Source organism: Chelonia mydas, chromosome 20 (assembly GCF_015237465.2).
Source record: "Chelonia mydas isolate rCheMyd1 chromosome 20, rCheMyd1.pri.v2, whole genome shotgun sequence".
Classification (NCBI taxonomy): domain Eukaryota; kingdom Metazoa; phylum Chordata; order Testudines; family Cheloniidae; genus Chelonia; species Chelonia mydas.
In genome coordinates this window covers 3597145-3728838 of record NC_051260.2, presented here as the reverse complement: position 1 = coordinate 3728838, position 131694 = coordinate 3597145, and the positions used below count along the sequence as shown (strand labels likewise).

At 64.8% G+C, this 131694-nt stretch overlaps 8 protein-coding genes and 1 long non-coding RNA gene across 42 annotated transcripts in view; 4 read left to right on the top strand and 5 right to left on the bottom strand.

Moving 5' to 3' along the window:
* Positions 1-3777, bottom strand: part of PIP4K2C (phosphatidylinositol-5-phosphate 4-kinase type 2 gamma) — a 15451-nt gene extending 11674 nt beyond the window's left edge. The window contains exons 1-2 of one of the 2 annotated variants that reach the window (XM_037883910.2): positions 3550-3777; positions 229-326 (exon numbers count right to left, since the gene is read on the bottom strand). In XM_037883910.2, coding sequence (XP_037739838.1) covers positions 229-326; positions 3550-3687 — 236 coding nt within the window. In that variant the 5' untranslated portion in view covers positions 3688-3777. Of the gene's footprint in view, positions 1-228; positions 327-1917; positions 2018-3549 lie in introns of those variants that run through there. The other variant, XM_037883911.2, reaches the window with a different exon arrangement.
* Positions 3776-4948, top strand: LOC122463388. The gene is made up of 2 exons (XR_006286710.1): positions 3776-3889; positions 4440-4948. It is a non-coding gene; the product is annotated as an uncharacterized LOC122463388 (long non-coding RNA).
* Positions 4949-6275: 1327 nt separating this feature from the next.
* KIF5A (kinesin family member 5A) lies at positions 6276-30029 on the bottom strand. Of its 2 annotated transcripts, XM_037884164.2 has the most exons (30): positions 29586-29762; positions 24686-24773; positions 24193-24266; positions 23890-23994; positions 23520-23568; positions 23218-23273; positions 22724-22811; positions 22326-22450; positions 21950-22054; positions 20904-21052; positions 20215-20363; positions 19647-19822; positions 19210-19278; positions 18884-19090; positions 18642-18788; positions 17644-17832; positions 16167-16284; positions 16011-16078; positions 15400-15509; positions 15155-15256; positions 14845-14905; positions 14675-14746; positions 14202-14306; positions 12829-12849; positions 10109-10325; positions 9629-9770; positions 9413-9495; positions 8994-9021; positions 8637-8726; positions 6276-7959 (listed from the first exon to the last, which is right to left on the bottom strand). In XM_037884164.2, the coding sequence occupies exons 1-29, from the start codon at positions 29712-29714 to the stop codon at positions 8648-8650; spliced, it is 3111 nt and encodes a 1036-aa protein (XP_037740092.1). In that variant the 5' UTR covers positions 29715-29762; the 3' UTR covers positions 6276-7959; positions 8637-8647. The 2 variants fall into 2 exon arrangements, with proteins under 2 accessions (XP_037740092.1, XP_037740093.1); XM_037884165.2 differs by lacking the exon at positions 12829-12849 and having other exon boundaries at positions 29586-30029.
* Positions 30030-35008: 4979 nt separating this feature from the next.
* DCTN2 (dynactin subunit 2) lies at positions 35009-63500 on the top strand. Of its 3 annotated transcripts, XM_037884242.2 has the most exons (16): positions 35009-35147; positions 37470-37538; positions 43487-43495; positions 53183-53188; positions 56530-56626; positions 56965-57026; positions 58335-58433; positions 58830-58990; positions 59834-59987; positions 60899-60964; positions 61095-61133; positions 61633-61710; positions 62160-62231; positions 62663-62765; positions 62877-62968; positions 63142-63500. In XM_037884242.2, the coding sequence occupies exons 1-16, from the start codon at positions 35112-35114 to the stop codon at positions 63226-63228; spliced, it is 1230 nt and encodes a 409-aa protein (XP_037740170.1). In that variant the 5' UTR covers positions 35009-35111; the 3' UTR covers positions 63229-63500. The 3 variants fall into 3 exon arrangements, with proteins under 3 accessions (XP_037740170.1, XP_037740171.1, XP_037740172.1); XM_037884243.2 differs by lacking the exon at positions 43487-43495; XM_037884244.2 differs by lacking the exons at positions 43487-43495; positions 53183-53188.
* A 60-nt stretch (positions 63501-63560) lies between these two features.
* Positions 63561-78640, bottom strand: MBD6 (methyl-CpG binding domain protein 6). 4 transcript variants are annotated; one of them, XM_037884238.2, is made up of 13 exons: positions 75158-75311; positions 72661-72802; positions 71927-72057; positions 71732-71834; positions 71056-71227; positions 69219-70592; positions 68438-69009; positions 67984-68167; positions 66393-66565; positions 65561-66133; positions 65199-65251; positions 65018-65093; positions 64509-64727 (listed from the first exon to the last, which is right to left on the bottom strand). In XM_037884238.2, the coding sequence occupies exons 3-13, from the start codon at positions 72031-72033 to the stop codon at positions 64653-64655; spliced, it is 3462 nt and encodes a 1153-aa protein (XP_037740166.1). In that variant the 5' UTR covers positions 72034-72057; positions 72661-72802; positions 75158-75311; the 3' UTR covers positions 64509-64652. The 4 variants fall into 4 exon arrangements, with proteins under 4 accessions (XP_043388731.1, XP_043388730.1, XP_037740166.1 ...); XM_043532796.1 differs by lacking the exons at positions 65199-65251; positions 75158-75311 and adding an exon at positions 78545-78640 and having other exon boundaries at positions 63561-64727; XM_043532795.1 differs by lacking the exon at positions 65199-65251 and having other exon boundaries at positions 63561-64727.
* A 51-nt stretch (positions 78641-78691) lies between these two features.
* DDIT3 (DNA damage inducible transcript 3) lies at positions 78692-82159 on the top strand. Of its 3 annotated transcripts, none has more exons than XM_037884247.2 (4): positions 78692-78848; positions 80485-80532; positions 80980-81138; positions 81225-82159. In XM_037884247.2, the coding sequence occupies exons 3-4, from the start codon at positions 81010-81012 to the stop codon at positions 81663-81665; spliced, it is 570 nt and encodes a 189-aa protein (XP_037740175.1). In that variant the 5' UTR covers positions 78692-78848; positions 80485-80532; positions 80980-81009; the 3' UTR covers positions 81666-82159. The 3 variants fall into 3 exon arrangements, with proteins under 3 accessions (XP_037740175.1, XP_037740173.1, XP_007053258.2); XM_037884245.2 differs by having other exon boundaries at positions 78693-78848; positions 81222-82159; XM_007053196.4 differs by lacking the exon at positions 78692-78848 and having other exon boundaries at positions 78904-80532; positions 81222-82159.
* On the bottom strand, positions 82093-96922 carry MARS1 (methionyl-tRNA synthetase 1). Of its 2 annotated transcripts, XM_037884240.2 has the most exons (22): positions 96707-96922; positions 95275-95365; positions 93832-93910; positions 93579-93710; positions 93056-93131; positions 92755-92927; positions 92092-92204; positions 91690-91806; positions 90997-91200; positions 90401-90602; positions 90061-90135; positions 89754-89924; positions 86455-86550; positions 85930-86047; positions 85480-85693; positions 85187-85318; positions 84504-84608; positions 83770-83953; positions 83576-83647; positions 83137-83163; positions 82719-82835; positions 82093-82531 (listed from the first exon to the last, which is right to left on the bottom strand). In XM_037884240.2, the coding sequence occupies exons 1-22, from the start codon at positions 96807-96809 to the stop codon at positions 82379-82381; spliced, it is 2754 nt and encodes a 917-aa protein (XP_037740168.1). In that variant the 5' UTR covers positions 96810-96922; the 3' UTR covers positions 82093-82378. The 2 variants fall into 2 exon arrangements, with proteins under 2 accessions (XP_037740168.1, XP_037740169.1); XM_037884241.2 differs by lacking the exon at positions 83137-83163 and having other exon boundaries at positions 96707-96921.
* A 1656-nt stretch (positions 96923-98578) lies between these two features.
* ARHGAP9 (Rho GTPase activating protein 9) lies at positions 98579-117415 on the top strand. 20 transcript variants are annotated; one of them, XM_037884098.2, is made up of 20 exons: positions 98674-98812; positions 99649-99724; positions 101396-101433; positions 102332-102746; positions 104913-105160; positions 106803-107021; positions 107387-107533; positions 108178-108288; positions 108660-108721; positions 109546-109633; positions 109877-109972; positions 110749-110847; positions 111467-111593; positions 111700-111813; positions 113477-113575; positions 114195-114272; positions 114473-114541; positions 114868-115002; positions 115489-115594; positions 116410-117414. In XM_037884098.2, the coding sequence occupies exons 4-20, from the start codon at positions 102332-102334 to the stop codon at positions 116594-116596; spliced, it is 2400 nt and encodes a 799-aa protein (XP_037740026.1). In that variant the 5' UTR covers positions 98674-98812; positions 99649-99724; positions 101396-101433; the 3' UTR covers positions 116597-117414. The 20 variants fall into 20 exon arrangements, with proteins under 20 accessions (XP_043388738.1, XP_037740026.1, XP_037740028.1 ...); XM_037884100.2 differs by having other exon boundaries at positions 114473-114526; positions 116410-117412; XM_037884092.2 differs by having other exon boundaries at positions 114192-114272; positions 116410-117057.
* A 468-nt stretch (positions 117416-117883) lies between these two features.
* LOC119564330 (zinc finger E-box-binding homeobox 1) lies at positions 117884-130339 on the bottom strand. Of its 5 annotated transcripts, none has more exons than XM_043533037.1 (7): positions 122123-122435; positions 121827-121976; positions 121269-121441; positions 120968-121055; positions 119880-120493; positions 119393-119555; positions 117884-119095 (listed from the first exon to the last, which is right to left on the bottom strand). In XM_043533037.1, the coding sequence occupies exons 1-7, from the start codon at positions 122268-122270 to the stop codon at positions 118644-118646; spliced, it is 1788 nt and encodes a 595-aa protein (XP_043388972.1). In that variant the 5' UTR covers positions 122271-122435; the 3' UTR covers positions 117884-118643. The 5 variants fall into 5 exon arrangements, with proteins under 5 accessions (XP_043388972.1, XP_043388975.1, XP_043388974.1 ...); XM_043533040.1 differs by lacking the exon at positions 122123-122435 and adding an exon at positions 130244-130339 and having other exon boundaries at positions 117885-119095; XM_043533039.1 differs by lacking the exon at positions 122123-122435 and adding an exon at positions 129067-129370 and having other exon boundaries at positions 117885-119095.
* Positions 130340-131694: the final 1355 nt, after the last annotated feature.

Here is a 131694-nt window from a genome sequence, read left to right as displayed (position 1 = left end):
CGAGCCCAATCCCCCACACAGAGGCAGGACTCAATCATCCAGGAAGACGCCAACCCTGCTTTCTCCTGAGCTCGTCAGTCTGATCCCTGGTGCATTGGGGGCGTAATGTACTAGATCCAACCGCAGCTATTTCGATACCAGCCAGCGAGCTGTGCACACGCACATGCCCCCCCCCACCCCCCAAGCACGCAGACTCCGTGGGGGCAGCAGCCTCCTGCAGCGACTCACCTGTTGAAGAGATGATTGTTCACTTTGATTTTAGAGTTGGCTTTAAAGTCATCGGGTAGCAGCATCACCGGCAGGGGAACCTGGCTGAGCTCATTGATCTGGCAACGCAACACAGAACAAGCGGGTTACTCCCCACCCCGTGTGCAGGTTTTGAGCTTCAGAAGGCGGCGTGCAAACCCCAGGGGCGCTCAGACCTGCTGCTGGGTACCCTGCCAACCTCATCCAGGCGCACAGAAGCGGGCAGAGCCAACGCCCCACGGGACAGCTTCTATTCCTGCTAACGGCGCAGCATGGGGGCTAGGACAGTGTTCCCAGCAAGTCCCTGCAGAGTTGAGACAACCCAGCCACCCAGAACCAGCTGGGATGGCCAAAAAAACCCGGCTCAGGGCCTGGTCAGAAGGCTGCTTGGCAGTGTCCAGAGCACGTCAGTAGAGAGATGCCAGGGAAGAATTTGAGCTCCCCTCCCGGAGCTATTCCAAATGAACTGGACAGCAAGTGCCAGGCAACCTGTGACCGCCCCCTACTGGACGGGGTAATATACAGCCAGGCCATTGGAACGGGGTGACAGGAGCCCAGGGGAACAACGAAAGCGGCTATAAATAGCTAATTCAGGCAGCAAGCACCCCGTCAGTTGGCGTTCCAGGGAGCTCTGGGAACGGCCCGTGGATTAACATGGAGGGGTTCCCCCATTGCTCAGGCATAGTGGTGTCAAGCACGGCAGAGGAAAGCAGCAGCTGGGACAAGCCAGGCTCTGGCCTGTAGCTGCTCAGACTCCACCCCGAACCCCAGGTGCAGGGGCAGAGACCACTCAAACCTGTGGGAGGCGCGAGCTGGCTGGGAGGGCGTGCGTGTGGTGGGAGCTCCCGTTTTAGCTGGCTGCAGCGAGCCCAACACAAGGGGAGGCTGCAGCAGGAGACGCCATGGCCACTGAGTTCTGGGGCGGGGCTGTCGGCGCCCCACCCAGATTTGCCCTACAGACTCCATGCAGACAGTCCCCAAAGCCGCACAGAGAGGTTTTGGGGCTCTGCCATCAGCAGCTAGAAGGCAACCAAGCTCCAGCAGAGTCACTGGGAGGCCACGTGGGTAGCACACCAGACCTCAGAGACCCCCGGTTCGTATCCCAGCTCTACCATCTTGGTCAAGGTCCCATTCCTCCCCTGTGCCTCAGTTCCCCCTAAATGGTACTTCTCTCTCTGAGAGGTGCTTGCAAGCCAGGGATGAAGGACACTATAAGAGTTATTAACGGCCAGCTGAGCCCCATTAAGAGCTCACGGACCCACTCCTAAGAGGGGAACCGTCCGTCGCAAGGGGCCAAGCCGCAGTCATCAAAATAAACTGCCCTCAACACAAAGAGCCCCAGCGTTAAGAGACACAAAGCGATGGCACGTGGCGGGATCTCGGCAGTTTAACAGAACACTGCAAGTCCATGCGCGTGGGAGCCCACACCGAGAGAACGCTTAAACTCCACGAGCAATCAGACGCTCGAGAGATCTTAGCTCCACCAGTTCGAAAACTTGCTCCGTTTCTTACCCAGCCACGTGATCTTTTTAAGCCATGGCACAAATGAAACACACCAAACAGGGAGCCAACGAAGCAAAGGCACCACCTGGGACTACCAGCCAGGAAGGCAGCAGCTGGCCAGGCTAGGGTTAAGGGACCACCACACTCCATGCTACAAGGCCCACGTACCATCAGCCTGCTACACTGTGAAGTCCAGGTTGTTCTGGGGCTGGTTAAGTAGGACACAGAGCTCTGGCATTCTAGGGGGCTGGACTGGAGTGTCACCTACAGCCCCTGAAATCAGAAGGCAGGTCCCTTGGCTTCTGGTCTCAGCCGGCGGCTAGGGGATGGCCCTGGTACGGCGCACCCGAGAGGAGTATGGGTTGAGACACTGATCCCACAGTGCAGATGCCTGCTCCAGGTCCCACTTGGCACCATGGGGCTGGGACGTTCTCCCCTTTTCAGCTTGCCACCATGTGAGGATGCTGCGCCCCAGACGCGGGTCACAAAGTGCTTTTTGTATTCAGGATCTCACTAGCTCTTGCCTGCCAGGATCAGGCATGTGGACCAGTCGCCATCAGGCAGGGGGGCTTAGGCGCTCATACGCCAGAGCGCAGTACACATGCCTCAAAAGGCGCAGGCCACCCCTTCTAAGCCCCACAGGGCTCCCTCGGAGGGGGTCTGAGCAGAGGACTGTGATGCCAGCAGCGCCTGGGAGCCTCATTTTCCCTGACTACAGACTGGAATAATTCTGCCCTCATTCCCAGGGAGTTGTCCTGATTTGCGCTGTGACCTGGTTACCAAGCTCCACGGCTGTAGCCCTCAAGATCAAGACTATTTAAGGACCACAGTCGCGAGGAGCTGTGGGGGCACAAACGGACGTTCAGCAGTAAACCCCACAAAATTCACACCCACATCCAAGGGGTCAGAACTACCCCAACTCCTGCAGAACTGGAACTCTACCCCCGCCAGACCCATTGCCTCAGCTGAAGACTAGAGAAAGGGGCAGCTTCAGCCGAATTCACATTGTGACTGACGCTGGGGTGGGGGGAAGCAGAGGGAGAGGAGATGCCCAGCCACCAATGGGAATAGTGTGGGGTGTCTCACCTGGTGGGGGATACCCCAGCTCAGAGGGGCACTGAGGTTCTAGGCTGGAGGGAGGCAGTGGGCCCTGGGCTGGGGACAGTGCGGGGGGTGTCCTGGTCTCACCTGGTGCTGAAGGCCACAACTCACTCCCAGGAGGCAGTGAGGTCAGGGGTGGGGGAGAATCACAGGCTCTCGGACTGGGGGGGAGGCACGGGGGGGTGTCCCCGGGGCACAGCGGGAGGGAGGTGTCCTGGGGGCCCTGCCCTCATCCAGGGCTGGACACCCCAGCCCAGTGGTGGCAGTGACATCTAAGGGACTCAGGGTCAGAGGGTCCCAGGCCAAGATCGGGGGGCCCCAGAAGATAATGGGGGGCCAGGATCAGGGAGCCCTGGGGGACACCGGGCGCTGGACACCCCAGCCCAGGGGAGCAGTGAAGTCGCAGGGGAGGCTGCGGGGTCCCAGGCCAGGATCGGGGCACCCCAGGGGGCTGTGGGGGGGGGGGCAGGCGCCTACGCTCACCTGACACTGGACGCCCCAAACCAGCAGAGCAGGGGGGGTCTCAAGGGGCCCCAGGCCAGGATCAGGGGTCCCAGGATCGGGGAGGGGGCTAGTCATGCTGGAGGGCAGTGAGGGGCCGGGATCGGGGGAGGCCCCGGGGGGGGGGCAGTGAGGGGAGGCCCCCGGGGGGGGGGCAGGGGGGGTCCCGGGGGCCCCGGGGCCGGGCCCCGCCCTCACCTGGTGCTGGACGCCCCAGCCCAGCACGCCCAGCAGCGGGTCCGCCGCCCGCGGCACCTTGAGGCGCTGGGGCACGAAGCGCTTCCGCTTGGTCTTGGTGCGCGGCGCGGCGGGCCCGGCGGCGGCGGCGGCGGCCATGTCCCTGCTCGGCCCGCGCGGCCGCGCTTCCGCCTTCTGCCCCCGGCGCCGGAAGCCGGGCCCAGCTGACTCCCCCGTCACGTGACGGGGGCGGGCGCCGGACCGCGGTGCGCGGGCGGGGAGTTTGAAGGGGCAAAGGTCACGAGCCTGCGCAGTCCGGCTTCTCGGGGGTCGTGACCCCATCTGGGGGCAGAGGTCAAGGGTCAGCCTGGAACACGTGCGCAGCGTGGGTCAGGCCCTGGCCTGTCCGTGGGGGGGAGGCCAGGCTGGGCAGGGCTGGGGCACAGGGGGCCAGGGCAGGCCGGGGGGCCGGGCAGGGGAACGGGGGCCAGGGCAGGGCTGGGGCTGGGCAGGGGAACAGGGGGCCAGGGCAGGGCAGTGGGCTGGGGCTGGGCCGGGCCGGGGCACAGGGGGCCAGGGCAGGCCGGGGGGCAGGGTAGTGGGCCAGGCCGGGCCAGGGGTGCACAGAATGAATCATAGAATCATAGAATATCAGGGCTGGAAGGGACCTCAGGAGGGACCTCAGGAGGTCATCTAGTCCAACCCCTGCTCAAAGCAGGACCAATCCCCAGTTTTTGCCCCAGATCCCTAAATGGCCCCCTCAAGGATTGAACTCACAATCCTGGGTTTAGCAGGCCAATGCTCAAACCACTGAGCTATCCCTCCCCCCCCCCCAGATATGAGCCGGGCTGGGGGGGCGTCACTGTAGAGCAGGATCTGGGCCCATTCAAACAACCCGTGTTTTCATCCAGCCACATGCAGGGTGTTCGCTGGGGGCGAGGCCCGCCGGCCAGACCTACAGAAGGGGGGGCCAGGGGGATTGGGGAAAGCAGCATCTCCGCAAAGGATCACAGGGTCACACTGGACACACGACTCCCCCGGCTCCCGGGGCGATGTGGCGGCAGAAAGAGCCAGTCGGCAGCTTTATCTCTGTTTGCGGCTTTGGGGAGAGCAATCGCTGCTGGAGACTGTGGCCAGATCTGGGGTCCCCGTTTTAAAAAGGCTGTTGGATAGTTGTCGAGGATGCAGAAAAGAGCCACAAAACTGATTTGCAGGCTGGAGAAAATGCAGAGACTCTGAGAGCTCAGTCCGTTTCACTTATCAGAAAGGAGATTGAGAGGGGACCAGATTAGAGCATCTAAGTATCTTCACAGGGAGAAAACCCTGGGTCCTGCAGGGCTCTTTGCCCTAGCAGAGAAAGGCAGGACAAGAACCGATGGTTGGAAACTGAAGCCAGAGAAAATCACATTAAAAATGACACACATTTAACTGGATGGGTGTTTAACCATTGGAACTACCTCCCGAGTGATGGATTCTCCGTCTCTTGGTGTCCCCAGATCCAGGCTGGAGGCTTGTCCGGAAGATGTTTTAGTCAAACACAAGTTCTTGGGCTCAGTGCATGTGTAACGGGATGAAGTTAAATGGCTTGTGTTACACAAGAGGGTCAAATGGTCCCTAAGCTCTTTGATCTGTGACCCTACTCAGGTGGAGTAGTGGGCCACGATCTTAGGGGTCACCTGCTGCAAAGCAACGGGTAAAGTTCACAACCTCATTCCCCTCTTGTGCCCCAAGAGGGGGAGAGGGTTCAGCCTCCAGGGCTAGCAGCTCTTGGGCCCATGAGCCACCTGTACGTGTGTGTCACAAGGGCGCAACCCCTCCTGAGACCTCCCACGTATCAGATGGGAGCTGAGGCAGGTCACGTACCCCCAGCTGGGCCGGATCAGAGCCAAGAGGTTCCTGATCTAATTCCCGCTCCCGGCCATCCCCTTGATGCCCGGCACAGCATCACGCCCCAAGGGGCAGCCCCCCAGCCACCACACGGTCACTTCATCCCTGCCCTCAGCTTCCCCTTCATCCCTCCTCTGCTGCAAACCAGGCTTGGGGGTTCTCTTGGGCACATCCACCCCTGTGCGCAGCCACAGCCTTGCATGGGGATCAGAAACCAGAGCTCAGGGATGATTCCGTGGGCTGGTCATGGGCAGGCAGATGTGGGCTGTGGGTTGGCATCACTCCCAGGGCACAAAACTGGCAGGAGGGGTTGTGCTCAGGGCCAGGCTAACATCCCTTCTACAGCACGTGAGGGTTGCTCCTGCCCTGGGAGGCTGCGGCTGGCTCTGAGGTTCTTTTACGTACAAAGTGAAATAGCTGTAAATGGTGGGCTGGGAGGAGTCAGGCTCAGGGCCAGTCGAGGAGCAGGAGGTCAGTTCTGTCCTAGCTTTCGCCTGCCGAGGGTTGGCTTTTCTGGGCAGCAGGTTTCTTCCCTGCCCACCATACCACCTTCAGGAGAAAGCTTCCATGCCCAACACTAGGATGGAGGGAGAGATGTTATATTTCCCTACTCTTCAATTCTCAAAAGTCCCATGTCCAGCTTGTTCTCACCTCCCAGGCCAAGGCAGGATAACAGGCCCATGGGCTAGCGAAGGTTATTCCCTTCCCTGCCTGATATAGGAGCCCCCGTTGTGGACCATGCCACCGTGTACAGTGCTGCACAAACAAGACCAAAGGACATTGCCTGCCCACAAGTTTCTTGCTCCTGTCCCATGCCCACTGCTCCACACACACACACACACAGACACCAGGGCGCTCGCTCATTCTCATCTCTTTATTGATCGATTTTTTTTAAACAAACACTTTTTACTCCAACATGCAACATTTTGGTGTGAGGTGAGCAGACGGGGGGTGCGGGTGGGCGGGGCCTGCGTGTTCCTGCCTCTCAGGAGCGGGGCAGAGTGACCCCGACGTAGGGCTGAGGGTGCGCCCGGCCCGCTCTGCTCTGGGCATATCAGCTGTGGCGATGGGAGAAGAGGGGAGCAGGGGAGGTGGTCTGCGTGCTTCCCTTTGGGACACACATACGCAAGCTAGAGGCGGCTGCCCTCCAGCCCAGCTACTCCGTGACACAGAAAAAAGACACCAACGTGGGTTTAGCAGCTTTGGTTTGTCCAGAACAGCACCGTGCAGGATGCCCGGGCCCCATAGGCTAAGCTGTACAATGGGCATCGTGGGGAGGGGCAAAGCCGCACACGTAGTTTTCACATTGGCAGTATCCCCCCATTTTATAGCACAGCATCTCTGCCCCCAAAGCTCCCCACCTGCTAGCTCTGACGGGAGCCCCCCTCTCTCTGGAAGGCACCCAGAGGAGACGAGCAGTGTGCACCCCCACCCCCTCCTGGCTCAGTAGCCTGGTGAGCGAGGCTGAGGGGCATACAGGCTCCCAGAGCAGGAAGGAGCCCAGCTCAGACAGTGCCGGGGGGTGGGACCCCTCCTTGGGGGCAGGATGCAGACTGCAGCCCAGATACAGAGCCCTGAGCCCTGCCCAGGAGGGACCCCCCGCAGCACGAGAGCTGGGGCTCCCCGGCATCTCTGTTGAGCCTGCCCGGGGGACAAGGGCTCTCCGGGGGTTCGTCTGACGCTGGGCGAGGCCGGGGAGCAGCTGTCTCCCCAGCATGGCTGCGGTGGAAGGGACAGACGGCCCCTCGGCAGCCGCTGCAGCGCCAAGTCCAGATGCCAGGCTGGGCTGGGGCAGTGCTGGCAGCTTGGGGTGCAGCGAGGCGGGTGGGGGCACTGTCATTGGGGGGACAGAGGGACGAGCCTGAGGCACTGACCTGGCCACGCTGCGGGGCCTCTTCCACCCCAGCGGCATGGCAGGCTGGGGCGGGGGCTCACCCCTTGAGATGAGAAAACAGGCTCCCCGGGCCTGGCAATGCGCCCCTGCTGCTGGCTATGCATAGGGCGCCCCCTGCTGGGGACACCTCTGCCTCAGCAGGTCCCAGTACAGCAGGGGAAGGGCAGCGCCTGGGGGTGCCATGGGCTCTGGGACCCCAGGGCTGGGAGGGGGATGAAGGGGTGTGGGGTGAAATGGCTAATACCCCCCTCTCCATGGGGTGCAGAGGAGTTGGTGCGGGGGGGGGGGGCACTCGTCCTGGGGCCTGGGTTCGATGCCAGACATTCCTCGTGGCGTCTGCTTAAGGCATTTTAAAATCAAGGTGGGTCGGGGCTGGGCCGGAGGGGCCACCGCACCAGCTCCTAGGCCGAGCCCGGGCAGAGCGCCAGGCCCAGGCAAGCCGGGCCCAGACCCGACGGGCGAGCTACGACATCAACGAGCTTGCAAGGACAGAGAGAGCGCGAGAGAGCGAGCGCAGCAGCTGGGAAACGACACAGGAGACGAGAGAGCAGGACAGTCAGACGCGCGGACGGACAGACGGGGGTTAGTAGAGAGGCCCCGGGAAGCCAGAGAGCAGCATGCTGAGCAGAGGCCTCCAGCTCAGTTAGAAACTACAAGAGAAGAGGGGATGGGGTGAGATCTCAAGCCGCCCCGGACAGCAGGGACCTGCCCCGGGGCAAGTTTTGCTCACCCACCAGCGCTGTGCCGGGCAGGGGTCCCGGGGAAGGCCGGCTTGACCTGGGGGCAGGAGGAGGAGGGGCCACCCCCCCCCCCAGCAGTTTTCACAGTAGAACCCCCAGGGCGACACACAATGGAGGAGGGTTAATGCGGGAGGCAGGAGGGGAAGGCACCCAAGGGTGCAGGCGCGATACTGGGGAGCTGGCGGGGCAGTGCCAGCGTGACACTGGGGGGCTCTAGGAAGGTGGTGCACATGATACTGAAAGGCATTGGGGGGGCAGCAACAGTGCGACTGCAGGGGGGTTGGGGGCAGGTGCAATGGGGGGTGTTCTCCGGGAGGGTGCAGATAGCAAGGAGTCCCTAACAGGGGGAGAGAAGTGCAGGGGCAGAGGCCCGCAGGGCAGGGCAGGGCAGGGGCTGCAGGGGCAGGGTAGCCCTCAGCAGGGCGGTCCCTGGCAGGGCGGAGGGTGCAGGGGCAGAGGCCCGTGGCCAGGGTGGTACCCGGCAGAGCAGGGCAGGGGCAGAGGCTCATGGGGCAGTACCCGGCAGGGCGGTTGCAGGGGCAGAGGCCCGCAGGGCAGGGCGGTACCTGGCAGAGCAGGGCACTCACCGGCTGCGTTATTAGCTGGCTGCTGTCTCCTGGTGGAGTGGGAACAGCTTAGCTTGTTCGTCAGCCTGGCAGCTGCAGGGCAGCTCACTTCTGCGGGCAGAGAGAGGGCTCAGCTTTGCCCGCCCCCCAGCTGTGCCCCGGGAGGCCCCTCCCCCTAGTGCCAACCCCCTCCCCAGGCCAGGGCCTGGCTGCTCCAACCCGGGGCACACGGCCTGAACCCAGGGCATGGACGACGCCCTCCCTGTGATACCCCTTGGCTGGGGGATGCCCGGTTCCAACCCCACCCTGTGGGTTGCTGGCCTCCCCCGGAGCCATGCCCCAGCACCCCCCTCCCCCTGCGGGAGCCCCCGGCCTCACCTGTTATCGTTGATGTCTGTGGCATTCCCTGCAGCCCGGCAGACATGGAAAGGAAAGTGCAGTGTCAGGGGGAGGCCCAGCTCCCCCAACATCCTGGCAGCCAGCCCCTGCATCCCTTGCCCTGCCAGTCCTTGAGGGTAGGGGCCCTGGGGTGCTCTCCCAGGACGGGCCCTGGCTATCAGCAGATCTCTGATGGGCTGCAAGTTCTGGTCCCCAGCAGGGCCCTGGCCACCCCAGCAGATGGCCACCTCCAGCCCTCCCCAGCCTCAGCTGCCCGCTCCCCGGCAGCAGCCTCCACCCGGCCGTTCAGCCCAGCTGAAGCCGGCACATCCGAAGGCTCCGTGCTCCCGGCTCCCCCGTCAGGATTTGCCCTTCTCCCCCCGGCGCCCCCCACCCCACGCAGGCTGGGCCCCTCTCACCGTTATCCACGCTCAGCTTCTGGTAGGGGGCCAGGGGGCCGCTGGAGGAGCCCGTGCCGCTGCTGGACGAGGTGTTGGCAAAACTGAGCAAGGGGAGACCCAGACAGACAGAGCCGTCAGAACCGCAGCATGGACAGCCGCTCGCGGGGGGCCACGGCCCAGGGACCGGCAGCCCCTCTGCCGGGGGTTCCCCACCCCCCCATCCCTGGCACTCACTAGGCGTCTGGGGCGGAGCCCTGCCCGTAGGCTGCCTGGTAGTTCTGGAAGAGGCTGTTGGTGTAGCTGACGCTGTCGGAGTTGCGGGCGCCGTAGGGGTTGGTGGGCGAGACCGGGTAGTGCCCCGGCCGCACCGGCTTGGCTGAAAGGGAGAAACCGCCACTGAATCACGGCCCTTGGGAACCCCCCAGCTGTGCAGGCAGCGGGGCAGGCTGGGGGGAGGGCATAGCCCCCAGAGAACAGGGGAGGTGACACCCTCGGCTCACACCATGCTGGCTTGAGGGTCCGGTGGTGCCCACCCCTCATGCCCTCCCCTGCCCACAGGACCACTCCCCGTGGAGAAGGCCAATGCCCCAGGAGTCGCCAAGCCCCCCCCCCCCCCGTGTGCGTGGGGGGTCGGCGGCCCTGAGGCTGGCAGCGCCCGCTCCTGTAGGACATGGGGTGGGGACCCCACTGCCCGGCCCCCGGACGGGCGCTCACCGATCTGCGCCGAGTGGGTGCGCTTGGCGGAGTTCTTGTAGCGCACGGCCTCCTTGATGCGGTCCACCTCCTGCTGGTAACGCCGCTTGTCCTTCATGGCCCCCTCCTTGGCCTCCCTCAGTGCACCCTCCAGGGCCTTAACTCGCTCAGCCGTAGCCCGAAGCCGCTTCTCCAGCTTAGGAAGCTCACAACGCAGATCTGCATTGTCACGAACCAGCTGGGGGCGCCGGAGAGACAAGGGGGTGTCCGCGGAGGCAAGACAAGACCCCCTGAGCCCTCCCCCCCCCGGCCCTACGTAGGGAGCCGCAGGACATCTCGCCCCATCTCCTGCACCCGTCCTGCCCCAGGGCCAGTTGCCTGCTTCAGGGAAAGGAGCCAGCACCCCCGCGCCCCAGCAGCGGGCTAAGGGGTCACCCGCCCTGGGGCAAGACCCCCACCCCATCAGTTTGGGGCTGGGGGGGGGTTGCAGCCCCTCTCACTCCGTCTCTGGGATATGCTCATACACCCCCTGCTCCCAGGTCTGAAGCCCTCTAAGCTCTCAGCCTCAGCGCCCGCCTGCGGCAGGCAGTTCCATAGATCAATTAATCCCGTGCTACATCACTTGCACCAGGGAGTGATGGGGAACAGGGATTCCCACACAGAGGGCTGTGGTGGGACCGGTGGCCCTAGGGCGGGGGCCTTGTAGAGGGCTGATGGCTCCAGCAACCTGCCATCCTTCTTTCAGCCCTACTAGCATATTGAGTTCGGGACCCCTGGGGCGAGGGGGGCCAGTATGGGACAGGGCAAAGGGGTCATGCCCCCTATCTAGGGGCCTGGGGTGCCTCCCCATTGGCGCTCTCTCTCCAGTGCCCATGGAGACTTGGTCAAATTCGTGCCCCTTTCCTTGCCCCCCTCTCCTGCCTCCTTATGTGGAGCCAGGCTTGAGGCTGCATGGCGCAGGGCACACGTTGGCTGAAAGGCTGGAGAGCTGCGGGGCAGCTGGGGGGGCCCACAGGAAGGTGGGGGGCAGGTACCTACCATCTCCAGGCTGACCCCACACCCCCCAGCTCTGCCAGGCACAAGCCCCCAGCCCCAGGCAGGCCGTGCCGCCAGGCGTGTGGCATGCAGGCGGCAGCGGTGGGGCAGAGCAGAAGCCGAGCGCGTGGCAGAGGGGAGCGTGGAAGCGGGAGGCAAGCTGCGCGGGATGGAGAGGGACGGTCGCCGTCTGGCACAGCCGCCGTGGGCGAGGGGCGGGCAAGAAAATGTTTGAGATCACACAGCAGAGAACGTAAGACCATAAGAATGGGCATACGGGGTCAGACCATCTAGCCCAGTATCCTGTCTCCCAACAGTGGCCAGTGCCAGGTGCCCCAAAGGGAATGAACAGAACAGGGAATCATCAAGTGATCCATCCTCTGCTGCCCATTCCCAGCTTCTGGCAAACAGAGGCAAGTGGCACTATCCCTGCCCATCCTGGCTAATAGCCATTAATGGACCTATCCTCCAGGAACTTCTCTAGTTCTTTTTTGAACCATGTTATAGACTTGGCCTTCACAACATCCTCTAGCAAGGAGTTCCACAGGTTGACTGTGCACTGTGTGAAGAAATACTTCCTTGTGTTTGTTTTAAACCCACTGCCTATAAATTTCATTTGGTGACCCGCTAGTTCTTGTGTTTATTAGAAGGAGTAAATAACACTTCCTGATTTACTTTCTCCACACCAGTCATGATTTTATAGACCTCTATCACATCCCCCCTTAGTCATCTCTTTTCCAAGCTGAAAAGTCCCAATCTTATTAATCTCTCCTCATACGGAAGCCGTTCCATACCCCTAATCATTTCCTTTGCCCTTTTCTGAACCTTTTCCAATTTCAGTACATCTGTTTTGAGATGGGGCGACCACATCTGCACGCAGTATTCAAGGTGTGGGCGTCCCATGGATTTATAACGAGGCAACATGATATTTTCTGTTTTATTATCTATCCCTTTCTTAATGATGCCCGACATCCTGTTTGCTTTTTTGACTGCACGTTGTGTGGCTGTTTTCAGAGAACTATCCACAGTGACTCCAAGATCTCTTTCTTAACAGCTAATTTAGACCCCATCATTTTATAGGTATAGTTGGGATTACATTTTCCAATGTGCGTTACTTTGCATTTATCAACAGTGAATTTCGTCTGCCATTTTGTTGCCCAGTCACCCAGGTCTGAGAGATCCCTTTGTACCTCTTCGCCGTCTGCCTGGGACTTAACTGTCTTGAGCAGTTTTGTATCATCTGCAAATTTTGCCACCTCGCTGTTTACCCCTTTTCCCAGATCATTTATGAATACGTTGAATAGGACTGGTCCCAATACAGACCCCTGAGGGACACCACTATTCACCTCTCTCCATTCTGAGGGCCCAGCTTGGCCTGCCTGAGGGGTGCCCATGGGAAGGGGGGCACAGACCCTCCCTATCCTGCATGGCCCATCCCGGGTGCTGCCCAAGCCCCCTGCCTCCCAGGGAACAGGGAGAAAGGGGCACTCAGGGATGCTGCCAGGGGAGGGAAAGTGCCCAGGCTCCTGGCGGGCACTGTCCCTGGCACAAGAAACTGTCCCGACTGCAGCTGGAGGAGGGGAGGTTTTTGGGAGGGAGGGGGGAGGGGCTGCATCTGAACCCTTGAGTGAGCTCTGCAAACATTTCCTGCCCGCCCCGGCCCTGCCTGCCCGGCGAGGGAGCAGGCTTGGGGGGGGGTACGGTACCTTGGAGACCCAGAGATCCAGCTAGGGAAAGGCAGCGAAAGGGGACACAGAGCAGTGACTCAACACCGCGCGGCACCTGGGGGCAGCCCCCCGACCCCATCTGCCTCCCACGGGCCCCAGGGCATCAGGCAGGAGATGGGGAAGGGCTCCGTGGGCAGGGCCACAGCTCGGGGCAGGGGAAGCAGCCAGGTTATGCCCAGCCTGGGCAAGTGGCTGCATCCCCTCTCCCCCATGGCACTATGCTTCAGCCCCTCGGGGGGCACAGGAAGGCCAGCCTGACACCCCCACTCCCAGCGCAGGGATGTGGGGGGAACGGGACGCCAAGGCGCAAGGGGAGGGGGAGCTGGAGAGACACAGAATGGATGGAGACGGGCACAAGTCAGGGATGGGGGACAAAGGAGGGGGGTTAGGCAGGGCCAGATGGGGTGTGGGGGAAGGAGGGGGCTTGACGGGGAGGGAGAGGCCTAGGCAGGGGCTGACAGGGGTGGGGGTCAAGGCAGAGCTGGGAGGGGGTGCGGGGGAAAGCACGGCCAAAGCCCACATTCACGCTCCCCGCTCTGGGAGCTGGGCATGCACTCCCCAGGCTCCGCCCCCCTGCACCCCAGTGCCAGCCGGCCCAGGCTCTGCCCCACAACGCAGCATGTGCCAGACAGCCCCCCTGCCCCCCACCACCGGGGAGGGGACACTCATAGGGGAACAAGGTGGGGAGTGTTGCCTGATCTCCCCTGTGGCGCACCTCCTCCGCCCCAGAGCAGGGGAGACGGGAAGAGCAGACTCAGCCCCCCGGTGCCAAATGCATGACAGGTGTGATGAGTCTGGCGTTCTCAGCCCAGGTGCCATGGTGACAGTCACTCTAAGGCCCCAGGGTGGGGGGTGCCCCAGAGGAGACCGCTGCAGATGGCACTAGATGGGGTCAGACCCAGCCAGGGGCTGGTGGGGTCAGGGCACTGGCAGCACTGTTGGGGGGTGGTGGCATGGATTTGGGGGGTCAGCCCAAGCTGGGCAGCAGAGGAGGGGGGCTCCGGGCTCAGGACAGGCATGGAGGTTCGTGAGCAGTGCACAACACACATGGATCAGAAAATAAAAACAGACAATGCCAATGGGGGGGGTGGGGTCCTGTGACCTCCCTCCAGCCCCCCAACGGGCCCGCCCAGTGCCAGGCAGTGGCACAGAGGGTACCCCCAGGGCAGAGGGCACATCCCCTGCCGGTCTGCACAACCCACTCGGTGCCCCCGGGCACCCCGCTCACAGCGAGTGCCCCCCACCCCAGCCAGTTCCAGATGAGCCCTCCCCACCTCTCCATGCTGGCTTTGTTCCAGCCCCCCCACTCCTGCTCCGGCTGCCCCCCGCAGGCGCTCGGCCCCTCCCCCTACCTGTTTGTGAACCTTTGTAAGCTGCTCCAGGTTGTTCTCAAGAAAGGAAATCTTCTGCTTCTGAGAATGGGCCCCCCCACTGTCCTCGGGTTCCATCTCTGCGCTCTGGGGGGCACAGGGAAGGGGGCACCGGGGTGAAGCATGGCCACAGCCACCCAGCTGGCAGGGAGGTGCTCTACGGGGGAGGGAGGGGCTGGTACTGGCTCAGCGGGGCACAGGGCTGGGGAAGCCAGGATTGGCACCGGCCCAGGAAGGTTGGGGCAGGGCAGGACTGGGGCCAGGGGGCCTGGCACCGGCTTCGGGGGTTGGGGCAGGACTGGCACTGGCTTGGGGGACAGAGACAGGGCAGGACTGGGGCCGGGGGGGCCTCCCACCAGCTCGGGGGGTTAAGGCAGGACTGGGGCCGGGGGGTCTGGCACCGGCTGGGGGCGCAGGGCCAGGATCATGGCTCAGCCAGGCTGGACTCCACTCACTTTCTTGACTCGAGTCGTGACGTCTTGAACGAAAAGCTTGCGCAGGTTGTGAAGGGTCTGGAGCTCCCGGGCCTGGGGCAGAGACGGACAAACAGAGCTGAGGTCAGGACAGGTTCCCCCCACACCGGCCCTCCCCACCCCCCAGCTCCGGGGAGCTCCCCAATACTTACGACAGTCTCCTCCAGCCCCTTGAGATCCTGCTTCGACTGCTCGTGGCGCTCGTACAGAAATCTGGGGGGGAGGCAGAGGAGACGGGGGTCAGGCCCCACATTCCACCCTGGGGCTGGGGGGAGGGGGCGACCCTAGAGGGTGGAGCTGGTCCTGGGACTGGGGGGCCGCATTGGCCCCACGTGGGGTGGAATCTCAGCCCTGGTCCTGGGGAGAGCGGGACCCAGCCCCAGCCCCGGCCCGGGGGGAGGGGGGGTCTCAGCTCCAGGAGTGGGGGGTGGGGGTCATGGGGGGGGGGCAGGCGGGGCTCACGTCAGCTCCTGCAGTTTGGTGGTTTTCTCCTGCTCCTCGCTCTTGAGTTTCTCGTAGTCGGCCCGGAGCTGCTCCAGCTCCAGCTGCAGCTTCTGGTTCAGGCTGCGGCGGGACAGAGACAGACGCGGTCAGTGCCGGGGGCCCCGGGGCCCCGTCCGGCCCCCCTCGATCCTGAGCCCCTCCCCGTCCGGGACACCCCCCACCCCACCCCCGCGGGGTGTCTGGAGGCCGGAGGGGTCACTCACTCCTTCAGCTCGTCGATGACCTTCTGCTTCTCGTTGATCTCGTCCCGCAGCCGGGCCAGCTGCTTGTGGTGGGCCTCGCGGTGCCCCTCCAGCTGCAGCTCCAGGGCCCGCTGCACCACAAGGGCCAGGGTTAGCACCGGACCCTGCCGGGGGCCCCGCAGCCCCCCAACCCACCCCAGGGGCCCCGGACTCCCCCACTGGGCTCCCCGCCCTGCTCCGAGGGCCGCCCCATCCTGTCCTGGGGGCCCATATCCCCCGCACCGGGCCCCCCATCCTGCCCTTGGGGCCCCCCATCCCGCCCACTGGGCCCCCCATCCCCCCGACTGGGTGTCCTAGACTGCCTAACCAGGCTCGCTGCCCCCACCCCGCCGAGCGGGCCCTAGATTTCCCCCCCACAGGGCTCCCCATTCCCCCCCATCCAGGGGCCCCAGATTCCTCACCGCCCCGCCCCCCCACCCCGATATTCTGCTCCTCTGGGGAAGGATGAGGGGCGAAGGCAGGCGGGAGGAAGGGAGCCCCTTCCCCGGCACAGAGCCCCCTGCCATCCCCCCAGCAGAGGGCACAGAGCCACCCCTCCCCCCAAGAGCGCCGGCTCTGCCCGCCCCACACACCTTGACCTCGTCGGCGTCCTGGATCAGGTCCTGCTCCTGGTCCTTCCGGCCCGCCTCGTGCACGGTCTCTACAGGCCCAGGAGCAGAGGGTTAGGGGGACCCCGGCACCCCGCCCCACAGCCCCCTGCCCAGGCGGGGCGGGACCCCCACACGCACCTTGGGCCTGCAGCTTGGCCAGCTCCTCGCTCAGCGCGTCGTACGACTCCTCCAGGTGCCGCTTCTTCAGCTCCACGCTGTGCATGTACTCGCTCAGCGACCGGATCTTGGCCTCGTGCTGCGGGGGAGCCGGGGGGCCCTGAGCTCGCAGGGGGCCCCACGGCCCCATCGCACCCGCCCTCAGCCGCACGGCCCCGGCCCCATCGCACCCGCCACAACCCCATCACACCCACCCTGGTCCCATCACATCCAGCCCCACGGCCCCATCACACCCACCACGACCCCATCACACCCAGCCCCACGGCCCCATCACACCCGCCCTGGTCCCATCACACCCGCCCTCAGCCCCACAGCCCCGGCCCCATCACACCCGCCCTCAGCCCCACGACCCTGGTCCCATCACACCCAGCCCTGGTCCCATCACATCCAGCCCCACGGCCCCATCACACCCACCACGACCCCATCACACCCAGCCCCACGGCCCCATCACACCCACCCTGGTCCCATCACACCCGCCCTCAGCCCCACGGCCCTGGCCCCATCGCACCCACCACAACCCCATCATACCCACCCTGGTCCCATCACACCCGCCCTCAGCCCCACGGCCCCAGCCCCATCACACCCGCCCTCAGCCCCACGACCCTGGTCCCATCACACCCAGCCCTGGTCCCATCACATCCAGCCCCACGGCCCCATCACACCCGCCCTCAGCCGCACGGCTCCGGCCCCATCACACCCGCCACGACCCCATCACACCCAGCCCCACAGCCCCATCACACCCGCCCTGGTCCCATCACATCCAGCCCCACGGCCCCATCACACCCGCCCTGGTCCCATCACACCCGCCCTAAGCCCCACAGCCCCGGCCCCATCACACCCGCCCTCAGCCCCACGACCCTGGTCCCATCACACCCAGCCCGGTCCCATCACATCCAGCCCCACGGCCCCATCACACCCGCCCTCAGCCCCACGGCTCCGTCCCCATCACACCCAGCCCCACGGCCCCATCACACCCCCCCCCAGCCGCACGGCCCCGGCCCCATCACACCCAGCCCCACGGCCCCATCACACCCAGCCCCACGGCCCGGGTCCCACCACACCCAGCCCCACAACCCCATCACACCCACCCCAGTCCCATCACATCCAGCACCATAACCCCACGGCCCCACCACACCCACCCTCAGCTCCACGGCCCCATCACCCCCAGCCCCATGGTCCCATGGCCCCGGCCCCATCCCACCCACCTACAACCACAGCCCCATCACACTTGGCCCCAGCCCCAGGGCCTCATCACACCCGCCCCCGACCACATCACACCCAGCCCCACGGCCCTGGCCCCATCACACCCGCCCTCAGCCCCACGGCCACGGCCCCATCACACCCAGACCCTGCCCAGGAGCCAGCCCACGGCCCCTACCCCCGCCCCCCAGCAAGGCACCACCCCCATTTCTGCCGTCCCACGGCTCCCGCCCCTCACCTGGGAGATGAGCAGCTGGCAGGCGGCCAGCTCCCGGCCCGTCACGGCCATCTTCCGCTGGCACTCGACCTGCAGCGCCTCCAGCTGGCGGCATCGCTTCACCACCCCCTTCACCTCCGCCTTTATCTTGCTGATGTAGAGCCGGGCGACCGTGAACTCCTCCTCGATGGCCCCGCTGATCTCCACCGGCTGGGGGGGCAGGGAGCTGAGAGCCGGCCCCGGCCCCCTCCCTCCACGCCGTTCCCCTCCCCTCCCCCGTGCCCCGACCCCCACCCCGCTGAGAGCCAGCCCTGCCCCCCTCCCCCTCCCCACACCTCGTCCCCCTCCCCGCACCCCGCTGAGAGCTGCCCCCTCCCCCCACCCCGTCCCCCTACCCCCCGTGCCCCTCCCTGCACCCCGCTGAGAGCCGCCCCCTCCCGCACCCACCCATGTCCCTCCTGTCCCCCCACCCCATCCCCCCACCCCACTGAGAGCCGCCCTCTGCCCCCTCCATCCCATCCCCCTTCCCCACTGATCTCCACCGGCTGGGGGGGCAGGGAGCTGAGAGCCGGCCCCGGCCCCCTCCCTCCACGCCGTTCCCCTCCCCTCCCCCGTGCCCCGACCCCCACCCCGCTGAGAGCCAGCCCTGCCCCCATCCCCCTCCCCACACCTCGTCCCCCTCCCCGCACCCCGCTGAGGGCTGCCCCGTCCCCCCACCCCGTCCCCCTACCCCCCGTGCCCCTCCCTGCACCCCGCTGAGAGCCGCCCCCTCCCGCACCCACCCATGTCCCTCCTGTCCCCCCACCCCATCCCCCCACCCCCTCCCCCTTCCCCCACCCCACTGAGAGCCGCCCTCTGCCCCCTCCATCCCATCCCATCCCCCTTCCCCACTGACCTCCACCGGCTGGGGGGGGGGGAGCTGGGTGCCGCCCTTTGCCTGTCCCACCCCACCAGTCCAGCCCTCCTTCACCCTCCCTCCCCGCTCAATCCTGCCCCTCCCCACCCCCGTCCCCTCTCACCAGCTTGATCTCCCCGTTGCCCACGATGACGCTGAACTCGCTCAGGTCCTTCATGAGCCCGTTGAGCACCTCGGCCACGCGCTTGCGCTGACGGGTGCCGAACTCCTGGAGGCGCTGCAGCTCCGTCTCCAGGGCCAGCAGGGTGCTCTGCCGGGGCGGGGAAGCGCGGGTTAGCCCCGGAGCAGGCCCCGGATCAGGGCCCCCCCCCCCGCTCAATGCCCTTAGCGCCCCCCCCCGCTCACCACTTTCTGGGACAGCTCGTCCACCAGCAGCTGGTTCTGCTGCCCCTTCTCCTCGGCCTCCTGGGCCTTCTGGTCGTAGTTGAGGGCCAGCTCCTCCAGAGCCTGCAGCACCTCGCGCACCTCCTCCTTGGCCGAGTCGTTCTCCACCTGCAGCCGGCCCAGCTCCCGCTGCACCTTCTCGTTGTCCCCCCGCGTCGACACCAGCAGCTGCGGGCGGGGGGGGGGGGGGCACAGCCGGTCAGGCAGGGAGCCCCCGCCAGGAGAAGAGGGGGCTCCCCTGGGGTCCAGCCCCCTCCCGCCCTCCGCCCCCCCGCCCAGGCTCTCACCTCCTCCTGCTCCAGCATCTGCTGCGAGAGCTTCTCCATCAGCTGGCTCTGCTGGTTGATCTCGTCGTCCTGGGAGGGGGGGGAAGGAGACGGGAGGAGGGTCAGAGCCACCCGCCCCACGGGCACCCCCCGATCTGCTGCGCGGCACCCCTGGGCTCAGAGGACAGAGAAGGGGCTGGAACCATGAGGTGTCGGGCGGGCTCTCTGGCCTGTACTGGCTGGCAGGTTCGGGGGGCGGGGTGCTGCGCCCAGAGAGGTCTGGGTCTTGGAAAGCCTGCAGTGGGAGGCCGGGGGGCACAGTGCACCCAGGGGTCTGTGTGTGCCCTGGCATCTCCCTGCATGGGCGGGGGCTGCAGGAAGGGAGGGGGCACAGGAGGGGCAGTGGGCACAGGGGGGGGGGGCAGCAGGCACGGGGGGGGGGCAGCGTCCCGGCTGACCTTGTCGTCGAGCTGCTTGTACAGTTTGCGGATCTCCTCCTCGTACTTGCGCCGCTCCTCCTCGGAGATGCGGATGACGATGGACGAGGCGTTGTCGTTGACGGGGGTCTCGTCACAGGTGTCGGGCGCCGGCTTCTCCTCCTCGCTCAGCTGCTCCGTCTCTGGCACATTCTCCCCTGGGGGCGTGGGGGGGGGCAGGGTAACCCCCTGGAGCCGAAACAGGGGACCCCCCACCCACCCACCCACCAGCTCCCAGGGACAGCCAGAAACTCAGCCCTGGAGAACGAAGCTCCCTCCCCACAGAACAGGGTGAGCTCCCCTTCCCACCCGGATGCCTGGGTCCCTTGGGCCGACCTCACTGTTCCTCCAGCAGCTGGGTGAACTCCACCCTCCCACCTGGATGCCTGGGTCCCCCAACTAGGCCTCACCGTTCCTCCAGCAGCAGGGTCAGCTCCCCCTCCCCACCCGGACGCCTGGGTTCCCTGGCCCAGCCTCACCGTTCCTCCAGCGGCTGAGTGAGCTCTCCCCATCCCCACCCGGACGCCTGGGTTCCCCGGCCCGGCCTCACCATTCCTCCAGCGGCTCAGCTCAGCCTCCAGCTTCCCGATCGTCTCCTTCATCGTCTTATTCTTCTCCTTCTCCTTCTCATACTTCTTCTTCCACTGCTCAGCCGTCAGCTCCAGGTTCACCGATGCGGTGTTCTTGATGGTCTTGGCCCTGGAGGGGAGGCAGGGGTGGCCCTTTCATATGGGGCCCACAAAACAGCCCTGGCCCCAACTCTCCATTCTCCAGCGCTGCCTCCCGGGGCCAGAGCCCCCCGGGGAGTCGATCCCCCGGCCGCAACGATCCCTCCAGCTGGGGTTTCCCCTGAACTCCCCCTAGCGCCCTGCTCTGGTTCTCCGCCCCCCACCCCCGTCTCTGCCCGCTCCCTGGATCCGGAACACCCCGACGTGGGGAACCAAGCAACCCCAGTCCGGCCCTCAGCCTCTCCCGGCACCTGCCCCGGCAGCTCCTGAGCGGATTTTGGGCCACTCCAGACTCCCTTCCGGGTGGGGGGCCACGGTGACCGGCTGCGGGGCAGATCCAGGGGGATTCACAGTGCCAGAGCCCAGCACACCACAGGCGGGTGGGGGAGTCGCACCAGGGGCAGCAGGCGGGCAGCGAGCAGGGAGACCCCCGGGGGCAGCGGGAGACAGCACAGGGAGGGGCCGCCCCCGGGGTAGCAGGCGGCCAGCGCCGCGGGCATGGTTCCGGTACCGTTGGCCGAACATGAGGGTGGACTTGGTCTCGGCGTCGTTGTAGCTGGAGGGTGAGCAGCAGATGAACATGGTCGTGCGGCAGTTCCCGCCCAGCGAGTCCTGCAGGATCCGCGTCATCTTGCTGTCCCGATAGGGCACATAGCTCTTCTGCAAGGGGCACAGGAGGGGAGTTATGGGGGGGGGGGGCGCTGGGACGAAGCGGGAAGGGTCGGTAACAGTTTTTTTGACCCCGATGTGCTCCTGTTTCCCCTCCAAGGCATGGCTGCCCAGGTTGGGGGGCGGGGGAGGGAAACTGAGGCACGCCCAGGATTCATACAAAATAGTGACCGAAAATTCCCACTTTGGTTTTACCAGAGACCCGGCACTGGGCTTGGCCTCCGGGGCGGGGGGCAGGGGCTGAACGGCAGGGAAGGCGGAAAGCTGGGGGGGCGTTGCTGCAGAGATCGGGAGACCCATCTCCCGGTGGCCGTGGGACTCGCCAGCCTGCAGAGGGCAAGGGGGGCTCGTGGAGCCCCCAGCCGGGCGTGTGGGCCACCAGTGGCCGGCAGGCCTGGGTGGGTCTCCCCCAGTGGGCACAGCCAGGGCACTGTCAGGCTGTGAGCAGTGGGAGTGATTCGCCCCGGACACCTTGGGTCACCCTGGAAGCATCATGGGGGCACCTCAGGGCAGCAGGGGTGCAGAGGGGGGTTATGGGAGGGTGCCCTGGGATGGGAGGGGCACCCTGGGGTACAGAGGGGCTGGGGGGGAGGGACGGGTGCCCTAGCGGGGAGGGATGCCCAGGGCAGAGGAGGGCTATGGGAGTGGCGCCCTGGGGTGGGAGTGGCGCCCTGGGGCACAGAGGGGCTGGTGGGGAGGGATGGGTGCCCTGGGCACAGGAGGTAGCCAGGCTCAGGTCCCCCAGAGGAGGTGTGGAGAAAGGGGGGGAGCCTGTTGGGGTTGGACCGAGAGGGAGACCCTGAACTCCAGCTCTGGGGTGGGGGGCAGGAGGATCCCCACCCCGAGGAGCCCTGGGGGGGGGGCCCAGGGGGAGGGGGCATCTCTCACCGTCCCCTCCGCCAGGGCCGAGATGACGTTGCCCAGGGCCGACAGCGACTTGTTGATGTTCTTGGCCTCGTCCAGCACGGCCCCTTCAGCCCCCGTCTTGCTGACCTGCCGGCAGAGCGGGTGTCGGTTACGGGGAGCCGGGGGGGGGGCTCCCGTCCCGCCACAGGGTGTCGCCCTCCCAGAGGCGGGGAGCCATGGCGCACGTGGGGTCTCGGCTGCAGGGATGAGCCAAGACCCGTGGGGGCAGGGCCTTCTCACCCGGGACCCAGGTGTCCGGGCAGAGATCCCGAAGCAGGGTGGGGGATGTCCGAGCCCCGCCCGCCCCCGGACACTCTGCCCCTCCCCGCCCCCGCCGCCCGCCCCCCAGCCTTGGCACCTTCTCGCTGCCAGCCAGGTCCACCAGGTAGAGCTTCCCGCTGAGCTTCTGCTCCGTCTCCATGTTCTCCTGCTTGATGTTGATGAGGAAGATGCTGTGGCTGCGGGAACTGTGCTCGTTCATGTCTGGGGGGAGACGCAGGGGTGGGAGGCCCGCCGGCACTGGCCCCCTGTGGGCACAGAGCCCCCCCGTCTCCCCTGGGCACAGAGCCCCCCCCCCGGGCACAGTGTCCAGCCATTGTCCAGCCTCGAGTCAGCAGGGCCCCAGCCCCCATCTGCTCGCCCAGCCCCCCCACTCCTCAGCCCTGGGGGCCGGGGCTGATGAGGACACCGGGACTGGACACCTCCCAGGCCAGGGCCCGGCCCCGGGGCCCCCCCGCCGGTGCCCCAGCTGCTCACTGGTGACGGCCACGTGCCGGTTGGATTTGCCCTCGTCGATCACGTCCAGGATCTCCTCCGGGCTGGAGACAAAGCGCTCAGTGCAGCCCTGCCGGGGGAGCGGGGAGGGTCAGTCTCAGGTGGGGGGGCCCTCTCCCCCCACAGCTTCCCTCAGGGCAGCCCTCCTCCCAAGCCTCACACGGGGGGCCCTCACCCCCCCAGTCCCCCCCCCAGCTTCGCACGGGGGGCTCCTCACCCCCCCACCCCCTCAGGGTGGCCCTCCCTCACAGCCCCTCCTCACCCCCATCAGGCCCCAACCTCCCCACCTCACACTGGGGGCTCCTCACCCTACCCCACAGGGGTCCCCTGCTCTGCTCCCCCACCCCCCGGCTCCCTCCATGCAGCAGGGGATTCTCTTCCAACCCTCTGGCTGCTCCCTCAGTCCCCTTCCCCGCCCCTCCACAGCCCCCCACCTGCTTCCCCCCCCACACGAGGGGACCCCCTCCCCCCCTCACCTTGACATAGGGCACCCGGTTCTTGTCCTCATGCACTGAGAGGTTGGTCTTGGTCACTGGGGAAAGAAAGGGCCAAGCTGGAATGGGGGGAGGGCTCGGGGCTGGGGGGACCGGAGAGGGGCCCCCAGGGCAGAGGGGGTTGGGGATCACACGGGGCCCCCGGCAGCACCCCCTGACCAGCTCCCCCAGCTCAGCCATTCAGGAAGCAGCAGTAGCAGCCCCCTCTGCACCCCACCTCTTGAGCCCCCCAGGGGGCAGCCCCGTCTGTGCCCGCCCCGGCTCTCCTGGGGGGCGTCACTCACCATCCAGCAGGTCCCGAATTTTGTCCAGGTAAATTTCAAAGTAGGAAACCTGGGAAAGACCAAGATGGAGCCATGTGAGCACAGACCAGGGCGTGGGGGGGAGGGCGGGAATGAGCCTATAGGAACCCCCCCCCACGGGCCTCCCAGATCACCCCCTGCAGGTCCCCATAAACCTCCCCATCCTCTTCCACCCCAGAGATCCCCAGTGCTGCCCCCCACCCTGATCTGAGGCCCTCTTCAAATTCCCCCAGAGCCCCCCACCCACTCTCCCCCCATGGCTCTGATCCCCCCATGACTCCCACCCCAGAGCCCCCCCTGGACCCCCTCCCCCACAGCTCTGACCCCAGAGCCCGCCCCCGGCCCCGCTCACCTTGATGTGGAACTCCAGGTTCTCGTCCATGGCGTAGATGTGGTTGAAGATGTCACGGGCGATGCGCGGGATGATGCCCATCAGCTGGGGGTCGTGCAGCTTCCCCTGGGGGCAAGAGGGGGGGGGTCAGCCGTGGGGCCCAGTCTCCCTGGGGAGGGGGCCCAGCTCCAGCCCCCTCCCTGCCTCCCAGCAGATTTTAGGAGAGGCCAAGAGGCCAACTGAGCCCCCCCCCCAACCCGCAGCACCAGCCCCTCGCCCCGGAGGGGGGGCATCACCCTGCCCTCCCAGCCCCGCCTGTCTCACCTCCATGGTGTGGGTCTTCCCCGACGATGTCTGCCCGTAGGCGAAGATGGTGCCATTGTACCCGGCCAGCACATCTGCAAGAGACAGGGGTAAATGAGAGCCCCCTCCCCGTGCCCCTCCCCCTTGCCCCCCTCCTTCCCCCTGCCCCTCCTCCCCTGTCCCCACCCCCATCCCCCTCCCCCTTGCCCCCCTCCTTCCCCCTGCCCCCCCTCCCCTGTCCCCACCCCCATCCCCCTCCCCCTTGCCCCCCTCCTTCCCCCTGCCCCTCCTCCCCTGTCCCCACCCCCATCCCCCTCCCCCTTGCCCCCCTCCTTCCCCCTGCCCCTCCTCCCCTGTCCCCTCCCCCATCCCCCTCCCCCACCCCCTCCTCACTCCCACTGCCCCCAGCCCCTCCTCACCCGCCACTGCCCCCTGCAGCCTGGATCTGCCCCCCCCGTCCTCCCCCCACTGCTAAACTCCGCGCTGGGCTGCCCCCAGTCCCTCCCCTGCTCACCCTTGACGATCTGCATGGCGCAGGCATGGTACACCTGCTCCTGGGTGGTGTTGGGGGGGAAGACGCGGTCGAAGACGTAGGGCTTGCCCTGGGGGGAAGCAAATGGGGTGGGTCAGTCCCCAGGTAGAGACCCCACCCCCTGCCAGGCTGGCGCCACCCCATCCCCGCAATACAGAGGGTTCACCCCGTGGGCCCCCAGGCCGAGCCCGCCCCCTCCCCCCCCACGCAGCCCGGCCTCCTGTGCTCAGGAAAGCAAGGAAATAATACCACAGTGCCAGCTTGCCCCCCAGCTCTGCCGGTGCCCCTCACTCCCGACCCGCAGCCCCCTGCTAGCCCAGCCCTGGGCCCCCCCAGCTCTGCCGGTGCCCCTCACTCCCGACCCGCAGCCCCCTGCTAGCCCAGCCCTGGGCCCCCCCAGCTCTGCCGGTGCCCCTCACTCCCGACCCGCAGCCCCCTGCTAGCCCAGCCCTGGGCTCTCCCATAGAGAAGCCATCACAGAGGGTCCCCCTTGGGCCCCAGTGGGTGGGCACGGGAGACGTGTCTCCAATCCTCACCCCCCCCAGTTCGCTCTGTGCCCCCTCGCTCCTTGGCATGGAGGGGGTGAGGCTGAGTTGACTGGTGCTTCTCCCACTGTCAGGCCCAGCCGGGAGGCTTGTTTCCTGGCTCGCTGCCCCCAGCCTGTGCCCACCCTTGGGGGCTGGGGGCTCTCCCAGGGCTGGGGGCACCAGAGTCAGGGTGTCCTGCCGGAGCAGAACATGGGGGGAGGGGGTCACAACCAGGAGCTCAGGGATGCCTCCCCTCCCCCCCGCCTGGTAGAGCAGGGCAACCCCCCATCCCCCCCAGCCTCCTGGGTGCTGGTGGCGGGGGGGGGGGGGATAAAGAAGCTCCAGACCCAGCAGTAGGAATGGGGCATGGTACAGTGGCTGGACACCACCCTGAGGGAAGAGCATCTGCCCCCCACCCAACCCCCGCAGCACCGGCCTGTTACCCGGGGCCAAGACGGCCCCTCCCTGCAGCAGTGTTAACCCTGGGGGGGGCGGGGCGCCAGCTGGGAGAGGGCTGGGGGTGGGTTGACAACATTTAATAGGAATTAGCCCCCCTTGAGGCAGGAGGGACGCCCCTCCTGTGGGGAGGGGGGACGAGGCAGCGTGTGGGGGGGTCTTGGTCTCCTGAGCAGGCCTGTTTCCCCCTCTCCCGAATCGGACACACAGGCCTCAGAAGGGCCGTACTCCATCTTTTCCCCCCCTCCCCCCACCAAAGAGGCCAGGCCCGCGCCGGGAGCTGTCCAGGTGCTGGAGACGCCCCGGGCCAGGCCCAGCTCTGCCAAGACAGGACAGCAGCTTCCCAGATGGCATGGGGGGCAGGGCTGGGACCCCTGGGAGGGGGTTTGGGGACTGAAGAGCCAGGGGACTGACCGACTTCTTGGAGGGGCCAGACCCCGCCCCCAGTTCAAGAGAGACATGGGACATTATTGATACAGGAGCTAGGCCCTTCACTCCCAACCCGCAGGGGGACTGTTCTTAATGTTTTCTCTGAATACTGTGTGTGTGCCTCAGTTTCCCCTAGGCATTTCTTCAGTATCTAGGTGGGGTGATAAGGGGGTGTGATTGTTTCAGAGCCCTAGAGGGCAAGGGTGTGCAGGGGTCTGCACAAAGAATGGCCAATACCCTGTCTCCTGGGGACTGATGGCCTGGGCCCCTCCCCTGCAATGTGCCAATTGAAGGGGTTGGAGAACAAAGAGATCAGGTGGCCTCCTGGCCCAGGAAAGGGACAAAAGCCAGAGGAGGGCTGGAGGGAGTTTCAGTTTGGAGCTGGCTAGGGAAACGGAGGGAGGCCCAGAACCGGGGTCTGGGCTCCCCACCCCCCAAGAAGGACCTGACTGAGGGGTCCTGTTTTCTGCACCTACAAGCTCTGTTTTGGACCACGTTCCTGTCGTCTAATAAACCTTCTGTTTTACTGGCTGGCTGAGAGTCACGGTGAATGGCAGGAAGTGGGGGGTGCAGGGCCCAGACTCCCCCACACTCCGTGACACCCTGTTAGCCCAGCCCTGGGCTCCCCCCAGCTCTACCAGTGCCCCTCACTCTCAACCCGCAGCCCCATTAGCCCAGCCCTGGACTCTCCTGCCAATGCCCCTTTCTCCCGCAGCCTGGCTCACTCCGGGGCAGAGATGCCAACAAAGCCAAGCCCAGAGGGGAAGCGGCGACGCGCCCGAATGGGGAACTTGGCCAAGGCCCAGCAAACTCATCCCACTTGTGCCCTTGGAATGCAGCACAGACAGAGCAGCGCCGTACCCGCCCCCACGGAGGAGCCCTCTCCAAATGCCCAGCCTAGCCCATGGCCCCCACTCCCCAGGCATTCATTCCTCCTGGAGCCCGGCCCCCCCAGACCCATGCAGGCCCTTCCTTATCCCCCCCACATGGCTAAGAAACCCCTTACGCCCGCGGTGCCACAGGGGGGCGGGGGGAGCAGAGTATTTGTGCCACTCACTGGTCCGCCTGCAGCCCCGATACCCCGGAGCTAGGGTCCACAGGGAGACACAGCCAATGCCCAGCTCGCCAGCTCCTGTCGCCTCTGGCTGGGGCTCCGGGTCCCCAGGGCTCTCCAAAGCCAGCGGCTCCGGACCCGCAACAAGCAAGGGAAAGGTTCAACCCCGGCCGGTGCTGGCAGCTGCCAGCGCGCCCCGTCCCTGCCAGGGCTCTGCAAACTGCCCAACACCTGGGCTGCAAGCCACAGACCCCTCCTCGCCCCCAGCCCACCTGGGGAACTGGGCCTAGAACCTGCGACCTTCAGCACCCACCCGCCCCGCCGAGCTCCAGAGCACTGGAACAGCTAGTCCCTTATGCATCCTTTAGGGGGCACCCACACCGGCCAGGACGTTGGGGGGGCTGCCAGCCTGGCACTGACTCCCATCATGCACCTGGCCAGGGCTCAATAAATAATAATGAATCCACTCAGCCCCCTGCGCCAGGTAGCCGCACTGGCTTGTTATTGTAGGGCCACCCGCAGGGGCTGGCTTTCTGTTGTGAGGGCTGGATTGTTCTGGTCACACAGGCTGGGTTGTTATCGCAGGGGCTCCCAGAAGGGCTGGGTTTGTTATTGTAGGGTCTCCTGCGAGGGCTGCTTTGCCAGCGTGTGAGCTGCTGAGGATAAAGCCACCACAGACGGCCAGGCTCAGACGCTCCGGTGACAGGGGCTGTGTCACGGCTACGCAGCAGGGTGCCCAACCCCCTCGGCTCTCGGCTCCCCTGGCCCACAATCTTCTCCCTGCAGGCGCAAGAGCCTCCTGCCCCACAGCTCCCGCCCCGGGGGCGACCTCCCTGAACCCCCCGCCCCCTCCTCAGGCCCCATGCAAACCCCCGGGGGCCCTAAGTGCGGCCCGGCAGTGAGCGGCGGGAGGGGGGATCCTGCTTGCTCCCCCCACGGGATTCAGGACCAGCTGCTGCAGGGCAGTCACCAGACAAGCTCATTAATCCGGGAGCCGCGGCCTAATCCCTGCCCAGAGAGAGATTCCCCTCCCCGGCTGCCAGCGCGGCCCCCGCCGAGCGCACTCCCTGGGCTCCGGCGGGCTCTCCATGCCCCCACCCCCCCGGCCGTTCCCCAGCCTCAGACGGGAAGGAGAACAGGAGATGGGGGGAGGGGAATGACCGTCCTGTTGTCGTCTGGAGCCGGGCACAATGGGGGGGGGGGGCCTGCAGGGCTGACAGAGCCATGCGTCCGGCGGGTGGCATCGCTGCTGGGTGCGTGGACGGGCAGGAAAGGGCCTTTAGGCCGGGAGGAGAAAAGTGCAGGCATCTTGGCACAGATGCCCCCCAGCTCCGGTCAGACGGCAAAGGGGGGGCCGGGGTGTGAGAGAGCCAGACTGGGGGACGCAGCGTGGTCTAGTGGCTACAGCACTTAACTGGGACACAGGACAGCTGGGCTCTGGCCCTGGGTTCCCCTCCCCTGCTGGGTGACTCGGTTTCCCTTTCAACCTCTTGTCTACTTAGCCTGGGAGCTCTGGGAGGAGGGGACGGTCTCTCTGTCTCTGGAGCGCCTGGTGCGACGGGGGCCCCTGATCTCGGTCCCCGGCGCGAAGGGCCCCCCCCATCTCAGCTGGAGCGTCAGCCCAGGTTACACGCACGACCCTCGTTCTTGGCTAAAGCAAGGGGCTGATTTTGACAACCCCACCCGGGGGCCCCGCGCCCCGCCCTGCCCTCGCCCGCTCTCTCTCCGAGGCCGGGACCCCAGGCTCCTCGACCCCCCAGCCAGGCGGGCAGCTGCGGAGAGAGCGCGTCGGGGGCGCGGACGCCTTGAAGTAAACAACCTGCAGCCCACGGCGCGACCTGCACCATCTGCTCCTCCCCCCCCAAGCCGCACAGGGGCACGGGGGCAAGCTGGCATCGCCAGGCCCCGAGCCTGTCCGAGCAGGGCGGGGCGTTCACCTTTCACCCTCGCAAGGTCGGGGGGGGGGGGGGGGGGATGAGGTGGCCACTTTGCAGGCTAGGGACAGACAGACAGACAGACGGACAGATGGCGGGGGAGGGGAAATGAGCCAGCTGGAGGGCCTGCATGCAAAGGGGGGGGGGGGGGGTCCCCATCCCGGGGGGGAGGGAAGCCAGGGATTTTCTATGGGTCACACACCAGTAGCCAAATCCCCAGCCCTGCTGGCCACACCCAGTTGCCTCGGCTGGGATGGAGGATCCGCAATACAGCCTCCCCCCCCTCCCGCCCCCGCTCTTGGGAGCCCATCTCCCGGCAGCCGCAGAGTTCGGGGGGGCTGGGGAGACCCCCCCAACTCTTTATGCGCTGGGCACGGGGGGGGCCCCCTTCCCCCCGGCCGGGCAGCCCGGGGCCGATGCCGCAGCGGGGAGGAGGGGAGTTGGGGGCGGGGGGCCGCACCGGCGGGGGGGGGGGCACTTACCCCGAGGATGACGCTGTCGTCCCCTTGGAAGAGGGGGATGAATTTGTCCCCCCGCAGGATCTCCGCCTGGTTGAGGGGCCGGAATCGGCAGAGCACCTTGATGCTGCATTCAGTGCTGGGCTCGGCCATGCTGGGCGCTGGGCCGGGGGGGCTGGGCTGGCACTGGGGGGGCGCTGGGCCGGGGGGTGCAGCGCTGGCAAGGGGGGGCGCTGGGTCGTGGGGCGCAGGGCCGGGGATTCTGGGCTGGCGCTGGGATGGGGGGCGCTGGGCGGGCACGGGGGGGCCGCTGGGATGGGGGGGCGCTGGGGTCCCTGCTCGGTCTCTGCCTGCAGCCCGGGCTGCGCGGGGCGGGTGCTGGGGGCGCAGCTGCTGGAGACGCTCCCGCTGGTCCGGCCTCGCCTCGCCCGTGTGAGCCGCGCCGGGTCCCGCTCCTGCGCCAGCCCCCGGCCCCGGCGCCCGCCGCAAGCACCGGGCTGGGCTTAGCCACGGCGCCAGCCCTTAAGGTGGAGCGGCCCGGATCGCTTAAGGTGGCAGGGCCCGGCTGGGAGCCAGCAGGCCGGGGGAGGGGTCCCTGGAGCCAGGCCCGCGCCCCCTGCCCTGGCCCCGGCCCCAGGCTCCTGCCCGCCTCCGTGCCTTTGTCCCCAAACCGCTGGGTCCTGAGGGCCAGGCTGAGGAAATGCCGCAGGGCCCCCAGCCCGGTGCCTGCGTTGGGGGGGGTCTTGGGCGCAGGGCATCATCTGCTGAGACTGGCAACCTGCTGGGGGAACCAGCACCAGACCCATGGTGGGGATGGAGAAAACAGAGAGAGGGCGAGTGACTCACCCACTAGCACCCAGTGAACCCAGGAGTCCTGGCTCCCAGCCCCCTACTCTGACCACTGGACTGCACTCCCCTTCCAGAGCTGGGGAGAGAACCCAGGAGTCCTGGCTCCCAGCCCCCTGCTCTAACCACTGGACCCCACTCCCCTTCCCAGAACTGGGGAGAGAACCCAGGAGTCCTGGCTCCCAGCCCCCTGCTCTAACCACTGGACCCCACTCCCCTCCCAGAGCTGGGGAGAGAACCCAGGAGTCCTGGCTCCCAGCCCCCTGCTCTAACCACTGGACCCAACTCCCCTTCCCAGAACTGGGGAGAGAACCCAGGAGTCCTGACTCTACCCGGACTGTAACCAGCAGACCCACCTTCCCTTCATCCCATGGTGTCCCAGTGCTGTGGGGGGCTGAGCTCAGAAGGGGGGGCCTGGGAACGAGATGCCCGTGTCAGATGGGGCCAGGGCACAAGGGAGCCACACGGCCCTGGTGGGGTTCCTGGGCACCCACAGGCCACAGCCAGCCCTTCTTCTCTGCTCCTGGCCTCAGGCGCCAGGGCAACCCGGAGAGTGCCAAAGGAGGCCATCAGTGCCCAGCGGGTCCCGCCATCTGGAGGTGCTTGAGCCAGCTGGACGTTCCTCAGCTCAGGGCAGGGGTCACCTGGAGACCTTCTCCAGACTGTGCTGTCCAGGTGCTCAGATGATCGAATGGTCCCTTGCGGCCTTAAACGCTCCATGAGCCCCGAGAATCCCCCTCTGGGCCAGCCAATGCTGCTGGCCGGGCAGGGGTTGACTTTGCTGGAGTTGTGCCGAGGACCTGGCCCCTTTGCATTTGGACGCCCCCCTCCCTTGTTTAGCTGCTGTTTTAAGGGAGACAAAGGGCGGGGGAAGCCAAATTCCAGGTCTGAAGCCTGAGGCCGATCTCAGAACCGCAGCTGGGCCCGGACACAGCCACGAGAGCAGCCTCCAGGGCCTCGCTTGAGCCACTCTAGCCAGACAGGTCTGGTCCTTCTCAGTGGTTGCTTCCTTGTTAGCACCTGGCCGAAAAGGGGCTGAGGGCCTTGGAAAAACGTGGGGCCTCATGTACGCGTGTGTGTGGGCATGCGTGTGGGCATGCGTGTGTCTGCACATTTGTGCACGCACATGTGTACTTGTGTGTGCATGCAGTGTGTGCACCCGTGTGTCTCTGTGTGCATGTGTGTGTCCATGTGTCCGTGTCTGCATGTGTCTCTGTGTGCGTCTGTGTGTGCATTCATGTGTCCGTGTGTGCATGTTTCTGTGTACACGTGTCTGTGTACACGTGTGTCTCTGTATACGTGTGTGTCCATGTGTCCATGCATGTCCATGTATGCATTCATGAGTCTCTGTTGGCATGTGTGTCTCTGTTGTATGTGTGTCTGTGTGTGCATTCATGTGTCTGTGTCGGCATGTGTGTCTCATGTGTAGGCTCAGATGAGGTACAGTTCTTCGGGGGAGTTCAAAGATGAGCAATAAGGATGACCGGGGGCCAGAGTGATTCCTTTATGGGCAGGGGTCAGAGGAGAGGAATGCGTGTAACTTGGCCACGTGACAGCTAAAGGGGCACATTAGGGAGGAGGGATGGTCCAGTGGGTCAGGAGACCTGGATTCAGTTCCCTACTTCATCACAGACTCCCTGAACAAGTCGCGTAGCCGTTCCATGCCTCAGTTTCCCCATCTGTACAATGGGGATAAGAGTCCTGCCCTGCCTCTCAGGGGCATGTGGATTAAGCTTCAGATACCGTGGGAAGAGGGTCAGTGTACCTTCCCTATACAAGGCACAGGACAATCCGCCAAGGGGGGCCAAGAGATTATCGTTAAGAATAAAGGGGCGGAATTAAGACAGGGAAACTTTGCCCCCTGGCAGACATATTAGGCTGCAGAACAGTCCCACAAGAGTGGGGGGCAGGTGGAAGCCCCATCGTTAGCTTAGACCATTTATTTATTTATAATTGCAATAAGACTTAAAGGGCCCCAACTAGAACACAGGTCCTGGACAGACACGGTCCCTGCCTTGCCAAGTGTATAATCTACCCAGGCCAAGGGGGGGGAGGGGAAACTGAGGCACAGAGCGGGGAAGTGACTTGCACAGGCTGTCTGTGATGAAGCAGGGAATTGAATCCAGGTGTCCTGAGCCCCAGTCCAGTGCTCTATCCACTAGAACATGCTGCCTCCCTTTTAGCATTCTCCTTGGGGGAGTGCTAATGCCTTCCATTAGCTCATAGGTCTTTTACTCTGAAATGAAACCCCTCTGAGCCCGTCAGTAAAGGGTGTCGCCGGCCTGTGAGATATGGGGACCCAGCGAGCTACACTGCACCCTGGCATCACTGCTGTATCCTCTTACTGGAAGCCGGGTGGGGAAGCTGCAGGAATCCGAGTCACGCTGAAACCTGAGGAAGCAGCAGCTAGATTACGGGGCAGGCCCTGAGTCAGAGCTGCAAAACCTGCAAGGAAGTGGCGCTCCCAGGGAAGCTGAGCTGGATGCTGTGTGTGGGTAGAGGCTTGGCTTGGGGGTCACCCGGTGGATCTGCCACTTACAGACCCCCCAGGGGGTCTGGGTTTGAGTCTCAAGGGCTGTGACATGCGGGAGGCATGAAGATGCTGAGTCACTTTCATGGCTCTCTTTGTCAGTTTCATGCTGGGGCAACATGGGGGCCGGGATGAAGTCAGGGGTGCGGATGGGAATCAGTCTGCAAAAAGGCAGGAAAGCGGGGCTCTGCATTGCAACCTCTACGCAGCTGTGGGAGGAATGTGTAGGGAGCTGGTGGTCTGAACTCCCAATTCTAGCAGCTTCTGCACTTCACCTCACTGCTTTGTCTTGGTACAGTCCAGCTCCCTCTGCCCCCATCCCAGGCCCCGCTGCCTGGTGGAGAGAGAGGGGACCAGATTGTTCTTTGTTTGCTTTCTAATATTGCAAGGCACTCCGGCACCACTGCTGCGGGGGGGCCCAGGGGGTACAGTGCAAAAAAACCTGGAGTGAAAGAGGTCAGGGAGATTAGATTTGGGATCAGAAGGAACCAGCTGGAAAAGCCTTTCCTTCGGCTACAAAAGCAACCAATGAAGTAACCCCCACCTGCCTTGTGGCAGAGGGAAGGGTACCGGGCAAATGGGAGCGCAGATACCACAATGATTGATAGGTCCCGGGATAGATAGATGAGATGGGGGAGGTATGGGATAGACAGATTTGGGGTGGAGAGATGAGATAGATTTTGCCCCGGGACTGGCAGCAAGAGCTTGATGTCCAAAGAAGCAGAGCCCTGAGAACGAACCCCAGTTGCAATCCGTGGGAGCCGCAGATGCAGAGTACAGCTGAGAATGGGGTGCTGAGACCCACGGCGGGTACAATACCCAGCCCAGGCAGGCCTCTCCGAAGGGCCCAGTTCGAAGGCAGGCTCAGCCCCCTCTCCTCCACCCAGGCCCAGCACGGCAGCAGCTGGCAGCCTGGCACAATGACCGTCTCTGTAGGGGCCAGGCCGGGAGATGGGCCACTGGCTCCAGGGTCAGTTTGGTGTAACAGGGTTTGGGGTGTTTTTCCGGGGGGAGGAAGGAGAGAACGGGGCCTTTGTGGGCGCCCCGGTGTCATAGCTGCCATTGCACGGGGGGCATCCCAATAAAGCTTCAATGTGGGTGGTGCTGAGCCCCACTTACACGGTGGTTCTCAGGGTGTGAACGCAGCCGCATTTCCCCCAGGTCCTGACAGCCTCCCCCGTCCCAATCTCCACCCCCTCACTGCCGCCCCCTCCTCAGATCCACCTCATGGCCCTTCTCCAGCCAGCTCAGCCCAACCCCGGCCCATGCCAATCGCAGACCCCCCATACATCCCAGCCCACAATCCTTTCCCAACCCCCCATTCTACACTCCCCAGCCCCACACCAACTTCCTTTCCTCTGCGCCTCATGGCCACCCTCCCCACACAGTCAAACTTTCTTTCCTAGCCCCACCTAATGCCCCTAAACCTTCTCCCCACCCCAACACCCCGCTTCCAAATACTGCACCTGTTACAGACCCCCTCCCCAAATCCTCCCTACACTATATACCCCCACCCCTCCCCACCCAAACATACCTGCATCCCCAACCCACATGGCCCACACCCCCCTCTCCAGCCCTACACCAGCCCCACGGACCCCCCTCCAGCCCCACATACCCCCTTCAGCCCCACATCTCCCCCTCCCCACCCTACACCCCAGCCCCACATCTCCCCATCTCCAGAATCACACCGCAGCCCCACATACCCCCCTACATACCCACACCCCAGCCCCACATCTCCCCCTCCCCACCCTACACCCTAGCCCCACATCTCCCCATCTCCAGCCTCACAGCCCCAGCATCTCCCCCTCCAGCACCACACCCCAGCCCCACATATCCCCCTACAGCCCCACACCCCAGCCCCACATCTCCCCCTCTCCAGCCTCACACCCCAGCCCCACATACCCCCCTACAGCCCCACACCCCAGCCCCACATCTCCCCCTCCCCACCCTACACCCTAGCCCCACATCTCCCCCTCTCCAGCCTCACAGCCCCAGCCCCATATCTCCCCCCTCCAGCCCCACATCCGCCCCCAGACTACAACTCCCAGGCTGCCCCGCGCGGCCGGGATCTCGTCGGCCCCCGCCCTCCCTTGACGCTCTCGCGAGATTGGCGGCTCCTCCCTGAGTCCCGGCCCCGGCGACTCCCGTTCAGGCCCCGACCCGGCCCCGCCGCCATGGCCGAGCCCAAGTACGCGGAGCTGCCCGGCATCGTGAGTGCGGGGGGGTCACTCAGGGGGGCTGCGGGGGGTAACTGGGGGGCTGGGGAGGTTAGGGTGGGGGTGATTTGGGGGGCTGGGGAGGTTAGGGTGGGGTAACGGGGGGTGGGGTGGTTGGGGAAGTGAGGGTGGGGTAACTGGGGGGGTAGGTTGGGGGTGAGGGGGGCTGGGGAAGTGAGGGTGGGGTAACTGGGGGGTGGGTGAGGGGGGTAACTGGGGGTGGGGGGTAACTGGGGGGGTAGGTGGGGGTGAGGGGGGCTGGGGAAGTGAGGGTGGGGTAACTGGGGGGGTGGGGAGGTTAGGGTGGGGTAACTGGGGGTGGGGGTAACGGGGTGAGGGGGGCTGGGGGGTGGTTGGGGAAGTGAGGGTGGGGTAACTGGGGGGGTGGGTGAGGGGGGTAACTGGGGGTGGGGGGTAACTGGGGGGGTAGGTGGGGGTGAGGGGGCTGGGGAAGTGAGAGTGGGGTAACTGGGGGTGGGTGGGGGGAAGGGGGTAACTGGGGGTGGGGGGTAACTGGGGGGGTGGGTGAGGGGTGGGGGGGTAACTGGGGGTGGGGGTAACGGGGTGAGGGGGGCTGGGGGGTGGTTGGGGAAGTGAGGGTGGGGTAACCGTGGGGAAGGGATGGTTGGGGGGCTATGAGGGGAGGGGTCACTTCTGTCCCTGGAGCCCCCTGTGTTGTTGGGTTCTCCCCGCAGCCACACCCGGGCTGGGGGGGGATTCCCGAATGGGGCGTTGCGGTTTGATGCGAGTGAGGGGGTGAAGTCCCAGCCCAGCTCCCCCCAGGGCGGTGCTGGCCCGGGCGCTGCTCTGTCTCGTTCTCACGGGGCCCAGCACTTCCTCGGCACCTGATTTCCCAGCCCCCCCCCCGCGCCAGGCTCTGGGGCTTCCCACCTTTCTCCTGGGAGCTGGTTTCCTGGGTTTCCCTTCCCACCCCCCGAAATGCCAGCGCTGGTGGTTCCTGCTCTGGCGTTTCGGCGAGTCCTTTGTACGAGGTAAATGGACCCTGAGCAGCTGCAGCGGCTTCCACCTCTCGTCAGGGAGGCGGGGTGGACACACGGCTAGAGCACTGGACTGGGACCCAGGAGACTTGGGCTCTGTTCCTGGCTCTGCCCCTGGCCTACTGAGCGTCCCTTGGACAAATCGCTTTCCCCTCTGTGCCTCAGTTTCCCCATCTGTACAATGGGGATAGCGACCCGGCCCTCCTTTGCAAAGTGCTTTGAGGTTTCTGGATGACCGCTAGGGACTGCTGTCTGCAGAGACACATACGGAACTGCTGGCGTTGTTTAGTCTAGCTCTGGGGTGATGTTGTCGTGGGGTGTGGAAAATAGGAATCTGTTTCTAAGATGTTTGTCATGCAGATCTGCATGTCCTTGTTATAGGGTTACATGCCCTCTAACTAAGGCCTGATGGGGATGTGTCTGTCATTTGGGTTAGCCCAAACGTCAGAACGTGCACAGATTAATGATTGGCCGTGCCAGGCACCAGCTGGCACAGTTGAGGTCTTTCCCCAAAATGTTAGGAACTGTTTCCCTTTGTGAAGGAAGCAACGTACTTCCTGGATGTTCAGTACCCCCACAACCCACCTTTTAAGATCCATGGGTCCTACACGTGCCCATCACAACGTGTGCTGTTCCTCGCCCAGTGCACCAAATGCCCCTCTGTGAGTGAAACGACACAATCACTATGCTCTTGAATGAACTCTCCCAGAAAAATGATGAAAGACTCGCCCGTGGGTGAACACTTTTCCCCAAAGCGATCACTCCATATCTGACCTCTCAGGCCTCGTCCTTGAAGGAAACTTGCACAGCATCTGCAAATGAAGATCCTGGAGCTCAAATTCATAACTTTGCTAGACACTAAAAATCATGAACTTAATAGAGACACTGGATCTATGGCTTATTACAACAGTCTATAACCTACTAGCCTCCCCACTTCCCCCCCCCGGATTTTTCTATTTCTATGGGGTCTTAACTGGCCACTTCACCTTGAATGGTCCCTTGAAATATGTGTTAACAGCTTGTGCTAAACAAGCTGTTCCACCTTGTATTTAGCTGTGACTCTCTGACTACATTTCCCAGACCTGAAGAGCTCTGTGTAAGCTCAAAAGCTTTTCTCTCTCACCAACAGATGTTGGTCGAATACAAGAGATTACCTCACCCGCCTTGTCTCTCTAATATACTTCCTGGAAGCAGACGTGTTCTCTGTGCACCTGGCGGTGTGAGGCGGGCACTCACTTTGGATGCTATTCTTCGCAATAAGAGATGCGTCTGCCCAGAACTGCCAGCTGTCCTCACTGTAACGCATTTGTGCTTCTAGGCCAGGAACGAGCCAGATGTTTACGAGACTAGCGATCTCCCAGAAGACGACCAGGCGGAGTTTGATGCGGTAAGGTTATGTGGAATGCAACAGCTTTCTGACTAGCGTTGTGGTTAGAGGACAGTGATAAGTGGGTGTGCCAATCCCAAATCATTTCCAAAGCAGCTTTTGCCCAAATGACTTGCATAACTGTACCGTACTGGGCGTAACCTCCAGCAGATCTGGGTAGCAGAAAGCTTCATAAAATGGTACTGTTTTCAGAATAGTTCCTAGCAAGGAAGGTGCAACAGCCCTCTTCTAGAAATGCTGCCCCCATAAACATCTGTTAAATTCTATTCCTGGCCTTTTCATCATCCCAAAGGAGAACTTGTGTAAGGCTTTGGGGAAGGAAATCTCTGAAGAGGCCCTTTGCTTTTTTTCATCACTTTCTTCTGAACTGAAATTGGGTCTAGTGGCAACTGGAGAGATTATCTGCTTTAAATACAGTTGAGCTTGGTAGTCAGAAAGGGACTGTTCTCCCTTTGATGTGAGGTGCTCACTACGTTTGTTTGCTTAAATGCAAGATAGTGGGGTAGGAGTGGGTTAAAATCAGATGACCTCTTGGCGTTTTATTTTCAAACTACAAATATATATTTGGGGCATCCTGGAACTCTGTTCTATTAAATATGCCATTGGGCATTCCTTGCCAGGCCTACCACCAAAGAGATATGGCTTTTCTTGTAGCTAGTGAAGCAAATTTGGTTCCTGTACATTCAGCAGTCTGGCTCTGGCTGTATGCCCTAGGGGTTTGGGCAAAAAATCAAACCAAAACCCCACTGTTGCTAACACTGGGGAAGTCTCAGTGTAGGCCAGGCTTCTGTGACTGCTGACACTTTAAACACCTTCTTGTCTAACTGCCCAGAGCCAGGGCTAAGCAACACGGTATTAAATAGGGAGGCAGGCTCTGTCAGTGCTCCTGGCGTTGCTTCCTCGAATGGAAAATGTTTCCCAAAAACCCTGGTGTAGATGAGGCTTTGAGGATGAGAAATGACAACTGGCCAAACCCTGTCCCGATTAGAATGAGTTCTCTTTCTGATAGGAGAGCAACTCTGACGCTGCCAACCCGTTTTTCAGTGATACCTCATGCAGCTGTGGCCCCCTCTCCTGGGCCCAAGGAAATCCACACCTTGGATTTGTAGCCTGCATGAGGCTGCCCAGGGGAAAACGCTGACGCCGACTGAAAGTGTCCATTAAACTCTGTGTTTGTGTCTTGCACCTAGTTTGGCCAGAGCAAATTGTAAAAGCAAACTGTCTAACATCTGATTGCTGTGGGGAGTGCAGGGTCTGTTTATCCTTCTGCGGGAGCCGTGCTCAGCAGGGGAATTGCAGGAGGTACATGAGCCTCATGGTGCGTTTTCGGGGGTGGGGATTTGTGGAATAAAACACTCAGGAAATGCAGGCTGCAGGCACCGAGGGAACCTCAGGGTTTTGTCCTGCAGGATGTAAAGCATCTCAAAATAGCAGCAGGAATGGGAGTGCCCTGGAGACAGTCTCATTAACTGGGCATGGTCGGTGCTGGGGTTGCAGGCTGAGCTTCTGTGCACCACTTTGAAATTCTACTCCCATCATGCTGGCTGCTTGCCAGGAACAGCTTCCCTTGCCCCAGCTGTGTGCTGAAGGTGAGGAAAGGAGCAGTGAAAGCCAGGGCTGAGTGGTGGCTTTGCCTTTGTCATCCCTGCTGCGGTGACAAGTGCTCAGATCAACGCTCAGGTACCATGGGGTGGGGCAGATCCACCCTGTTGGAAATGAGAGGCTGGGGGCAGGCTGGGATGTGGCGGCAGGTCACTGGGCCTCAGTTTACCCAGCTGTAAAATGGAAATGATCCTTTCCCACCGCCCAGGGTAATGTTTACAAAATGCTTTGCAATCCTCTGGAGATAGGCGCCTTCCAAAGCACCCTTGCTAGCTGGAGAGAGAATGGGTGAATTTCCCTGGCTGAGCAAGGACTAATATCATGCGGGTGACTTATCGTGACATATCGCCAGCTGGGAGTTCAATGTTCTTTTTAGTGCTCTGCCCTGCTTTCAAAGTCCTTTTCCTCCCAAGTCTCAGGCCTCTGGGTCGGAAGCCTTTAGCAGGGCATGGTTTAGTCAAGGAGTAGCCGCCATGGCATGGCCTAAGGGTTGTGGCATCTTGTTGCGGCCCGGAGCTGTCACATGTCGGCTCTGGCGCATGGACAAGCGTGAGAAGGATTACGGTCTCCAGCATTTGGAATCTTGCTGGCGTTTCTGATGCAAATGACTAGACCAGGAACTGGGAGAACATCGCCTGCCTTTGATTGAAAACGAGTTGAAAAGCAGCAACCCAAGTTGGAGTCACTTCTGCAACAAATCTGGAAAGTAGGTCAGGACTTGGGGGAGACGTGGGTCTTTCCGCTTGAATCAGCGTCAAGGGTTTGGCTGATTCACAGGAGCAGGCAGAAGGGGCGTTAAAAGAATGTTCTCCAAAGTGGGGGTGGGAACGCGAACACCCTGAGCGGCCGCGTTCTGTAGCACCCATAAGGAAGTTAGCGGGTTCCCTTCTCTGAGCTCTTGTGGCCTACCTGACGGTCTAACGTAAGCAGGAAAGTGGAGCCGCGAGGACAAGGCTGGCTTTCAGATACGTGGTACCGGTGGGAAACGAAAGAGTGTGCGCATCTTAGCACGTGTGTGCACGCGCACCCTCCATCAGCCTCCTGCGTAACGAACCGCTTCCGTCATCCAGTCAGAGCTGTAGCTTTTGCAGTTCATCGTGTTCCCCGCGGTGCCCTTCCCACTTCCTCCAGCTCGTTCTTGGATCTCTGCAATGAAGGGATCCCGCTTAGGAGTCTGGTCGATTGCCTCTTTGCTCTGACATAGCACAAAGGCTTCCCCCTTCCTTCGGTTCAGGGCTGTCCTACCATCTTCTCGGGCTGCGACTCATTCCCCTTCGATCACGTACACTGAACGCAGGTGCTGTTGGACCCCACAGCAAAGCCTTTAGACTCTCAGTCAGATGCCCCTCTTGCTTAGCCCGACTCTTTGCTACTCTGTTGTGCTGGGATTTCCTTGAGCCCTGGGGTCCGTGTGGCGTACGGGGGCAGCACTGAAGAAGCCCTGTCTGTGTGTGTGCCAGGTTACATCGCAGTCAGGTGAATGGGAGCTGTGGGTGCCCAGAAAGGTGTCCCCTCGTTGATTTTGTTGCTCGCCTTTGGTGAGAGGGTTTGAGTCACTTGGGCTTTCTCTGGTCAGCGTGTTCTGCAGTGAGGCTCCAGATGGCAGTGCCATTGCAGGGTGGCTGGGAGCTGGCTTGGCTTGGCACACTCAGTTATCATTAGCCTACCTGCGTGGTGCGGTGTTCAGCAGTGTGGTACCAGTGTCTGTGTTTGTGTGTGGAGCTCTGGATTGCTGCTAGCATGTTAGCTGTTTGAGTTGGCGCATTCAGGAGACCAGGGTCAATGATGGTGTAAACTCACCACGCTTCTGGAGGCTGGTCAGAAACCAGGCGAGTGAAATACCGAGCAGGCCCCGACACTGCTCTGTACCCGATGTGCAGGGCAGGCAATTCCTCGGCAATCCATGGCTGTCCAGCTGCCCCGGACCTGTCACATGATCCTACTAGAGAGCAGGATTTCACCAAAAGAAACGGCCCGCTTCTCCCAGGTTCCCTCTGCCGTGCTGTGTGCGAAGCTGGCGCAGAAGGGCACGGTTCAGATGCTGGCCCATGTGTGATGGCTGTTTTCCCAGGCCTGCTGCTTCGCACCCGGGCACATCCCCGTTGTAAAGCACTCACAGAGCTCTGCTGTTTTCTCTGAATTGGAAACTTCCCACATAAAAGCACAGCAGTTTTGTGCCTTCTCTCGCCCCGCCTGGGTCACTGCCTTGCTGTCGAGGCCTTCAGAAGCTGGGACTGAGACCACGCCCCATTGGGTGTCCCCACCTCTCTCCAATGGCCTCCTGCCTGTAGCCAATTTGCCTCCATACTAACGAGGTCTCCCGTAGCCTGCCTTATGGGAGCTAAAGCTGAGCCTGTGCCCAGCCCCACGTCCCGTTCCATGTAAGCCGTGGGAGATGCTAGTCTGCCCTGAGAGCTGAGTCATTGTCACGCTGAGCCTCACTGGCCTAGAGGGAGCTACACACAGGGACTGGTTGTGCTAATAACATAGGAATAATCTGACTATGGACCCAACCCTTGCACTGTAGAATAGAGACCTGACTTGTAACTTACACACTGTTATTAAAACAACACAAGCTCAGATGTTTCTGCCCAGACCCAGGGCTAGTGGCTTGTTTTTACCCTGAAGAGGACCGTTTTTATATTAGTTTCTATGTAGCTTTTAATTGGCTTATGAAATTCATTTTCCTGGCAGCATAATCTGATCCAGCCTCCATGTGTTACTCCTGCTGCAGCGGGGATAATTCGGTTTTTAATTGCTAAGTCTAATGTACTTTTCTCCAAGATGATCCTTCCCAGAACAAGCTACGGGCCTTTTGCTGGCCTCGCCGCTGGCAAGGTTTGGTGGTTTGCCGTGGGAATGGAACAATCTTGTGAAGCTTGGCCATGGTGCTGGCTCGTCATTTTACATCTCTCTAGTGCAGATTGTGAAGTGCTACCGCTCACAGATCTCTCCAGTTATACAGCGGGCAGTAAGGATCCCCACGAACAACTCATTCATCCTGAACAAACCTAAACACAGAACCTAAAACAAAACTAGCTCCACTGACCAGAGGAGCAAATTCTGCCCTGGGTTAAAGACCCGTGTTCAGTCTCATTGACGCCAGTGGGGTTGCACGGATGTAACTGGGGGCAGAATTGGAACCAAATGCTGCCCTTGCCCCTGTGCTGGGAGACTGCCTGAAGCGTGGGGCTTCCTTGCACTGGTGCTCTGTGCTCCAGGCTCTTCCTGGCTGCAGGAGTTAAGTCCCCAGCCCTCACAGGCAAGACATGCTTGACTCTGAAGCGTTGGGGCTGCTTTTATCCTTAGGAGCAGGTGCATGTTCTTCTGAGCTCCAGACTTGCGGTTACAGCCCAGAGGTTTTAGAGCACTGATGCCTTGTTCACGTTCTTCTGTCTCCCCTTACCCATTTTGAGCCCCGCATGCATGTTACCCAGAGTGCTGCAGAGCTGGTCTCTTGGTAAATAGATCTTCCCAGGATGGTTCTAGCTACCTCTGGACCTGAAAGCTGCAACGATATTGCTGAGAAGAGAAAGATCTAGATCTTGGTTCGGTGGAATTGTGTTTCTGCCAGCCCTTGAAACCGATTTCAGCCCCACGTTCTAAATGATATTCCCAACCCGGGAGCCTGAGCAGCATGTGCGGACATGAGACACCTCTTTCTCCGTACGAATCCAGGGCCATCGACAGGATTAACTTGGCAGTATCTAATGCAGCAACACATGCTGGCACGCTCTACGGTGTTTTTATTATTATTCTCTGCTCGAAGGGCTTAAAAGAGAGACTAGATTTAAAAAAACCAATCCGTGTTTAACTCAATTTAAAATGAATTGCCCCAGGTTGAATTGCCACAGACAGTGTCTGAATTGGGGACTTTCGGCTAGCTTAGGTTTTTTTCCTCCCTTGCCAGCAACAAATTAATGCAAACAACAGCCTCTGCCCAAGCTAATTGGTAGCAGCTGCTGTGAGCTCTGCGTGCCCGGAATGGCACCCTGGCCTGCCTGCTTCAGAGAAACCAGCAGCAGCCTTGCTTCTCTGGGCGTGTGCGGGGCTTCTGCGACTGGCGTCTTCTAATGGCAACATGAATTAATTATGCTGAAGAATTTCCAGTTGCCTCCCTAGCTAGTGCACTTCGGGTATTGCAGTGAGTGCTCTTCGAGCGCAGACCGTAGGGCGGGGCTGCCACGCCTGCGCTCTCCCTGCAGCTCCTCAGACAACCCCTCCCGTTTTGGGGTACCAGCTAATACTGCTTTATTGTGTTGATTTACTGTTGCGCAGTTGAACTTACCTGAGTTTTCCTAATGCTCTTCCCCCCCTGCCTTTTCACTACCTTGCCTGGATTCTAGTTTGCACAAGTAAGACCATTACAACGCTTCTCTTTTGCATGCTTTGGAATTTGATTTTGCATGCCGATAAATCTGCACCGTGCTTTGTTGTGAATGTAGCTAAGAGTTTTAAATCCCAGTAATTAGCCTCCCCCCTCCCCGCAACTTGTTGAACTCATGGGGGGCCTGATTTCAAGATGATTGTTGGCTGAATCAAGGTATGGGTTTGAAATTGGTGTGTGGCCCAGGGCAGTGTTCTCTCTCCCCGCACTAAGGCATGTAGCCAGAGCAGAGGAAAACAAGGGATTGGACGTTGGTTTTAGTAGGAGGAAGGTTTGGTTAGCAGGGATTCGTTGCTGGGAGTGGGAAGAACAAAAGAGGTGCCTAAATCCAGGCTAATGTGCCCAAACGGTGCCCTGCTGAGGGCTCTGCTGTCTGCTTGGCAGGTGCCCCAGGGTAACTGGCATGAAATGGAGCAGACTCACTGTCCTGCTCTAATTAATACAAAGGGGTGTGCAGGTCCCAGAATGCAATGCAGCCTTTCAAAGATGGCACCCAGCCAAAACTCTAGCCCAGGTCCCCCTCCATCTCCTGTCATGGATACTGCAGCCTCCTCTTCTCGGACACCTGCACCCTCCCAGAACGCTTCTCCTCCTGACTGTCACAGAGTCCCCGGGGGATGCTCTGGAACTGCTCCCCATGAAGCCAGTCAGGACTCTGGGGAAGTCTCCCTTCTGTGAGCAGCCTGTCTTCAGGACACACAGCTCACACAGCTTCCACCTTCCTGGGTCTGATCTCGGAGCATTCAGCATCCTCTGCCCCTCCGTGCGCTTCCCACAGCGAGTCCGCCCAGGTGGGGCTCCTGGGGAAGCCAGAGGGTCCTGCCCCCCAACTTCGCAGTCAGACATGACTCTCAGCCAGCCAGTAAAACAGAAGTTTATTAAACAACAGTAATATGGTCTAAAACAGAGCTTGTAGGTGCAGAGAACGGGACCCCTCAGCTGGGTCCATTTTGGGGGGTAGTGAGCCAGACAACCCCATCTGCCCTTCACTCCATGTCCCAGCCAGCCCCAAACTCAAACTCCCTCCAGCCCCTCCTCCTCTGGGCTTTGTCCCTTTCCCAGGCCAGGAGGGCACCTGATTCCTTTGTTCTCCAACACTTTAGCTCTCACCTTGCAGGGGGGAAGGGCCCAGGCCATCAGTTGCCAGGAAACAGGGTGTCGGCCATTCTCTGTGTCCAGACCCCTGCACACACCTGCCCTCTAGGGCGCTGCAATGATCATACACCCTTACCCCACCACCTAGATACTTAAGAACTGCTTAGGGGAAACTGAGGCACCCCCACACTATTCAGAGGAACCATTTAGAACAGTCCCACTTCGTCACATCTCTCCCCCCTTCGAGATCGAACTGAGCGGGGTCACTTTAGCCAGTGACCTGGGGAAGTTCAAAGCCACCAACGTTCCCATGGATGCCCCAGCATCTCTCCCATTCCTTGGTAGGAGTTACACCAGGCCCTTCCAGTTTCACGCCCTCCCTTAGGTCGGGGGTGGTCGATAGCACTCGCAGGCCGCATGTGGGAAGGTTTATGCGGCCCGTGCCCTTTGGCCACCCCCAAAACCCCAGGGGGTCAAACTGGGATCGGGTATTCTCCCCAACAAGCTGGCAAACACAGCCACTTGGTTATAGGACTGTTTAACTTTCTTAACAGCTTTCACTTCATCTGAGACCTTCTCAAAGCTATCCACACTGGATCTTTCAACAGGAAAGTCAGTGGATCCATTCAGAACAGAAAATTTCTGGCTGTTAGGAACTGAAACTTTCTTGATTAAATCACTTTCACACCCTTCAGTGGCAGTAAACTGCTTGCAAAGACTCCATGAGGATTCCTTTCCCTAGGGCTTTTCTATGCAACAATTCACCCCTCACAGAAATTCTGCTCTTACCCTCTTTACCTAGGGCTTGCTCTAGAGGAACACTTTCCTGAGCAACAACAGACTCTTTCTGGGTCGCCCTTACATCCAGAATTACCTCTGGCCCATCTGGCGGATTCCTACACAATCCCCTTTCAGGCAAACTGACAGACTTCCTAGATAAAAGGTCAGAAGCATTCTCCTTCCCTTTGCCACACACAAGTTCAGGAATCTTTTCCTTCTTGCTACAGGTTTCCACACCCTCAGTAGGTAACACAATCACATCACCTTCATGCTCTCCTTGTGCCCTGGCTAGGATCTCACCCTGATTGGACAGAGTTGCGACACCCTTTCCCAACCACACACTAGCAACAGGCAAAATACAAGCACCAGAATTGTCTGGTCTCTGGGATTTTACATAGACACTAACTGGATGCGACCTAATTACAGGGCCATTCTCCCGAGCAGACCCAAACTTAGGACCCTTCCCTTCCTGGGCTTTAGCTGAATCCAGAACAAACTCTGAGACAACTGCACGACCCTCAACCATCAGAGGCTGAAAGGCCCCTTCTGTCTGCTCCACAGACAAAGAAGAGCCGGACACACTTTCTCCTTTACACACAGCTTGGGACACACAGCTTGGGATCTCATTCCCCTTGTCTCAGCACACAAGGCTGGTCACAGACAACTGCTTGGAGATCAGGGTAGCTCCCTCCATAGGCAAGTCAATACCCTTGACAGACACAGGCACGTTTCCTTCCCTGTCACACTTCTCCACCCAGCTAACAGGTAAGGTCCAGGGACACTCATCTTCCGCTCTCCTCGCCCTCCCACCCTGCTGACTAGACACAGCCATCAGCTCACAAGGCTGCCTAGGCTCATCCAAACTTTCCTTACCAAGCACCTTGCCACTCCCAACAGATCCCCTGCCCTGCCTGTGTCTCCCCCCACTCAGCTGGGGTCTCAGCTCCCACTGTGCTCAGCGCTGCCCTTGCTGTCCCAGAGTGGGTAGGCAGCGAGCTCGCTGCTTTCCTCACTGCATCAGAGCCAGCCTGAGCCCCCTCTCTGGTGTGCAAGGGGGCGGGGAGCATCTCTCTGACCCACCCAGCCCCAGGGGTCTGCTTACAGGCAGGCAGGTATCCTGAGCCTAGCAGCTCCTCCCCGCTGCCAGCCAGGTCATCTGCATTTTCACTGACCATTTCCCGCTCCGCCGATTGGTTCCCTGGATTCAAATTCAAACCCTTGGCAGTTACCGGAGCAAGGCCTGGATCCTGTCCCAAAGAGACACAGTCACCCCCCAACAGGGTCTTGCAGCTGGTATCCTGGAGAACCCCAATGACCAGCCAGCCTCATCCCTCCTGGGTCTGCACAGGGATCTGGGCCATAGGCAGGGTGAGGGGCATCGTCCCTGGGACCCTCACCCATCTCACACAGCCCCTCAGCATCTGAGACTGCACCACCCGGGGCCTGACAACAGTTCTCTCTGTCCCAGGATCTCGCCACCCCAGGAATGTCTCCCCATTGACCATCACCTTCTGCTCCCACTGGGGGTCTGAGGGGCCCGACCCCAGGGGAACTCCACACAGACATATAGGTTGGGACCAGGAGTGGGAGCCTGTCCACCTCCCCACCCATCTGGCTGACGGAGTCTATGGCCTTGGGACCCAGCAAGGGAGCTAGACACCGGGGCTTTTCCGCAGGGTCCCCCTGGTTCAAATCGCCAGCCTGCTCAAAGGCACTGAGGTGGCATCCATATCCCCCCCTCCTTAACCAGGGGCAACAATATACTCTCGAGGTTCCCTGCGGAACTGGCCCCCTGGGGTCTATCCCCACTCACCCCTGGGAGGTCCCCTAGGCCTCTCCGCTCCACCACCGCCAGTTCACGCTGCTGCTACTTCTGCAGCTCTTTCTCGGGCTCTCGCTGTCTCTCACAGTCCTCTTGCTCTCTCGGACTCAGCTCCAATCCCATCCATCTTCGATCCCCCGATGGGGAACCCGATCGTGAAGACCCTCGTCTGGTCGGGGACAGGAGTCTTGGGGATGCCTGGCTACCACTCCAGCTGCTCCCAGATCCTGCTGTAGCCCCAGCTGGGGTCAGGAATCTGCGGTCATCCTCCTCCAGCTGCACGATTAACTGTGCTTTGGTGAACTTTCCAATGCTCAACCCTCTCTTTCTGCACAGGGTTACAATGTCCTTCTTCAGGAGACGGTGACAGGCCATCACTCCGCTCTTCCCAAGTTGTGGACTCACAGGCCTGTGTGCTCTCAGCTCCCCACGGTCTCCAGGGAGAACCCCTAGTGTGCCAGCCCTTCTCAAGGTCACCACCTCTTTGCCAGGGTCGAGCTGCAGACTCCTCCGCCCCCGGGACCGCTCGCTGCGATCCCCCGGGGGACCCTGTTACTGCAAAAGTCCTTCTCTCTGGTCACACACTCCCAGGGGTTAACCGCCCCCTGAAACCGACTCTCTCTCTGAATCTTCAGCACGCCTGGTCCCCGTCAATCCCCCTTCGTTTTACTGCTCCCTGGTCACTTACTGCAGGAAGCGCCGTCCACGGGGTGCAGTAGATCCCACCTCTGCCACCAGTTGTCACAGAGTCCCTGGGCGATGCTCAGGAACTGCTCCCCATGAAGCCATCAGGACTCTGGGGAAGTCTCCTTTCTGTGAGCAGCCCTGTCTTCAGGACACACAGCTCACACAACTTCCACCTTCCTGGGTCTGACCTCGGAGCATTCAGCATCCTCTGCCCCTCCGTGCGCTTCCCACAGCGAGTCTGCTCAGGTGGGGCTCCTGAGGGTCCTGCCCCCCAACTCCGCAGTCAGACGGGACTCTCAGCCAGCCAGTAAAACAGAGGTTTATTAAACAACAGGAACATGGTCTAAAACAGAGTTTGTAGGCGCAGAGAACGGGACCCCTCAGCTGGGTCCATTTTGGGGGGCAGTGAGCCAGACAACCCCATCTGCCCTTCACTCCATGTCCCAGCCAGCCACAAATTGAAACTCCCTCCAGCCCCTCCTCCTCTGGGCTTTGTCCCTTTCCCAGGCCAGGAGGGCACCTGATTCCTTTGTTCTCTAACCCTTTAGCTCTCACCTTGCAGGGGGGAAGGGCCCAGGCCATCAGTGGCCAGGAAACAGGGTGTCGGCCATTCTCTGTGTCCAGACCCCTGCACACACCTGCCCTCTAGAGCGCTGCAGTGATCATACACCCTTATCCCACCCCCTAGAGACTTAAGAACTGCCTAGGGGAAACTGAGGCACCCCCACACTATTCAGAGGAACCATTAAGAACAGTCCCACTTAATCACACCGACCATGCAAACTAACCATCTTCCCTGCCTGGGGATCGGGCCATGTGCCGCCCCCCCCCCCCGGAGATTTCCCACTGGCCCACCCCTCCATTCAGTGAGTTCAAGCTTCTCAGCACTAAACGCCCTGGATTGTCTCCCCGCCCTCACTTGTCTGGTCTGGTCTCCTCCTGCTTCCCTCCTGGCTACCCGGCCAAAGTGCCCTCTCCTCGTTTAAACCCCTCTGCTGCCATACTACGTCCCTGAACGCACGCTGGCCGGGCGCTAGCCCTCACCCCGTAGCCCCGACGGCTGTGTGCTAGCCCTCTCCACATCATCCCAACAGCCGACGGCTGCTGTCCCCGGCCAGCTGCTAGCCTGCGCCGGGTCAGCCTACGGCTGCTGTTCATGGCTTTCCTCATCCTACATCCTCGGTTGGTAAGATGCTTGGGGCTTGGCTCACAGCTGTCTGTGTCGGGAGGCAGCTGGGCAATGTTATGACGACACAACCAGGCTGCTTGGGTCAAGCTGTAACGTGGCGTGCTGGGACCTGGAGCCTGCTTCACTGTTCAAGGCGAAGGCTGTTGTCTGGCAACACGGTGATAGAGAACAAAAAACCGCCTAGAAATCCCGTCTTCTGGTGAAACAAATCAGACTGAGGCCTACTTAACAATTCTTCTGCTCTCCGGTCACTGCTGTGGGGAGCCCAGGGTGACAGCTGGGGCAGGACACAGGGTCTGTCCTCAATTTGTAATCCTTGAAAGTGGCCCGCTGGGGTCTGTGACAGCCCCATGTTGGGGGTGGTTCCTGCTGAGCGAAAAGGACCACCCTGTGTTTCTTTCTGAGGGGCCTGCGTTACGATCAGAACGAACCATCAATCCGGCGGTTTAATGACATCCAGCGAAGGGATTAGTGTAACTTCTAGCCTGTGAAATGAGCAGCGCTGGACCCTGTGTATCCCGACACGCCCTGTCTGGATGCCCCAATCTATGGGGGAATCATCTGAATGATTGAGGTGCCGTATGGGGCCTGCTTTCACGGGCAGTGCTTTCCAATCCGTTGATTGCTCTGTTTTAATGGCGATTGTCTTTCCCGGTAAGTTCCAGCCCAGCTGCAGGCTGGGTGGTCAGTGCTGGAGGGACGCTCTGGAGGTAAAAAGCAAATGCATCCTTTTGGACTAGCTTTTGCTTTCATTTTCACCCAGGAGCAATCTCGCCCCGAGGAGGAGAAATGGAGCTCTTAATCCCTTCCTCCCCCGAGAAATGGCTCGCGGTCCTTTGCTTTGTTCCACACTGGTTGAGTGTAAACGCTGCTCTCCCTGCTGCTCTCCCTGCGGCCTTTCCCGCACCGCCACTAGGGTGGCTCCCAGCCTTTGTCTAGAAGTGGCTGGTGTTTCTCCATGTCATCTCCATGATCCCGTGAGCTTGTGTTGCTCTGGCCTCAGGAAGAAGGTGCTGACGCGTTAGGCAGACGACAGGCACAAAGCGCCCCAGCGTTTGGCTGTAGGTGCCACAGAGCTGGGCGGTCTCTGGAATTGACAGGCTACGCTTACTTCCCAAGTATCCGTGTGCACAGCCCCGCACACGCACCGGCAGGGCGTCTCCTCTCCTGAGGAGTCTGCATGGATTTTGTTGTTCCAGTGGATCTTTACAACTAAAACCCCTCGCCCCCACCCCCAAACCCCCTCCAGACGGTAGCCACTGATTCTGGGAGACAGTCTGGTCTGCTGGTTAGAACAGCTGGGCCCGGGTGCTGGGTTCTGTTCACAGCTCTCAGACTGTGTGACTGTAGGCAACTCGGCGCTCCTCTTCACACCTCCCTCCATTATCCCCACGGGACAGTCCTCTGCCATAACACGGCCCGAGAGCCTCCGCTGGCAAGGGCTCGGGGGGGTCGGGTCTTGTGTCCATCACACCTGAGCTCGGCAGTTGCTGGCGTGTTACCTCTGGGGAGGGCTTGGGGGCGACGGCCTGAGGGGAAGATGCGCAAATCGGGGGTGGGCCAAAACACCCTGCAAAAGGTGCCTCGGAGGCACCTCTGATTAGCTTGCTGGAAGCTGGAGCCTTTGTTCCCAGTTCCTCAGTGGACGGGGTCTCAGCATGGTCCCCACCCTGCAAAGGGCCCCAGATGCCAGGTGGAACGACCCTATTTTAAGCCATGGCTGAGTGCTGATGATCTCTGCGGGCATCAGATGGGCCCTCTGACTTCCCCCTCGCTTTGGTTTGGCCGAGCAGCCGCTGCCCTCCTGGGCGCTCAGGGCTCGGATCCAGGGAGGCCTCGGGCTCCTTGCTCGACTCCCTTGTCTGTGTGAAGAAGCAACCCCAGCTGTGAGTGCAGCTAAGCGAACCAAAGCTCCCGTCGCATGGCTGCCTGCAGTGTGTGGACCAGCAATGTCGCTTTGTCCTTCCAGGTGGCCAAGTCAGGCAGGTGTCAGTTCAGATGTTTCCCTCTCTGCCCCACACCCCAGTGTTTCAGGATGGGGCCCCAGCTTCCGCTCCCCAATCCGATTGCAGGTGGGGTGCTTTCCTGTTCCCCTGAGGAGGCCTTGGGATACTGGCTAGTCTGAGCCCTTTCCCCTCCTCCCTTGTGGCTGCAGTCGTCCACCTGTACGTGGGGAGACCTCTGAGCACGCAGCATCACTGTGCACCCAGCAGTGACCGGCTGGGCCGGGGCTCCGACAATCCAGCTCCCCTGGCCCCTGGGCCTGGGGCCTGAAGCAGCTCCTGAGGCTGGCACATCTGCTGTGGGCCGTGGGGACGTTTCTTTAGCATCTGGCTCGAAGTCCAAAGGAGGAGCCTTTAAGCCCGAACCGTTGGAGGCTCTTAGCCAAGTGCTAGGGGACATCTGGCCCCACACCGCGGGGCTTTCATTTTCCGCAGACGGCCGCTGGCTCCACTCCAGGCTTTGGCTCTCTCCCGTTCTCTGATGTCGTGTTTCCAGGATGTTCTCACGAGCTGGGGACTCTTCTCGGGGGTTGGAAGCCTCTGCAGGTCCAAACCCCCCGGGTGTCCTCTTCGTCTTTTCCGTAGACCTGCTCTTACCTAGGCAGTGGGCACTGGATACGTGTGAAGGGTGCCGGGCTGGGGGATAACAGAGTTGCCCACCCCCTGCAGAAGGCGGGTGGTGAGGGTGCTGGAAAGAGAACCCTGGCGTGAAACCCCTCCCCAGGGTGAAGCAGTGCCTCTTGGCAGTCCAGGGGCTAGGCGATTCTGGGTCCTGTCTCGTGTTATGCTCCAATTCCAGTGGCTTGTAGGACAGGTAATGCCTAGCCCCTTTGCCCATCCGCAGGCGAGCCGGCTGGCGGAACTAGCAGCCAGAAGAAGCCACCTCTTTAGGGGCCAGGCGAATGCACCCCCCTTTTGCTCTCCCCCCAGGCGGGCTTGATTCAGGTGCAACGCTTGGCGTTCACCGAGGCCCCATCTTGGTTTTCACCCAGCGGCCCGGTTGGTTGGCTGAGGTGGAAGGAGGCCAGCGGTTTGGCTTACGGTCACTCGGTGGAGGGTTAGGCAGGGCTCGAACCCGGGTCTGTTGTGACTTTCAGACCACGCCCAGCCTCCTGCTGCCCTGGGTGAACAGCCACCTGGAGAGCAGCAGAAACGGCTGAAAGCAGAGGCTGAACCTGGCCGCCGGGTGTGGTGTGAGGGTGCAGAGATGCTGGGCCCTGGGCACCAACACCCAGCAGCTCCCTGCCTGGCTTTCCTGGGGCTGGCGGGAGAGTGTTCTCCAGGCCGCAGCTTCAGAAACGGCCTCCTAGAGATGATGGGGGTGGCGAGGCGGAGAATTTCCTTGTTGCCCAATTCCCTTTGCTATTAATGGCTTTGAAAATTTCAGCCTAGCTGCCCACCTAGGCGGAGGGGCTGCTGCGGAAAGCACCTCTCTGCCGTGTTCTTGCACCCGGGCGTCTGCCTTCGATGGTGTCCCCTCCACCGCGATCCATTCAGCTAAAGTGGGTATTTGTCTGTTATTCCCTGAGCTGGGAGGGGAGAGAGCTGCTTCTGTGCGACCTTTCCACAGCTCCCCCCTTAAAACGCTCCTTCCCCTCCCACTGCTGCCATTGCAGCTCAGTGATCTAAGCCCCGGGGCCGTGCACACGCCAGCCCGGGAACGGCCAGCAGTTCAGAAGCCTAAAGAGCAGCTAAGTTTGCGGTGGGGCCCACAGCGGGAGACGATGGAGCCCCTGGGCGCGCTCGGGTTAGCTCTGCCCAGCGGGTCTAGCTGGAGTGACTAACACACGGGTGCCGCTGGCTGAATCCTGCTGCTCCATGTTCGTCCTCTCCGAAGCTCCGCATAACCCTGTATCTCCTAGGAAAGGGCAAGTGGTGGTAGTGAACTCCCCTGCCCTAGGACGGCTGCTAGCTTGGCGAGATGGGGGGGTTCTGTGTGTGGTGACTGTGTAAACTGTTGTGTAGTGCATGTGACAACCTTCTAATACGATTTTTGTCTTTTTCTCTCCTCCTCCCCACCCCCCCATTCCCTGCCCTCCTAACTTTTCTTTGACTTTCTCACCTCTGGGAAAACGCAAGGAGCTGGTAAGGAGCTTGCCCTCTCGTCTGCTTGAATGTTCTGCTGAGCTAGCAGCTGCTGTAACCTTTTGTCTTTACCGGCCCTCGAAAGAGGCTTCCCTCGGGCACCAGAGCAAAACTAGATTCTGGCCCCCCCACCCACCCACCCCCCGTTTGCTGAAAGGGTGTCCCGTAGCCAGTCTGTTCTGATCACGATTATTCCCCAGCCCTAGACCAGCAGCTCCCAGACGCTCACAGTTCATGCTGTACCTTCAGAAATCACTCTGGAGTAAATCGATGGCCCGTCAAGCTCCCGTGCGGCCTGCCGTTTGGGAGCCCCTGTCCTGGGTGGCACCAAAGCTCCGAGTCGCTGTTAATAATATCAAAGGGCTGAATCCTGGGGCTGTTGCACCGGCAGGAGCAAAATGACCCCGGCCACCTCCTGCGTTAGGCCTCGGGTCAGTAAAGTCGTTACTGGCACCTGCCCGAGGAGTAAGCGCAAGGCCTCCTTTCCCCGAAATTCCAGACGCGCCCCAGATGTTCGTCGCGGCCTGGCGTGCTGGGGGCAGAGCTAATCCGGTGGCTGCATTTTGTAACGGCCTTTAAAATAGAGCAAACCCGGATTCTACATCCCGCGTTCCAGGACAGGGGCTGGTGGAGCTGTGAGGAGCGTCCCTTTCATTTTAATGGCTGCAAGTCGGGTCCAGTGGGTGAATCCATCTTGAGGGACTGAACATTAGAGCAGCCCCTTGACTCCCCAGCATGGCCTGGGCCCCCTTTGGGCTAGGACAGAGGGGTGGCCCCTGCCCTAGAGAGCCTCAGGATGCTCAGTAGCAGACTTTTCCAATATTAGTAACTTGGCTGGTTAAAAAGGTGTCAGTTTTAAAGCCTTCAGCCCACAGGACGTAAGCGAACGCGCGCGAGCGTCTCAAACTGGAAAGCTCCCGCCTCACGTGAAAACCACCCGGTGTTTCCCTTGAATGGCGAGATTTAGCCTGGCGAGATTCAGCCCAGCGAGATTTGCCATGGCTGAGCTAGAAATGCCCTAAAACCAGTCGGCGCCCTGGCAGATTCTGACGGTCAACGGGCAAGCATGGAGGGACAGTTCCCCGGCGGGGCCAGGTTGGGTTTTTAACCTACTTCGGTGGCCCCGGCTGCCTCGTTAGACCCTTTGTTTAAATGTCAGGGGTTTTTTTAAAAGCTGGTTCGTTACTGTGGAGTGCAGAGCAGGGCAGGATGGGCAGCCACCGCAGCAGGGTCCCAGGACGCAGGCCCCTGACCAGGCAGCCCCGGGCCAGAGATAAAGACAAAAGGTTTCTCTTTAACTGTGATTAACCTGCCTTTGGTGTTCTCCAAGCACTAACCCCTAGCACGGGCGGGTTTCCGCCTGGCACTAACACTCTCTGCGCGGGAGAGGCTCCGCTCTGGGCCCGATCCTCTGAAGCAGCCTGCTGACTAACTTGCCCTCTGAGCGCTGAGCAAATCCAGTTCAGCAGCCCCCAGCCTCCGCCCAATCCCTCCACCAACACGCAGGAGGCCTGCGTCAGAGCCCAGGCCAGCGCCGGAGGGGTAGGTTCCTGTGCCTGCATCTGGGGCCTGCCCCTCTGGGTTGAAGCTGAGCTGCTCTGTCTCCTAACCCCTGGAGAGCTCCATGCTCCGGGGCTGCCCCTTTCCACTAGCCAGGTGAGGCAGGCCGATTGCCAGAGAGGGGCTCGTTCCCAGTGCGGAAGTCAGACTCTCATCATCCCAGGTCCCCCCGCGGGCCATTAGGTGCGAGCCAAGGGCTGGGCTCCGTGCGCCGAGATCGAGTCCTGCGCTGGGAGGCAGGAGGAGCAGCCAGAGGGGCGTTGCCAGCCTGAGAGTTTGCTGGGGATTCCCTCCCGATGGGCCGTGGGGGCAGCCCTCTCTGTGCAGCTCGGCGTGCCCCAGGCTGTTTCCTTCGCCCTGCCCAGCTCAGCTTGGCCTGGGAGTCTCCAGACTGGGGCTGCTCGGGGTCGAGCCCTCTGGGGACGGAGCCCCGGCTCTTCTCCCTTCTTTTCATGGCTTCAGGGCAATCTAGCCACCTGTTCAAACTGAGCCGACCTCCTGTGGCCTGTACAGGCCCAGGGTCGGCAGCTGGGCATGGAGAGGAGGATCCCACCCGAAAATTCCTTGCAACTGGGTCCGCTCCCCCTGCAGCCACAGGTCTCCACGCAGGGCCTGGTATCGGTGGCTGGGTGCCGCAGCCCCCCAGCACTGGGGGCAGCGATGTGAAGCGGCTCCGATTGCTCTCTCCAGTGAGCTCTGAGAAGTACTGGCCTGGGAGGAGAATTGTGCAATGACCCCTAGCGAGAGAGGGGGCAAGATGGGCTGGGGTGAGTGACCCCTGCGGGCAGAGGTGCTGCCAGGTCGCACAGGGGCTGCAGCCCAAGAGGCTCCTCTAGCCCTCGGGGGGGGGGGCCACGTCTCGTAAGGAACAGCTCTGCAGGTCTTTGATACTGAGAGCCAGTCACGCCACCCCAGGGTGGCCTGTTAATCCATGGCCACGTCCCGCTGCTCGGAAATCCAGCGGGGCGTCTGCTGCTGCCTTGACCGTCTGCATCTCCTCTTCATTGCACCACGGTTTGCTGGTGGGAGGGGGCGTGGGGGTGGGTGGGTGGGGTTGAGTGAGCGTTCGCGGCCTGGCCGCTCTGCTCCCTCTCTGCCGGGAGAAGATGCGGTTTGTTGGGAGCCCCTGGGTCCCAGCACAGCGTCTTTGCAGATAAAACCCGCCCTGAGTCTGGCCGTTTGAGCGACAGGAATCTGCAGAAACCGATATTGATTTCCACGTCAGCATTTACAAAAGAACTGGCCCTGCAAGCCCACGCCCCGTGGGGCCGCCCCCTGCGGTCCTCTCGCGGCCCAGGGCTCCTGGCGAGGCTCCACAGGACTGGCTGGTGCTAACGAGACCCAAGGCGTGTGTTAATATTATACTGTAGCTATCCCCCCCCCAGCAGGGATATCAGAGCACCCCTTTATCTGCAGGGACGTCGGGACAGCCCCCGGAAGCTTTAGCCAGAGGCAGGGCCTGAGCTAAAGGCTTTGAAGCTGTGGGCATTGAGCAGGCCTGGCTGGCTTGCATTCCTGTCACCAGGGGCTATTTAAAGGGAGCCCAGCAGGGCATCTGGCTCCGGCGACCCGGCCAAGTTATTAACATCTGGTGGACTCTGCTACTCGGCAACTTCCCCCGTGGCGAGGTCAGGGCAACCGTGCGCCTCCTGCAGCACTAAGGGACCGTTGGAGGATGGGGGGGGGGGGTCCTTAGGGAAGTGCTCTCAGCTGTTTGAGGGGGGGTGTTGGGGCGGGGCTGGGTGGCCCCTGGGGTTTCTAACGCTGGCCTGTCTGTGCAGGAGGAGCTGACGAGCACCAGTGTGGAGCACATCATCGTCAATCCCAATGCGGCCTACGACAAGTTTAAGGACAAGCGAGTGGGCACCAAAGGGCTCGGTAAGGCTGGCATGTGGGGGAAACGCAAACCGGGGCTTGGCCCGTATCCTACATCGCTTGGGAATGGGGAGGGGGGCGGGGGGGAGGCACCAGCCAGAGTGACTGTCCGGCAGCAGAAATGATCCAGGGACGTCCCTGATGAGTCCTTTGATTGGTTTATTGGGGGGGCACCTGCCTCCTGGTCCTTGCGGAGAGCCGGGAAGCACTGAGCGTGCACAACGGGGGAGCCTCGCAGTGGGGCGCATGCCGCAGTGGGGCGCATGCCACCGTGGGGCGCGTGCCACCGTGGGTCGGTTTAAAGCCCCCAGAGCAAACTCCTCTCTCCTGTTGCTGTGCAGACTTCTCTGACCGGATCAGCAAAGCCAAGCGGACTGGCTACGAGTCGGGGGAGTTTGAGATTGTAAGTAACCGGTCTGGTTCTGTCGCCGTACAGCCTTGAGGGGAGGAGGGCACTGGGCACGCTCAGTAGAGATAAGAGCTGAAATCGGCACGTTCCTCCTCCCGTGCCTCCCTCGAAGGGCAGTTAAACCGTCCCTCGAGCCCAAGGGTCCTGGAGGCCAAGCTGGGCTCCATCACCCCCCAAGAGAGGGGTCTCGCCACTCCCTCCCCTTCCTGGCGGCCTGGGCAGGGACCAGAATCCAGGACCTTTGGGCCCAAAGCAGGTGTGACGGGCTAATGAACCTGCCCGCATGTAGCTGGTTTCTCAAAGGCTTTGCCGGTGTTTGTCGTTGGCCTAGGGTGGAAGGAAATGCCCCTCCCTTGGAATAAAACCCAGTTGTAGCGAACCCTCTGGCTCCCCTCCCTCTGCCTGAGCGAGTGTCGCCCGCTGGGGAGCACGCTCGGAGAGGGGCTGCTAGTCACAGTCCCTCCCGGGAGCCCAAGGAGGCGGTGGCATGGCCACCCTGGGGCGAAGACTCTCCGGTGCTGGGCAGCGTGTCAGGGCCCCTCGCGGCATTAGAGGAGCTGCTGGTGGATAGCGTGTCGCCCCCAGGAGGAGCCTTCGTGTGAATTTGGCGTTTCTGCAAGAGATGGTGCCCGCTAGGGCAGGCCAGGGCCGGGCAGGCCTTGTGCTCTGCCAGGGCATCGCAGGCCTGGGGACTGCCGCATCCCCTGGCGCGAGAAGCAGACCCGACAGGAAGGGCAGACTGCGGTGCTTTGATCTGGACAGCCGGCCCGTGAGGACTAGGCTGCGGTGGGTTCCCCTTCACCTCCCTGTGTCGAACGCTACCCGTCCCGGCACTGGGTAGGGAGAGGCAAGGTGGAAAGGTCCCTGCTAACAGAGTAAAACCAAAGCACTGGCCGGAGATCGGCTGGCCTCCCCCGAGGGCAAGAAGGGGAAGGGACAAAGCCCCAGTGATGCCAGCTGGATTCCAGACTAGAAACAATGCAATTTCCACAGAGCCGGCAGCCCCGCCAGCCACATGCTGACGGGCAGCAGCCCCCCCGAGGAATGCCGAGCGCGCCAGCCTCATGGCTTTGCCTGGCTCACTCAGCTTCGGCTGGGCCATTTCAGGTCCTCCTCGGCTCTGAGGCTGGGTTTCCCGTCAGCCTCCGGGAGAGAGGCACCCAAAACCCAGCCCGCTATGCCCGGGCCCCCAGAGAGATACAGAGGGAGCCCAGTGCAGAAGCTGAGTTGCAGGGTTAGAGTTCGTTGAAGCAGAGCTCCGAGCGGAGGGGCCGTGCAACCTAAACCTCTCTGTGTCATTAGCTAGGGGACGGCACTGGTGTGAAAGAGACGCCCCGGCAGAAGTACCAGCGGCTGCTCCATGAGGTTCACGAGCTGAGCACAGAGGTGGAGAAGATACAGGTAGGAGCCACCTTGGGTGGCGTGCATCGCCCTGTCGGGTGAGACGTCCGGGCTGTCGGCTTTCCCTCTCCTGCGCCGTCGTCATCCGGTCTGGTGGGAGGCAGTGGGGTCTAGTGGGCAGAGCACTGGACTGGGACTCAGAAAACCTGGGTTCGGTGCCCAGCTCTGCCCCTGACCTTGGCCTAGTCACCCCACCCCCATGCCTCAGTTTCCCCATGTCAAACAGGGAGCCCTTTGAGATCTACAGCTAGATACGATTGCTCCCCACCCATGCCGCTGGCTGGGAGCAGACTCGTCGGGGGCTGGATTGTCGGAAGCTTTAGCTGGGAGGCGGCGGGTCCCGTGACCGCAGAGCCCCGCGCCCCGGCTGTAACATGGCAGCGTCTGCCTCTGCAGAGCACCGCGAAGGAGTCAGCGGCAGAGGAGAAGCTGAGCCCCGTGGTGCTCGCCAAGCAGGTCGTGGCCCTGAAGCAGCAGCTGGTCTCCACGCACCTGGAGAAGCTCTTGGGGCCGGACGCAGCTATCAACCTGACTGACCCCGACGGAGCCCTCGCCAAGTGAGCTGGGGGAGCAGCTGCAGCTCTGGGGTCTGCTGCTTCCCCGTCCCAAGTGTCCCTCAGCGCCCCAGCGAGGGAGTGATTGGAGCTTGGACGTCCCCACCCCGGGGCTCAACCCCCCCCTTGTAGCGGCTTCTCACCACAAACCGGGCCCAAATCCCTGGTCTGCCCCGCTCTGGCGAGTGCCCAAGGCCGTATTGTGCCTGCAACGTGGGGGTGGCGGGTGGGAGACTTCAGCCCCAGCACCTCCTGCTGGAAAGGGCCCAGCGAGACCTGCTGACCCCTGGGCAGGCGTGCGGGGCTGGGGCTGAGAGGGAGCGTCCTCTCCTGACCTCGGTGACGCCGATCGGAATTGCCCCTGGCCCCGCGGTGCTGCAGTCAGCCGCCCCTCGGCTCACGGGGCTGGGGTGCGTTTATTCCTGGGCAGGCGCTGCCCACGTCCTGACGCTGGCAGATCCCGGGGCGGACGTGGCAGCTCTGGCTCAGCTGCAGGCCCACCATTGCCCTCTCTCTCACCCGGTGGAGATTCTGGTGTCTTGGCTGTTCACCGTGGTGGGGACGGGGAAGGAATAAAGCCGAGGCCGATGGATGAGGTATTGAAGCCACTGGGCTGTCCCGCCTGTAGCTGCCTCGGAGAGCCCCGGGGTGGTTGCGGCGAGGGGTGTTAGCGGCCATCACTGCAGCCTGGCCCGTTCGTCGCTGTGGCCACGAGGCTGGCATCTCCCGGTTTCCAGAGCCGCATTCCCCATTAAGCCCTCCAGGGACCAGCAGGGCCGTTACCTCCCAGCTGGCGACCGCCACTCGCACGCCCTGGAAACCAGCCGGGTCTCTTCTCTTTACCAGGCGCCTGCTCGTTCAGCTGGAAGCGGCGAAGAGTGCCAGGGGCACCCCCGGGGCAGGGAGGAGCCCGTCGAAGGCCCCTGCGCCCGCGGGGAATATGGTGACCTACGAGCTGCACTCGAGACCAGAACAAGACAAATTCTCTCAGGCTGCAAAGGTGAGTCTGGGGCGGGTCAGGGTTTGGAGCTGTCTGCCAGGCAGCAGTGACCATGTGACGGCAGAACTGCGGGCAGGGCTGGGCACCAGGAACTCCTGGGATCTACCCTTGGCTCCGGCCTGGATGCTTTAGCTCTTGCATCACTTAGCTGGTGTGCCTCAGTTTCCCCATCTAATGCTTCTTTACCTGCCCCCTGGGGGAGGGGGATGTTAATATTTGAAAATACTAGCCAAGTTTTCAATTGAAAATCTGTTCCTGGGCCCATAGTAACATCACCTGGAAGCTCTGTGGGGCAGGGCCCCTCAGTTCTGTGTCAGGGCAGAGCGGGGGCCATGCGCAGATGGTGCGTTATTTCTTGCCTGGTCTTTGGGGCTGGAAACCAGCTGGCTCCCTTGCCCGGCTTCCCGTGGGGGCCTGCTGGGTCACTCTGCCGTCCCCCTGCACTGGGGGGGCTTCGGCGGGCCAGGAGATTCGGAGTCTGTGACTAAGGGTCTGGGGGCAGCTCAGAGGTGATGGCTGGGGAGACAGCAACGGGCTCCCAACCGAGGGACGGCTTCTTGCTCTGGAGCGCCGCAGCCTAGCCCAGGAGCGAGCAGCACCCAGCGACTCTGCTGAACTATCCTGGCGGCTGGATCGCACCCCCCGACGGAGCCTGGGGCCCTCATGTAAACCCAGGCAGGTGCTGGGCACGGGCAGCTGGCGTCTCTCGCTGCTCGGCCGGCTGGCGTGGAGCTCTGAGTGGCTGCCTGCCCGGGCTTTCTGGGCAGCGACGGAGCCCTGCAGTGAGGCGCTGTTCCAGCACCACGTGCCCTGGCTAGGAGCTGGGCACCCGCAGAGCCCATGGTGCCAGCCTTGCGGGTTGGAGAAGCAGGGCCTGCTGGGGGAATGGCTGACCTCTCCCGTTGATCTAGATAGCGGAGCTGGAGAAGCGGCTGAGCGAGCTGGAAGCCACGGTGTGTTGCGAGCAGGACAGCCAGGTGAGCGCCCCTGCAGGGGGATCAGGCTGGGGCGGAGGGCCCTAGCTGGCTGTCCCGCTGCCCCACGTGCCCAGGCCGGGCTGCTCTGAAATCCTGGATCCACACGCTTGCGTTCTTTCTTTCTCCCTAGAATCCCCTGGCGGTTGGGCTGCAGGGAGCCAGCCTCATGGTAAGCCTGAGTGCTGGGGCGCGCCGTGGGGAAGGGGATTTGTAACGGCCTAGCTGGGGGCCTGTGGGGGCCGAGGTCCCTTCCTGGGCTGGAGGCAGCGTTTCCAGGATTGGTCTGGGGCGTGCGATGATGCAGCCTGCCAGGGTGACATCTGGCTTTCCCTGTTCTCAAGTGGGGCTCAGCTGTGCTGGGACAGCTGGGCCCGAGCCCAGCCCCATGAGGACACTGGTGTCCAGCCGCGCGGCCCCAGCTGGCTGACGCTGGCTGTTCTCGGGCTGGATCCCTGGGACTGCTCAGCGCAGCCCTGGCCGAGGCTGGGTGGGGTTCTGCTGGGCACGGCGGCGTCCCCTGCTGTTGACGCCAGGGTCTGCCACAGGAAGGCTCTGCCGGCCGGAGCCCTCACAGGGCCCAGGCGCACGGTGAAGCTCTGGAGAGATCTCGGCTGGCCGCTGCCGGGGGTCGGCATTCACTTCTTTCACCCTATTCCTCCCTCCCGCAGGACACTGTGGAGATCCTGCAGGCCAAAGTCAGCACCTTGGACGTTGCTGTTCTGGACCAGGTGGAGGCGAGGCTGCAGGTGAGCAGCTGAGGTGGGAGGACAAGCTCTGGCTCCCATGGGCGCCCTGCGTGCTGAGCCCCCCCTCCCAGCTGGGGTGCACTGAAACCGGAACGAGCCCGGCGGGATCTGCCCTGCTGGTAGAATCCAGCACTCTGGGGCTGGGAAGGACCCAGCTGTCTCCTGGGGCCAGATGCGCTGGGTGTCCGCACAGGGTGCACCTGGCAGATGTTCCCCCACCCCGGTTCCGGGGGTCCAGGACAGCCCCAGGGTTGTCTGAGCCTGGCCCCAGCAGGAGGCGGCGCATGGCGTGGAAATGGCACAGAGGGGCCGAGGGACCCACCTGGCCCCTGGTGAATTGGTACCATCCTGGCTTCTGGCTCAGACATGGGCAGGGCTGCGTTGCCAGCTAGTGGGCGGGCGGGGGACACCCGCGGCCCTAGGATCTCACGTCTCCTTTCCGCCCCCAGAGCGTCCTGGGGAAGGTGAATGAAATTGCCAAGCACAAGGTGGCCGTGGAGGATGCAGACACCCAGAGCAAGGTCAGGTCCCAGCTGCCCCACGCTGCTGCAGTCATGCTGCACCCACACCCCTCCTAGGGCCCCCCGGCCCGAGCCCCTGAACCCATCTACGGCAAAGAGTGCCCCCTGGCATCTCGAGCCGCCCCTGAACCCATCTACGGCAGAGTGCGGGCTGACATGGCTGGCATCTCGAGCTGCCCCTGAACCCATCTACGGCAGAGTGCCGGCTGGCATCTCGAGCCGCCCTGCTTTCCAGCAGACCGGCCCCTCGATTGGATACGCCTTGAGCAGCAGCACCAGCGGAGTGGGACAAGGGTGCCCCAGGCTCTGGTGATGCCTGGTACGTTGGGCTGCCCATGAGTTTGGGGGGGGTGGGGCGTGTCAGGGCGGGCCTTGGAGCCGCCCCCTCCTCTGCCTGGCACTAACCCCTGTCTCCCCTCGGGTGCCACCAGGTGCATCAGCTCTATGAGGTCGTGCAGCGCTGGAGCCCCATGGCCACCACCCTCCCTGCGCTGGTGCAGAGACTGGCCACTGTCAAGCAGCTGCACGAGCAAGGTGAGGGGCAGGGGCGGGTACAGGCTCTGGGCCCAGCTCAATGGGTGCCTAGGGGCTTGTCTGCCCCAGGTGGGCTCTGAGCTGCTGGGTATTCGCTCTTGTCCCTTCCAGCCATGCAGTTTGGGCAGCTCCTGACGCACCTGGACACCACCCAGCAGATGATCGTCCATTCCCTGAAGGACAACGCCACGCTGCTGACACAGGTGGGCCCGGGCAGGGGGCTCTGTGGGGTGGGGATCCTGGCAACTTCCCCTTCCCCCTGTCCCAGGAGCGAGTGAACCCCAGCGGCTCCCACCCACAGACCAGGTCCTGGGAGTCCCAACGCCCCCCGCCCCAGCTATCCTGGTGCCAGCGCTACCCGCTCTCTGTCCCGCAGGTCCAGCAGACCATGAAGGAGAACCTGGTGGCCGTGGAGGAGAACTTCGCCAGCATGGATGCACGGGTGAAGCAGCTCTCCCAGTGAGCCCTGCAGCCCCCTCCCTGCGGTGCCACCCGCCCAGCTGCTGGGGGGGAGGGGGAAGAGCTCACCAGACCCTCTGCATTACTTGTAGTGTGTCCCCCATCCCCTGCCCTAATGACCCAGGGTGAGGGACAGAGCCCAGGGCCTGTTTGCTGGCTAGGGGAGGAAGGAACACCCCCCTCCACCCCCCGGCTCTCTAGGCGACTCCCCAGGGGGTGGGGCTCGCGCTCATCAACCTGTAAAATTATTTACTATTAAACACTGTCTGCTCGCAAGCCTGGCACTGTGCCCTGCTGCTTCTTGGGGGGCGCTCACGGCACTCGCCACACACAGCAGTCTTTTAAATACACATTTTAATAATTGATACAAAACACCCCAAAATCCCCACGGAAGAGCCAGCGGCGCTTGGCCCCCAGCTGTTAAATTAAGTGGCTCTCATAGAAAAGCTACAAATCCCCAGGGGAAGGCTCCAGATTTTTTACACGACCCCTGAAGGGAGCGTCTACAAAAGCAAGGCCCCTGTCGGTGAGGGGGGGCAGGGCCTGGCCCCCACCCCGCCGGGCACTGCCCCCGCTTTGCATAATTCCCACCAGCAGCCTGGGAGCGCGAGCGCGTAGTGTGGGTGGGTGGGGCTGGCGGCGCGGCTGGGCCCCGCCAGCCGCCGGACCTGAGTGTTCTCGGAGGAGTTAAAAACAAGAAAAGAAAACAAGGCCGGGGCCAGGGCCTGGCCCCCCAGTGCCCCATGGCTGAGCCGGCTTCACTGGGCGGGGCCAGGTGCCCCCGCAGGCTCTGCCCAGGCCCGGGGGCTCACTGCAGCCAACTGGCTGCGCTTATTGCTTTGTACCATTGCCCTGGGGGGCTGCCCCCTGGCGAGGGGCACAGGGAGGTTTTTGGTGAGCGGGTGCGTTAAGCTAACCCCTGAGGCGTTCCTTGCCCTGCTGAGACACCCACAGGGCTGAGGTAGGGGAGGAGCCCTCCCCCCCAGCCTAGATACTGAGGGGGGGGGCAGAACGGCAGCGGCTGGGGGCAGCACAGGCTAGTGCCCCCCCTTAACACCCTAGAGTCAGCACAGCCCCAGCCCGCAGGGGGCGCTGCCACGTCTCCCTGGGATTTCACTGCATTGCAGAATGGCTTCAGAAGTGCTTTGGCAGGCCGCGGCTGGGCAGCACGCAGGAGACACGGCTTGTGCTTGGAGTGGGCCCCTGGCGCTGCCACGGGGCCGCAGTCCCAGCTGGGAGGAGCCCGTGCTAGGAAACATGCTGCAAGTGCCCATTGCCAGCAACGGCACCTCCAGCCGGGCCCCCCACAGGGTGCCCCCGGCGGGGGCTCGTTCCTGGCTGTGGCTGGCTGGGCCTCAGCTGCGCCCCCCTGCTCAGTTCGCTGGGGCGTGCTCAACTTCGCCTCCCCTGGGTACCTCTGGGCCAACGCTACGTCACCAGCTTCCGGCGGCGGTTCTTGGCGGGGCGGCCAGGCCGGGGGCGCCGCCCGGGGGCGCCGTCCTCCTGCAGGGGTGAGAAGGGAGGGTGCTGCTGGGCAAGGAGTGGTGCCAGGCTGCTGGATCGATGTCCCAAGCCAGGGCACTGGGGAGAGGAGTCAGGACCCCGGGGCCTGCTCTGGGCTCGACCCCTCGCCAGCGGCTGTGGAATGAGACTGATGGAGGGGCCCAGACACCCCTGTGGGGAACAGGAGAGAGATGGGGAGGCTCAATCCCTGCCAGCTGGGGGGCACTAGGAACTGGGCTGAAAACCAATTGCTGCCAACAACCCACCCTCACCCAGCGGGTGGCACTTACGGTGGGGACGGAGCCTGGCTCGGTGGTAGGGCCCCTTGCTCGTGGCGTCTCCAGGCGGGTGGTAGGCCGGGGGGCGCTGCAAAGACAGAGCACGTCATGGGGGAGGGAATGGGGCAGATGGTATCTGCCGGGGGGGTGGGTGGGGTGGCAGCACAGGATCCCTGGTCACACCCCCACTCACCTGACCTTCCTCCTCCGGCCCCGGCGGGATGGGCGCAGTCTCCCAGGGTTCCCCTGCAAAGACAAAGGACATGGCTGGGCCAGGCACCGCGCTGGCTCCCCGACCTGCCCCCCAGTGAGTCTGGCTGGCACCTCCCACCTCCCTGGAGCCTGTGCCCAGGGCTTGGGTCTCCCACAGGGCGACTGCCCCGGCCCCTGCAGGCATGAGGAGGGGCGAGATCTGGCTCCAGACCCTGCCTGAGCGTCAAGGCCTCTAGGCCCTCACCCTGACCCTGGTGACTCGCTTTGCAGCACCCCCTTCAGGGGCCCCTGGGCCAGGGCTCGGGCCCCTGCCCTGCCCAGAGGGGCCCCCCTGTTCCGTACCTTTATCTCCTCTGCTTTGTTGAGGGCCAGTGGGCTGGCCGTGCCCGGCACCGGGATCTCACCATTGCACCTCCAGGCCGGGTGGGGTGGGTGCCCCGAGGGTGCTGCCTTCTCGCCCAGCTCACCCGCCTGCCCATTGAAGTGCCGCCCGCGGCCCCAGGCCCCGCGGCCCCGCCCGGCCCCACGGCGGGCGCTCTTGGTTCTGCGGGGGGCCGCACGGGGGGGGATGTTGCCGTTCAGCTCCTCTGCGCTGCGCCGGGCCCGTTTCAGGGGGGTCCTGGAGCAGGGGGGTCCTGCAGCGCCTGTGTCCAGCTGACCCATAGGGGTGGCAAAGCCCAGTGCTCCCTGCTGGCCTGGCCCGGCCGGCTCCAGGGTACTTGTGGCCGGGTAGTCTGTGGCCCTGGGCACTGACGGGGAGTCTAAGGCACTTGGCAGGGCAGCAGGGGCAGCGTCCGTGCAGAAGGGGGCAAAGGGGGCCGGCGGCTCGGGCTCTGGGACGCTCGGCGGGTTCGGAGAGGGGCCTTCACTCAGTGCCGTCACTGGCTTCTCGGGGGCGCCAAACCCGGGGCTGAGCTGCCAGGGGAGGAGAGGGAAGAGCCGTGAGGGGGGCAGGGAAGGGGCAGCTGGCGGGCGTGACGGGGACCCTGCCCCTCTGCTTCCCCCTGAACCCCCCACTGCTGTGCAGGGCTTCAGCTACCGATCTGGCTAGCTGCATATGCAAATTAGATATTAAATTATTTGAATCACATGTCCCACATGGAGCTGTCTAACCCCCCCGCACAGCCCCTCCCACCTTCCCCAAGCCGCAGCCCCACGCAGCCCCAACACTCACCTGCAGGAGGCAGGCCAGGGGACTAGAGCTGCCCAGCTGGCCGACGACGGGGGGCTGGCCCTGGAAGAGCTGGAAGCCCAGGGGTGCTGGCAGGGAAGGAGAGAGCAGCTGCGGCTGGCTCTGGAGCAGGGGGCTCCCGGCGGCCCCCAGGGGGCTCAGCACTGACAGGTCACCTGGGGGGGGCGGGGGAGAGAGAGTGTCAGTGGGGGGCCGAGTCATAGATACCAAGGTCAGAAGGGACCATTACGATCATCTAGTCTGACCTCCTGCACAATGCAGGCCACGGAATCTCACCCACCCACTCCTGCGATAAACCTCTCACCTCTGTCTGAGCTACTGCAGTCCTCAAATCGTGGTTTAAAGGCTTCAGGGTGCAGAGAATCCTCCAGCAAGTGACCCGTGCCCCATGCTGCAGAGGAAGGCGAAAACCCCCCAGGGCCTCTTCCAATCTGCCCTGGAGGAAAATTCCTTCCCGACCCCAAATATGGCGATCAGCTGAACCCTGAGCATAGGGGCAAGATTCACCAGCCGGATACCCAGGAAAGAATTCTCTGTAGTAACTCAGATCCCACCCATCTAACGTCCCATCACGGCCATTGGGCCTATTTACCATGAATAGTTAAAGATCAATTAATTGCCAAAATCACATCCCGTCATACCATCACCTCCATAAACTTCCCGAGTTTAATCTTAAAGCCAGATAGGTCTTTTGCCTCCCCTTGGAACGCTGTTCCAGAACTTCACTCCTCTGATGGTTAGAAACCTTTGTCTAATTTCAAGTCTAAACTTCCCAATGGCCAGTTTATATCCATTTGTTCTTGTGTCCACATTGGTACTGAGCTTAAATAATTCCTCTCCCTCCCTGGTATTTAGCCCTCTGCTAGATTTATAGAGAGCAATCGTATCTCCCCTCAACCTTCTTTTGGTTAGGCTGAACAAGCCAAGCTCTTTGAGTCTCCTTTCATAAGGCAGGTTTTCCATTCCTCGGATCATCCTAGGAGCCCTTCTCTGGACCTGTTCCAGTTTGAATTCATCCTTCTTAAACATGGGAGACCAGAACTGCTCACAATATTCCAGGTGAGGTCTCACCAGTGCCTTGTATAACGGTGCTAAAACCTCCTGATCTCGACTGGAAATTCCTCGCCTGATGCATCCCAAGGCCGCATTCGCATCTTTCACGGCCATGTCACATTGGCGGCTCGTAGTCATCCTGTGATCAACCAATACTCTGAGGTCCTTCTCCTTCTCCGTTACTTCTAATTGATGCCTCCCCAGCTTACAACTAAAATTCTTGTTATTAATCCCTAAATGCATGACCTTGCACGTCTCACTATTAAATTTCATCCTATTACTATTACTATTACTCCAGTTTACAAGGTCATCCCGATCCTCCTGTAGGATCTCCCGGTCCTGCTCTGAATTGGCAATGCCTCCCAGCTTCGTGTCATCCGCACACTTGACTAGCACAGGTCGGGCCCTGCTCCCATGGGTCGGCCTGCTGCACCTCGGGGACCGTCCAGTTACCCGCGGGCCCGCCCCAGCGGGCCCGGCGCCTGCACCCCCGCCCCCCAGCAAACGGGGCGCCACTCACCCAGCAGCGGGCAGACCAGTGGGGGCAGCAGCGGGTGGAGCCTCCCGGAGGAGCTGGGGGGCACCGGGGCGCTGCCGAAGGCGCCAGGGGGCTCAGGGGCCCTGCCCTCGGCGCCGGGAGCCTCAGTAGTCGTGGGCGTCGTGCCGGTCGAGGTAGGTGCCATGGGCGAGCCGGCGACACCAGGCTGGGGGCGCAGAACGTAGCATCAGGTCGGAGAGAGCAGGGCTGGGGAGACGCCCGCCCTCCCCGCCCCAGCCCCAAAGACAGAGCAGGACTGAGGTGATGCCCTAATGCCCCCCCCCAAGAAGTGCCCCCTGCTGGACGGCCACGGAGGGGCTGAGTGCTTTGCTTGGGGCATGCCCAGAGAGCCCCCCCGGCACTGTGACATGCCACCCGCCCAGCTGTGAGGAGAGCCGGGTGCCCCAAGACACCCACCCCTGGGGCCCGGCCTTACCTGGGCGTCGGGGGCTGCCAGGCCGGCTGCCAGCAGAGCCGAGTTTAAAGCGAGGACGGCGGGCGAGGTGGGCAGCGCCGGGAAGAGCAGGGGCTGCAGGGGCCCGTCCGGGAGATCCCCCTGGCAGGGCGGGTCGGGCAGGGGCAGCAGGGCCGGGAGGAGGCCGCCAGGCTGCTGGAGCAGGTCCAGGCCGGGCAGGCCGAGGCCCAGCAGGGGTGACTGAGGCTGGCTCTGCAGCAGCGAGGCCATGAGCAGGGTCTGCAGCCCCTGCCCCTCCGGCTCGCCCGGCAGGCCCAGGGCGGGCAGCGGCACCTCCCCCTGCCCCAGGCAGCCCAGCAGCTGCGGCTGGCTCAGGGCCAGGGAGAAGGGCAAGGAGCCGAGGAAGCCGCCCTGGAGGAGGCCAGGGGGCAGGGAGCCTCCGAAGGGCAGCACCTGCTCCTGGCCCAGGAAGGGGAAGGGCTCGGGGCCTGGGGGCAGCGGGACCCGCGGGACTCCCAGGCTGCCCTCCCCGGCGCCGCTGCTGGGGCCGCAGCCCGAGGCTGCTTTGGTGGCGGCTGGCGAGACGGTGGCACCTGCAAGGGAGAAGGGCTGGATCAGAGGGGTGCAGCTCTCCCGCCCCCCCGCGAGGCTCTGGCATCTTCAGCCAAAGCCCTGCCTGGGTCCCCACGAGCCAGCCCCACCCCTTGCCCGGCTCTCACCACCCCCCACAGCCTGGCTAGCAGCCAGGGCCCCCCAGCCCTGGCTGCAGCCAGCTGGCGCCGTCCCCCCCGTGGGTCCTTACCTGCGGCGGTGCTGGGGGCGGGCGCTTTCGGCTGGGGGGCGCTCCCTGAGGCCAGGTCGGAGGAGGTGGAGGCCAGCTGGCTGAGGAGGCTGAGGAGTTGACTGTTGAAGTCCTGGAAGGAGGGCAGGAGGCCGGGGGGGCTGTCGCCCAGGGGCAGCGGGGGCAGGCCAGGGGGCTGGGTGCCCAGCAGGCTCAGCAGGGATGACAGCGGCTGGCTGGGGGCGAGGGGGGCCAGGGGGCTGCCCTTGGCCTCCCCGGGCAGTGGGGCAGCCCCCGGGGGCGGCCGGGGGGGCTGCTCTCTGGGCCGGGCCCGGGGGGCAGGGGCCTCCTCCGGCCCAGCTGGGCCCTGCTGGGAGTCCTTCAGCAGCCGCAGCACGGTGGGCGCACGGCGCTGGCGCCGGGGCTTGGGCAGCGCCCGCCCGCCCACCACGGAGAGCAGCACGTTGGAGCCCAGCAAGTGCCCGGGTAAAGTGCTAGAGGGGGGCTCGTCGGCGTGCCGCTGGCTGGCCAGCTGGGCCTTGGCGGCCGCGCTCAGCAGGCTGCTGGCGGGGAAGGAGGGGGCACCCGGCTGCTGAAGCAGCTGGCTCAGGGGCAGGCCCAGGAAGCCGGGCGGCCCCTTGCCCTCGGGCACGGTGCCTAAGGGCACTGGCAGGTTATTGCTGCTTTGGTTGGCTAAGGCATTGCTGGGGGGCGCCTCATCCTTGCAGGGCTGGGGGGCCCCTACAGGGGGCCTGGGGCCCAGCGGGGGCCCCCCGGGCTCCGAGGAGGCGGAGGAGGGGCGGGAGCACTGCGGGGACAGCTCGGCGCTGCCCCCTGGCGACGAGACGGAGGAGAGCGCAGTGGAGGCAACCAGCCTGCCGAGGGAGGCACCTGCGGGCACGGGGCAAGCGCGGCTGCTCCAAGTGGGGGCCCCCTCGGGGGGCGGCGTGGCGGGGAGCGGAGGCTTCCCCAGGGGGCTGGGGGCAGCAGGTGGCACCATCTCGTCTGGTGGGGGGAAGGGGAGGCCGGCGGGGGAACCCAGGGGGAAGGGCCGGGGGACCGCGTCCAGGGGCTCCAGGCCAAAGCTCTGCAGGGGGAAGGCCGGGCGCGCCGGGTAAGCGCCGTTGGTGGAGCTGACGCAGGGCGTCCTGCCCGGGAAGACGTCTCCGAAGAGGGCGCTGTGGTGACGTGGGAAGGACGAGGCCTGGCTGGGCCGGGTGCTGGTGGGCCGGTCTCCGGGGCAGGCCAGGCAGGGCTCCGTTCGCGCCTCTGGGGCCTTCTCCATGGGCTGGGGCTTGCCGGGACCCTTGCCCTCCGGGCCGGGCACTCTGCCAAAGGGCGCTGGCGGATGGCAGCTGGCGATGCCTGAGTGGTACGTCTGGCTCAGCCCGACCCCTGCAACAAACCGCAGGGGGGGCTCAGCGCCCGGGCAGGCCACGCTGGGCCCACCCACCCCTCACCCCACAGTTGCCCGGGGTGCTCGCGGGACGGGACTGAGGCTGGGGCCGCCCCAGGTCCTCCCTCCCCTCAGCCAGGATGACGAGAGCCGGCGCGGGGTGGGGGCGGGGTCTGCAGGATGTGGGGGTGGGGAGCCTGGGGCTCAGGTTCTGGGAGGGGCCGGGACAGGTTCTACTGGCAGGATCCAGGGGAGGGGAAACCCCAGGGTGGGGGCAGGTGTTGGATCGGGGGGGCAGATCAAGTCCCGGGGGAGGGTGGGACTGGCAGGGGTGGAGCCATGAGGGGCAGGGGGAGGATGTGCTGGGTGGGGGCCTGGGGGAGCCCAGATGGGCCCTGGTGCGGGGGAGGATGGGCCCCGGGAGAGCTGGAGGGAAGGATGGGCCCGGGGGCCGCCTGTTACCTGGGCCCAGGCGCGGCGGGCCCAGGGGCGCGGCGCTCTCCATGCTGCGGTACAGGGTGGCCATGGCGACGGTTTTCCGGCGGTGGTTGCAGAGCTTGGTCATGTCCTGGTCGCCCTGGGCCCCGGCCCCCCCCCGCGGCACCACCACAGCCGCCGGGTTGAAGTTGAAAACCTGACGGGGGGAGAAGAGCACGTCACGGCCGCATCCTGGGGACTGAGGGGCACCGGCTGGGCTGGGGGGCAGGGGGAGCCCAGGGCCGAGCTAGTAGGGGGCTGCGGGTTGGGAGTGAGGGGGCACCGGCAGAGCTGGGGGGGGGGGCACTTCCGCAGCCCCTGCCCATTCTGACCCTCACTCCTGACCCACAGCAGCTGTCAAGGTGGACAAGGAATCTGAGCCCAGGGCAGTGTGTCCTGGCAGTGCCCCCCCAGACCCCTTCGCATGGGGCGAATCCCGCAGGACTGGAGTCGGGTCCCTCCAGGCTGCAGCCCCCAGCCACTGGGAAGCAGGAGGGTGAGACCCCAAGGGGCATCATGCCCCCAGCCCGCCTGAGCCCCAGGCCCCCCTGCCCGGGCTTCCAGCCCCCTTGTCTCCAGCCCGCCCTGGTCCCGACCCCAACCCATATGGGCCCCCACTATCCTTGGCCCCAGCCTGCCCAGCCCCTGGCCTCCCCGGTACCTTGTGCACGTTGAGCGGACACTCCAGGCCACACTTGCAGGTGCCGTCTGTCAGGAGGTAGGCGCGGGTCTGCTCCAGCGAGGTGAGGTTCGTGCCACTAGGACTGAGAGAGGACGGGGGGAGGGGGTCAGGGCCGGCTGGGGAGCCCCGCCCGGGGCGGGGGGCTGGGGGCCACCACTGAGGGGGAAGCCCTACCTGATATACTGCACGGTGCCCTCCTCCACCTTCCGCTGCCAGCCCACGGGCACGGCCACTGGGCACCCACCTGGATCTCCGCCAGCGGGCTCATCACCACCATTCATTGTGCCCCGGCCTCGCTCGGATACCTGCCGAGGCGCTGGGTTAGCGGGGGACAGACAGAGACAGACAGCACCCGCCAAGCAGCAAGGGGAGGGGTGTCATGGGATGGAGGGGGGGCTAGAGTGGGAGGAGTTATGGGGTCCAGTGGGAGGGGCTAAGTAGGAGGAGTTATGGTGTGGGGCAGGGCTGGATCCAGCTGCCCAAAGACTCCTGGGAGCAGGAACCAGACAGTCTGAGCAAGCAAAGGGGCCGCCCAGCTCCCCTCAGGGAACAGCCAGGGAGTTGCTCCCAGGGACGCCTAGGGGCTGTGGGTCAGGAGTGAGGGGCACCGGCAGAGCTGGGGGGAGCCCAGGGCTGGGGATCAGGAGAGAGGGGCACCGGCAGAGCTGAGGGGAGCCCAGGGCTGAACTAGCAGAGGCTGCGGGTCGGGAGTGAGGGGCGTCAGAAGCCCGCATGTTCTCAGCCCCACGCTCCCCCAGACCCTGGCGTCCTGTAATCCTCCCCCCGTTAATCCCCGGCCGCGCCTGACCTACTAACCGCTGCCGGGGCCCTGCGGCGAGAAGGCAAACAGCTGCCGGGTCCCTTAATCCCTGCCGGGCCCCGGCATGGGGGCCGAGCCCAGCTCCTACCTGCTCATGGCTGCGAACATGCTGGCGTTAAGTGTGCACACGCGGCCCTCCTGCGCTCATGGCTGGGCACCCTCGCCCGGGAAGCGCCGGCAGCTCCGTCCGCCACAGCTGCGAGCTCGCCGCAGCCGATGCTAGCCCACGCCTGGAAGAGGGGAAGGAGGGTCCCACCTCAGTGCCGGCCTCAGCGGGGCGAACAGCCCCCATGGCCCACTGGGCAGGGCCTAGGGCGCCCGGCACAGAGACCTGGCTCCTCTCCGCTGGGGTCTGAGCTCAGGCCCGTGCCTGGCAGGCTCGGCTCCTGGGCACAGGGCAGCGCTGAGCCCCGGGTGCAGGGACCCTCACTGCTACCCCCGAGCTACAGATGGGGACACAGACACAGAAGGGACAAGGGGTTAGTCGGAAGGCACACAGTGAGTCAGAGCTGCGGAGAGAACCCAGGAGTCCTGGCTCCAGCCCCCTGCTCTAACCACTAGACCCCCAATCCCGGAGCTAGGGCTAGACCCAGGATCCTGGCTCCAGTCCCTCTCCTCCAGCCTGACAACCCCAGTGTGAGCTAAAGAGGCGTCCAGGTCAACGCAGGGGCCGTGTCTCCTCCCGCAATGGGAAGGCGTCACTCGAGTGGCCTCAGGGAGCCACCCTGGTGCTGCAGGATCCAAGCATGAGCCGCGGCGCCCCCAGCACGGGAAGACTGGGGCTCCCCGGCGAGCCCAGCACCTGCCTCCCAGGGGCTAGAGCTCAGCAGGGTTTCTGCTGGGAAATGCACCAGAAGCCACCAAAACCAGCTCCCACCGCGAGCTGGTCAGGTCCATCCGAGCCGCCAGAGGCCGGGCAGCAGCAGGAGAGGCAGGGTTTACCCCAGGCTCCCAGGGCTGTGATGGGGCCGGATTCTCTCGCTAGCTCTGGGGCTCAAAATGAGAGCCGAGGGGCTGGGAGACAGCGAGCTCAGAGGTGGGAAGCCAGGACATGCATGCGGCCTGCGGCACTCCCTGCCCAAATGCCGAGGCGAGGGGCCTGAGATGGGAGGACGGTTCTGCCTTTGGGATTCAGCACGGCCTGACAGACATGGCATGTGCCCAACCGGACAGTGCCCCAGAGATGATGCCCCCCATGCTGAGGGACGCTGCCAGGATCTGGGCCCCGGAAGCCCAGATTTCTGATGCTGATCCACAGGATAAAAACACAGGGAGACTCAGTTAACAGTATTTCTGGCCCCATGCCCCCCCGGGGTTATTGGGGAGTGTTAAAACAGCTGCCACATCCCACCCCAGAGGTGGCTGCATTTCAGTGTCAGGCCCAGGGACTCCTATCTGGGACAGCAGGGGCTGGGGAGGAGGGCTCAGGGAAGCAGCTGGCTGCGGGGGTCCCAGGAGTCCTGCAGGGACAGAGTCGATTAGCGCCCAACAAGGCCCAGAGAAGGGCACTACACGTGAACAGCGCACCTGTACCCGGGCGTGGGAGAAAACGGGGCTCAAGCTGCTCCCTGAACCAGCTGCGGGTCGCGCCTCCCGCAGGCCAGGAGCGCCGGGGTCCCAGCCCAGCAGCCGTTAGCTCCAGGGGCAGGACTCCAGCTCAGACCAGGGGCAGGCCGGCCGGTGGGGGTGGGTGGGGGCAGCAGAGGGTGCTGGCAGCTGCGCCTGGGCCCGGTGCTCTGGAGAGAGTCGCCCGCGCAGCCGGACCGACGCCCCAGGCCCCCAGCCCCCGGGGGTGGGGAAGCTTGATCGCCCGCGCCAGGCGCTGTACGCGCGCAGAGGAGACCCCGTCCCCATTCCTCCGTGGGGCTGCTGGGCCCCTGGCGGCGGGGCCCCCTGCCCATGTGACAGGCGGACGGGCGCAAGCTGGGACCCAGCCCGGCCGGACCGCGCAGCCGGACCGACGCCCCGGGCCCCCAGCCCCGGGGGGGGGGGGGGGGGGAGCTCGATCGCCCGCGCCAGGCGCTGTACGCGCGCAGAGGAGACCCCGTCCCCATTCCTCCGTGGGGCTGCTGGGCCCCTGGCGGCGGGGCCCCCTGCCCGTGTCACAGGCAGACGGGCGCAAGCCGGGACCCAGCCCGGCCGGACCGCGCCAGGGGTCCCGCTTCCCGGCAGCCTGCCTCGAACCCGGGACCCTCCTCCCCGCCCCCCGGGGCCGCGACCGTCCCGCGCCAGCCCGGCCCCCCCGCCCCGCCCCGCCCCGCCCCCGGGGAGCCGCGGCCCCCCAGCTCCGGGGCACACAGGGGCGTGGCGGGGGGGGGGCGGGCTGGTCCCGCCCCGTGTCCCTGCAGCGCCGGGCACCGAGGGGCCAGCCCGGGCCCGGCCGCCCCCCCCGAGCGGGCCCCCCCCGGCCCGGCCCTGCTCGGCTCGCTGCCCCCTGCACCCCCCCGGCCCGGGGCCCCCCCCCGGCTCGGGGCCCTGCAGGGGGGCGGCCCCGGGCTCCCCCCGCCCCGCCCCGTGCAGGGGGGCGGCCCCCCGGGGGGGAGCGGCCGGCCCCAGCGGCGGGGGGGGGCGGCCCCGGGCCCTACCTCGGCTCATGGCGGGGCGGGGGGGTCTCGCGGCGGCCCCTCGCGCCCTCCCCCCTCCGGAGCGGAGCCAGTGCCAGGAAGAGGAGGGGGCAGAGCAGGGAGCTTCCTCCCGGGCATGCGCAGTGGGGGCCAGGGGCAGCCCTGGGGATTCCGTTCCCAGCGTGCCCCGCGCCCCAGGGCGGAGGGGTTGCTATCCCAGCATGCACCGGGCTCCGGGGAAAACCCGGGCTGGGCTCCGCGGGCCGGGTCCCCGCCGGCTGTTCCAAGGCCCCGGGCGGGGGGGACTTCGCTGGGGCACCCCCCAGACACTGGGGTGGGAAGCCTGGGGGGGCACTGCTGGGGCACCCCCCGATAGTGGGGGACACTGCTGGGGCAGCCCCCCAGACACTGGGGTGGGGGGACACTGTTGGGGCACCCCCCAGACACTGGGGTGGGAAGCCTGGGGGGGCACCGCTGGGGCACCCCCCAGACACTGGGGTGGGGGGACACTGCTGAGGCACCCCCGAGACACTGGGGGACACCGCTGGGGCACCCCCCAGACACTGGGGTGGGAAGCCTGGGGGGGGCACTGCTGGGGCACCCTCCAGACACTGGGGTGGGAAGTCTGGGGGGGGCACTGCTGGGGCACCCCCAGATACTGGGGGACACTGCTGGGGTAGCCCCCCAGACACTGGGGTGGGGGGACACTGTTGGGGCACCCCCCAGATACTGGGGTGGGGGGACACTGTTGGGGCACCCCCCAGATACTGGGGTGGGAAGCCTGGGGGGGCACCGCTGGGGCACCCCCCAGATACTGGGGTGGGAAGCCTGGGGGGGCACCGCTGGGGCACCCCCCAGATACTGGGGGACACTGCTGGGGCACCCCCCAGATACTGGGGTGGGAGCCTGGGGGGGCACCGCTGGGGCAGCCCCCCCCAGATGGCAGGGGCACCAATGGGGCTCTGCAAGCCGTGGCGCCTGGGGTAGGGCCCTGGCTCCTCAGCTGTGGCCGGGGGGTGGGGGGGGCTGGCACACTGGGGTTGGGTTTCTCGGGGGGACGAACCCTCCCAGCTCTAACTCACGGGGGTTCGGGGGAACTTCCTCTGTGGGCAGTTCCTGGGGTGGCAGGTTGGACCCTGGCGCGGCCATCGGTGTAACAGGTGGGCCAGGGCCACCTGCCTGGGACTGCCCGGCAGCAGGGGGGGGCTGAGCCAAGCGCTGGGGCGGGTGACTCTGGGGAGCTGTCCCAGTGCTGCCCCCCACCCCGTGTCTGGGGGGCTGGCTGAGGGGACATGGGAGCCCAGCAGCCCCACCGCCCTGGTATCCAACTGTCCAAGGTCTGATGCCATCCCACCAACCTCCTGCCCCCAGTGCTGGGGTACAGGCCAGGGCACCCTGGCGTGTGGGGAGGGGTGCTGGGGCAGAGTGGGGTGCTCTCCTCGGAGGAAGCTGAGCCCCGCGGTCATGGGAGTGAAAGGGGAAGCCAAGGCCCTGCCCATAGGTGGCCACTAGAGATTCCAGAGACAGGGCATGTGACCCCATGGCCAGGCTGCCTCCCTAACGCCCTTGGGGTTCATGTGGAACCTCTCCTTCGTAGGGGGGTTTGGGGGCTCAGCCCTCTGAGCTCCACTGGGATGTGCTCAGACTGTCCCCAGCACCTCCCCCCGGGGCTCCTCTGGCGTGGGGGGATCCCAGGGAGGCCTTAGCCCTGGGGGGCTCCCTGACATAGGCCGGGGATGTTCCTGCAGGAGCCCTTGCCCCAGGGCTCCCTTGAGGCCTATGGGTTTGGGGGTCCTAGCCCTGGGGGGTCTCTGGCCTGGAGGATCCTTGTCTGCCCCTCCCCAGGGGCCACAGGCCCTTGTCTTGGGGGATCTTTGGCGTGGGGGTGTGACGAAGTTGGAATGTTCTTAATGTTCTCTCTGAATACTGTGTGGGTGCCTCAGTTTCCCCTAGGCATTTCTTAAGTATCTAGGTGGGGGGCTAAGGAGGTGTGATTGTGGCGGCGCCCTAGGGGACCAGTGTGATGGTGTCTGCACGGAGAACGGCCGACACCCTGTCTCCTGATGGCCTGGGCCCCTCCCCTGCAAGGTGCCAACTGAAGGGATTGTGGAACAGAGATCAGGTGGCCTCCTGGCCCGGGAAAAGGGGCTGGAGAGTTTCAGTTTGGAGCTGGCTGGGGAAATGGGGGGAGGCCCAGATGGGGCTCTGGCCTCCCTGCCCCCCAAGACGGACCTGACTGAGGGGTCCTGGCCTTTGTAACTACAAGCTCCATTTTAGACCATGTTCCTGTCGTCTAATAAACCTTCTGTTTTCCTGGCTGGCCGAGAGTCCCGTCTGACTGCGGAGTTGGGGGGCAGGACCCTCTGGCCCCCCCCAGGACCCCGCCTGGGCGGACTGGCTGTGGGAAGCGCAGGGAGGGGCAGAGGATGCTGAATGCTCCGAGGTCAGATCCAGGAAGGTGGAAGCCATGTGAGCTTCTTGCCCTGGGGACAGGCTGCTCAGAGAGGAGGGTCCCCCAGAGTCCCACCTGGCTTCGTAGGGAGCAGTCCCAGAGCATCGCCCGGGGACCCCGTGACAGGGGGGAGCCTCAGTGGGGTTCTCTGGTCTGGGGGGGAGGTACCCTGGGGGATCCCTGCTCTGGGGTAGGCCCTGGGATGGGGGGGGCTGGCCGAGGAAGGCGGTGTTGCCCCAGGGGGGTCCCTGGGATACTGGGGGCCTGGACCCGGGAGGGAGCATTACCCTAGGAGGTCCTTGGGATGGGGGGCTCTTTAGGGGAGGGGCTGGCCCCTGGTGGGGGAAAGCTGGCCCCAAGGAGAGCTGGCCCAGGAGAGCATTACCCTAGGGGGTCCCTAGGATGGGAGGGTTTGGGGGGGTGTTACCCTAGGGGGTACCTGGGATGGGGGGATTCTTGGGCGGGGCCTGGCCCTGGGAGGGGGGGTGTTACCCTAGGGGGTCCCTGGGATGGGAGGGTTTGGGGGGGCTGGCCCTGAGATGGGGGCTTTTGGGGGGGGCTGGCCCTGGGAGGGGGGGTGTTACCATAGGGGGTCCCTGGGATGGGAGGGTTTGGGGGGGCCTGGCCCTGGGACGGGGGGGTGTTACCCTAGGGGGTCCCTGGAATGGGGGGATTCTTGGGGGGGGCCTGCCCTGGGAGGGGGGGTGTTACCCTAGGGGGGCCCTGGGATGGGAGGGTTTGGGGGGGGTGTTACCCTAGGGGTCCCTGGGATGGGAGGGGCTTTTGGGGGAGGGGCTGGTCCTGGGGTCCCGGGGCCGGGCCCCCGCCGCCTCCCCTGGGTCTGGCCCTTTAAGTGGCTGGCGGGTGTGGCGTGACGTCACGCCGGCTCTCGGAGCGGCTCGCCGCGCGCCCGGGCCCCCGTTGCCAGACGTTGCATCACCCGCCGCGTGACTCACCCTTTAAGACTCGTGACCCAGCGGCAGCCACTTCCGGGTGCGACGCGGCGGGTGCTCGCGGTGTCACCGCCAGGGGGCGGGGCCCACCAGGCCGATTGGCCGACGGCGGGGGACGCGTTGCCAAGGCGGCGCCGCCGATTGGCCAGAGCTGGTGCAAGGGTTGCGTCATGCGGGCTCCTTAAAGGGCGCGCGGCGGCCGAGGCGGCGGTTCCGGACCGGCAGCAGCAGGGAGAAGATGCGGGCGAGGATGAGCCGGGCGCAGCGCGGGAGCCGGGGCCAGGGGGAGCAGGGGCCGCGCAGGAAGGTGCGGGGGGGGGGCCGAGCCCCCGGGGCCTTATCACCAGCCGCCCTGTGGGCAGGGCTAAACTGCCAGCCCGGACTCCTGGGTTCCATGGCGAGGGGAGGGGGGTCGGGGCTGGGAGCCCGGACTCCTGGGTTCCATGGGGGGCGGGGCGTGCTGGGAGCCCGGACTCCTGGGTTCCATGGCGGGGGGACGGGGGTCGGGGCAGGGAGCCCGGACTCCTGGGTTCCATGGGGGGGTTGGGAGCCCGGACTCCAGGGTTCTGCCCCATCTCTGGGTAGGGATGGTGCCAGGAGTCGTGGCGTGGTGGGAGCTATTCAGTGGCTGGGCTGCTCTGGTTCTGTCCGAGGGAAGGGAGGAAACTGCCTGAGCCAGGACTCCTGGGTCCTAGTCCTAGCTCTGACCTTGTGCGTGACCAGCCCTTCCCTTCCTGACCCCTGCAGTCAGTGTCCTTACCGTGGTGCGGGGGGGGCGCCCCTAACCCCAAGGCCCCTGCCCCACGCAGGGAGGGCCAGCTGCTGGCAGCTAGGGACCTGATACAATTTCCAGACTTCTGCTGTGAATTCTCTCCACCCCACCGTGGCACTTAGACCAGGGTGAGGGGCATATTAGACTTGCCTGGGATGAGCAGCGGGGCCCATGGCTCAAGTGCTGGGCTGGGGAGACCAGGCCCTCCTGCTCCAGGAGCTCCTTGGCTGCTTACCCTGCAAAGCTGTAGCAGGCTTTGGGGGCGGGGAGAACACAACTTCCTTCCCCTGTGCTACTGAGACACTTGAGCCACCCAGCCTCTGCTCCCACTCCTCTGGGCCGGCTCCATGCAGCCAGGCCCCAAGGTGGTTCTAGGCCTCTACCTCAGCCGCCTTCTTGCATCAGTCGCCCCAGAAGCGCAGTGCAGGAGGGCTGACGAAAGCCCTTGGAGTTTCTCTGGGGGTTATTTTGGAAGCACTGTTCTGAAATGCTGCCTTAACTGGCCAGCGAACCCCCCCAGGGAGGGCCCAGGAGCCCCTGGGCGGGCAGTAGAAGGAGACTGGGGACCTTGCCCTACCAGGAAGATGCCAAGATACCATGGGGGCGAGCGCAGTGTTAGACAAGGCAGCTCCTCTAACCCGGGCTCCCAGGCCAGCTCGGCCTGAGGCTGCCGAGCTTTGCTCTATGAGCAAGAGAATCCAGTTCCCCTTGGCCTTTGATCCCAGCCGCAAAGCCCCGGCTCAGGGCGGCTTTCAGCAGCAATGCCTCTGGTGGCTGCACTTCTAGCACTTGGGAGGAGATCCTTGCTCTTCCCCCAGCAGTGGGGTGGAAGCAGCCGGCTGGGAGAGGGCCACAGCGGGGCAGGCGGGAGGGTTGTCTCATTGCTTGAAACTTCCCACAACGTCATGGGCTAAAAATAGCCTCTGGCTGGAGCAGGAAGCGGTTCCCAGCGGGGCGGGGTCCTGGGGTCACACCGGGCTGGAGCAGGCAGTGGTTCCCAGCAGGGAGGAGGCCTGGGGTCGCTGGAGGGGAAAGCAGGCAGTGGGTCCTAGTAGATTTCTTTGGGTCACACCTTCCTTTCCATCCCTGCTAGTGTTGCCTGGTTCTGGGCCCATGGGGGGATTTGCCAAACGGCTGCCTTGTCTGATTCTGTCTTTGCTTTTCCCCGCAGTCTTCTAGAAGAAAGTGCATGTTCATACATAACCACACGTGAGAGCAGGTAAGGCCCAGGGCCGGTCGTTACGCGTTAGGGTAGGACCCAGCTGAGATGAGTGTTCTGTGGGACCCGTGAAAGGGAGTTTCTGCTCGCTGATGCCAAAGGCTGGGGAACCGGCTTGCCCTACTCTGAGGCTGTGGAGATGCCCAGGAGGGCAGCCCTCCACCTGCCCACAGCTCCTCCTGCCAGGGCATCAAGCTGAGCCATGCTGCCCTCTCCCCAGGGCCTTGTGTCCTTGCCTGGCCTCTGGGCTGACTGCCGATGGCCCTACCTAGCATGACTGAGGGAGGTGGCGTCGGCCTTCAGAGCCTCTCCCATGGCCCCTTTCAGCTCTTCCGGCAGCAGCTGAGCAGCTGGTTTGTTTTATTGTAGGGGTGCTGAGGGGAGCTTTGGATGGTGCCCCCTGGGCCCGGTTTTGGGCCTGCTGCTAATGGTTTTCTCCCTCTTTAGCCAGGGAGACTATCTGGCCCAGACCTGACGATGGCAGCCGAGCCGGTACCTGCCTCCCTGCCCAGCTGGGAGCTGGAGGCTTGGTATGAGGACCTGCAGGAGGTGCTGTCCTCAGATGAGAATGGGGGGACATCCCTGCCCCCTGGGGGAGTGGAACAGGTGAGTGAGGGGCAGGCAGGGGGGGTCCACTAGCCCGGCTTGCCCCTTGGCCCCACTGACACACACACACACTCTCTCTCCAGAAGGACCTTGCCACGCTTGATGCCACGGCGCTGCTATGGGGCTTGGATTTCCCGGCCCCCTTGGTGGAGTCGACAGGCGATGCCCCTGGGAGCTGCGAGCTGGATGCCAGCTTGACAAGTGAGCTGCTGGAGCTGCTGAGCGGAACGGCCGAGGAGCTGGCAGGGCTCCCTGAATCGGACTCCAGCCAGAGTTCCCCGGCTCAGACCTGCACAGAGGACGAGGAGGGGGCAGGCCCGGCCTGTGGCCTGAAGAGGAAGAGAAGCAGCCAGCCCCAGGGGCAGGGCAAGAAGCGGAGCAGGGAGAAGGAGCAGAACGAGAGGAGGGTGACAGAGCTGATGGCCGAGAACGAGCGGCTCAAGCAGGAGATCGAGCGGCTGAGCGCGGAGGTGGAGGCCACCAGGGCGGCGTTGATCGAGCGCATGGTGAACCTGCAGAAGGTGTAGGGCTGAACTGAGCCCAAGGGGCTGCAATGCCCTCTGCCTGTGGACTCACAGGGGGGCAGCTAGGCCCTGGTGCTGACTGAACTGAGGCCTGCTGGTGGGGTGTTGCCCCCCTGTCCCAAGACAGCTGTGCAGAGCCAGGGGCTGGACCGGAGGGTGAACGGACCAGTGGCTGCCCTGGGCAGAATGACAGACAGCAGCCCCGGGGGGCCCTATGTCTGCTGGTGCTGCATGGGGAGAGCTGGCAAAGGACCTGGATGGCAGGAGCTCCCCCTCCTGGTTGTGCCAGTGCAGTGCTTGGGGCTAGCAGGCACCAGGCCATGTTTTCCCCTGCCAGCTGGCACAGCCCCCCGTGACTAATGGCTATTGAACGAGGGCCGGTGACTCCCGGCGCGGCGGGAGGGGCTGTTGTAATGAGCAGCACGGCATGTCGAGCAAACCCTTTATTGTACATTGCTGCGCGGTCAGCGCTTCCCCCATTACACTCCGTACGCCTGCGTGGCTCTCCGGGTCCTTGTGTAGGCTCAGCCCGGCTGTGGGTGGGTCAGGGGCTCCTTGCACTCGGCGCAGCTGCTGCAGGAGGGGCCCAAAGGGGAGGCTGGGCTTGGGCTGCTCACAGGTATTTCTTCGGGGGCTGGAGGGGGCAGGTGCAGATCCCCCCAGCAGGGGGAGAACCACCACTGTCAGTGGAGCTGCTGTTCTGAGGCATTCAGGAGCTATTTCCTCTTCTTCCCCTTGGGGGCCGGGGGCTCAGGGGTCTTCCCCTCAGCCAGCGCCAGCTGCTTCTTCAGCTCCAGCAGCTTGGCAACCTCAGCATCGATCTGCCCCTTCTCCGCCTTGCTGGCCTTCAGCTGGCGCACGTGGTCGGCCTGGGCACAGAGGGCAGCTGTTAGCTCACTGCTCTGGCTCCCTCCTGCCCCATGCAGAGCTGGAGAGGCTCTGGCCCCAGTGGGGGGAGAGTCTGAGCCGCAGGGCCACAGCTGATACCTGGCCCTGGGGGGCTTCGCCCTGCCAGGAACGCAGCCTGCCCTGAGCACAAGCAGAGGTGCCGCTCACCTGTTTGGCCAGCTCCTCGGCCAGCTCCTCGGCCTTCTGGGGGTCCCCTGCCAGCACCACGCCTCCCCCAGGCCCAGGGGGTGTCACGTCGGCCGAGGCCACGTAGGCAGCATGTGCCTGTGGAGGGGAAGGGAAGTCAGGGAGTCCCAACACAGCAGGCTCTGCCTGGCCTTCGCCAGGCCCAGCAGAGCCCCCTCTCCGGGGGGTTGAGGGAGAGCCAGGCAGGATGTAGGGCAGTGCCCCCATAGCATTGGAGGGGGCACCACCCATGCTTAACTCCTGCAGGGCTGGGCCACACAGCATCTGGCCCTTGCACTGGAGGGGGTGGGAGGAAAGGAAGGGACAGGGGTTGGCACGCATGCCCCCACCCGGGCCCCCGCCAAGCCCCAGGCGTGCCCCAGAGCAGGGCGAGTATTACCTTCAGCTCCAAGGTGGAGTCTTCCAGCTGGGAAAGGAGAGAGGAGAGAGCAGGTGAGGACAGGTAGCAAGACAGCAAAGCATGCGGCTGGGCAAGGCAAGCAAGGGGTTCCCGCTCTCCCTGGGCGCAGAGGGATTCACTCACTCCCTGCTGGCCGGGGTCCCCTCCCAATGTCATGTCACTCAGGAACCAGGGGCTCTTCTGTGCACCACCCCTGCTCCCCTGGGGGGCAGGCGCTTCCTTCCAGTCAGCCAGCCGGGGCAGCCCCCACCCGCACAGAAGGTGAGGCTGGGCTTTACTTCCAGCAGCAGGTCATGCAACACAGGAGGTTTTGGGGGGGCTGCTCCAGCTCCCAGGAAATGGCTCCCTGTAGGAGCAGGCCCCAGAGTGTCACGGATTCCACGGGCAGGGATCACGATTGGGGCTCCCCCTTCCTCACCTGCCCTTCACCAAACCGCTTCCGCAGGGCTTCAATCTGCTCACTCTCCAGCTTCTGGAACAGGGGGCTCACCTGGCAGGAGCGGGGGAGACATTAACCCCCAGCCAGCTGAGCCACCGCCCGGCCTGCCCACTGCCTTCCCTCCACCCCCCCACTCCGCCAGCCCCCATGCCAGGCCCTGGCTGCGTGCCTACCGTGCCGATCTGGTGCCCGGGGGGTAGGAGGCAGAGGAAGGTGTCCGTCAGCACATTGCAGGCCTTCGGCACACAGAGCTGGCGCTGGATGGTGGCGCTGATGCTGGGCATGTATGGCTGCAGCATGACTGAGATCAGGGAGGCGATATTGACGGCCACGCCTGTCACGGTGCCCGCCCGAGTCCTGAAAAACGGGACCCCCCCGTCAGAGCTGGGGGGAGTGCGGAGCAGGGCACAGACTCCAGCAATCTCATAGTGTGTTTGGGGGCGTCAGCCTGGCTCCCAGCCGCAAAACTAACGGCCGAAATCAGCACCATGGGGAGGCTGGGTTAGCAGGGGGCTGCGGGTTGGAATTGAGGGGCACCAGCAGAGTGGGGCAGGTTGGGATTGCGAGGCAGAGCTGTGGGGGGAGCCCAGGTTTGGGGCTGAGCTGGGCTAGCAGGGGGCTGCAGGTCAGGATTGAGGGGCAGAGCTGTGGTGTGGGGAGCCCAGGGCCTGGAGAGCAGGGGACTGTGGGTCAGGAGTGAGGGGCAGAGCGGGGTAGCAGGGAGGGGATCCCATATCAAGTGGCGGGAGATGAGTTTGGCCCATTCACCAGGTCACTAGGGCTTAACTAAGCCCCTGGAACAGCTCCCCTGCCTGCTGAGCCAGGCAGCCCCAATTTCCCTCCCCCCCGGGGTGTTCCTCTGCCCTCCAGGGGTGAGCTGGTGGGTGGATCTGGCCCTGCCCCCTACCTGTCAGCGTCATGACCCTTGATCCGTTTCCAGGGCTCGTTCACCTGGATGTACTGGTTGCCATAGCGAGAAACGCTCAGGATGCAGCGCAGGGCATCCCGGATCCTGCACGCGGGGGGGGTGGGGGGGAGAGAAGAGACAGGGACTCAGACTCTGCACCAGCATGGAGCAGCGTGATCACCTAGTCTGCCCTGCACATCGCAGGCCCCACAACCTGCCCCCCACCCCACCTTTGGCCTCCGACCTCCTCCAATCCTGGGTTCCAGAGCCCACGCTCCAGAGAAGTCACCATTGACGTGAGTTCAGATCTGCCCAGGTCCCTTGCTGCAGGGGGAGGTGAAAATCTCGGCCGATCTGACCCGGGGGAGATTCCTGCCCGACCCCACTTACGGCGACCGGATGGACCCTGAGCACGCGGGCGAGACCCGCCAGCCGCCCGCCACGATGGGCTGGGGAAGGAATCTCTCCAGCTTGCTGTCCCTGGCTGCACGGGGCACGGACGCCTCTTCTGCCAGCTACCCCCCATGTACCCCCCCAGGCCACGCCCTCCTGGCACAAGCCAACACAGGGCAGCGGGGTCCCTGGGGGCTGGCCACTCTGTGCCCCCCACCGTACACTGACCGCAGCCGGGCAGGGCCGGGCCAGCGCCATCCCACCGGTGCCCCTCAGCCCCCGGGACGCACCGGACCTTCTCCAGCAGCTGGTTGTACTGGCGCAGCTCCAGGGTGACGTGAGCCAGCAGCCGCTTGTCGTCCGTGCCCAGCTCCATGTGGGGGACGCGCCCGCCGAAGAACTTACAGACGAACATCCCGGCCCTGGGTGGGGGGAGGGAGAGTCAGCCACATCCCCACCACTTTCCCTCACCGCCCCACACGCCAAGCCTGGCCCATCTCCTCCCACATCCACAGCCCGCCCCAGCTCCCAACCCCTACAGACCCCTCTGCACCTGGCGCCCCCCGCGGGGCCCGCCCGGTACCTGTTGACAAAGTTGCCCAGGTTGTTGAGCAGCTCCGAGTTGTTCTTCAGCATGAGATCGGTCCAGGAGAAGGTGCTGTCCTGCCCCTCGGGGCGCAGGAAGAGCAGGTAGAAGCGCCAGATGTCAGCAGGGATCCCCGTGTCCTGGGCCATGTCCCCGAACACCCCCACGCCACGGCTCTTGGAGAACTTCCCGTCCTCGTAGTTGAGGTACTCTGGGGACGGCGCGAGAGACTGGAGTCTGCACATCATCCCCTGGAGCCTACCCCCCATCCCCTCCCTGGCCCACCCAGCACTGCCCCCTAGCTACCAGCCCTGCCCGGGCTCCCCCATCCCAGCCCCTCCCTGGACCACCCAGCACTGCCCCCTAGCAACCAGCCCTGCCCGGCCCCCCACCCCTGCACCGTCCCCAGCTTCACTGGCCTGCCCCACACTGCCCCCCCCGCGGTACCTGTGGCGACGAGGTGGTTGACCAGCGTGTAGTTATCCTCAGCACCGAGCAGTGTGCAGGGGAAGACGACGCTATGGAAGGGGACGTTGTCCTTGGCCATGAAGTTGTAGAGCTGGACCTGGAAGGGGGTGGAGGGGGAGGGGTCCAGTCCCAGTGGTGCCAAGCCCAGGGGCACGGCTCGGGGGAAGGGGTCAGTCCCACCCTCAGAGCCAGCCTGGCCCCCATGCGCCCTAGAGCTGGGTGGCACCGTGGGCGCTGCCCCGTCCCTTGCTCCTTCTCGTCTCCTTGGCAAGTTCTGCCCACTCCAGACTCCTAACGAGTCCCAGCTGGGTTCCCCCACCCCCCCGGGAACCACTGATTCCTACTCTGCCTCCTAGAACATTTCCCAGCCACGGCACCACGAGCCGGGGGGGGGACAGGCTGCAGATCCGGAGCAGAACCCAGAAGTCCCGACTCCCCAGCTCCCCTCCCAGCTGGGGCCAGATCCCAACCCACCGAGGGGGGCCGGGTTCGACGGCACCTCACCTGCTGCGGGTTCTTCCACCACTTCTCCCACTGGTCGGTGTAGTTGGCCGTGATGGACAGGTAGCCGATCGGGGCATCGAACCAGACGTAGAACACCTGTGGGGACGGAGCGGCACATGGGCGGCTGTGTGGGGGGGCTGCGGTCGCTTCCTCCTGCAGGCAGGGGCTCGCTCGCCTTTGGCCAGGTCAGTCTCCGAGGCTGAGCCTGCTGCCCTCGCCCAGAGCACATACACGGCACCCCCATGCCAAGGGGGCACCCAGGGATGTAGCAGGACGGTGTGACGAAGTGGGACTGTTCTTAATGTTTCCTCTAAATACTGTAGGCGTGCCTCAGTTTCCCCTATGCATTTCTTAAGTCTCTAGGTGGTGGGAATAAGGCAGAGGGTGTAATTGCTGCAGAGCAAAGGGCCAGTGTATGTAAATGGCCAACACTCTGTCTCCTGATGGCCTGGGCCCTGCTCCCCCCTGCAAGGTGATAGCTAAAGGGTTCAGAGTGGCAGCCGTGTTAGTCTGTATCCGCAAAAAGAAAAGGAGGACTTGTGGCACCTCAGAGACTAAATTTTATTTGAGCATAAGCTTTCGTGAGCTACATCTTGGGTAGCAGATAGAATACCCCTGGTCGGGGTTCTAGGGGTGCGTCTGTGCGGAGGTGCTGTCGTCGTCATGACTAGGTCGGAATATGAACAAGAGGCTGCTAGGCAGCTCTCCAACACCACTTTCTACAAGCCATTACCCTCTGATCCCACTGAGGGTTACCAAAAGAAACTACCCCATCTGCTCAGGAAACTCCCTGAAAAAGCACAAGGACCAATCCACACAGAACCCCGAGCAGGGGTATTCTATCTGCTACCCAAGATCCATAAACCTGGAAATCCTGGACGCCCCATCATCTCAGGCATTGGCACCCTGACAGCAGGATTGTCTGGCTATGTAGACTCCCTCCTCAGGCACTAAGCAACCAGCACTCCCAGCTATCTTTGAGACACCACTGACTTCCTGAGGAAACTACAATCCATCGGTGATCTTCCTGAAAATACCATCCTGGCCACTATGGATGTAGAAGCCCTCTACACCACCATTCCACACAAAGATGGACTACAAGCCGTTAGGAACGGTATCCCCGATAATGTCACGGCAAACCTGGTGGCTGAACTTCGTGACTTTTCACGTTTGGGGAGAATGTATACCTTCAAATCAGCGGCACTGCTATGGGTACCCGCATGGCCCCACAGTATGCCAACATTTTTATGGCTGACTTAGAACAAAGCTTTCTCAGCTCTCGTCCCCTAACGCCCCTACTCTACTTGCGCTACACTGATGACATCTTCATCATCTGGACCCATGGAAAAGAAGCCCTTGAGGGATTCCACCATGATTTCAACAATTTCCATCCCACCATCAATTTCAGCCTGGACCAGTCCACACACGAGATCCACTTCCTGGATACTACGGTGCTAGTAAGCGATGGTCACATAACCACCACCCTATACCGGAAACCTACTGACCGCCATACTTACCTACATGCCTCCAGCTTTCATCCAGACCACACCACACGATCCACTGTCTACAGCCAAGCTCTATGATACAACCACATTTGCTCCAACCCCTCAGACAGAGACAAACACCTACAAAATCTCTACCAAGCGTTCTTACAACTACAATACCCACCTGCTGAAGTGAAGAAACAGATTGACAGAGCCAGAAGAGTAGCCAGAAGTTACCTACTACAGGACAGGCCCAACAGAGAAAACAACAGAACGCTGCTAGCCATCACCTTCAGCCCCCAACTAAAACCTCTCCAACGCACCATCAAGGATCTACAATCTATCCTGAAGGACAACCCATCACTCTCACGGATCTTGGGAGACAGGCCAGTCCTTGCCTACAGACAGCCCTCCAACCTGAAGCAAATACTCGCCAGCAACCACACACCAAAAACACTAACCCAGGAACCTATCCTTGCAACAAAGCCCGTTGCCAACTGTGTCCACATATCTATTCAGGGGACACCATCATAGGGCCTAATCACATCAGCCACACTATCAGAGGCTCATTCAACTGCACATCTACCAATATGATATATGCCATCATGTGCCAGCAATGCCCCTCTGCCATGTACATTGGCCAAACCGGACTGTCTCTACATAAAAGAATAAATGGACACAAATCAGATGTCAGAATTATAACATTCAAAAACCAGTCGGAGAACACTTCAGTCTCTCTGGTCACTCGATTACAGACCTAAGAGTTGCAATTCTTCAACAAAAAGAACTTCAAAAACAGACTCCAATGAGAGACTGCTGAATTGGAATTGAATAAAGATGGAGTGGATGTGTCATTACACAAAGTAAAACTATTTCCCCATGTTTATTCTCCCCCCCCTCCCCCCACTGTTCCTCGCACGTTCTTGTCAACTGCTGGAAATGGCCCACCTTGATTATCACTACAAAAGGTATTTTTTCTCTCCTGCTGGTAATAGCTCACCTTACCTGATCACTCTTGTTACAGTGTGTATGGTAACACCCATTGTTTCATGTTCTCTTTGTATATAAAATCTTCCCACTGTATTTTCCACTGCATGCATCTGATGAAGTGAGCTGTAGCTCACAAAAGCTTATGCTCAAATAAATTAGCTAAAGGGTTGGAGAACAAAGGAATCCGGTGACCTCCTGGCCCGGGAAAGGGACAAAGCCCAGAGGAGCAGGGGCTGGAGGGTGAGTCAGTTTGGGGCTGGCTGGGGATGAGAAGTGAAGTGCAGACGGGGTTGTCTGGCTCACTGCCCCCCAAAATGGACCCGGCTGAGGGGTCCTGTTCTCTGTACCTACAAGCTCTGTTTTAGACCATGTTCAGATCATCTAATAAACCTTCTGTTTTACTGGCTGGCTGAGAGTCCCATCTGACTGCGGAGTTGGGGGGCAGGACCCTCTGGCTGCCCCAGGACCCTGCCTGGGCAGACTCACTGTGGGAAGCGCACGGAGGGGCAGAGGATGCTGAATGCTCCGAGGTCAGACCCAGGAAGGTGGAATCCGTGTGAGCTTCTTGCCCTGGGGACAGTCTGCTCCCAGAGAGGAGACTTCCCCAGAGTCCTGCCTGGCTTCGTACGGAGCCATCCCAGAGCATCGCCCGGGGACTCCATGACAGACAGTTCCTTGGACGCAGCCCACCCCAGAGCAGGCCCACGGCTGCAAGACAGACGCCTGCTGGAGTGCCAAGGCAGAGGACGCTCCCGGTGACAGAGTGAGCAGTGGGGGGTCCCAGGCTGAGCGGCTCCGGCCCCGCCCACCTGCGGCCCAGCTCACCTTGTCGCGGAAGCCGTCCAGCGGGACGGGCGTCCCCCATTTCAGGTCGCGGGTGATGCAGCGGGGCTTGAGGCCGTCACGGATCCAGGAGCGGGTGATGAAGCGGGAGTTGGCCGTCCAGTCACCCGTGGCCCACGACTGCTCCAACCACTTCTCCAGGCGCCCCTCCAGCTGCCGGGGGACAAGAGATGAGCCGGAGCTAGAACCCGCTGTCGCAGGATGGGGAGGGGAGTGGTTTCTCCACCCCACCCTCCAAACTCCTGCCCCCCCTCCTCCACCGCCCCCAAGCCCGGGCAGCTGCACTTACCTTGGGCAGGTCCAGGAAGAGATGCTGCGAGGACTTCACCACCGGGGAGTCTTTGCACACTTTGCACTGAGGTTTCTGCGGGGAGGAAGCACACGGCCTGTGAAGCGAGGCGGGGGGGAGGGGAAGGAGAGGAGGAGGAGGAGAATGCAGAGACCACAGTGCATGGGGCAGGGACTCTGCCGATGGGCAGGAGTGAAGAGCCGCCTTCCCAGGTTCCCCGGGGAGTGTCACGTCGGGGACACAGAGTGGCCAAGCGCTTACTGCCCGTCTCCTGCCATGCCCCTGGCTCCCCGCATGCCGGGGCCGGAACAGCGTCTCTGCCTCCCGCCCACCGCGGTACCTTGAGCTCCACCGCGTTGATGAGCTTCCCGCACTTGTCACACTGGTCGCCCCGGGCCTCCTCGTAGTTGCAGAAGGGGCAGGTGCCCTCCACGAAGCGGTCGGCCAGGAAGCGCTGACAGCGCTCGCACCGCAGCTGGTCCACGGTGTCCGTCCGCAGCATGTCGCGCTCCAGCAGGCGCTGGAAGATGTCCTGGGCTATCCTGAGACATGCCGGAGGATGATGGGAGAACAGCCCCCCCCCCCCCCCCCGCCAGCAAAGGCTACACTAGGGACCCCGCCTCCTGCCAGCCATTGCCCCCAGACTGCAGCAGCAGCTCAAGGAACGCGAGGGGCAGGTCGTGCCTCGGTCCGGAGGGGGAACATCTGTCCATGCTCAGTTAAGTGCTGAGGGCTCGGGGCATCAATGCCCAACGTGCCACGCCCAGGGGACAACTACGGTGTCCTGATGGAGCCATGGTAGCCCCCTGGGGAGTGTCCCACACTCCCCAGCTCTGGGTCGTCCTCCCTCCCCGGGTCTCGCTGCTCCCGCGCACCCTCCCCAGTCCGGCCCCGTGGGCCCCGCTCCAGTGACTCCCGTGCCGGCACGACACCTACGTGGTCTGGTGGGGCGTGGTGGTCCGGCCAAAATAGTCAAAGGAGATGTCGAACCAGCGGTAGATCTGGGCGTGGATGGCATTGTACTTGTCGCAGATCTGCTGGGGCGTCAGCCCCTCCTCCAGGGCCTTGGTCTCCGTGGCCGTCCCGTACTCGTCCGTCCCACACACATAGAGCGTGTTCCAATTCCGTAGGCGGCAATACCTGGCCGAAGGGGGAGAGCCTTAGGAGACGGGATCCCTTGGAGGTGGCTTGAGCCCCCCTGCCCTCGGGGGCTGCAGAGGCCCATGGGGTTTGAGAGCTTCTGTGCTGGACCCCTTAGGTGGGGGGGGAGTTGTGGGGCAGGCTCTGGGAAGTGGCCTCTAAGCTCTGTCCTCGGGCACCCTTCTATTTCACTGACCCCACGGGACAGACGGACCAACTGCCCCTGGTACCACAAGTGGCTGCGGTACCCAGGGCCACAGCTGCCATTCATGGCCACACAGCAGCGTGGGCCCCCAGGCTGCAGCCTGAGAAGTTGGGCCTCTCTGCCAGCCAACCCTCGCCCTCCTCCAGGCTGGGACACGGCTGCTCCAGCTGGGAAGACCCTGCGTTCCCCTTTCCTCTGGGAGCTCAGCAGGGCTGCGCTGGGGGCTGGCCGAGGCTCCCGGCCAAAACTGCCAAACCGCCGGGGCCTGCCCTGGGCCACCGTACCTGGCGAAGACGTCAGCACTGAGGACGCAGCCGATGATGTTCCCCAGGTGGGGCACGTTGTTGACATAGGGCAAGGCGCTGGTGATCAGGATGTTCCTTCTGCCCTCCACTGGCAGCCTGGGGAGAGAAGGGCCATGAGCCGCCCAGGGACGGCGGGACGCTGCAGAACAAAGGGGGTGGGGGAATCCTGGCCGGCAGGCTGGGGGCAGATGGCTGGGCTCTGGCCCCCCAAACCAGGTGCGGTGCCCAGGGAGAGAACAGGACGAGGGACCCGCTCCCATCGCTCCCCGAGCGATCATGGGCCAGCCAAAGGGCCTTTCACGGGTGACAGAGCCAGCCCCTTACACAGCTGCGCCTCCCGCCCCCCGCTCAGCTCCCTTCTCCCCACCCCGTGGCACTCACACAGGGCTCGGCGGCTGCCAGCGTTCGGGCAGGGCTGCCGGGCCTCTGGGCCAGGCTTCCGCAGCAGCTGCGATTTCTTCCTCCGACAACGAGCGCTCGGCCAATTCCTCTTCCTAGCGGGAGGGATGCCAGGTGAGCAGGGCGGGGCAGCGCTAGGGCCTTGGCTCAAGGCAACGCCACCGACAGAGAAAGCTGCCAGCTGGGGCCCCGCGCTCCAACATGGGGCTGAAGAGCATCCCCACGCCCAGGGGAAGGGCGGGCACTGCTCCAGGCTGGGGGCTCTGAGCTTTTCCTCCCGCGAAACAGGCGCCCCGCACACCCGCCGTAAGCCTCGCTGTTCCCCAGGCACGTTTCAGTTCAGTTGTCCCCGACGGCTGGTTTTATGGCACACACTTGGGTTTGGGGCCCAGAGCTCAGAACAGCTGCTGTTTAAAGGCCTGTGGGTTTCTCTGACCAGCAAGGATACCCCCCACCGTACCCCCCAGGGCCGGGCACAGAGCAGCAGCAGGATGGGTCCATGGCTGAGCAGACGGGGCCTGAGACAGCTTCCGCGTTCTGAAGAATTGCGGGAATCCCCAGCCTGGCTCAGTCCCCAGGTCCACCTAGCCCAGCCAGTCCCCGGGCAGGGGGGCCGCCGTGCCAGAGCGAAGTGGGGGACAGTACCTCTGGCTCGTTAGTTGCTGGCTTCTCCCAGTGCAGGCTGGGCCCTGGCTGTTTCTGTAGATAGGCTTTGAACTCCTGGGCTCCCTTGGGCGTCAGCACGGACTCCGCGGCACTTCTGCAGGGCTCCAAGAGGTTCATGGTCTGGAACCAGCTCCTCAGAGCCTGCAGTTCATCTTCGAAATAGGAGAAGGGCGTCAGCACCAAGAGGCCAAGAAAAGCGTCATCCCACATGGGCGCAGGTGCCCAGTGCTGAGCAGACCCTCGGGGCACCAGCACCACGGCTCCCGGCAGCAGCTCTTACCTGGCAGGCCGAATTCATCCCGCAACACAGGGTACAGGGTGGCCCACAGGACAACGTCGGCTACTGATTCTGCCTCCTAGAGGAAAGCAGAGCACGTGAGGGTGAGAGCAGTGGGGAGCCGGATGCCGGGGGTCTCTGCACAGCAGCCAGGGCTGTCTTTGTGCAGCCATGTTTATTGCAGGAGAGTAGTACGTCCCTGCAGCCCCGAGCGAAATGCTAGCATTGCATGCTGGCACTCGTCCTCTGCGGGCAGAGCTCACCACATCAGAGACAGACGCTACAAGCGGCTTCCTTCACGTGACTTTGAGCACTTGGCCAGCTGCCCGCGTGGCCCTTTGTGGGGTGAAGTCGGGGCTCCCCTGTGCTAACGATTTAAGCGATTCCAAAGATCAGGGGACCAAAAGCCAGGGCTCCTGGGTTCTATTCCCAACCCGGCCATGCCCTTGCTGTGGGAGACACAAGGCACTTCAGCTCAGCGTGCCTCGGTTTCCCCAGTCCGTACACTGGGGAGTACGTTACTCACCCCGGCGAGGTAAGGAGTGGCCTTGCTGGTCAAGCTTTGATCAATGTAGGTTAACGGTTTCCTGATGGCCCCTAGAACAACTTCTTTTTTCCCTTGCACCAGGTGGCAATACAGGGCTGTGGACACGGCCGGCTAAGGACAGAGACAAAGGTTTAGCTGGGCGGGAGCAGCGTCGAAGGGAGCCCACGTTTTGCCCCATCAGCGTCGTGCCCTGAAGTGTTGCTGCCAAGTTGGGCTTCTCCAGGTGACCCACCTGCAGCTCCGTTGCTTCCCATTCAAGCCACTGATTGGTGAGATCGTCAGGCTCCTTTCCAGCTAAGAGGAAGAAGTACCTGCAGGACAGGAAGGAAAGGGAGCGCTGAATGCACACAGCAGATCCAGCCCAGGGGATTCTGCAGCCCAGGTAACTCCACTCAGCGCCTGTCCCCAGAGCGTTGACTTCCCCACGCTCACCCAGCAGGTCACTGGCACAGCTGGGAACAGACCCAGGAGTCCCAATGTCCCCTTTGCTCTAGCCACCAGGCAGGGGACTCAAGTTTTATGGTGGCCTCAGAGGGCAGCCACCAACTCTCGCTGGCGGCCGCACTGACACGTTTTCCTAAAACACTTAATTAACATTAGGAGAGACAAACAAACGTGCACATACACACACCCAAATCCTTGTAATTTCTTCATGTAGTAAGTGTGCTGGACAAAGTGACGCTTGCCTGTTTAATATCGGTTCTCGGCAAGCCCCAGGACAGATTAAACCCTGGATAGGGGTGGGGGGTGTGAGAGGGGGAGGCAGCGGGAACCAGGGGCCATGGGGGGATGCATGGGGGGTCAAGGGAGGCAGCAGAAGCCCAGGGCAATGGGTGGAGCCGGGTGTCCGCGCCCACCGCTGAGCTGAAGCTGGGAGTCGGAGCCCGCAGCCGCACAGCCGGGACCAGCACCCAGTACTGGAGCCAGAGCCCAAAGCTCGGGGTCGGCACCCAAAGGCCCACGGTCAGGCTCCCAAAGTCCCGCTGCTGCCCAATCACCCCAGGGCTGAAGCCTGAGCCCCGACCCCTCACCGGGTCGAGAACTAACCTTGCTCCTAGGCCCTGCACCTCCAATGTTGTGCCCCACCTGTCTCCAGAGCCAGTGCAGGGCTGCGCATCCAGGAGCAACAGGGAGGGAGGGAAGAGGCCGATACTTTGCACTCCCCCCCCGCCGGCTGTTATGGCCCCTGGTAGCCAGACCCCGCATTTGAGAAACGCTGCACCAGAGCCCACTCCCCAGGTACCGCCATCACCTCCCAACCAGGAACTCCTCCCCCGCTGGGCCCTGAAAGCTGCCGGAAACACTTCAGCAAAACCAGAGGGTTGCTAGGCCCTAGATCCAGGGGCGGGACCCAGCCCTGAATGCTGATTGCCCAAGAACAGGGCAGGACCCGAGAACAGCAAGATGCCAAGTTCCTTGTCCAACTGCAGCAGGCACCATTGGGGGCACCATTCCCAGGAGTGGCTAGGGTGGCCTGATGTCCTGATTTTAGGGTCTTTTTCTTATCTAGGCTCCTATTACCCCCTAACCCCGTCCTGATTTTCCACATTTGCTGTCTGGTCACCCTAGGAGCCGCACTGACCCAGCAGCTGGACAGCGTGTGCTCAGGGAGTGCTGACCCTCCAGTGAATTAGCTGGAGACCCTCCAGCCCAGAAACCAGCAGGGGACACTTACTGACAGATGGCATTTGGGGAGAAGAGGAAAGTGCCGCTGTCCAGGTGCAGGGCTGGCACCCGCGGGTGGGTGAGGAAAGGAACCACGCGACCTGCAGAGCGGAAGGCACTTGGCATTAGGGCACTGGAGCGTGAGCCAAGGAGAAGACCAGGGCCTAGGGAGAGGGAAGCATTGAGGGGCGGGGCCCCTGAGGGAAGTAAGGCACAACAAGGGGGGGATTGGGGGGGCCCTGAGGGAGATGACCCCAGAGAAGAAGGGGCTAGGGAAACAGGGGCAGTAGAGACGGGGTCCCTGAGAAGGGGGAGAGGGCACTAGGAGCGTCCCTAGGGATATCGGGAAGGGGGTCATAGAAGATGGTCCATGAGAGGACACATCTGGCAAGGACCTGTGGGGGCTCCAGGTGGGAGGGGAACAGGGCAAGGGAGGGGAGCACTGTGAGGGGGCCATGGGCAGGAGGGGAGGTCTCCTAAGGGGGCACAGGGGATGTGCCCTGGGCAGAAAGGGGAGAGGAAAGGGGCGATGACATGGGGAGGGGACACAGGGGCATGGCCAGGAGTAATCCTGGGGGAGGGGGAGGCACAGTTCTCTGGGGAACAGGAGGAGGCTGGACGGGAGGGGTCCTGGGGGGCAGGTGGAAGTAGAGGGAGAGGAGGAAGCAGCAGCCCTGGGGGCCCCAGGCCAGAGGGGGTGAAAGGGGGGAGGACAGCCCGGGGAGTGGAGCACTAAAAGTCCCCCCCGAGTCCCCCCCTGGCATCCCCCCCATCCCTGCCCCCAACCCCCCCAGCGCCCCCCCTGGGGTCCCCGCCCCGCCCCCAACCTGCCCGCCCCACTCCCAACCCCCCCAGCCCCCAACCTGCCCGCCCCCCCCCCCGGGGTCCCCACCCCCGCCCCCAACCTGCCCACCCCACTCCCAATCCCCCACCCCAGGTTGGGGGTGGGAGGGGAGCCTGGGGGGTTGGGAGGGGGCGGGCAGGTTGGGGGCGGGAGGAGAGCCCGGGGGGGCGCTGGGGGGTGGGGGGGGCGGGAGGGAGCCCGGGGGGGGCGCTGGGGGGGGGTTGGGAGGTGGCAGGCAGGTTGGGGGCGGGGCGGGGACCCCAGGGGGGGCGCTGGGGGGTAGGGAGGGGGGGACTTGGGGGGCGCTGGGGGGTTGGGAAGGGGGGCGGGCAGGTTGGGGGCGGGAGGGGGGGGTTGGGGGGTTGGGGGGAAGCCCGGTGGAGGGCTGGGGGGGGGTTGGGAGGGGGGTGGGCAGGATGGGCGCCGGGGGGGACTCGGGGGGGCGGGGGTGGGGGGGGAGCCCGGGGGGGGGCTGGGGGGGTTGGGAGGTGGCGGGCAGGTTGGGGGCTGGGGGGGTTGGGGGCGGACCCCGGGGGGGGGGCTGGGGGGAGCCCGGGGGGGGCGCCAGGGGGGACTCGGGGGGGCGGGCCCCACTCACCGTCCGGGGGGACCCGCTCCAGCCGCACGCGGGCCCCGCTGGCCCCGGCCGCCGCCAGCACCTTGAGGCCCTGGGCGCTGCCCTCGCTCAGGTAGAGCCGCATCCTCGCCCGGCCACGCTCCGCGCCGCCCGCTGATGCAACGAGCCCGCCGGGCCGGGCCGCCGCGGTGCATCGTGGGGCCTGTAGTCCCGCCGGCCGCGCTCCCCGGCACCGCCCCCGCCCGCCGGCCGCGGGACTACGAGCCCCACAATGCACCGCGGCGCAGCGCGGACGCGTCGCGAGACGGGCGCTCGGCGGGCGGTCGCCGAGCAGAGCAGAGGGGCTGGCCGGGGTTGCTATGGTTACCAGAGACCGGGGCTGGGCTGGCCAGGGTTACTATGGTTACCCTGGGACGGGGCAGACCGCCCCCCCCCCGCATTAATCCCATTTCACACCCCCGCCCCCCATTACAGTATCCAAAATGGCCGTCCGTCATGGAAACGTCATTGCACCGCATTGTGATGTCACCAGCACACACCGTGACGTCACGGGAGCAGCCTCACAGGGGTGCGCGGCCCGGCGGGAAAGCCAGGGTGACGTCACGGGATTGCGCCCCACTTCCCGCGGCTGAGCTCGCACACGCCTTCACCCTCACGTGCGATCTCGCCCCGTCGTGCGGGTGCCGCCTCTGGTGATGTCATAGCACATCTGACGTAGGCGACCGATGGGATGACGTCGAGAGCTCACGGCATTCCCAGGGACAATGGGCTGGATCGAGCTGTCTAGGGTCTAACCCTTGTCTGGCCCCATCGGCGCACAGAAGGGAAACTGAGGCACAGAGACACTAAGTGACGTGCCCATAGTCACCCAGTGAGGCTGCCAGAGCAGGGCATTGAACCCAGGTTATGCGTGTGCCCCACTGCTGGCCCATCCTTCCTCTGGCTGTGGGCTGTGAAAATCCAGGAAAGTTCAGTTTGGGGCTAACAGCTTCCTTCGTAACAGACAGGACGAGGATGGAGACTCCCAAACCCTCGGACTCGCAGTGCTTGGGAGCGGTTGTGAGGAGGCCAGCACCTGCTCCAGCGCTCAGCTAACCCAGCTGGTACCGCACAGACCAACCGCAGCAGCGTGGCACAGAGAGCCACCAGCAGCGATATGCACCGGACTCCACCGCCTGCTGTATACTCGGCTCAGCCTTAACCCCGGCGCTGGATAGCTTCTCCTTCCCTGGCACAGCCTGAGGGGAGAACGCCCACTGCTCACCCTGCAAGTCAGTGACAGACCCACAGATGGAACCCAGGAGTCCTGAATCCAGTTCTCTGTTCTTGTTGCTAGAGCATATGTCCTCCCACAACTGGGAATAGAACCCAGGAGATCTGTCACCCTGCCCCCCCCCCAACCACTGGACCCCACTCCCCTCTCACAGCCAGGAATAGAACCCAGGAGTCCTGACACCCAGCCCCTCCCATCCACTAGGTCCCGCTCCCCTCCCACAACCAGGAATAGAACCCAGGAGTCCTGACACCCAGCCCCTCACACCACTCTCATCCACTAGGTCCCGCTCTCCCCCCACAACCAGGAATAGAACCCAGGAGTCCTGACACCCAGCCCCTCTCACCACTCTCATCCACTAGGTCCCGCTCCCCGCCCACAACCAGGAATAGAACCCAGGGGTCCTGACACCCAGCCCCTCTCACCACTCTCATCCACTAGGTCCCGCTCCCCCCCCCCACAACCAGGAATAGAACCCAGGAGTCCTGACACCCAGCCCCTCTCACCACTCTCATCCACTAGGTCCCGCTCCCCCCCCCACAACCAGGAATAGAACCCAGGAGTCCTGACACCCAGCCCCTCTCACCACTCTCATCCACTAGGTCCCGCTCCCCGCCCACAACCAGGAATAGAACCCAGGAGTCCTGGCGCCCCCAGCAGACAGCCAAGCTCGGTGCCCAGGGCCAGCCCTGACTGCCTGTCACATGGCCGGGGAGGTGTCACGGCAGCTGCTGACGTGGGCCCGAGCTGTCCCAGGACCCTCCTCCTCTGGCAGCGGCTGCTGAGAAGCTGCCAGCAAAGTTGCAGGAGGTCCCTGCTCCAGTGTGGGGAGCGACTGAACAGTGAGCGGCCAGGTAAGGGGCCTAATGGGGTGGGGAAGGACTTTTCTGCCCAGCCTCTTCACCAGGGAGAAGGTACCCGAGCTCCTGGCGCTGGCGGGGGCTCACCAGTCGCAGGCTGCCCGCCGTGCTAGGGCTGAAGTGCTTGTGAGATGCTGCTCAGAGCCATGGGACTCCCTAGAAAGAGACATGGGGAGGGGGGCATCTCTGCAAGGCTCCCCCCAGAGCATACGTCAGCGAGAAAACCCCTGTCGAAGCAACACAGGTACTGTTACCTGGGCATCCCATACATGTGCCGAGAGCCACCGCCGGGCTGGGGCCACACATGGCCATCATCCGTCTGGAACCATGCACGGCCACTGCCGGGCTGGGGCCACGCATGGCCACCGCCGGGCTGGGGCCACGCACAGCCATCATCTGGCTGGAACCACGCAGGGCCACCGCCGGGCTGGGGCCACACACGACTGTAGGTTGTCAGAGGCACAACTTTGCAAGAGGAAAGGTGCTGAGCAGGCGATTCAAACCACATGTTGTCTGTCTCCACACCGCCCCCGGCCCGCAAGGAAATGCAGCTTTCAAAACAACATCTGGGGGAGCCACCCAGTCTAACCTGGGCTGTCCAGGCTGCAGGGACGGAGAATAAAACAGAGGGGTGGTAGGTGGGACTCTATACTCCTGGGAACGGTCGAAAGGGGTGGACTAGGCAGAGCTGCCACCTGTCCAGATTTTCCCAGGATGGGCCATTTCTGGAGGTAGCTGTCCTGGGAAATGTGCAAGGGTCCTTGCGTGGCTCACGCTGCCGGCTGTCCAGTGGCTCACGCTGCCGCCTGTCCCATGTTTTTGTACCTCAGAAGTGGCAGCCGTAGGACGAGGCCCCAGGCTTCCCAACGCCCAGCGCCCATCGGCAAACGAGGGGGCGCACGATTGGTAAGAGAGAGAAGGAGGAAAATCCAGGTGTGTTGTCTGTGGGAGCCGCGGATCCCCATTTCCCAGATGGAGAAACTGAGGCACAGGGTAGATGAAATGACTTGCCCAAGGTCACCAGCGAGTCAGCGGCAGAAGAACCCTGATCTCCTGGATCATTGCCCTGTATCCCATCCTCACAGCAGCCTCCCTCCCTCTCACTTGGTGCGTCTCTGATTGTCCGAGGCCTCCCTGCGCCTCCCGTTGGATTTGGCTGCTGTTTGGTCGGGCGCCTCAGCCGCAGGGGCTGCGTTTTTGGGTTTTGCGCGCGGGCCGAGGGTCCTGTTTAACCGGCGATGTGCCAAGGAGAGTCCATTTCAGAACACGCAGCTTCGGGGTGAGGGGAAGGGACAGAACTGAACGGAGGAGGGGGGTAATTGACCGAGGCTTGCCTGTCAGATGCACTCCCCCAAAGTGACTCGATTGAAGGGGTCTCTGGGGAATAGCCCCCTGGCCAAGCGGTGGAGGGGGCATGGCATATTTTGGAATCAGTGATAAAGAAGCAGAGAGGGCCTGGGGGATGCAGAGGCTTGAAGGGCTGTTAATCCTCATCGCTGCCTGCAATGTAGGGGCACCACCCAGAGCTAGCTGCATCATGTCAAATTGAGGTTTGGCCTGGGGATGCGGTGGAGTCTGATGAGGCCGCCCCGCAGGGAGGTGGCTCAGAGGGAATGGGACTCTCCTCTCACGACAGTTTTATTCCACATGGGTCTCCCCCCCCCCGCCCCCCAGTTCCCTCCTTCCCATCTGTGCTGAGCGGGGGTTGCGCCCCAGGGCACTGGAGACAGAGACTCACTCTGCTCACGCAGCAGCTCGGCTCACAGGAAGCCGGTGCCCGTCACCGAGCGGAAATGCGGTACCTGCGCTCTGCACGCCGGCGGGGGGGTGGGGGGGGTGACTGTAAAAAAACAATGAAAACCAGGTCCTTTGTGCTGCCTTGAGGGCCGGGGGAGGGGGAGGGGAGTGAGGCTGGGCCAGTGGCTGCCTTTTCGGGGTCCCTGACTCCAAGACCAGAGAATGTCCCCCAGCTGCTCCTCCACCCAGCCAGAGCACCTCAGAGACGGGCACCAAGAACACACACATACCCCCACCTGGTCCCTGGCCAGTCACTCCAGTCCTTAATTCTCCTCCAAGGTACCAACTGGCGCCTTGGTTCTTGGCTGCACAGGGGAGGGCGTGGACTGGCCCCGCGCGGGGCAGAGCAAACAACAGTCCCGCCGCTGGAGACCCCAACAGGCATGCTGTGTCTGGCTCCCCCTCCCCATGGTCACATGCAGAATGGGCAATCAGGAGCCAGGACTCCTGGGTTCCATCCCCAGCTCTGAGAGGGGAGGGGGGATCTAGTGGTTAGAGCGGGGGAGCTGGGCGTCAGGACTCCTGGATTCCACCCCTGGCTCTGCTGGTAACTCTGCCTTGGAGGCGTCCCCCCACACCCTGTGCCCCAGGTTCCCACTCTGTCAGTGGGGTGAGGCTGACCTGCTGACAGGGCTTTGAGCACCTGGGCTGGCAGGGGTGCCAGCTTTGTAAGCGTAGCCCCGGCCTTCGCCCCTTGGTGACACATGCACCCGGCTCAGCGCCCTGGTGCCCGGAGACCATTAACCCTTCAGTGCCTGCTTTTCTCCTTCCCCTCCCCAGGTTCTGCAGGCCAGCCCCATGGCAGCACCCTGGCGGTGGTGAGTCCCTGCGCGCCACCCCAACACCTCCAGCCCAGCCCATCCCGGTGCCTGAGGTCCCTCCTGGCCACGTCCTCTCCTTCAGTTCAGCTGGGCCTGAACAAGGGCAGCTGGCCCCCTCCCCTCCCCGGCCCCGTGTAGCCCCCGTGACTCTGGGCACGTGGAACGGACCCATGGGCTGAGCCCCCTTGCCATGCCAGTTCTCAGCTCCACCTCCATCCCCACAGTCCAGGGCAGATGGGGGGAGGAAGGGGCCTGAAAGATGCCCCCCATATGGGAATCTGAATCTCAATGTCCCACCCCTGGGGGAAATGTGGTAGTTACCCAGGGGATGGGGGGGATCCCCAGGGCTGTGTCTCCACCATACAGTTGCTGGTTTGGGCTCTGGGGCCTCTGCCCAAGGCTGCCTGGTCCAGGGAAGGGGGGACATGCGGAGGCCCTACCCCCCCTGCCCTTGGCAGAGCGAGTCACCCTGAGTTGTATGTGGCCGCCTGCGATGAGCCACTGGCTAGAAAGCCGCAGAGCTGGCTGGCTTCCTGTTGTAGCAGCATCTGGGCTTCCTGTAGCCACGTGGCCTCACCCGCTGGCCGCTACCAGGGCACTGAGCCCTGGCTTGGACATGTTCTCTTGGGGGGGGGGGCAGGGCAAGCAGCCACGTCCCAGTCTCCACAGCGCGCCCATGGGGGCTGCCCCTGCCAGTCCAGCAGCGGGCCTGAAGCAAGGAGGTCTGGGGCCAGCGGGAGGAGCGGGCCAGGCCGCCTGGGCACGCACCAGCACCGTGCGTCCCAAAGGGGAAGGCCCCCATTCCCCACACCCCGAGCCAGCTGGCCCCCCTTCCCCCGTGCCACTGGGGCCGACGCCCCGTGTCTCAGCCTGGTCCCCTGCCTTCTCCTTCCAGATGACGGTGCTGGGCCCCGGCTGGGCTGGGCTCGTGGCGCGCACAAGGCGGCCAGCCGCTCTCCCCGTCGCTGAGATGCTGTCAGGGCGGTGGCGGCTGGAAGGCCGGTCCTGGCGCCGGGCCAGCCCCTCGCCAGGCTCCTCCTCGGCCGTGGCGCTGCGAGCCCTCTACGACTACCAGTACGAGGCGGAGGACGGGCGCCAGGTGGCCATCGCTGAAGGCGAGTGCTTCCTGCTGCTCCACAAGTCCAACGAGGACTGGTGGCAGGTGCGACGTCTCAGCGATCCCCGGAGGGCACGGCCCATCTTTGTGCCGGCCACCTACGTGGCGGAGGTGGGCCCTCGCGTGGAGGGTGGCCCGTGGCTGAGCGCCACGCTGCTGGCAGCCGCTGGCACCGGGCAGCACCCATCCCCGGGTGAGTGTCTGGCAGGGAGCTGGGTGAGGGCTCAGCAGGGGGCTCTCTCCCCTCCCAGCATGGCACGAGGGGTTATGGGCTGCAGGGACCGGGCTGGGGGTGTCACAGATCCACAGGATCGGGGCTACAGCCCCAGCTTTGGACCGGTCTCTGGGAGGACCCAGACGCCCTCGGGGTCTCGCTCTCCCTCCAGGATCTCCCACACGGCTTCCCCGCCTCCTTAGACAGGACCCCTGGCCGTCAGCCCCCGTGTGCCCCGCCAGGAGCTCTGCCAGCGAGTCTCACCGAGACAGACCCCTGAGGGCGACTTGTCCGCTCTGAGGGCTCAGTACCCCTCGCCCGGCAGCTGGAGGGGAGCTCGCGCAGCGGGGCCAGGCAGCCAGGTGTATGTCACCTGGAATCTGGCCCGGGAAGCCTTGGGCTAGCGCCGAGGGACGAAAGCTCTGGGCAGCCGAGCACCCAGCCAGGCTGTGGGGAACCCCCTTGTTCCAGCTCTGACTCTCCGTCCGCCTGAGCTCCTTGCTCAGAGCCCCCTCCCCCCAGTAGCCAGCCCTTCTCCCCCACCTCACCTCTCTCCGGAGCTGCTGCTCAGCCCCACTGCGGAGAGGCGGGACCCAGATCTCTGTCCTTGGTTGCTAGGTATCAGTGTCTGGGTAATTGGGTGGGCATTGTCTTCTCAACTGCTCCTGGGATTAAGGCCGGGCCAGCTGGACGCCATCCACACCTCCACCTCTTTGCCTGCCCTGGGAGCAAACAGCCCTTTGGGGAACAGGGCAGCACGGGGGAAACTGAGGCACACACAGTCTTCATGGAAATGTTACAAAATTCCTGCTTTGTCACAGGGGGTTCAGCGGGAGTCGCTGTCTCCTGGCAGTCAGGGCTGGCCCCAGTGTGGCGCTGGGGGGCTCTGTGCTACATGGAGCGGGGCAGGGGGCTCTCCCCTGGCAGTCAGGGCTGGCCCCAGTGTGGCGCTGGGGGGCTCTGTGCTACATGGAGCGGGGCAGGGGGCTCTCCCCTGGCAGTCAGCGCTGATCCCAGTGCCCCAGGGTGGTGCTAAGGGGCACTGTGCTGCAGGGAGTGTGTGTGGGGGGTCAGCAGGGGTGTCACGGGGTCCCCGGGCGATGCTCTGGGACTGCTCCCTAGAAAGCCAGGCAGGACTCCGGGGAAGTCTCCTCTCTGGGAGCAGCCTGTCTGCAGGACACACAGCTCCCCCGGCTCCACCTTCCTGGGTCTGACCTCAGAGCATTCAGCATCCTCTGCCCCTCCGTGCGCTTCCCACAGCGAGTCTGCTCAGGCGGGGTCCTGGGGGGGCCAGAGGGTCCTGCCCCGCAACTCCGCAGTCAGCCAGCCAGTAAAACAGAGGTTTATTAGACGACAGGAACATGGTCTAACACAGAGCTTGTAGGTGCAGAGAACAAGACCCCTCAGCCGGGTCCATTCTGGGGGGCAGTGAGCCAGACAACCCCGTCTGCCCTTCACTCCATGTCTCCAGCCAGCCCCAAACTGAAAACTCTCTCCAGCCCCCCCCTCCTCTGGGCTTTGTCCCTTTCCCAGGCCAGGAGGTCACCGGATTCCTTTGTTCTCCAACCCTTCAGCTCTCACCTTGCAGGGGGGAAGGGCCCAGGCCAGCAGTTGCCAGGAAACAGGGTGTCGGCCATTCTCTGTGTCCAGACCCCTGCACACACCTGCCCTCTAGGGCTCTGCAACAATCATACACCCTTATCCCACCACCTAGATACTTAAGAACTGCCTAGGGGAAACTGAGGCACCCCCACACTATTCAGAGGAAACATGAAGAACAGTCCCGCTTCGTCACAAGGGGGCACTGGGCTGCAGGGAGCGGGTGTGGGGGCTCAGTAGGGGGTGCTGGGCTGCAGGGAGTGGGGGGGCTCAGCGGGGGGCGCTGGGCTGCAGGGAGCGGGGTAGGGGGGCTCAGGAGAGGGCGCTAGGGGAGGTATCTGTCGGATGAGCTGTGAAGCCAGGGGGCCAGTGGGATCATGCCTGGAGCTGGGGGGTGGGGAGGCTGCATCCAGGCTCCCAGCTGAGCAGTGGGGGACCCTCTGTCGGCCCCAGATGCTGTTCACAAGCCAAGACGCCCCCTCCCCTCCCGCTGCTGCCCCCCGGCACACCAGGGGCTCTGACCCAGTTGCTCTCTCCCCTTGCCAGGCCTGCAGCCACGGTACCGATCCCTCCAGGACCTGTCCAGCTGCCCAGCCCCGCCTGGCCACTACTCCTGCCACAGCCTGAGCCTGCCAGCCTGGGACCCCGGCCCCCAGCTCGGCCCGGCCCACCCCGTCAGCAGGAGCGTCAGCGCCACCGGCCTGGCCCAGAGCCCCGGCAGGGACGCACCCGCCCCCGGATGCCAGCAGGAGCGGTGCCCGGAGCCGGTGGGGCAGGGGGCCAGCCCCCCTGGGGTGAGTATGGCCTCCTGGGGGAGGGGCAAGGGTGGGGTGTATGCATCTGGCTCCCCCCGCCCTGCCCCTCCCTTCTCCTGCCCAGAGCATCACCTGCCCAGAGCAGACGGGGCAGGGCTGGAGCAGTCCCACAGCATGTGGGCAGCCCCCTGCTATCCCAGCGCTACTCCCCCACCTCTGCTGGGGCCCCTCACTCCCGACCCCCAGCCCCCTGCTGGCCCAGCCCTGGGCTCCCTGGTGCCTGGCCCTGGCCTTGGGCTCATGTAGGAGCCTCCCCCATCCCACCCACCCGCCTTCCTCTTTCTTCCTCTCTCTGACCACAGGGAGGGAAGTGTAGGTGCAGGGGCTGTGCTAACCCGCAGGATGTGGGGTGAGCTGTGGGAGGGGCTGCCCCATGGGTTGCGGCCTGGAGCAACACTTCAGGCTCAGCTCCCCAAGAGCTACAGGCCCAGCTACTGCTGGGGGCAGGGGCTGAGTGCACAGCTGCCCCCCCGGGAAGGGGGGCAGACTGACGGGCAAGGGGTGAGTGTCCGCGTGGGACTTGGGGGGAGGGCGGGCAGCGGGGGGCAGGAGGGAGAGGAGATGGTCATGGGGCGGGAGGAAGGGCACTGCGGGGAGGGAACCGGGTGCAGAGAGGCACAGGATAGGGGACAGAGGGGCTGAGCAGGGACGAGGGGGTCTGGGGTATGGGGGTGGGGATAGTGGGGGGCACAGGAAGTGGCAGGGTGGAGCAGGCACAGCAAGGGGTAGGGAGCCGGGGGCTCAGGAGGGGGCAGGGAGCAGGGGGCACCAGCTGACGGGCGTCTCAGAGCCCCTGGCATTGTTCCAAGCCGCTTTGGGGAAACCGTTCCAAACCTTGCCTAAAGCAAGAGTTTCTCGGCTTCGCCCAGAGCCGGGGGAGGGCGGGGAGCTGGGCGGGACCATGTGTCGCGGTGTCCCAGGCCCGGGGCTCAGCACCTGCTCCGGATGAAGCTGGCCAGGACTCTGGGGAGGGGTCTCCCCTCGGGGCTCACTCCCCCCGGGCAAGGAGCCGGCTCGGTCACCCCGTGAGCTCCCCGCAGCGAGTCCCCCCCGGGGAAGCCTGACACCCCCCCAAGGGCCCTGCCCCCCACCCGCAGCCGGCAGTGACTCCCAGCCAGTGGGCGACGCAGACGGGTTGTTAGTCGCCGGGGACTCAGCGTAGGACGGAGCTGGTTAGCACCTACCAGGGACTCTCAGCAAAGTGCATGGGGGGGGGAGCCAGAGCCCAGGGCCCTCCTGCCATGTCCCAACCCAGGAGACAGACCCCTTCCAGCTGCCCGCCCCCCGACACTCCTTCCCCCCCCCGGCTTTATCTCTTTTCCGAGCCAGCAGGGTCACCTGGTCTGTCCCAGCACCTCCAGCTGATCCTTGCAGAGGAGGGGGCCCTGCTACCAGTTGCCAGGCTCCCCCCGGCCCCCCAGCTCTGCCGGTGCCCCTCGCTCCCGACCCGCAGCCCCTCCTTGGGGCTCTGCGAGGAACTTTGGACCCTCTGCCCTCAAGCAGGCTGGATTCTCTCTGACCCGTGCACCCCCAACTCTGACTTTGGAGTGGGGGGTTCCCTGTAGCCCCTGGGGGCAGCAGCCCTGACAGTAACCAGTGCCCCCCACCCCATGCCCTGCAGGGTCCACCCTCTGGAGCCACCATGGAGGAGTCCCCGATTTACTGCAACCTGGAGGAGATAAAGCAGGTGCGGGGGGAGCCCCCCAACCCCAGCGGCCCCCCGTTGCAGGTGCTGGACGCCTGGGAGCGCCACCTCGACCCCAGCACCGGCCGCAGCTACTTCTACAACCGGGAGACGGGCGACAAGTCTTGGAAACCTCCACGGCGCCACCGGGAGATGGTAGGGAGACGGGGGGGGTGGGCTGCCCCATTGTCCCCCTGGACTGGTGTGCTGCCCGGCCTCCTGTGCCCTGGCCTGGCTTAGCCAAGCACCCGGGCTGCCCGCCAGGTGCCTGAGACAGCTGAGCACTAATTGCTCTAACGAAGCACGCCAGGGAGGGGAGGGAGCTGGGTGGGCCGTGGGCAAAACCCAGGAGTCTCCTGCTACGACAGTGTCCCAGGAGCGCAGTACAGGTCAGGAGGGGCCCCGGCAGAGCTGGTGGGGGGCAGGGCTGGGCGAGCAGGGGGCTGCGGGTCGGGAGTGAGGGGCATCACCATGCTGTGGGTTGGGGGGCACTCCCTGACTTGCTCCCCTCTCCCCTGCAGAGTTTGCTCCCCGTGGAGGCTCTGAGCCCCGAGCCCCCGGCAGCTGCTGACCCGGGGGAGACGCTGGCGCAGGGCGGGGACAGCGTCCAGGCCGGCCGGCTCGGCTACACCAAATCCATGATCTTGCCGGAATCCCGTGTGCCCAAGGTGAGATGCCCGCAGGGGGCCGGGGCCGCGTGGGCGGGCTGGGGGCAGTGCCTGGGTTGTTTCTCTGGGGTTGGTGTGTTGGGGGCAGGGCTGGTCCTCGGGCCACATCTTGGGGGGCCGCTTGTCAGGAGAAGGGTGTCTGGACTGTTCTGTCTCTGGGGCCGCAGGATGCATGGGGGGTGGGTCCTTGGCTCTGGGGGGGCAGGAGGCTGTCTGGGGCAGCAGCCCCATGTTCTGTCTCAGGGGGACAGTGTGTTTGGGGCATGGGTTAGCATTTGGGGGGGGGCCCCATGCAAATCCCGCATCCTCTTTCAGGAGGCAGGATGTTGGGGGGCAGAGTGTTCAGGGCAGGGTGTGGGGGGCAAGGTATTCAGGAGGCATGGTGGGGGGCACAGTGGGGGGGTATTGGTGGGCATGGTGGGGGGAAGGTTGTGGGGGCTGGTTGTTGGGGGAAGGGTAGGGAGGCAGGGTGTGGAGGGCTGGTTGTTGGGGGCCAGGGTATTGGGGGGCCGGGTGGGGGGGCAGGGAGTTGGGGGGCCGGTTGTTGGGGGCCAGGTGGGGGCAGGGTGTTGGGGGGCCGGGTGGGGGGGCAGGGAGTTGGGAGGCAGTGACCCATCTCCCCTGCTCTCTCACTCTTTCTGCAGGTGTCTCACCGCAGGAATCGCTCCCAGCCCAGCTTTGAAGACTGGGTGGGGACCGGTCCCCCCACCACTTCCCCCGGGGGCTGCCCCCCTCACCCCTCTGACTTACCCCATGTGAGTTAATCCCCAGCCCACTCCTGCTCCCCTGGGCCCCCCATGTGCTGACTGCACAGGAAATTCCCAGCAGCCAGCAGCTCCCAAGGCCGGGGTGTGTGTGAATGGGCCCTGCCCCCCATCCTCTTGGTCACCCCCAAACGGATTTGATTCCCAAGAGCTGGCTGCAGCCTGGGGCCCCCGCCGTGTGGTTCAGGCCAGGGGGCACTGGCCTGGGCAGGTCGGGGGGAGGGAGTGGGGGGCAGGGCTGTGGGGGGTGAGGAGTGGGGTTGAGCAGGGGGCTGTGGAGGAGAGGGAGGGAGTGGGGGTCAGGGGCTGTGGGGGGCAGGGGCTGTGAGGGGTCGGGGGGCTGACAACTCTCCCCACGGCAGGAGGTGGAGAAGGCTGGGCAGCTGAACAAAACCAAGATTGCAGAGGGGGGCCGGAAACTCAGGTACGTGGTGGTGGTGGGGGAGGTCCCTGCAGCAGGTGTCAGGCATCCTGGGGGGGCAGGAGGGGGGATCCCTGTGGTGGGGGGAGACATCCTGGGGGAGACAGGAGGGGGGGTCCCTGTGGTGGGGGGGAGATGTCCTGGGGGGGCAGGAGGGGGGTCCCTGTGGCAGGGGGAGGCGTCCTGGGGGGGCAGGAGGGGGGTCCCTGTGGCAGGAGGAGGCGTTCTGGGGGGGCAGGAGGGGGAGTCCCTGTGGCGGGAGGAGGCATCCTAAGGGGCGGGGGGGGGTCCCTGTGGTGGGGGGAGGCGTCCTGGGGGAGACAGGAAGGGGGGTCCCTGTGGCGGGGGGAGGCATCCTGGGTGGCAGGAAGGGGGGTCCCTGTGGTGGGGGGAGGCATCCTGGGGGGGCAGGAGGGGGAATCCTTGTGGCGAGGAGAGGCGCCGGGGGGGAGACAGGAGGTGGGGTCCCTGTGGTGGGGGGAGGCGTCCTGGGGGGGCAGAAAGGGGAGTCCCTGTGGTGGGGGGAGGTGGCGGGGGGAGACAGGAGCGGGGAGTCCCTGTGGCGGGGGCCTCGCCGTGGCTCCCCCTCTCCGGCGGGGCGCGGGGAGCCGCTCGGCCTCTCATAGCCCAGGGGTTTGGACAAGGGAGTCCTGGGCATGAAGGGACAAAGGGGCCTTTCTCAGCTGAAGCTCGGGGCCCAAGGAGGGGGGAGCTCAGGGCATGGCGGGGGGCAGCTGGGGCTCCCGGGGGGGGAAGTTCCAGGGCAGCAAGGGGCGGGGGGCTCTTGGGGGCTGTCCCAGCTGGGCTCAGACTCCTCTCTCTGGCAGGAAGAGCTGGGGCATCTCCTGGGTGGTGCTGGCTGGGAACAGCCTCGTCTTCTACAAGGATCTCAAGGGCCCGGCCCCCACCAGCTGGGTGAGTGGGGGGCTGGGGGGGTGAGCGGGGGCGGGGGGGCAGGGGAGGGGGGGGTCACACCTGTCCCAGACCCCAGGAGATGGGAGCTGCCTGGGGAGGGGCCGCGCTGCCCCCCAGACCCCGCCTGTGCCAGCCCACGCTGCAGCCCAGGGGGTACTCAGGGCCCAGGCCCCCCCCAGCAGCCCCATGGCTGAGCGATGCCCGTGGGTGCGGCCCTGACGCCCCCTCCCCTCGCCCCCCCAGAGACCCGCCAGCAGCAGGCCTGAGAGCAGCGTGGACCTGCGGGGCGCGGTGCTGGAGCGGGCACGCGACATGTCCAGCAAGAAGAACGTCATCCACGTGAGTGTGGGGGGAGCCCCGGCTCACGCCCCCCCAGGGCCCAGAACCCCCCCGGCTCCCAGCAACACCCCCAGGGACCCAGAACCTTCCCTGGCACCCTTCAGTGTCCCCCCCAGGGACCCAGAACCTTCCCTGGCACCCTGCAATGCCCTCCCAGGGACCCAGAACCCCCCCAGCTCCCAGCAACACCCCCCCAGGGACCCAGAACCTTCCCTGGCACCCTTCAGTGTCCCCCCCAGGGACCAGAACCTTCCCTGGCACCCTGCAATGCCCCCCCAGGGACCCAGAACCCCCCCAGCTCCCAGCAACACCCCCCCAGGGACCCAGAACCCCTCCAGGGATCCAGAACCCTCCCGGCTCCCAGCCACACACCCCCCAGGGACCCAGTACCTCCCCTGGTACCCTGCAGTGCCCCCCCAGGGACCCAGCAACCCCCCCAGGGACCCAGCAACACTCCCCCCCAGGAACCCAGAACCTCCCCCGGCACCCAGTGTCCCACCCTGGCCCCACCGCTGAGCTCCGGGGCTCCTGGACCCCTGCACCCCACGGTCCCTGTCCCCAGAGCAGCCTGGGAGATGCTCTCCTCAACGGCCCATGGGGGGGTGGCTTCTTGTCCCCCCAGGCGCCAGATGCCTCCCCCAAGCCCTGCAGAGTCTGGGCGTCCCTGCCTGGCCCCTGACCTGCCTCTAGACCAGCCCCCTCTCCCCACAGGGGGCCTTGCGGGGGGGGAGCCTGCCCCTGCCCGGCCCCCTGACCTGCCCGTGTCCCCCTGGCAGCTCCGCACAGTGACTGGCAACGAGTTCCTGCTGCAGTCGGACAGCGAGGCCGAGATCCAGGAGTGGCACCAGACTATCAAGAGCGTCATCCGTAGGCTGGTGAGTGCCAGTGGGCAAAGGGTTAACGCGGCCCAGGCCTGGGTATTGGGGGCCCCCACCCATGGGAAACCTGGGGACAGGAGGGGATAAAGGAGTTGCCCCCCGCTGACCTCCCCCCTGCTCTGCCAGTGCCCCTCACTCCCGACCCGCAGCCCCTGCTACCCCAGCCCAGGGCTCTGCCCCCCCAGCTCTGCCGGAGCCCCTCACTCCCGACCCACAGCCTCTGCCAGCCCAGCCCGGGGCTCCCCCCACCCAGCTCTGCCGGTGCCCCTCATTCCCGACCCGCAGCCCCTGCCAGCCCAGCCCAGGGCTCCCCCGGCCCAGCTCTGCCGGTGCCCCTCATTCCCGACCCGCAGCCCCTGGGCTCTGCCCCCCCAGCTCTGCCAGTGCCCCTCACTCCCAACCCGCAGCCCCTGCCAGCCCAGCCCTGGGCTCTGCCCCTCTGGCCCGACCTGCTGTCCCAGCCCTGGGTTGCCCCGAATGTGGGGAATGCCGAGCACGCTGCCCCTCCCCCTCCATCCCCTTGCGTGGCTGGGAGTGTTTCCCATCCCCCGTCACATTGCAACCCCCCCTCCCCCGTTGGCTGTTCCCCTGCCTGACGCATCCCCCTGCGCCCCAGGACCGGGAGAACCCCCTGGACGAGCCGGGCTACGTGCTGCGCCGGGCCGGCAGCTCCGAGCTGGGGGAGCTGAGCGGGGACGAGGAGGACGAGGGGCTGAGGCCAAAGGACAGCTGGAAATCCTCCGGTAGGTGCCCACCGCAGGGGGGGAGGGGGCTGGCCTTGGGGTTGGGGGAGGGTTGACGGGCCTGGGGGGCTTGTTGGCTGCTTCACCCCCCTCTGCCCCCCTCCAGGCTCCACCCGCCGCCCGGACAGCACCGAGAGGAAGCGGGTCAAGAGCAAACTCCGGCGCTTCATCGTCAAACGGCCCCCGCTGCAGAGCCTGCAGGAAAAGGGGCTCATCCGAGGTGGGGACCCCCTGCCCCCCACCCCCCTCTACCCCATTCCCCCTGCACCCCCTGCCCCACCACTGCAGATCCTGCAGGAGAAGGGGCTCATCCGAGGTGGGGACCCCCTGCCCCCCACCCCCCTGTATCCCATCACCCCATAATTCCCTGCACCCCCTCCCCTGTACCCCTTCCCCTGCTCCATACCTCCACCCCATCTCCTCCATCCACCTGCCTACTATCCCCCCTGCTCCCTGTCCCCCATTCCCCCTGCACCCCCTGCCCCACCGCTGCAGTGCCTGCAGGAGAAGGGGATCATCCAAGGTGGAGACCCCCTCCCCCATTGCACCCCCTGCCCCCCCATTCCCTGCTCCCCATCTCCCTGTACCCCATTCCCTGCACCCCTGTCACGGAGTCCCCGGGCGATGCTCTGATACTGCTCCCCACAAAGCCAGGCAGGACTCTGGGGAGTCTCCTCTCTGGGAGCAGCCTGTCTGCAGGACACACAGCTCACGCAGCTTCCACCTTCCTGGGTCTGACCTCGGAGCATTCAGCATCCTCTGCTCTTCCCTGCACTTCCCATAGCGAGTCCGCCCAGGCGGTGTCCCGGGGGGGGGGGGCAGAGGGTCCTGCCCCCCAGCTCCGCAGTCAGACAGGACTCTCAGCCAGCCAGTAAAACAGAAGGTTTATTAGACGGCAGGAACATGGTCTAAAATGGAGCTTGTAGGTGCAGAGAACCGGACCCCTCAGCCGGGTCCATTTTGGGGGCCAGTGAGCCAGACCATCACGTCTGCCCTTCACTCCATGTCCCAGCCAGCCCCCAAACTGAAACTCCCTCCAGCTCTCTCCCTACCCCCCCCCCCCCCCCGGCTTTGTCCCTTTCCCGGGCCAGGAGGTCACCGGATTCCTTTGTTCTCCAACCCTTCAGCTCTCACCTTGCAGGGGGGAAGGGCCCAGGCCATCAGCTGCCAGGAGACAGAGTGTCCCCGTTTATGGACCCTGGCCCTTTGCTCTGCAACAATCACACCCCCTTATCCCACCACCTAGAGACTTAAGAAATGCATGGGGGAAACTGAGGCACCCCTACGGTATTCAGAGGAATCATTAAGAACAGTCCCACTTTGTCACAACTCCCCACACTCCATCCCCGGTACCCCTTCCCCACCCCCTGCTCCATACCTCCACCCCATCCCCTGCACCCCCACAACACCCCCACCCCCTGCTCCTCATCTCCCCCAGCCCCTCTGTAACCTACCCCCTGCTCTCCCACCACGGCAGAAGTCGCAGAAGAAGGGGCTCAATCAAGGTGGGGACCCCGTATGCTCTGTACCACTCCTGCTGATACAGGATTGCATGGCCTTAGGAGACATTAGATGCAAATTATTTAATAAGGCAATCTGCATATTTGTAAAAACTGCCCCTCCCCCCCCTCAGCCCGGCCTCCCTCCCCCGCTGGACCCTGTTCTCAGCCCCCCCCGCCTCCCCTTTTCACCCCCCCCCCAAACTTGGTGCCCCCAGCACCCCCAGTGGCCAGCTGCTGGGATTGCAGCTCTGCCCACAGCCCTGGTGGGGCAAAGGGACGGGCTGGGCAGCCCTTGAGGTGAGAGCAGGCCCCCCCCGGGCTGTTTCTGCCCCCCTGTGGTCCCTTGATCCAGCCTGGTGCCCACCTCTGTCCTCTCTCCAGACCAGGTCTTCGGCTGCCGGCTGGACGCCCTGTGCCAGCGGGAGAACGACACAGTGCCCCGCTTTGTCCGGCTCTGCGTTGAGGCTGTGGAGAAGAAAGGTAGGAGCCCCGCGGGCAGGTGCCCGGCATGCCAGGCCCCCCCCAGCGTGGAGCCCCTCCCTCCCTGGGGCAGAGCCCCACCTGCCATTTGGGGGTGTCTTTCTGCATGGGCCTCCCATGTGGGGTGTCCCAGTGCCCAGCCAGCGCCACCAGCACCTGGGGAGGGGGAAGAGACCTCGGACAGGGGGCAGGCATGCTCCCCCATGAGACCTCCAAGCGGGGCCTGGGGCAGGTGGGGGGGCACACGGGGTTCCGAGCAGGGCCTGGGGTAGGCACGCCCGCTCCAAACGGGGTTGTAGGCGGGGGGGCACACGGAGCTCTGAGCGAGATGGGGGGGGCGGGGGACACATGGGGCTCCAAACAGCATTTGGGGGCTGGGTGAGGAGTACCTGGAGGGAGCTCTGAGCGGGGCGGGGGCCAGGGGGCATACGGAGCTCTGAGCAGGGGCACGTGGGGGGCCACATGGAGCCCTGAACAGGGTCTGAGGGGTGGGCGGGGGGCACCCAGAGCTGTGAGCAGGGGCGGAGGGCAGGCGGGGGGAACACGGGGTTCCGTGGGGGTGGCGGGGGTCATAACTGCCCCGAGCAGGGTCTCACCCCTCCCTCCCTGGCCCCAGCAGGCCTTGATGCGGACGGGATCTACCGGGTGAGTGGGAACCTGGCCGTGATCCAGAAGCTGCGTTTTGCTGTCGACCGGGGTGAGCGTCTGGGCCCAGGGCCGGGGGGCGGGGTGGGGGGGAGCAGCTGCCCTAGAAGCTGCTCCCTGCAGGGGAGTGGCCGCCCCTCACCGTGGCCCTTGGCCTTTGCCCTGGGGCTGCAGTGGCCCCACCTCCCCATAACCCCGGCCCCGTGGGGCTGCCAGCCAGGGCGGGGTCGTGATGGGCCTGTTCTTTTGCAGAGCGGGCAGTGACCTCTGACGGGCGCTACGTCTTCCCGGAGCAGCCGTGCCAAGGTAGAGCCAGGCCAGGTGGGCACCATGCAAGCGTCCCCTCCCCCTGTGGGGTGCCTGGCATCGCCAGCAGGTCACGCTGTGCTCAGGGGGCGCGGGGGCTTTCGACATGGGGATGCCCGTGGCCGGGGGGGGGCACAGTGTGTGAGGGGGACCTGGGGGTGTCCATGACTGAGGGGTGCAGTGGGTGGGGGGGTGCAGTGGTCCCCATATTCCACACTCTGGGCGCGTGCTACCCATGGGGCTGGCTCGGTCTCTCCAGCTCAGCCGGGCCCGGCCCTGCGCCCCTCGTGGTGCCCCCCCGTGCTGCACCCCCCCAGGGCTGACCTGCCCGTGTCCCCCAGAGGAGCGGCTGAGCCTGGCGGACCCCGAGTGGGACGACGTCCATGTGGTGACCGGCGCCCTCAAGCTCTTCTTCCGCGAGCTGCCCGAGCCCCTGGTGCCCTTCGCCCTCTTCGACGCCTTCGTGGCTGCCGTCAGTAAGGACCTGCCACCCGCCCCCCCAGCCATCCCCCACAGGGCCGCCCCTGTGCCCAGCCCCTCCTCGCGGGGCTTCCCCTGTGCCCAGCCCCTCCCCCCACGGGGTTTCCCCTGTGCCCAGCCCCTCCCCCCACGGGGTTTCCCCTGTGCCCAGCCCCTCGTCGCTGGGTTTCCTCTGTGCTCAGTCCCTCCCCCCGTGGGACTTCCCCTGTGCCCAGACACTCCCCCTGCGGAGCCACTCCTGTACCCAGCACCCCTCACCATGGGGTCTCCCATGTGCCCCATGCCCCAATCCCAGGCGGGGCTGGCTGATGCCCTGAGTGGCTCCACCCCCCGTTGTGGGCCCCCCAACCTCAGGGGCCCAGGCTACCTGAGTCACTGGCAGCTCCCCCTCCCCGCGCAGCCAGTGCCCACAGACTCCGGGGGGGGCAGCCCTGGTGCCCCCATCTCGTCCAGCTGCAGAGCCACGTCGCTTCTCCCCACAGAGCTCCCGGCCGGCGCCGAGCGGGTGCAGCGCCTGGCCGAACTGGTCCAGAGCCTGCCCCCACCTAATTACGCCACCCTGCGCTACATCCTGGCCCACCTCCGCAAGTAAATGGGGGGCTGGGAAATCCGGGGGAGTCAAATATCCCCAGGGTGGGGAGCAGAGCCAGGGCCTGCAGGTTGGGATTGAGGGGCCCCGGCAGCCGTGGAGGGAAGCGGGTCGGGGTTGAAGGAAACCGGTGGACATGAGGGGCAGAGGGTCGGGATGGGGGGGCCCTGGCAGGCATGGGGGGCAGCGGGTCAGGATTGGGGGGTTCCAGCAGATGTGGGGGGCAGTGGGTCAGGATTGAGGGGCCCCAGCAAACATGGGGGACTGCGGGTGGGGATTGGGGGGTACCAGTGGCTGGTAGGGTGCAGTGGGTTCAGGATTGAGGGGCCCCAGTGGCCGGAGGGGGGCCGTGGGTCAGGACTGAGGGGCCTCCCCGGCCATGGAGGCTGTGGATAGGGATTGGGGGCCCCAGGTCGGGATTGGGGGGCCACAGTGGCCGTGGAGGGCTGTGGGTTGGGATTGAGGGGCCCCGGTGGCCGTGGGTCCAGATTGAGGGGCCCGGCGGACATGGGGGGCTGCGGGTCGGGATTGGAAGGACCCAGGGGCTGTGGGTTGGGATTGGGGGGCCCTGGCAGACACGGGGGGCTGCGTGTCAGGATTGGAGGGCCCCAGTGGCCATGGGGGGCTGGGGGTCAGGATTGAGGGGCCCCGGTGGCCGTGGGTCGGGATTGAGGGGCCTGGCAGACACAGGGGGCTGCGGGGAGGGATTGGAGGGCCCCAGTGGCCGTGGGGGGCTGCAGGGCAGGATTGCGGGGCCCTGGCAGACACGGGGGGCTGCGGGGCGGGATTGAGGCCCCTCTCTGCCACCCCCCAGGGTGATGGAGTACGCCGACGTGAACCGCATGACCCGGCAGAACATCGGCATCGTCTTCGGCCCCACGCTGCTGCGGCCCGAGAAGGAGCTGGCCAGCATGGCCGTGGACATGGTCCACCAGAACCAGGCCGTGGAGCTGCTGCTCTCCGAGTTCCAGCACATCTTCCCGGCCCCCGGCGCCAACTGAGCCCCTGGTCAGGCCTGGGGCCTGGGCCCCAAACCCCTGCCCAGGATCAGGGCTGCCGCCTGGCCCAGACTGGGCTCAGCGCAGCCAAGGACAATGGCCCTGTCTCACCCCCGGGCGTCGGACCATGGAGACCCTGCATGGGAGCCGGCGGCCCCGTGCCCCATTCCCCACCCCCCTGAGCCAGCCTGTGCCCCGCCCTGGGGCCGGATCGGAGCCCCTGCCCTGCCGGGTCTGTGCGTGCCCAGGGCACCGTCTGTCTGGACTCACGAGCCTGGGGCCGGGCAGTAAATGGCCATCAGCCCAGGGAGCCCCCCGGTCTCTGTGCTGTGATTTGCTGCGGGGGAGGGGGGTGAGACGAAGTGGGACTGTTCTTAATGTTTCTTCTGAATAGTGTGGGGGTGCCTCAGTTTCCCCTAGGCAGTTCTCAAGTCTCTAGGGGGTGGGATAAGGGTGTATGATCATTGCAGAGCCCTAGAGGGCAAGTGTGTGCAGGGGTCTGGACACAGAGGATGGCCGACACCCTGTTTCCTGGCCACTGATGGCCTGGCCCTTCCCCCCTGCAAGGTGAGAGCTGAAGGGTTGGAGAACAAAGGAATCCGGTGACGACCTGGCCCGGGACAGGGACAAAGCCCAGAGGAGGGGGGGCTGGAGAGAATTTCAGTTTGGGGCTGGCTGGGACATGGAGTGAAGGGCAGACGGGGTTGTCTGGCTCACTGCCCCCCCAGAATGGACCCAGCTGAGTGGTCCTGTTCTCTGCACCTGCAAGATCTGGTTTAGACCATGTTCCTGTCATCTAATAAACCTTCTGTTTTACTGACTGGCTGAGAGTCCCGTCTGACTGCGGAGTTGGGGGGCAGGATCCTCTGGCCCCCCCAGGACCCTGCCTGGGCGGACTCGCTGTGGGAAGCGCATGGAGGGGCAGAGGACGCTGAATGCTCCGAGGTCAGACCCAGGAAGGTGGAGCCGGGTGAGCTGTGTGTCCTGCAGACAGGCTGCTCCCAGAGAGGAGACTCCCCAGAGTCCTGCCTGGCTTCATGGGGAGCAGTTCCCGAGCATTGCCCGTGGACTCCATGACAGGGGGTCACCCCAGTTACTGTGATCTGGAGGTGGGGGGTCCCAAGGGGCCGGGCGGAGGGGTCAGTTAGGCTGCTAGTCCCTCCCCCAATTGCTTCCCCTCTAACCCATTGGCCCCCCCACTGCCCTCCCTGAGGATAGAAGCCAGGAGGCCCTTGGGGGCACCAACCCCATTGCCCCCCACCCCACTGTCTTGCAGGCACGGGACCCAGCCATGCCGAGGGGGGGTGGTTATTTATTTATTGATTTCTCTCACCAGTTTACAATCAGAACAACCCCCCCGACCGCCCCCCACGCACACACACACACATCCTGGTGGGCTCCTTCGTGGGCCGCAGAGCGAAACTCCCTGGGTGCCCCGGGAACAGGGCGGGGGTGGGGTGGGGTGGGGGGCGGCAGGACTGGCACGGGTGCCTGGATGCGATGGCACCGGGAGGGCAGGAAAGCTTTGCCACTCAGGCTCTGCTGAGCAGCATCAACGTCGGGCTCTGGGGCAGGGTGCCCGTGGTGCCCGCCCAGAGGGGCAGGGAGCTGCAACTAGCCCCAGGACGTGCCTGCCAGCTGCCCAGCCCGGTGCTGGGGGGCCGGGCCTGAGGGCACCTGGCGCTGATGGGGCCCTGAGCCCTGGCCCGTGGCCCGACCCCCCTCCAGACGCACGGGGGAGTCGCAGGGGGTGGGGAGCAGCATTTCCCCGGGGCCGAGTCCTGGGGCCAGTGGGGGTTGGGGTCTCCCTGAGGTTCTGGTGCCCGCAGTGGGCAGGGGTGGGGGGGCAGGGTCTCCCTGCAGGGGACAGGGGTGGGGGTGAGGGTCGCCCGCTGGTGGCCGGGGTGTCGCCCTGGAGACCGTGGGCAGTACCAGGGGTCTGCTGTGGGGGATGGGGGCCGGGGTGTTGCCCTGGTGACAGGGGGTAGGGGTGAGGGTCTCCCGGTGGGGGGCGAGGGCTGGGGTCTTCCTGTGGGGGGAGGGGAGGGTGTCACCCTGGCGACAGGGGCTTGGGGTCTCCCCCTTGGGGGGCGGGGACCAGGATCTTCCCGTGTGGGGCGGGGGTCTCCCCCTCGGGGGCGTGGCTGGGCACGGGGGTCTCCCCGCGGGGGGCGGGGCCGGGGGTCTGCCCACAGGGGGCGGGGCCGGGGGTCTCCCCCTGGGGGGCGTGGCTGGGCACGGGGGTCTCCCCGCGGGGGGCGGGGGTCTCCTGGCGGGGGGCGGGGCCGGGGGTCTCCCCGCGGGGGCTGGGGGCGCCCCAGGCCCGGCAGCAGCCCTGCCGGTGGTTGAGGTGCTGCGAGTAGGAGCCGGAGTGGGAGAAGCGGCGGGCGCAGCGGGCGCACTGGAAGGGGCGCTCCCCGGAGTGCAGCCGGGCGTGTTCCCCCAGGTGGTGCTTGTGCTTGAAGGCCTTGGGGCAGAGCGGGCAGCGGTGCGGGCGCCTCCCTGTGGGGACGGGCACGTCAGTGCGGGGAACCCCCGGGCTCCCCCCCGTCCTCCCCCGCTGGGCTCCCCCCCAACCCCCCCCCCCCCCCACAGGGCTTCCCCCATCTCCTCAACCCCGGCCTCCCCCCGCTGGGCTCCCCCCTCCCCGTCTCCTCAACCCCCCCCGACAGGGCTTCCCCCATCTCCCCAACCCCAGCCTCCCCGCTGGGCTCCCCCCACGTCTCCTCAACCCCCGGCCTCCCCCGCTGGGCTCCCCCCCCCACCGTCTCCTCAACCCCAGGCGACCCCCCAGCTCACCCGTGTGCTCGTACTGGTGCCGCAGGAGGGAGCTGCTCTTCCGGAAGGTTTTGGGGCAGAGCTCGCACAGATACAGCCCTTCGGGGGTCCTCCGCAGCCGCCTCCGGCTGCCCCCCGGCTCCCCGCCCGCCTGCAGGGGGCGCCACCCAGCCCCGCCGGCTCCCTGGGGGGGCGAACGGGGCCGTCAGTGGGGCCGAGGCTGGGAGCTCCGCAGCCCCCCACGGCCGGCAAGGGCCAAACCAGGGAAAGGGGGGGCCTCTGCCAGCAACACCCCCCAGCTCTGCCGGTGCCCCTCATTCCCGACCCACAGCCCCTGCCAGCCCCCAGCCCCGGACTCCCCCCCGCCTCCCCAGCTCTGCTGGTGCCCCTCACTCCCGACCCACAGCCCCTGCCAGCCCCCAGCCCTGGGCTCCCTCCCGACCCCCCAGCTCTGCCGGTGCCCCTCACTCCCGACCCGCAGCCCCGCTTTCCCAGGGCAGTTTCTCACCAGAGGCCCGTGTTGCTCCCAGTGGCCCGTGGCCAGTGCTGGCCCCGCCTCCGCCCCATACGGGTAGAGCAGAAAAGGCAGGAACTGGGGGGCCGGCAGCTCCGGGTTCCCGTGCAGCCGAGGGGCCCCGTGCGGGAGGAGATGGCTGAGGGTGCTGGGCAGGAAGGCTGGGAAGAGGGAGGTGGGCATGTAGAGGGGCTCATAGGGCCGCCGGGTCGGGGGCTCCTCCGAGGGCACCGGGCTGGGCTTGGGCTCCTTGCCTGGCTTGGGAAGCGACAGGTCCAAGGGCTGCTCCATGGTGGGGGTCTCGGGGGGAGCCCGGTCAGGGCCAGGCCCTGGCACATTGGTGTCCCTGGGTCCCTCCATTCCCGGGTCAGGGGGGCCCGGAAGGGGCCGGGCCGGGCCGGGGCCGTGCAGGGAGCTGAGGTCCGGGCCGTAGGCCCCACAGCCCCCAGCGTGGCCCCCCCGGGGCCTGGCAGCACATGGGCGGCTCTCCCATGGGGCCGGGGAGTCGGGGGCGGGCAGCAGGCAGCGGCGGGCGCTGAGGTGCGAGCTGTAGGAGCCCGAATGGGAGAAGCGCTTCTGGCAGGTGGCACATTCGTAGGGCTTCTCGCCTGGGGGGACGGAGACAGGGGTCAGTGCTGGGGGTGGGACAGACGGACAGACACGGGCCGGGGGGGGGAGTAACACGAGCTCTGAGAGCCACAGGAGGTGAGAAAAGGAGACGTGCAGACGCAGGGCCTGTCCCCCCCGCCACTATCCCAGCCCCCCGCTCTCACTCTGAACGCTGGGACATGGGGGTATGGGCTGCATAGGAGGCTGGGGGGCCCTCCACACTGTGGATGCGCTGACTCGGGGGGGGACAGAGGGGGACGGGGGGGTCTCACCGCTGTGGATACGCTGACAGTGGGGGGGTACAGTGGGGGGGTACAGAGGGGGGCGGGGGGGTCTTACCGCTGTGGATGTGCTGACAGTGGGGGGCACAGTGGGGGGGGGACAGAGGGGGGCAGGGGGGTCTCACCGCTGTGGATGCGCTGACAGTGGGGGGGCACAGTGGGGGGGGACAGAGGGGGGCGGGGGGGTCTCACCGCTGTGGATGCGCTCATGCTCCTTCAGGTGGTGTTTGTATTTGAAGCCCTTCCCGCAAGCCAGGCACCCGAACCGACGTGTCTCCGCCTGCCCCGAGACAAACCCCCCTCGTTAGGGGCTGGACAGAGCCCCCCAGCTCTCTCCGCCCGCCCCCACTGCCCCCGCCCCAGCTTCCCCTTGGCTCCCTCGGCCCCCAGCTCCCCTCGGGGCTCAGCCTCCCCCCACCTTCCCGGTGACCGAGCCCCTGCGGCCGGCGATGCCCAGCCCCCGGGGCTCCCCCTGCCCCCTGCTGTGCCGTACCTGGCTGGGGGTGGGGGGCGCTGGGGGCCGGCTGAGCTGGGCCGGGCTGCCCAGGGCCCCTTGGGGCTGGAGCCGGGCGCGTGGGCTCAGGCAGACGAAGGCGCGAGATCCGCACTCGCAGGACGGGGCACCCGGCCACGGCGCCGGCGCTCCGGGGGGCTCCGGAGTCTGACCTGGGGAGAGAGAGCAGCGTCGCCAGCCACAGCACCAGCCAGGGCTGGGCGGGCAGGGGCTGTGGGTCGGGAGTGAGGGGCACCGGCAGAGCTGGATGGGGGGCTGGGAGCCCAGGGCTGGGCTAGCAGGGGCTGCGGGTCGGGAGTGAGGGGCACGGGCAGGGCTGGGTGGGGGGATCCCAGGGCTGGGCTGGCAGGGGGCTGCGGGTGGGGAGCGAGGGGCACCGGCAGGGCTGGGTGGGGGGAGCCCCGGGCTGGGCTAGCAGGGGCTGCGGGTCGGGAGCGAGGGGCACCCGCAGGGCTGGGTGGGGGGAGCCCCGGGCTGGGACACCCCCTGGAGGGGGCCAGGCTGGTGCTGAAGGTGGAGTTCGCTGCTAGGACTTACCGTGGTTGGGGTCCGGGTGGCTGCGTCTCTGCTGCATTTCGGCCGCAGCCCCACCTTGGTCTCCGGGCGCCGGCAGGAGGGCGGCCGTGGGGCTGGGGCCCTGGCTCAGCTCAGTCTCCTGTGGGTCCCCGTCCCCCTTGAAAGCCAGCTCTGCAGCAGGAGAGATGGGAGCCGGTCAGGGACGGGGAGAGAAACTCAGGCAAGCCCGAATCCCCCCGTCCATCACCTGCCTGGCCCAGCGGCTCCAGCCCCACACGGCCTTGTGGAGCCCCAGGGCAGGTTCTGGGGAGACTCACCACTAGCCACCCTCCCCGTGGCCAGGCAGGTCGGGTGGAGCTCCCCTTGCACATCCGGCCCCAGCCTCAGCCGGGCGCTGCAGCAACAGGTGTGAAAACGCCCCAGGCCGAGCCCTGGGCCCTGCACCGAGGCCGAGCAGCCCCCCATGGGGAGGGGGGCGGAAATCGGCCCAGGCACTCGGCCCCCACCCGGGTGGGGTTGTGGACTCAGCGCTGCCCTGCTGTGGGAAGAGAGGTCGCGGGGAACGCCTGGCCCCACAGGGGTGTCGTGGGGGGGGAGGGATCCCAGGGGAGCAGCTGGTGGGGTGTGTGTGTGGGGGATCCCAGGGGAGCTGCTGGTGGGGTGTGTGTGTGTGTGTGTGTGTGTGTGTGTGGGATCCCAGGGGAGCAGCTGGTGGGGTGTGTGTGTGTGTGGGATCCCAGGGGAGCAGCTGGTGGGGTGTGTGTGTGTGTGGGATCCCAGGGGAGCATCTGGTGGGGTGTGTGTGTGTGTCCCCGCCAGCCCTGAAAACCCTCGCCGGGGGCTGGGAGGAGGGGCAGCCCTGTCCTGCAGCCCCCCGCCACGGCTGGAGGGGCCCTGGACAGGCGAAAGGGGTTTGGCTCCCGGCAGCCCCGGGAAGTCCCCCTCCAGGTGCCCTGGGCAACCAGAGAGCGCCCACACCTGGGGCAGGACCAGAAATACCAGCTGGACAGAGAGAGCCAGGCCTGCAAGGGTTAACCCCCCCCCCCCCCCCCGCTGCAGACAGATGCAGGGCGCCCTGAACCCCCTTCCAGTGCACGGGCACGTGTGACACTAACACACCCGCATGACACCCCCCACCCCCCCATTCACCGCACACGCAAACACACAATTATAATAACCTGGAGGAGGCTGGAGGCGGATCCCCCGCATCCCATCAGATGCTCGCCCTGGTTTGTTATTGTAGGGTCTCCGGGGCGCGGGGCCGCTCGCCCTGGTGGCCGGGAGTGTGGGGGGGGGGGCAGGGCCTGCTGCCCAAGTCTCCCTGGGCAGGGGCAAGGGCTGGCATGGCCTGTTCTGTTCTGAGTCAGACCCTCCGCAAGCGAGATCCGCGGGCGGCCGGAGGAGCCGGGCCCTTGCGGGGCCCTTGGGGACAAGGAGGGCGGAACGAGGCCTGGAAACTCCCCGGGGCCCATCAAGGCGGGGGCAGGGAGCTGGCAGCCCCTCGCTGCAGCCGTGACGCCATCTCCACCAGGGTGCCAGGAGCGCGGGGCGGGGAGACAGCCGGGGACGGGGTTAGCACCTTGGGCACATGCCCCCTCGCCGCCACACGCTCCTCCCCCGAGCCTGGCCTGCCCCTGGCACTGACAGTCACCAGGGCGCTGATGGGGGGAGCCCAGGGCTGGATGGCAGGGGGCTGCGGGTGGGGAGTGAGGGGCACGGGCAGAGCTGGGTGGGGGGAGCCCAGGGCTGGGCTGGCAGGGGCTGCGGGTTGGGAGTGAGGGGCACTGGCAGAGCTGGGTGGGGGGAGCCCAGGGCTGGGCTGGCAGGGGCTGCGGGTTGGGAGTGAGGGGCACTGGCAGAGCTGGGTGGGGGGAGCCCAGGGCTGGGCTGGCAGGGGCTGTGGGTCGGGAGTGAGGGACACCAGCAGAGCTGGGCTGGGGGCCCCTCTAGGCTCCAGCTTCACCTCCCTGTTCCCCACCTTGCAGGACTTTTGCTTTCCTTAGACGGACTCCCTTCCCCCCCCCCCCCCCCGCAGCTTCTATGGGGCTGCCCCTGCCCAGTGGGGCTGCCCCTGCCCCGTCATGCCAGGAGCTGGGGGAGGGGAGGTGTGATGGGAGGTTTCCAGGAGAAGCTGTTTCACTTCCTGCCCGAGGAGGCTGCTCTTGGCCTGAGGGGGTGGGGAGCTCCAGCCCCCCCTGCCCCCACCCCGGGGCACAGACTCTCCATGCTGGAGGGAACCTGGCCCCATCCTCACCTCTGACTGGGGCTGCGGGTCGGGAGCGAGGGGCACCGGCATAGCTGGGTCGGGGGGCAGAGCCCAGGGCTGGGCTGGCAGGGGGCTGTGGGTCGGGAGCGAGGGGCACCGGCAGAGGTGGGTGGGGGGAGCCCAGGGCTGGGCTGGCAGGGGCTGCGGGTCGGGAGCGAGGGGCACCGGCAGAGGTGGGTGGGGGGAGCCCAGGGCTGGGCTGGCAGGGGGCTGTGGGTCGGTAGCGAGGGGCACCGGCAGAGGTGGGTGGGGGGAGCCCAGGGCTGGGCTGGCAGGGGCTGCGGGTCGGGAGCGAGGGGCACCGGCAGAGCTGGGGGGGGGGGGGGAGCCCAGAGCTGGGCTGGCAGGGGCTGCGGGTCGGGAGCGAGGGGCACCGGCAGAGCTGGGGGGGGGGGGGGAGCCCAGAGCTGGGCTGGCAGGGGGCTGCGGGTCGGGAGCGAGGGGCACCGGCAGAGCTTGGGGGGGGAGCCCAGGGCTGGGCTGGCAGGGGGCTGTGGGTCGGGAGCAAGGGGCACCGGCAGAGCTGGGTGGGGGGAGCCATGTCAGCCCGTGGGGCCCAGCCAGGTGCCCCCAGGAGGATCCGTAGCCAGCGTGGAGCCCACGGGGCTGGCAGGCCGCACACCCCAGCGGGCGCTCGCTCGCGTGCAGAGAAGGGGCCGTTTCCTTCCCAGCTCGCTGGCTCAGTTCCCTGGCCAGCCCCCGTCCTGCCGGGGACCCCATGAGAACAGATGGACACCGCAGGGTGGGGGGAGCGGAGGGGAGGGCGCCGAGCCGGGCAGCGTGGGTGGGAGCTGAATGTTCCCAAGCCTGGCCCCTGATGCAGCCCAGGGGAGGGGGGGTGGAAACCCTGAGCTGGGCTCCCAGCCCCACATCAGTGCCCGGGGGGCAGAGAACAGCTGGCTCAGGGGGCAGCGTGGGGCAGGCTCGTCCCCTGGCGCCGAGACCGCCCGGGCCTGGCAGGGTCACTGCCCTGGGTGGGGACGGGCCGACACCACTACCCCCTCTGCTCTCTCGGGCAACAGCAGCATGGGGGGGGGGAGTTGGGGTAACTGGAGCAAAGGATATGGGCAAGGAATGGACGTCCTGACCCCCCATCTCAGGGCTCTTGGCCAGGGTAAATATCACCCCCACTTTGCCCCTGAGGCTGGGGGCTGCCTGTCCCAGGTGGGGTGGGGGGTTCAGTGCCTCTCTGGTGCCCCCCAGGCCCAGGCAGGCAGAGCTGGAGGGGAGCAGAGAGCCGGAGCCAGCCCATCCTACGGGCATCTGGGCTGTATGTGCAGGTGCCCGCCCTTCCCCCCCGCGCGCACCCTCTCAGCCCTGGTTGGTGGGGGCAGCTCCCTTGGAACCAGTCTGGTTTCCTGGCCCCCGCGGGGTTGGCTCAAACTGCGCCCAGATAGCGGGTCCCAGACGAAGGGCCCTGCCCAGGCTTGGCCTCGGGGGCGGCTCCTGGCACAGACTGTCCCATGGCCAGAGCTCCAACCCACCCAGGAATGGGGGAGGACCCCGGGGACCAGCCCTAGGGGGGGCACCAGGGACGGGAGAAGACACGGGGTCCTGAGTCCCACGTGTTCACAGACACACAGTCACACACACGCACACGCAGTCAGACACCCAGATGCACAATAACACGCAGGCGCTGGGCTGGGGGGGGATGGTGCTGGGCGGGGGGGGCCGGTGCTGGGCAGTGGTTTCACACACTCACATGGGGGGGGGAGTCAGAGGTAGCTGCCAAACCCAAGGACCCGCCTGGGCATTGGGGTCAACTCCAGTCAGAGTCTCAGACAGCGGGGGAGTGTGCAAACTTCGCGCACACACCCCAGCCCTGCCAGTGCCCCCCACTCCCAACCCGCAGCCCCCCCCCCGCTAGCTCAGCCCTGGGGGCACCGTCTGCGGGGGGACAGTGGGAGGCGGGGTCAGTGTGCTGGGGGAGCGGCAGTGGGGGGAGGGGCAGCGTGTGCTGGGGGGAGGAGCAATGGGGGGTGGGGGCAGCGGCTGCTGGAGGCAGTGGGGGTGGGGGCAGTGCGTAAGCGGGCAAAACCTGGCCAGGCTGGCCCTGTTCCAGGCCATCAAGTTGGGGCGTTGCCCCAAGTCGGGCAGGAGGGGAGCAGGGACCCGGCGTCCCTCCCTCCCCAGCCCCTGGGTCCTGCTGCCTGGGGTCCCCGGCGCCCCTTCCCACTGGGCCCTGCTTGGTGCAGCCCCCCTCCCTGAGCCAGGTGCCCGGGGCAGCCATGCAGCAGGGCTCCCGGGCACACGGCCCAGCCTGGCGCCCCCGGGCCAGCCCCACCCATCAGGGGCCTTTGAAGATGCGCGTGGGGTGGTACCTGTACGAGGCAGGTACCAGCTGAGATACTGGCCGCAGCCTCCACCCCGGGGAGCTCAGCTGCTCGGCTCCGGCCCCCCCGCAGGCCCCGGGGCCCCCACCGCCCCGTGCCCCAGGCTCACAGCCAGACGGACCGGGCATCATAGGGCAGGGCTCCCAGGAGGTCGGACGTGACAGAGACTTGGCTGCATGTTAAATCTCACGCCAAGAAATGAGAGAGAGGCTGGGCCCAGGACTCCTGGCTTCCATTCCCGGCTCTCGGAGGGGAGGGAGCTGGGCTAGCGGTTAGACAGGGGGAGGGGGAGTCAGGACTCCTGGGTTCTATCCTCAGCTCTGCCCCGACTCACTGTGTGACCTGGGGTGACTCCCTCCCCCCTTTCTGGGCCTCAGTTTCCCCGTCTGTAGCCGGAGGCCAGCGGTCGTGGCAGGGTGGGGCTGGGAGGACGCGGAGCAGATGGGTGGAGAGTCGCCGGGCATGGTTCGGCCACGTGGCCGTGCCACAGGCAGGGGGCTAGTGGGCCAGCCACCGCAGGAGCCCCATATCCCGCCCTGGGGCCGCACTGCTCTGTGGGCACGAGCTGGGCCCCCAGTACGCTGCCCTGCCCCCCGCCCCACCTCCACGAGGGGGCTGGGCCCAGGAGCCCAGGGACTGGGACACCCCTCCCCAGGGCCCCCAGGAGACCCTCCAGCGGGGGACCCCTGCAGGGATGGCCCCCACCGGCTCACACCCCACCCCAGCCAGGAAATTACTAGCAAAGAGCAACTGCTGGGCAAGAGCACGTACAGGCCCCTGACACACCCACCACACACAACCGCTTGATGCACACACACCCCATGCCCAACCCTGACACGCCCTCTCGCACACCCACCTGATGTACACCCATCCCTTGCACAACTGCTGGACGTGCACACGCCACACTTGACCCTGACACACACACCCCTTGCACAACTGCCACACACAAGCCTGACACACACACACTATGCAGGCCATACACACCTGCCTACTCCCCTCCCCCCCCCCCGCCAGCAGGCGCCTGGAGCAGCGTGAAACTCCCCCAGTGACCGACCCCGACCCAGGCCCAGGGTCACCAGCCCTGTGCCCCCGAGACCCTCAGAGTGGAAGGAGGAATCCGACTCTGCTTCCCCCACGTCGCTAATTCATTTGCTAATTAATAAACACAGTCATCAAAGCCCGCCAGCCAGCCCCCTCTGATCCCAGCCCCCCAGCTCACCCCCCACTCCACTCCCAGCCACCAGCCCCCCACTCCACTCCTAGACCCCCTCTGATCCCAGCCCCCCAGCTCACCCCCCACTCTACTCCCCTCCCCGCCACCAGCCCCCCACTCCACTCCTAGCCCCCCTCTGATCCCAGCCCCCCAGCTCACCCCCCACTCCACTCCCCTCCCAGCCACCTGCCCCCCACTCCACTCCTAGCCCCCCTCTGATCCCAGCCCCCCAGCTTACCCCCCACTCCACTCCCCTCCCAGCCACCAGCCCCCCACTCCACTCCTAGCCCCCCTCTGCTCCCAGCCCCCCCTCTGCTCCCTGCCCCACAAAGAGCCCCTCAGCCCAGCCCCCCACAACCAGCCCCACTCCTGCGAACCGGCCCCCGGGGACAGAGCCCGGCCGCTTCCTCACCGCGTCTCCTGCGGGGCTCCGGCTGCTTCCTGCGGGGCGCCGGGGCCATGGTGCGGGGCTGCCGCCGGCTCTGCGGGCTGAGTGCGGGGCGCCCCGGGCCGCGGCCCGGACCCGCCCCGACGGCGGGGGCGGGATTCGGGCGGGGCGAGGAGGGAGCGGCCCGGGGGTGTCCGCTCCCCGCAGAGGGGCCTGAGGGCAGTAAGTGGGGGGGGGCGCTGGAAGCCCCCCAGGGGTACAGGCAGTAGGGGGCAGGGAGCACCCCAGGGGAGCAGAAGGTAGGGGGAGGGGACGGGGCACCTCAGGGGTGCAGGAAGAGGGGGGCAGGGGGCACCACAGGGGTGCAGGCAGTGGGGGGGCTGGGGGCACCCCAGGGGTGCAGGCAGTGGGGGGAGGGTGGCTGCCAACCATAGCCGGGGGCTATGGGGGGGGCTTGCAGGAAAATGACACTTTGCATGCAGCTGGGGGCACTGGCTGGATTTCCCCCCCGTGATGTGGGTGGATCCAGTCACAGCGATTTCCTCCCTGGTTACTCACGTCTGGGGGCCAAGGTGGCCGGGGAGGAGGCCCAGCGCAGCGCAGGGCTGGGCGCTTTGGGGGGCGGTTTGGGGGGAGATTCCGGTCCCCTGCTGTGGGGCTGGGCGAGGAACCAGGGAGCCGGGCCGGCACTAGCCAGCAAAGCCTAGGGGGATCCAACCATTTCCACATGGGGCCTGGCTCCAGCTGGGGGGCTGAGGGCTGGGCCTGGCAGGCCGGCCACTCGCATGGGGATGTGCACTGGCGCCGTCACCCCCCTCTTTGCGGCCCCCCCTGGCACCTCCCCCCCAGACTGCGATGTGACTGTGGTCGCCTCTCGCCTCAAGCGCCTCTCGCCTCAGCTCACCCGCCTGGGGGCGGCCTCACACCTGGCTTTCCACTGTGCCGGGGAAAGTTCACACGTGAGTTTTAACAGGAAAGCCAGGACGGGGCGCACCCCTCCCCCGCCCCTGGTCCCCCCCACCCCCACCTCACGGCCAGAACAGAGCCCACTAGCCACTCACATAGCCCCTGGCCGGGGAGCCGGTGCTGGGGTGTGTCATTTCCCCTCTCTCTGCCTCAGTTTCCTCCTGCTGCGAAATGGGCAGCGGCCTGGAGCCCCAGGCCCTGCTTGCCCTGAAGCCAGCCCCCCTTGGATCCCCTCCCGCTGCCTCGCTCCCCGGGGCAGGTTGGTTCCCAGGCTCTGGGCCCAAGTGGGGATGGCTGGAGGCAGGAGCAGGGCAGAGCGGACGGGGTTAATCTTCATCCCGGGATCCTATTGGCTAAGAGGTCGTGAAGGCTGTGGTGGGAATCATGTAGCCGCTCAGTAGGGCCGTGACATCACCAGGGCTATGACATCATCACCCCCATGACATCAGAGCAGGAGCCCCCGCCTTCCCCTCAGCTGTTAGCTCACGCTGGCCCCCAGCACCCTGATGCCCCCTGGCGCGCCTAGGCCGGGCTGGCGTTAGCTGGGCCTGGGGATCCCAGAGCCCGGTGCCCGGGCCGGGCATGATGGCACCTTGGCACGGGCGTCGTGGGAGGAGGGACCCGCCCATGGGCAGCTTAGCTCAGGCTGTTCTTGCAGATGCCCTCCCCCCACATGGGCTTTGGGGAACGCCTGTCCCCCAGCAGCACCCCTCACTTGGACCGCTTTGCCCTCTGGCCCCACCCTGCCCAGCCCGAGGAGGTCCCGGACACCTGGGTTCTAACCCTCCCTCTGCCACTGGCTCCCTATGTGACCCTGGACGTGTGGCTTGGTTCCCCCACCTGTAGGACAGGGGGGTGAGGCTTTCAGGACCCGGCGGGCACAGGGTGGGGGGCTTTGAGATCTTCCCATTACCGGGACTTTCCAGCCAGCCAAGCACCGTTCCAGCTAGGGATCCCCCCAGTCTAGCCCCCTGCTGCCCCAGGGACAGCCTCCCCTCCCGCCCCCCACCGAACTGGGGGCAGCTTCTCAACGGAGTGTCCGGCCTGGGGGGGAGGGCGATCGAGAGCGGGAAGGGGGGGTGAGTGGGATGAAAATCCTGCCCCAGGGACATGAGTCACCAGTGGGAGCTTCTCTGTGTCCCCAACGCTCTGCCCGTCCAGCAGCGTTGTCCCGGAATGGACGGGGGGGCTGCCGGTCGGGAGTGAGGGGCACCGGTGGAGCTGGGGGTGGGCAGGGGGAGGGAAGATTTACACATCCTTTGCCTGACTTACCTGAGAGTCTCGGCCCTGGATCCTCCTTAGAACAGTTACTGAACCAACCTCAGACAGCCCCTGCTCCGCACCGGCCTGCCTGGCCCGCCCCCCGGCAGCTGAGTGGCGGGGGGACGGGGGGGGGACCGGGTGTTACCAGAACATTTGTTTGCTGATAAAACTCTCTGCCTGCCCGGGGGATCTGGAAAGTGACGCCTGAACCCGCGGGTGAGTCAGTGCAGCTGCCCCAGCCCCAGACACCCTGACTCCCAGCCCCCTGCTCTGACCACTGGGCCCCACTTCCCTCCCAAAGCCGGGGGCGGGCGAAGAACCCAGGTGTCCTGGCTCCCAGCCCCCTGTTCTAACCACTGGGACCCACTTCCCTCGCAAAGCCGGGCGGGGGGGGGAGAACCCAGGTGTCCTGGCACCCAGCCCTCTGTTCTAACCACTGGGCCCCACTTCCCTCCCAAAGCCGGGGGGGAGAACCCAGGCGTCCTGGCTCCCAGCCCCCTGCTGTAACCATGTAAAGCGCCATCACCGCCCATCTGGTTTGCTCCCCCTGCCCTGTGTCCCGGCCTCTCTCCCCACATCCTGTCCCCCGGGAAAGGGAGCGAGCGCCAGGCTGTGCCCCCGGCCGGAGCAGCGAGGCCGGATTGCAGCATCTTGTGCTGACTAACCCTCGCTCACAGCTTCCTCGGGCCGGGGGGCTGCCCCGGCTCAGCCCCCAAACCTCCCAGTCTGGCTCTTCTGGGAATTCTGTGACTAGGGCCCCGGCTCCTGTCTGAGTGAGTTTCCCCCTCACCCCCGTAGCCCCCCTGCCCTGGCGGGAGGCAGGGAGCACAGCCGGGGGGGGGGTCAGTGCCCATCGTGGGGGAGTCTGGGGGACACGTGCTGACCAGGTGCAGGCTGAGCCCCCTGCTCTGTTCTCGGGTGCCTGCCGCTCCCAAATGAGCCCCCCTTTGTTTACCAGAGCCCCCCCAGCACATCGGGGGCCCTGAACTTGGGGCCCGGGACAATTGTTCCCCCTTCCGCACTATCAGCCCTGCCCCCTGTGGCCTGGGACTCCAGGGAAACCCCCAAAGCCTCCCCCCGCGAGGGGCCTGCCCCAAAAGCCAGTGCCTGGGGCAGCAGCCTGAGCTGGGCCCCAGCTCTGGGGGTTGGGAGGGGCTGAGGGCTCCTCTGAGCTCCACCTGGATGGGCCCCGGGTCTGTGCAAAGGGTGGGGCATCCCCCCACCTGCCCCTGCCAATGAGTTCCCCCCCCCAAAAAAGGCCCCCAGCCCCTCAACTCGTTCCCCAGAGCTAGGGACTGGCCTGAGGAGCCCCCGTCCCCCCCCAGCCCCCCTGGGGGTGGGAGGAGGCTGCAGAAGAGCCCACCCTCCAAACCCTGCTCCACTCAGCACAGACAGTTGGGGGGGGAGTCCTGTCCCCTCAGCCCCCCACCCCAGCTGTGCCCTGGCACATGGGGTGCCAT

Coding starts and splice junctions, on each gene's coding strand:
- KIF5A (XM_037884164.2), bottom strand. CDS start 29,714: ATGGCCGAGCCCAGCACTGAATGCAGCATCAAGGTGCTCTGCCGATTC. Junction 15,510..16,010: donor AGGACGCCGACGAGGTCAAG/GTGTGTGGGGCG, acceptor CTTGTGGTGCAG/CGGGCCCTGGAGCTGCAGCT. Junction 14,307..14,674: donor TCACGACTCGAGTCAAGAAA/GTGAGTGGAGTC, acceptor TGTGCCCCCCAG/AGCGCAGAGATGGAACCCGA.
- DCTN2 (XM_037884242.2), top strand. CDS start 35,112: ATGGCCGAGCCCAAGTACGCGGAGCTGCCCGGCATC. Junction 58,434..58,829: donor CAGAGGTGGAGAAGATACAG/GTAGGAGCCACC, acceptor CTGCCTCTGCAG/AGCACCGCGAAGGAGTCAGC. Junction 60,965..61,094: donor GTTGCGAGCAGGACAGCCAG/GTGAGCGCCCCT, acceptor CTTTCTCCCTAG/AATCCCCTGGCGGTTGGGCT.
- MBD6 (XM_043532796.1), bottom strand. CDS start 72,033: ATGAATGGTGGTGATGAGCCCGCTGGCGGAGATCCAGGTGGGTGCCCA. Junction 66,134..66,392: donor CCCTGGCCTGCCTCCTGCAG/GTGAGTGTTGGG, acceptor CTCCCCTGGCAG/CTCAGCCCCGGGTTTGGCGC. Junction 64,728..65,017: donor AGCCAGGCTCCGTCCCCACC/GTAAGTGCCACC, acceptor TCACCCCTGCAG/GAGGACGGCGCCCCCGGGCG.
- DDIT3 (XM_037884245.2), top strand. CDS start 81,010: ATGGCAGCCGAGCCGGTACCTGCCTCCCTGCCCAGCTGGGAGCTGGAG. Junction 81,139..81,221: donor CCCCTGGGGGAGTGGAACAG/GTGAGTGAGGGG, acceptor CTCTCTCTCCAG/AAGGACCTTGCCACGCTTGA.
- MARS1 (XM_037884240.2), bottom strand. CDS start 96,809: ATGCGGCTCTACCTGAGCGAGGGCAGCGCCCAGGGCCTCAAGGTGCTG. Junction 90,603..90,996: donor ACCACGCCCCACCAGACCAC/GTAGGTGTCGTG, acceptor GGCATGTCTCAG/GATAGCCCAGGACATCTTCC. Junction 82,836..83,136: donor ACTCCACCTTGGAGCTGAAG/GTAATACTCGCC, acceptor TCCCCTCCACAG/GCACATGCTGCCTACGTGGC.
- ARHGAP9 (XM_043532803.1), top strand. CDS start 102,332: ATGACGGTGCTGGGCCCCGGCTGGGCTGGGCTCGTGGCGCGCACAAGG. Junction 109,634..109,876: donor GCCCGGCCCCCACCAGCTGG/GTGAGTGGGGGG, acceptor TCGCCCCCCCAG/AGACCCGCCAGCAGCAGGCC. Junction 114,542..114,867: donor CCAAGGTAGAGCCAGGCCAG/GTGGGCACCATG, acceptor CGTGTCCCCCAG/AGGAGCGGCTGAGCCTGGCG.
- LOC119564330 (XM_043533037.1), bottom strand. CDS start 122,270: ATGGGGGGCTGCTCGGCCTCGGTGCAGGGCCCAGGGCTCGGCCTGGGG. Junction 120,494..120,967: donor GCATGAGCGCATCCACAGCG/GTGAGACCCCCC, acceptor CCGTCCCCCCAG/GCGAGAAGCCCTACGAATGT. Junction 119,556..119,879: donor GGGAGCAACACGGGCCTCTG/GTGAGAAACTGC, acceptor TCGCCCCCCCAG/GGAGCCGGCGGGGCTGGGTG.